This window comes from Bos javanicus, chromosome 4, assembly GCF_032452875.1.
Source record: "Bos javanicus breed banteng chromosome 4, ARS-OSU_banteng_1.0, whole genome shotgun sequence".
NCBI lineage: Eukaryota > Metazoa > Chordata > Mammalia > Artiodactyla > Bovidae > Bos > Bos javanicus.
In genome coordinates, this window is record NC_083871.1 from 93,219,911 (window position 1) to 93,336,103 (window position 116,193).

The window sequence follows — 116,193 nt, forward strand, 5'->3', positions numbered from 1 at the left end:
AAGCCTGGCATGCTGCAGTCCATGGGGTCGCAAAGAGTTGGACATGATTTAGTTACTGAACAAAAACAATAACAGAAGCTAATTAGATTAATAAATACCATACATTTTGCCCTAATCTATACCAAGTACTTTACACCCATTATTTAATCTTCATAATAATCTCAGTAGGTACAAACTATTATTATTTCCATTTTACAAATGAAGAGACTGAAGCAAGCAAAGCCCAAGGACAATAGCTAGCAAATCGCAGCGCAGTATTCAAATTCAAGTTGGACTGATTTCTAACCACAACCTTACCCAGGCCGTGGGTTGCTACTTATCTTAAATCTTATTTACCCAACCAGGTGACAAGTTTATTTTAGGACAAGAACTTGCCTTTCTCGTTTTAATAAAAATAGCTAAGATTTATAGGTTAGAGCCTCTGCCTGCAATGCGGGAGATCTGGGTTCGATCCCTGGGTTGGGAAGATCCCCTGGAGAAGGAAATGGCAACCCACTCCAGTATTCTTGCCTGGAGAATCCCATGGACAGAGGAGCTTGGTGGGCTACAGTCCACGGGTTTGCAAAGAGTCGGACATGACTGAGCACTTCACTTTCACATGACACATACTTTACATGTATTAGTTCAAATCCTCATAACTCTTTCATATATTATTTCCCTCATGTTACAGATTAGGAGATTAGGGCTCAAAAGGATTAACCAACTTGGCCTGCAGATACAACAGACAAGAATCTTGATATAGGTAGGCCCAGTACCTACCCAGAAATGAGGAGATGATGTAGAAGAATATTTGTAATTGATAAATGGGAAATCACAGGACTATATTCACCCAAACTCTGGTATTCTGCATCTAGCGTGATGTTTGCACAGTGGCAGTAAATAGGGGAGAGGGAATTGTCAGAGAGCTGCCTATCTCTTCCTTCAAGCTCTATGAGAATAAACTTTTAGACTTGACAGTAAGCAGAGCCCAACGGGTTATTGTGGAATTCCTATGTTGCCTCACTGAACATAGGCAACTGTGACCAAAGTCTCTCACTGGGAGTTTTGTGGTAGAGAATACAGATAATTTTAACACTTACAGCACGTTTTCCATGTACCAGGCAGCATTCTCGGTACTTCATGTGGTTTAACTCATTTAATTTCCAGGTAAGGACTGTTAACCTCCCATATCACAGCTGAGAAATTGAAGTGCCTAAAGGTTAAAGAATTTGCCCGAGGCCTCTAACTAGCAAGGGCGGGGGACACTCCTTAGCGTGGTTTCAGAGCTGGCAGGAGAGAAAGAGAAGTCACTCAATCGTGTTCGACTCTTTGCAACCCGATGGACTGCAGCCTATCAGGCTCCTCTGTCCATGGGATTTTCCTTGCAAGAATACTGGAGTGGGCTGCCATTTCCTTCTCCAGGGGATCTTCCCGACCTAGGGAGCAAACCGGAGTCTCCGCACTGCAGGCAGACGCTTTGCCATCTGAGCTACCAAGGAACTCAATTGGTAAAGAATCCGCCTGCAATGCAGAAGACTTGGGTTCGATTCCTGGGTCAGAAAGATCTGCTGGAAAAGGGATAGGCTACCCACTCCAGTATCATGATGGTGTGATCACTGACCTAGAGCCAGACATCCTGGAATGGGAAGTCCAGTGGGCCTTAGAAAGCATCACTATGAACAAAGCTAGTGGAGGTGATGGAATTCCAGTTGAGCTATATCAAATCCTGAAAGATGATGCTGTGAAAGTGCTGCACTCAATATGCCAGCAAATTTGGAAAACTCAGCAGTGGCCACAGGACTGGAAAAGGTCAGTTTTCATTCCAGTCCCAAAGAATGGCAATGCGAAAGAATGCTCAAACTACCGCACAATTGCATTCATCTCACATGCTAGTAAAGGAATGCTCAAAATTCTCCAGCAATACCTGAACCGTGAACTTCCTGATGTTCAAGCTGGTTTTAGAAAAGGCAGAGGAACCAGAGATCAAATTGCGAACATCGGCTAGATCATGGAAAAAGCAAGAGAGTTCCAGAAAAACATCTATTTCTGCTTTATTGACTATGCCAAAGCCTTTGACTGTGTGGATCACAATAAACTGTGGAAAATTCTGAAAGACATGGGACTACCAGACCACCTGACCTGCCTCTTGAGAATTTTGTATGCAGGTCAGGAAGCAACAGCTAGAACTGGACATGGAACAACAGACTGGTTCAAAATAGGAAAAGGAGTATGTCAAGGCTGTATATTATCACCCTGCTTATTTAACTTATATGCAGAGTACATCATGAGAAACGCTGGGCTGGAAGAAGCACAAGCTGGAATCAAGATTGCCGGGAGAAATATCAATAATCTCAGATATGCAGATGACACCACCCTTATGGCAGAAAGTGAAGAGGAACTCAAAAGCCTCTTGATGAAAGTGAAAAAGTTGGCTTAAAGCTCAACATTCAGAAAACGAAGATCATGGCATCTGGTCCCATCACTTCATGGGAAATGGATGGGGAAACAGTGTCAGACTTTATTTTTTGGGGCTCCAAAGTCACTGCAGATGGTGACTGTAGCCATGAAATTAAAAGACGCTTACTCCTTGGAAGAAAAGTTATGACCAACCTAGATAGCGTATTCAAAAGCAGAGACATAACTTTGCGAACAAAGGTTCGTCTAGTCAAGGCTATGGTTTTTCCAGTGGTCATGTATGGATGTGAGAGTTGGACTGTGAAGAAAGCTGAGTGCCGAAGAATTGATGCTTTTGAACTGTGGTGTTGGAGAAGACTCTAGAGAATCCCTTGGACTGCAAGGAGGTCCAACCAGTCCATTCTGAAGATCAGCCCTGGGATTTCTTTGGAAGGAATGATACTAAAGCTGAAACTCCAATACTTTGGCCACCTCATGTGAAGAGTTGACTCATTGGAAAAGACTCTGATGCTGGGAGGGATTGGGGGCAGGAGGAGAAGGGGACGACGGAGGATGAGATGGCTGGATGGCATCACCGACTCGATGGACGTGAGTGAGTGAACCCCAGGAGTTGGTGATGGACGGGGAGGCCTGGCGTGCTTCGATTCGTGGGGTCGCAAAGAGTCGGACCTGACTGAGCGACTGAACTGAACTGAACTGAACCCACTCCAGTATTCTTGGGTTTCCCTTGTGGCTCAGCTGGTAAAGAATCTGCCCGCAAAGCGGGAGACCGGGGTTCGATTCCTGGGTTGGGAAGATCCCCTGGAAAAGAAAAAGGCTACCTACTCCAGTATTCTGGCCTGGAGAATTCCATGGACTGTATAGTTAATGGGGTCGCAAAAGAGTTGGACATAACCAGAAAAGGTATATATACTAAAACATTTGAGGGCTTCCCTCATAGCTTAGAGCTGGAGCCCCTCCTGAATAACAGTGCAAGAGAAGAGTTACTTGAGTCCAGCGAAAATAGAGACGAAACTGTAGTTTAATGAAGAACCAAAAATTCCTGCAAGCTGAGTAGAAAAGTTAATTTCTCTGTGCCTGCCTGCCTGCCAGCACGTCTCCCATCTGCAACTTTCCTCCTTCTCAGCGGCCTTTCCCGCCCCTCCTCCTCTGACAGTAGACGGAGCCGGGATAGTAGGTGAAAGGTCGCAGCGGGGTTTGGCAACTCCCGGTTGGTCCCGCCTCTTTTCCACTGAGCCGGCGGAGCCGAGGGAGCGCCTGGGTTGTCGCTCGTCCAGTCCAGGCAAGCGGAGCCGACAGTCCTAAAGCTCCGGGGACCTGCTAGAGTCACCAATTTGGAGCTTTGCCCCCTCACCTCCCCACGAGGAAGGCAGCAAAACCACCCACGGCCTTCCTTCCACGGCGTGGACATTCCCTCCCCAGGGGCCTCCCCATTCCCAGCGTGTCCCCAGCAATTTATTTCCCGAGATCAGCCATTGGGTGCCCTCACGACACCCAGTGACTTGTGTGTGTGTGTGGGGGGGGGCAGGGATGAGGTTTGGGAGCACCCTGGGAGCGTGGTGCTTAATGAGGCTTCCTCAGCCCCCAGTCTGGGAGCTAGCCTCTAGGAGTTTCCTCGTAGCTCAGTCGGTAAAGAATCTGCCTGCAATGCATAAGATCCAGGTTCCATCTCTGGGTCGGGAAGCTCCCCTGGAGAAGGAAATGGCAACCCGCTCCAATGTTTTTGCCTGGTGAATTCCATAGATAGAGGAGCCTGGCTGGCTACAGTCCACGGGGTCGCAAGAGTCGGACACGGCTTAGGGACTAAACCACCACCTAGACTGTGACCTCCTAGGACTTTCGTTCATCCTCAGACTTCGTTCCGTGGCCACATTGTACACGAGAAAACTGACATCCAGTGCCTGCCAAGGAACTCGGTCACATGCTCAGACACCAGGGCCAGGTGTGTATTCCACATTTTGGTACTGTGACAAACTCTCATGAAAAGCAGGGTTTATAATGTAAAAAGACGCCATTCCAGAGATACAATGGCAAAGAAAACTCGGAATAGGGACTGGGGGGCGGGGGGGGCGGGGTGGCGTTTGGAATCCTGTTACCTCTAGGAAGTGAAACAATGTCAACTTTTCAGTTCCTGAATGAAGGAAACGGGCAGTATGGTGGGGGGTGGGTGGAGCGAGGGCCTGAGGCCCTCTGACAGTCTGTGCTTTGCTGAAATCTGCGGCGAAGAATGCATCCCCAGCCGCCCGCCGGACCTCATGCCACGCAGTCTGAGAGCCCTTGGATTGCATCAATTTAGGTGTGTTTTCCATCTACTTGGTATGCGTGAATAATGACTTTCTAATTACCTCAAACGTTTCCTGCAGCTAGAAAAGGCAGTTGAAGTTAACATACATGCCTTGTGCCATGTCCACCTCAGTGATTCAGTCGCACAGCGTTTATTTCCGGAAACAGCCCTGACTGAAGCTGCTGAGAGCTGCCTGGGACCCCAGACCGCCCTCGCCTAGGGGCGGGGCCGCGAGTTTGCGTCAGGGCTCCAGTGCGCGCGCGCGCGCGGGCTCCTGGCCGCACCGCGGGTATAAATCGGCCGGGTGGCCCCAGCTCAGAGTTTCGCTGCAAGCTGCGCTTTTAGCTGCAGTGGGGCGTCTGGGTTGACATCTCGTGGGTCGACTTTCTTTCCGACTCCGCGCGACCCGTTATTACAGCAAGCGGGCCGCTCCTGGCCCTTCCTCCTGGAGGTGAGCGGCTTTGTAGGCTTCCCGGCTCCCCGCCCCCATCCCCAGGGCTGCGTGCCCCGCGGGTCTCCTGGCGTTCCCCGGCCTGGGACTGCGCTGTGGAGAGCGTCCCTTCTCGTCCCCACCTGGGGCCCCACTCAGCCACCCCGCCCAGCTTTCTCCAGGGGTGGCCTAACTAGGATCCGTGTGCCCACCCCATGCTGTGCCCATCCAGAGCACACCGAGCATCTCCTTCCTGTTGCTTGTAGGAACTGCCCGTTTTCTTGCCTGTCCCCCCTAGACTGGAAGGCGCATGAGGGCCGAGTTCGTGTCTGCAGGGCCTCGAGTGGCCCTAGTGCCATCCGGGGTGCCAAACAAGTTGTGGGTGTTCAGGGCGTACTTGTTAAATAAGTGAACTTGATATATTTTACTCCGTTAGGATTATTTAGACTTTTTAAAAGTTTATGATTAATTTACACCTGACTGAGATGTGATGGAGATTTCCAGGCAGGTTGCTTTTGCTTTCTCAAGGACATGTTCTTATATTCCTGCAATCGACCCCCCTACCCCCTGCACCCTTCCCCCCCAAAAAAGAACTGGGTTTTTACATCAGGAATGTTTGTGGTCCCTGGACTGTGGAACAGGGATTCTCTATACCTGAAAGCAGAAGTAAAAGTTTTAAGGAATGCTCTTGAATTAGTCCAAAAAGCTGAGTCGCTCCACAGCTGGTGGGAGCCATGGCATTTACAGTGTAAATTTACTTGGAGATTCTGCCCTGGCCCCTGCCTCCCTGACTGGCTGGCCACCTGCTTAGCTCTAGGGTCAAGGTCAGAGGCAGGCATATCCGGGAAGGCTGGAGATTAACCTCGGCTCTCTCTTCTCAGGATCCAGAGGCCTTTCAGAAGCAGAAGTCAGCTGTGTTGTTCTACAAAGGAGTGGAATTCTTGAAGCCATGAAGCATATGTTGAACCTCTATCTCTTAGGTGGGGTGATGACCTTGCTCTCCATCTTCATTGGACTGATGGAGTCCCTGGAGGCCTGCTGGAGAGCCTGTCTCCTGGGAGCTCCTGGGCCACCAGAGGTCAGCTTGCCAACACAGAGCCCCCAAGGGCCTTCCAGACCATCCATCCAGAGGGGTGTGATAAGACCTCCTTCCACTGGTTATAACCTTGGAACAGTGTCCAAAATACCGCCAGCTCTACCAGTTCCTGGGCAGGCAAGCTGCACATCAGTGTTATCAGAGAACTAACTGTTACTAGGCCCTCGAAGAACCTCATCTGGATACTCCTTGTTCTGGAAAAAGCCTGTTTAATCACAGATCTTGGTGGGTGGCCTGTGGCTGTGGAATGGAGTGATCTCACTCTCCTCCCCAGTCTGCCCTATGCTTGGCTGTCATGGGCAGCCTGGCTTTGTCTTCTTTTAGTTGAGGACTTGTGCTGGAACTTCAGCTGTTGGGAGATGGTCTTAGTTTCAATCCTACTTTCTAAGCATCCGCCAAGAATTCTTTTGGACTTGGGTGTCTTATAGTCAGTTTACTTGGTATTCAGCTTTTTTCCCATGAGAGCTCTTCTGTGTGCAGATAACAGTTAAGAGTTGTGTGGGTTGGCTGTAGGAAGGGGGAAGGTGGAGTCTTCTGTGTCCCATTCTCATTTTTACATTTTTTAAAGTTCTTCCTCCAACTTAGCGAGTATGTGTGTGTATGTATTGGTCTGAAGTGGACAGAGGAATGATAGCACCTGCTTGGGACAAGGGCATTTTGGCCACCTTGTGGCTTAAATAAGTTTTTCTAATGAAATAAGGTTGAATGTATATATCCACTCCGTGTCTTGTTGACTCCTGCCCTTGAAATTGGTGATAGGGAAGGGTTTTAATGTGCACATCTGAGGTTTCACATCTTAAAGCATAGGAGCAGAAAAGTATGTAAAACACTTTGTTTAAAACATAAGGTAAATAAACCTTTGAACGTGGAGGCAGGTGCACTTGGGGCTGCCCTGTATCAACCAGTTGTCCCAGCCTGCTGCTAAGTCGCTTCAGTCGTGTCCGACTCTGTGCAACCCCATAGACGGCAGCCCACCAGGCTCCCCCGTCCCTGGGATTCTCCAGGCAAGAACACTGGAGTGGGTTGCCATTTCCTTCTCCAGTGCATGAAAGTGAAAAGTGAAAGGGAAGTCGCTCAGTTGTGTCCGACTCTTCGCGACCCCATGGACCGCAACCCACCAGGCTCCTCCATCCATGGGATTTTCCAAGCAAGAGTACTGGAGTGGGGTGCCATCGCCTTCTCCGTGTCCCAGCCTAGGCCAAGGCTATTAGAGTTTTCTCTTGACTCTATCCATCTCTAAAGAAAAAGAAAAATGGTCCTTTCTGACAATCTTTCAGCTTCAGTCCCTGGAGAAGACTTGAGTCCAGTAGGCGTTTTTTCTCTGCGTTCTTATCTACTCAATTCTGATTGTTCTCCAGGTCGGCTGGTGAAATGTCTGTGCTTCACTGATGATTGTTTCTGCTCTCTCAGACCTAACAGCTTGGACTTTCCAGAAAAATGGAGATTTTTTTTTCCTTGAATTCCCTCCTTCATCCCCACTCCATATTGAAGCATATTCATTCCTCTGCGTATGGTAATTAACACACTCATCTTGGTACACATGCCCTTTTGTATATGGTGAGTCTGATTTACTTTTGCTAAAGGGTAAGAATGGTGCATGGTGTCCTCTGCTAAACCGGTTTTATTTTCTGAGTGTTCTTTGTTTTTGGCTGTGCTGGGTCTTGGCAGCTGTGCGGGCTCCTTGACGAGAGTGGGGGCTGCTCTCTAGTTGCAGTGCTTGGACTTCTCATACTGCAGTGGCTTCTCTTTTTGGGGAGCACAGGTTTTAGGGCACGTGGGCTTCAGTAGTTGCGGCTCCCAGGCTCTAGATCACATGCTCAAATAGTTCTGTGGGCTTAGTTCCCCCTCAGCATGTGGGGTCTTCCTGGATCAGATATCAAACCCATGTCTCCAGCATTGGTAGGCCGGCGGATTCTTTACCACTGAGCCACCAGGGAAGCCCTCTTCCTGAGTGTTGTTAAACTCAAGTGCTACTACCCCAGACTTCCCTGGTGGCTCAGATGGTAAAGAATCTTGAGTTCAATCCCTGGGTTAGGATGATCCCCTAGAGAAGAGAATGGCAACCCACTCCAGTATTCTTGCCTAGAGAATAACATGGACAGAGGAGCCTGGCAACAGTCCATGGGGTCACAAAGAATTGAACACAACTGACTGACTAACACATAGCCCAGAAACCAGTGGTTTGGGCATCACTTTTATTTATTGTGCTGTGGTAATTCTTAGTGCTGTTGGCAAGTATTTCCAGCTTCCCACCTGGGCACATGATAAAAGATTGCACTCTGGTCTTTCGTGATTGGCTGGGCTTATGTGACGTGTCTTGGTAGCAGAGTACTCTTAGAAATATAGTTGGCTTTTTATCTCTGATTTCAGGCAGTTTCATGCCATAGCTGCCCTTTTCTAGACATTTTTCTTAGATTTGGTGTCTTTTTTCATTCTTATGCCTTTTCAACTACTTTGGGGCATTTTCATCTTTTGGTTGGAGACCTGCACCTGAAGTCTCTTTCCCAAGCAGTTTAGCTTAATGGAAATGGTTACTGAGTGCCACAAATTAAATAAGGTCTTGGCTCTAAAACAATTTAAACTACTCAGGTTTCAACAGAGATGTGATGAGTAGGGTAAAAAACTGTCCCTGTGCCTGGCAGAGGGGTTTCCTTGGTTACTGGATTTTTAGTGTTAAGAACTGGAATGGTTCTGATCAAACCAGGACTGTTACCATAACAACAAAGCTGAGTTTGAATTTTCTTTTGAGTGATTTTTGTCACTCCAAGCATCTCCATTTTATCTCTTGCCATTTAGGGATGCCCTGGAGGAGGAAATGGCAACTCACAATACCCAAGGTATTGGGATTGCCTGGGAAATCCCATGGACAGGAGCCTGGTAGGGCTGCAGTCCATAGTGTCGCAGTCAGACACGACTGAGCATGCATTTAAGGATGAGAAGCAGTTGCTTCTGTGAACCCCTGTGACATCCATAGTCTCTCTTGATCCCTTTACCTTCTTGCAAGCTGGCCAATTCTCTTCTGAACTCATCCTGGGGTGCTTTGTCAGTGACGGCCAACTGTATCCAATTTCTGCTGCTAAAATTCTATTCTCTTGACTCTCCTAGCTTATTAGGTAGATTATTAAAGTATAACATCTAAGTTACTGCAGGCCACAATTTTACCAAATGTTTTGCTACTGTATAACATGGATTGCTGACCTTCTAGCCTCCAGTAAGATTTCTTTGCTGCCTTCCACATTAGTTATTCATACATATTAAGTGTTGTTTTTTAAATAATATGTAACACCCGCCTCTAGATTCTGATTTCTTTATCAGTCAGGACAAATTAGGTTATACTGCAGCAACCACCCTGAAAACTTTGCAGCTTAAAACAGAGAACAATGGCCTAAGGATGTCTTCCCAAGAAGCAGAATTGAGAGCTAATCAAGAACTATTCCCTTTGCTCCAGGTAAGGGGCTGTCATCACATCTACGCAGTGGAACATCACAGTCACTAGGCTATTGTGTTTTCCATTTGTCCCCACTCCCGTGACTTCATTTATCCTTTCCCTGTTCCACCAGAGTACATTAGATGTGTGGCTGCTACTGCTAAGTCACTTTAGTCGTGTCCGACTCTGTGTGACCCCATAGACAGCAGCCCACCAGGCTCCGCTTTCCCTGGGATTCTCCAGGCAAGAACACTGGATTGGGTTGCCATTTCCTTCTCCAATGCATGAAAGTGAAAAGGAAGTCACTCAGTCGTGTCCGACTCTTCACGACCCCATGGATTGCAGTCTACCAGGCTCCTCCGTCCATGGGATTTTCCAGGCAAGAGTACTGGAGTGGGGTGCCATCGCCTTCTCCGAGATGTGTGGCACATGGCTTGTTTTAGTTTATCGTTGTCTAGCTCAAGCCACATCTGAAACTGTCAATAGCAACTATTGTGCATCATGCAGATTCTTGAATTTGAACTTGACGTGACTGAAGGGAATTCTTGGGTTGTTTCCTTTGTGGGGGAACATATAGTAAATGTGTTCTACTTGCAGGAGAAATAGTGAGCTGAAAGGTTGTTGACTAGAAGGGTTATTAGTAGTCATTTGTTCAGTCACTAAGTCATGTACAATTCTTTGTGACCCCATGGACTGCAGCACACAAGCCTTCCCTGTCCTTCACTATCTCCTGGAGTTTGCTCAGACTCATTTCCGTTGAGTTGATAATGCCATCCAACCATCTCATCCTCTGTTGCCCCCTTCTCCTCCTAGCCTCCGTCTTTCACAGCATCAGAGTCTTTTCCAATGAATTGGCTCTTCAAATCAGGTGGCCAAAGTATTGGAGCTTCAGCTTCAGCATCAGTCCTTCCAATGTATATTCAAGGTTGATTTCCTTTAGGATTGACTGGTTTGATGTCCTTGCTGTCCCAGGGACTCTCAAGAGTCTTTTCCAGCACCGCAGTTTGAAAGCATCAATTTTGGGGCGCTCAGCCTTCTTTATAGTCCAACTCACACATACGTACATGACTACTGGAAAGGTCATCATTAACATTCCTCAAATATTTCTGCCCTTGCCTTCTAAGCACATGACAGAATCGCACTTTCTGACATCCTTGCGTTGAATGGAGCCATATAATTAGTTCTGGCCAGAAACTTGCGAGTAGAAATGATTTGTGTCGATTCTAGGTTGGTGCATTTAAGCACAGGTTCAGAAACCTCCAAAGCCCTGTTTGCTTCTATCACAGTCACCAGCAGGGCTCTAGATGAATTTGTTCCATTAACGTAGTCCTGGAGTACGGGTCATGAAGCAGAGCCTTCAGCTGATCCCTGATGAACATGTAACGTACACAGAAAAAAACTTTGTCCTTTTTTTTAAATACATTGTACTTTACTTATTTATTTGGCTGTGCCAGGTCTTAGCTGTGGTATGTAGGATCTTCAGTTGTAGCATGTGAACTCTTAGTTGCTGCATGTCGGATCTAGTTACCCCACTAGGGATTGGTCCGAGAGCGCAGAGTCCAAACCACTGGACCACCAGGGAAGTGCCCCTCTGTTGTCTTACGCTACTGCCATGTGGACTTTTTGCTAACTTGGCCTATCCTGGTAACATTGCTTATAGTACCTACTGCGTGCCAGATGCCAGGCATCAACTAAAATCTCATCACTACCTATCTCAGATAACATGCAAGATGGAAGGAGGGATGCATGTAAACAATATTTCATGGCTTACTATAGAATGATATGGCTACATACATAATATGGACAGTGGCTACATAAAGTTATTTATGGACAGGAGACAGATGTTAAGGATCTGAGTTTTATTTTTAATTTCTTTATATTGGTTGTGCCACGTGGCTTGTGGGATCTTAGTTTCCCAACCAGAGATTGAATCCAGGCCCTTGGCAGGGAAAGCTCAGAATCCTAACCACTGGACCACAGGGATGTCCCAGAGGATCTGAATTTTTTAAAAATGAATAGGCTATCTAGTTAGGAAAGAGTTTCCCAGTAGAGCAAATAGTGTGAGTAAGGGCATGGAGCTGAAACTAAGCACATGTTTAGAGAACTGCAACTATTTTAAAATATAGTTGTTAGCTTGAAGCTGTAACTCTAGTGCCATCTACTGGAATGGAATGAAGAGAATGAACTGCTTTAAATTGCTTTCTGGATTTGAAGCACTGCACTCCTAAAGCTTAGGAGAAGTATCAATATTAAGGACTAGAAGATACGATCTAGTTTAGCACTGTCCAATAAAGGTATAATGCAAGCTGTATATATGATTTAAAATTGTCTAGTAGTCACATGAAAAAGAAAAAAGAAACAGGAAAAGGTATTTTAAATTTTAGCTAACCTAATACATTAAGAATATTTCAATATGTAATCAACATGAAAAGTTATTAATGAGATGTTTTACATTTTTATTTTTGTTCTAAGTGTGTATTTGTATTGGTGAGTATTTTACACTTACAACACACCTGCATTTGGATTAGCCACATTTCAAGCGCTTAGTAATCACGTGTGGCTGGTGGCTAGTGTATTGGGTGATGTCTTATCATTTTACCACAGAGGAAACAGAAGGAAACTAAGTAACTTAGATAATGTCATTGAATTAATTGGTCTCTTCCAGTATGCAGCTCTTTTGTCTACATCATGGGTTTGTTTGTTTGTTTTTTTTTTTTTTTCAAGGACTCTTCAAAGTGCAGTAAAGAAAAATAAGTCAATAATGAGTTTTATCACCCTTGAGGTAATTCTTATGTGGGCACACGTGCCAGGAGCCGGAGAGACATTCCACTTGTGACGAAGGTCATGAGGAAGGAGGCTCGGCATACGCAAAGGCTGGATCGAGCCTCAGGAGTCCCCCTGGATATTCTCGAGCATCTACCCCCAAAAAACCAGAGTCTGCCTACTTTATTGCTTTGTGCTCTCAAGCTCTCACCTCTGTCTTTACTGGGGGCTGTCCCCTACCACCATCTTGCTCTCTCTGACAAAGAGTTAACTTACAGCTCCAATTAATAAAAGTTCCTGGGCAATTAGCAGTGTTTAAATCCAAACCCCTCAGATGGCTCTCTAACTCGCCTGACAAATTTACCCGGACTCCTACAGCTATGCATACGATTGTTTACAGTCTCCCAGCCTCAAGAGGCACGGGAAGCTTAAGATATTCAAATAGCTTAGAGCCTCTCAGAGAGTTAGAAACTGTCAGAATAAAACTAGTAAAAGATTTCATTGATGCACCAATGCTTGCTGCCAAGTTTTCACATCCCCTGTATTGTATCCTTGAATGTGTATTAATTAATATAGTTGGTATGTAGAAAAAATAAGTAGTGGCCTTGGTGTTAGTAACTTTAGACCCTTAAGGTAATAAATTCTTTCCTTTGTTGTAAACCCATTACACATCCGCCCTATAGGAATGCAATTTTATCTTCGGAAGATGGTGCCAAACCTTAAAATAATTACTCTTAGTCTTTGTTGATAAGTCTTTGTCAAGAGTCATAAAATGTTAATAGGCCTTCTGGCCATAAGATGATGTAAATCACCTAAACCATTTGTATACGATAAATTTGCAGGAAAGAAACCCTGGTTTTTGATAAGGATCAAATACTGCTGACTTTGCATCCCCTATTATCCTCTATGTGTAACTTAGGGTATAAAAGCCCCTGTTGAAAATAAAGCTACGGGCCTTGCTCACCAACGCTTGGTCTCCCCATGTCATTCTTCCCCTCAACTTCCAGCTGAGTCTCCATCTGGAGCACGGATATCCTCTGCGACCATTTATTTGCCTGGGCTTCTAAGACCCACTCAAGAAGGTGTCTAAGGTGGGGCACCTTCCGCTATTCGAGAGGGCGCCTGCGGCCTCCGTGGTCAGAGCTAACCTGGTGTCATGGGTTATATTGATTTTCTGCGTAAACCAAGCTACTCAGCTTCTTTTCTCCACTGAATTTTCCTACTGAGCTATCCTCATTCTATTACTGTTTATATCTTTGACAAATAAATAAATAGGTCACCGAAGCCGTCTCTCCTTCGAATACCCTGGATCAGCTGGGGCTGGACCCCGGCACACATGTGAGATTTTTTTTCCTAAGCAAACTTAATTGTAACAAAATTTAAAATTATAAAATGGCTATAACTTACAATGCTTGTTTTATGTCCTGCTTTGCACACAAGAGTATTAATAATGCCAACAAACTTGATTTGCTTTATATGGCAAGCCTATACCGACTTGATGACTCAGCATTCATCACTTGAGGGACTTCCCTGGTGGTCCAGTGTTTAAGAATCTGCCTTCCACGGCAGGGGACCTGGGTTCAATCCCTGGTCAGAGAATGGAGGTCCCAAATGCCACAGGGCAACCAAGCCCGTGTGGCACAACTATGGATCCTGTGCTCTTGAGCCTATGTTCTGCAATAAGAGAAAACCACATGCCCCAACAAAGAGCCCACATGTGGCAATGAAGACCCAGTGCAGCCAGAATAAAAAATAATAAAATATATATTAAAATAGTTTTAAAAAATAAATCACCACTGAGCATTAACTGTCTTTATTACTGTTTTCTTTCTTCTTTTGGATTAACTGAAAATTCTTCAGTGTTGTATTTTACCTCCACTATTGATTTATTAGCTATACCTCTTTTCGTTATTTTTTTAATGGTTTCTCTCTTCTAGGGTTTACAATAGACATCTTCAACTTACTACAGTCTACCTTCAAATGATATTATACCACTCATGTATAATGTCAGAGCCATGCAACAGTACATTTTTATCTCCACACTCTTATTCAATGTGCCATTCTTGTCATATATTTTACTTCTGCATGTGTTCTAAATTTGATGTTACATACTGTTGTAATTTTTTAAACAACTTATTTAAAGAACTCTTAAAATTATATACAATATATATTTTAATATGTATATTTAAAAATTTGCTTCAGTTCAGTTGTCGCTCAGTCATGTCCCACTTTTTGCGACCCCATGAATCACAGCACGCCAGGCCTCCCTGTCCATCACAAACTCCCGGAGTTCACTCAGACTCACGTCCATCGAGTCGGTGATGCCATCCAGCTATCTCATCCTCTGTCATCCCCTTCTCCTCTTGCCCCCAATCCCTCCCAGCATCAGAGTCTTTACCAATGAGTCAGCTCTTCTCATGAGGTGGCCAAAGTATTGGAGTTTCAGCTTCAGCATCATTCCCTCCAAAGAAATCCCAGGGCTGATCTCCTTCAGAATGGACTGGTTGGATCTCCTTGCAGTCCAAGGGACTTTCAAGAGTCTTCTCCAACACCACAGTTCAAAAGCATCAATTCTTCGGTGCTCAACTTTCTTCACAGTCCAACTCTCACATCCATACACGACCACTGGAAAAACCATAGCCTTGACTAGACGAACCTTTGTTCGCAAAGTTATGTCTCTGCTTTTGAATATGCTATCTAGGTTGGTCATAACTTTCCTTCCAAGGAGTAAGCGTCTTTTAATTTCATGGCTGCAGTCACCATCTGCAGTGATTTTGGAGCCCCAAAAATAAAGTCGGACACTGTTTCCACTGTTTCCCCATCTATTTCCCATGAAGTGATGGGACCAGATGCCATGATCTTCGTTTTCTGAATGTTGAGCTTTAAGCCAACTTTTTCCCTCTCCTCTTTCACTTTCATCAAGAGGCTCTTTAGTTCCTCTTCACTTCCTGCCATAAGGGTGGTGTCATCTGCATATCTGAGGTTATTGATATTTCTCCCAGCAATCTTGATTCCAGCTTGTGCTTCTTCCAGTCCAGCGTTTCTCATGATGTAGTCTGCATAGAAGTTAAATAAGCAGGGTGACAGTATACAGCCTTGACGTACTCCTTTTCCTATTTGGAACCAATCTGTTGTTCCATGTCCAGTTCTAACTGTTGCTTCCTGACCTGCATCTAGATTTCTCAAGAGGCAGGTCAGGTGGTCTGGTATTCCCATCTCTTTCAGAATTTTCCACAGTTTATTGTGATCCACACAGTCAAAGGCTTTGGCATAGTCAATAAAGCAGAAATAGATGTTTTTCTGGAACTCTCTTGCTTTGTCGATGATCCAGCGGATGTTGGCAATTTGATCTCTGGTTCCTCTGCCTTTTCTAAAACCAGCTTGAACATCTGGAAGTTCACGGTTCATGTATTGCTGAAGCCTGGCTTGGAGAATTTTGAGCATTCCTTTACTAGCATGTGAGATGAGTGCAATTGTGTGGTAGTTTGAGCATTCTTTGGCATTGCCTTTCTTTGGGATTGGAATGAAAACTGACCTTTTCCAGTCCTGTGGCCACTGCTGAGTTTTCCAAATTTCCTGGCATATTGAGGGCTTACATATTTACAATTTCTAGGCTTCTCTGTCCATGCTGAAGTGGATAGCCATTTCCTTTTCCAGGGGATCTTCCTAACCCAGGGATTAAACCCAGGTCTCTTGAGTTGCAGGTAGATTCTGCAATGTCTGAGCCACCAGGGAAGCCCTATAATATATATTTTAATATGTATATTTTTAAAGTTTAGTTACATACTTACAGTTTGTACTGTTCTTATTCTTTGTATAGATGTAGGTTTACAGTTTCTATTACATTTGGAAAGTTTCCCACCCATATTTCTTCACATATGTTTTTGTTTTTGTTTTAACCTCAACAAGTAAAGAGTTATGTCTAAGACAGCCCTGACCACGTCCACAACCCTGATCAGACTACTTTTAGAGCTAGTAATGGTTCTTCCAACATGTGGCATACCTTGGCAAACATAGTTGCTTCTCAGCAAATATTTGTAGGGCCATATGTAGGATAATTCTTTAACTTTTTATTTTAAAAGGAAATACATGCTCAAGATAAATAATTTAAGCATATATATATATACACATACTGTATATATATAGTATATACTGTATGTAGTATATATACTATATATGTATATATATTGTGTATATATGTATGTGTATATAAATGTATGTGTATACTGTATATATGTGTATATATACACTGTATATTCTATATATACTATATATTATATATATTATGAATATATATAATATATTCATACTATATATGTACATATTATATATGTATCGGTCAGTTCAGTTCAGTTCATTCACTCAGTCGTGTCTGACTCTTTGCGACCCCATGAATCGCAGCACGCCAGGCCTCCCTGTCCATCACCAACTCCCAGAGTTTACTCAGACTCACGTCCATCGAGTCAGTGATGCCATCCAGCCATCTCATCCTCTGTCGTCCCCTTCTCCTCCTGCCCCCAATCCCTCCCAGCATCAGAGTCTTTTCCAATGAGTCAACTCTTCCAATGAGGTGGCCAAAGTACTGGAGTTTCAGCTTTAGCATCATTCCCTCCAAAGAAATCCCAGGGATCGTTATATATAATATATATTATTATATATATTATATATATACACATGATATATATATAATATATGATATACTATATATATAGTATATATATATATATATATATATATATAGTATACTATATATACTATATATATTCAAGCGTATATATGTATACTGTGGAAAGTAAGTCCTTTCTTTTCACCACAGTTGCCATTGCCCTACCCCTCCTAACACAACCACATTTTTATCCTCCCAGAAGTTTCTGGGTATGTTCTAACATGTTCATATGGGTATATATTCTTTTAAATTCCTTTTACCCAAGTGGTGGCATATTATATATACTGCTCTGCATCTTGTTTTACCTTAATGTCTTGGTAATCATTCCTTATCAGTATATACAAAGCTACCTATTCTTTCATGGGCTGCAAACCATCACCTCATTATAGATTATGGTTAGGGTTAAGGTTAGGTTCGTATCGTAACGTAACTGCTGCCCTGTTGATGGACATTTAAGTTGTCTCCAGTCTTTGTCACTGCAAACAGTGTTTCAGGGAACATTCTTCCACTTATTTAACACTAGAACTTACTATACAAGTAAGTGAGGTACTCTAGCATAAGTGGTCACGCTGATGTTCTTTATGTCGTTTAAATTTTTGGTCTATGCTGCAAACATTGTAAGAGAAGTTTCCTGTTTGTTTTTTGTTTTTTCCTTTTACAAGGAAAGGAGAAACAATGTTACAGAGTGCACTGAGATAAGAAAAAGAAAGTAATAGTCTTGAAGTGTTTGAAGTTTAAATCCCTGGTCTTATAGACTTTGCATCCATAAAAGAGAAGAATTTTCTCTTCTAATGAGTGAGTCTTAAGAAGAAATAAGCTAATCCTGCTTCTGATGTCACAGCTTTGGGAAAACAGTGAGAAGCGGGTTTCCCTCCTAATAGGAGAGGCAGCAGAAGATTCAAGCGCAGTCATGGGTGGACTGCAGCAGTGTGTGTCTTGAGAGTTTAAAAGATAAGAGAACTCACCCGTTGGCCTGTTGAAGCACCAAGTGAGAGCCTGTAGCTGTACAGCCAGCGTCTGAGAGAGGTAACTAATGGCTCATCCCTCCTCAACTTCATGCAACCTGAAGATGCCTTTAAGTGAAAGTTTCATGTCCTGGAACCAGGCAAAGATTGCAGTGGGAGAGGAGTAGTTGGTACCACCACAGTGGGGTGCTGTTAAATGTCTAACCACCAGCTTTCCAAGGGGGCAGTGGAAAGGGGAAATACATATAAGTATACATTTTTTTTCTTTAAAAAAATCTTACTGTATAACGTTTTACTTAATAAAAATTTACTTTAAAGCACACAATTTACAACAATAGACTATACACTATTCTACTGTAACTTTCAGATGCCAGATGATTCTCATAGAAAGCTTTCATGGACTTTTGTTGGATTTTTGTGTTCCTAGCCAACCTGTGTAACTGACAAGTCAGTGTAGTTCTGACATGAATGCTGGCTGATTTTTCCACTTACATTCATGAATAAGGGGAATGTGAAATAACAAAGTTGCCTTTTGGAACTCTATTAAGGATAATGACCAGCACCTTCTTTGCTAATTTAGATAATACCTTTCAAATACTGGAAGATCATTTCCTCAGATTTTTCTTTGTGTCCACAATGTAACAGCTATAGACACTCTTTTAATTGGCATCACTGACATTTTCTTTATCCCTTTAGACAATCACAATGGCAATAAATTAAGGCCAGATTTTAGCACTGGCTGATTTCCATCATGTAAACACCTCCCAGCATGGCTGGTTTCAAGAGAGCAACCACTGTGAACTTTCTGTACACCCTGAGAAGAGAGAAGCAATGGTAGAACGTTATATACCATTTCTACCAGTAGAAACCAATAACCCCAAGGGAATAAAGAGACATAAAATAGAGTTAAATGATTAAGAAGTGATGAGTTTGGGCATCTATTACCTTGCTTTTTATATAACTTATTTAATATTATCAGTTTATATTATTAAATTTTAAATAATGGCTGTGTTTAACTGGCTCGTTCAAATTCCTAAAAAGATAACAATTGATTTTCTTGATCTTTTCTCTGATGCTCCAGCATACACTGTATCATACTTCCTCGTTCACTCACAGCTTCCAAATAAATAAACCTCTTTGCTTTGTCAATAACCTCATGTTAAAAAAAACATTTTTTTTTTCATCTCATGAGATGGGGAGGAAAGATTGGGTTGAATTGTGGCCCCCATCCTGACCTCCCCTGGCCTGGTGAAGGCCTGGCATTTGGGTGAACAGGTCATGCATAGAGAGAAAGTTTTTGTGAGAAGCTTCAGAGAGACTCCCTTGCTACTCTGGCAGCTCACAATCAGGCCACAGCCTTGGGAGACTCATTTTCCTTGTGTGTGTGTGAGGAGACTGAGTGAAGAATGGAGGAGGCTGCGTTACTGCTGGTCTGTAGTGAGTAGGAAAGGGGAGAGACACGCCCTGCTCACTGCCAATCCTTCCTCGCCTCTTGTCTGCCATCCTTTCCTGTTGTTACCCATCACATTCCTTGATGTCATTCCTGCCATTGTGAGCCTGCAGCGTCCCCCACCCCCCAGCCTGGGGGACAGCCCTACATCAGGAGGGGTGGCACTGTGGAGGTGGGGGGAGCAGAGGTCACAACATCACCTTGGAGTTGGGCTGGGTCTGCGTGGAGCCCCAGAGATGTTCCCCAGCCCATTCTTCCCAAGAACCAATGAGTAAAATTCGGGGCCTCCCACCTGAGGTCAGGGAACCAGGCCCTGGAGTGGAACTTGGGGTGGAAGATGGCCTCCTTTGTCAACTGATTCATTCTCCAGAATTCAACTTGTTCTCTGACTCAGTGGTGTTTGAAAGCATCTTTATCCAGGTACCCTTGTGCACTCAGGGCCCCTTTCCTAACCTCTCCCCCCAACCCCGACCCCTGTACCCCAAAGCCTATTCCCAGGGTTTGGCCCCCAAATGCCACAGCCTTTGAAAGCTGTGGGGAGGAGGAAGAAGCAGGGAAGCAGGTAGAGCCAGAGAAAACAGGAGTGTCTAGATCCCAAGTTCACCTCGGTTTGTGCCTACAGATCACAGGCCTCCCTGCAGGTCAGATGCTTTTGGGAAATAGAGTTATACCTGCAGAAGGAGATAGCAGGACCCGTTTTCCAGGGGTGAGGTGGAGGTCCACAGGCACCTTCTGGGGCCGCCAGTGTATACCGACTGGTTAAAGAGGGTGAAGGCGGCTGTCAGAATCTCTGCTCTGAAACCCAAATTCCTTCTTTCTAGGATGTCTTAAAAACACCCTTGTGTGAGAGCAAGGTCCTGGATAAATTAGCTTTCCCAGATTCTACTGATCCCCAGAAGAGTAGTAATATGACCCACTCAAGCGAGTGAGTGTGGCCTGAGAAGCATAGAGCCACCAAGAGCACGGGATGGTCATTTCAATCCGTGCTCCCCCACTTTCCTCCAGTGGTCTGGCTGGTGACCCCGCTGTGCTCCGTGGCAGGTATAGCATCACCAGTTTGTCAACAAGCTGTGTGAGGGGCAGGAGATGCAAAGAGAGATGAGATAATGCCCCTGGCCAAGAAGCTTGTGACTTTGGAGGTTCAATGGACATAATGTGAAATGGTAGTTGTTAAGAAAACTCTATGTCAGAGGATTTGGACCCGCTGAGCCCTATAGCATGAGCAGAGCAAACGCTCGACATGGGCGGTTGTGGAAGCTTTCCCCGTATTCTGGGAAAGCACATCTTTGAGGTGTTCCTAAGACTTTGGTAAGTGGAAGAGTTGGCAGAGAAAACCTTTCAGGAAGAGGGAAAGGTTTTCAAGCTCTTGGGTGAAACCAGGAGGCTGGAATGCACAGGGAGGGTCTGCAGTCAGGAATCTATTTGGTGGAGTTGAAAAGTGATGAGGAACCCTGGGAGAGAGGGTGGAAATAATCGGAGGTGGGTGTTGAACTTAATTTGGAGACCGTTTCACAGAGTAGGGAGCCTCTCTCTGATGAGATCCCCCAGGTCTCAGAGAGCTGGTTCATAGCTCGGGGTCTTCCCCATCCCTGAGCTGCCCAGGAGACTCAGACTGTGCCAGGGAGGGGAAAAGCCTGCCTGCTTAAGCTAGCTCTTCAGAGCTAAAAGCTGCCTTGAAATGATCCAGCCCAGAGTTATGCTGCTCCCTCCTTCCCCTCTCCTCAGCATCACCAGTACTACCGTCACTTGCCAAGAAACATCCCCCGCAAACATTAATGTATCACTCTGTGTGTGGGGCCCTCTGTTTTGTAGAACATATGAATTTCATTCCACAACATGGACTTCAAGAAATGTTCCTCTTATTTCTTCTCAAAATCAAAATTCACTTTTCTCAGAGTACCATCTACTAGGCTTGTGGAAACCTACAATTCAGGCATTGCTGGGGCTCTCCCCTGTTGCCCAGATCCTTCACAGGCTGTGAATGGCCTAGATGGTCTTACAGAGTCTGGGACGTTGGGATAAGGCCCTCTGGTCTTGGGAACATAGGGGTCATCCCCTTAGATCCTGATCCCCATGGTTCCTTGGACGCTACAGTAATGGTGCTTATCTGCCTGTTCTGGACAGTGAGGTATGGGGGTGTCTCAGCTGAGGCTGCACCCAAGTGCCAGGCTGCCATCTTTCTGTCCTTCCACAGCCCTGAGTGCTGCAAGAGAACAGGTCCTTATTCCTCTCAGGACCCAGCAGCAAGCCAGACTGACCATCATCTTGAGGGAAGCTCCCCAAACCTCTCTCAAGTTGGGCTGCCTGGATCTTCCCCATTCAACAGCTTTTTCCTCATTCCCCTCCCCTTCTGGAACTTTCTTTGCATAATCCCCCTTCCAGATCATTAGAAACCTGTGTGCCTTCTTCTGCCCAAGGATGGAGAAATGAAATGGTGATCAGCTTTGTCTTACCAGCACATCCTTTTAAAGTTAGTCATGCAAAGGACACGAAGGAGGGTGACCGATTTCCTGTTGTCAATGACCTAAAGTCTCTTTGGGGAGAGCCCACGGGAAGGACGGATGGCAGGTCATGACCCAGCCCAGTGTGCGAGAACACAGGTGCTCCAAGCCTGTTGCCAAGTTGAAGTGCCATTTTAGCACCTGCAATCTTCCACCCCTGTCTTCTGTTTCTCTCTGACTCCATGTGCCTGGGTCTAACTTCCAGGTCACTAAGCCCGGGAACTGGATGGATGACTGTGAAGGGCCAACCACTGTGATCCTTGGGGTGACCTCGTCCGTACCCTCCTTGCCACTCCCCAACATCCTCCTGATGGCCAACGTCACCTGGCCCCAGGGTCAGTTTTCCACCTGGAGCACACCTGGGAGTGCCCCAGTCATCACCCTCAGCAGGTAAAGGAAGATTTGAGGGAGGTGCTGGAAGGGACTGGGTGAACAACTGAATTGTTTTGCCACTGGTCTCTAGACAAGAAGAAAGGACAGTGTTCTTTAGCTTATAAACTGCGTAGACTTCCTTCGTTCATTTAACAAATATTTATTTAGTGTCTGTATGTACCAAGTGCTGTACTTGGTGCTGGGGTAGAGCACCACTCCCTGTTCTCTTCCTAGTTTTTGAGAATCTTGGCTTCCTTTTGCTTATTTTTTGTTTTGTCAATATAGACTTGGAGATTTTCAAAAGAAAGGTGAGCGATATGAAAGTCAAATAGGATTATGAGATATTGAAATTGAAAAAAAATACTGGATGTAAAATACCAGACCTCCATCCTTCTCCTTATCCTTTCAGCACAGTTACTCAGGATCTAGGGAGAAGGAGACCTGGAGATGGAGTCAGAAAACCTTAGTTCCCGTTCCTACTTAAGAAGATCTAAGCTTGGGCAAATCACTTAGCTTCTCTGAGCCACAGTTTCAAATTCTGTAACAGGGAATTAATACTACTTATCGTTCCTTCATCAAGGGGTTGTTGTGAGGGTTAAATGAGATTGTATACATCAGCCATCAGCCATTGTTATTGGTTTGAGCAGATTCTTTAATAACCAAGGCTCTAGAAATCAGAGAATAGGTTTTAGTGATCATTTCCACCCTCAGACCACAAGCTTTCGCTCTCTGGCATCCCCCAAACAGAGGCAGGAGTCTAATGGGGTTAGCCCAGCAAGGTTCATTAAAACCACTGGGGCCTCTGTCATGGGAATTTCCTGATTGTGCCCAGGATTCTGCCCCTGAAGTACGTGGAACTGCGAATCTATGACCGGCTCCAACGCATCCTAAGGGTTAGGACAGTGACTGAAAAGATCTACTACCTGAGGCTCCACGAAAAATACCCAGAGACCGTGTTTCAGTTCTGGACCCGTTTGGTGAACATTCTGCAGAGAGGTCTGTCCATCACCACCAAAGATCCAAGAATCCGAATCTCTCACTGCCTAGTGCCCAAGTTGCCCTGCCGCTCAGCAGAAACAGTAAGTTTCACCAAGATCCTGCCAAGATCCATAGGGTCAGCTGGGAATTGGAGATATACCGTCTCTGGAGAATGGATGGATGTTAGAGTCTAGCACTGTGTGGGGGTCAGCAGCCTTCTTTTTCAAGTCAGTGATATGCGCACACCACACTGAGGTCTACAGACATTAAAAAGTAATTTTGTTTTCCTAAAAAGCGATAAAGTACTGAACTCACTTAAAAATTGTTTTCTGGGGTTTTTTTTGTTTTTTTCTCTGTTATAAAGGAATAATGTTCACTGAAGAAAAATCAGAAAATTACAGAAAAATCACCCCCACTCCTCTCTAGCCCTAAGCAATCATTTGGAACATTTTGGCATATATTCTTCTAGTCTTTCATCTTAATTTTTAATTTATATCCTTGAGGACATTACATATATAAATATATTTCTCAATTTTGCTTTTTTTTCCAGTTTAGATTATATCATATATCATAAGCATTTCCCATTTCTTTCAAAAGCCCTTTGTACACATCATTTTGATAATTTCATGCTTATTCAGTTGTATGAATGAGTTAAAATTTACTTCACCATTCCTCTAATATATCAGACATTCAGAGTAATTCCTAACTTTTCATTATTGTAACTGATGCTAAAACAAGCATATATGTATTGTCCACATTTCTGATGGCTTTCCCAGAATAGATTTAGAAGCAGAATTCAAAGGGTATGAATGTTTTTAAGGCTCTCAATACATATTGTCAGAGAATTTCCAGGAAATTCATACCAAATTATACTCTCTCTAATAATATGAGTGACTGTGTCACTGTATCCTTATTACAATTGAGAAGTGTAAATTTTCCTTGTCTAATATGACAGGTTAAAAAAAAAGTGGCAGCTCTTTGATTGTCAATGAATTTGAACGCCGACTTTTTTTTTTTTTTTGCACTATCTTTTGCGTTCTTTAGCCATTTTTCTGTTGGCAACTTTGCATTTTTCTAAGTTGATTTATAAAACAGAGCTTTTTATATGTCAGGAACTTTAAGCCTTTAATCATGGGTTTTTGCAAATATTTGTTCTAAGGATTTGGTTTTCCCTTTTAGTTTATTTAAGGGTTTTTTTTCCCCCTTTTTCTTTTGACATACAGAAGGCTTTCCCAGTACCCGCTTAGGGTAGAAGCATAAGAAGGAAAAGCATGATAGATTAGATAGCCTTAAAACTCCAGATTTCAAGATCTAAACACTTGCTTCATCGCATTTAAGTGATATGCTTCAGGTACTTGGTCACTGACTTCGAAGTCAGCCCTTATAGCTCTGCTGCTCCCGTTCATAAGGATCAGACCTTGGCTCTAGGCAGAGTAGCCAAAGCAGTCCATTAGGGAGAGGAGGAGATCCTGCTAGGGGCCCTGCTTTTGGTCTGATGATTCCAGGGCTTAACATTTAAGGAACAGTTCCTGGGACTAGGCTGGAAGACACAAGTGAATTTCTTCAAGGTCCTGGCCTGAGGAGGCCAAGAGCAATTGGAGATCAGACCCTGTCATCTGACTGTCAATTTCTCCATCCAGTCTGAAAGCAGCCTGCCGTCATCCTCCCGGCCCAGTGAGAGCTCCATGCTGTTGGCCGCCGAGCAGAACAGTGACCGTTTCTTGAACCTCTCAGGAACTTCCCAGCTCACAGTGCACAGGTGGGTCCTCCATGAAGGCTGCCCTGGCTTCCCTTTCCCACAGCCTAGAGTCATGGTGGGGTGGAGGGTCAGTGACACCCTCTGCCTACCCATCTCAGTTCCTTCTCTTCACTTTAGACTTCTACATGTAATGTTTCCGCTTCATTTTATTACAGGCCTGTTCTTGGAAACAGGCTCTGTGGCTGCTTGATCTAAATATTCCCTAGGCAAACCCCAGTGTTTTCACATGGAAGATGTTCATATGAACATCCTATGAACATATGTTCACTCCTAAAAGGAGTGAGGATGAATAGGTTAATTCAAAGAAGGGTGATAATTGCAGACTCATGGAGTTAGATGTTGACAGTCCCAGCTCGCAAGGGTCCCTTGGGTAAGACAATCCTGAGGCCTCTTTGCCTCACTTATCTATTCTGTAAAATGGGCAGAATAGACATTAACCCATAGAGGAGACTACTGCTGGCTCCAAAGCTTTACTATCTACTAAGTCACTGTGTTAGATTCTTTCTGTAACAAGTGATAGAAAAACCAACACAAGATCATGCAGTCAATACATTGAACAAGTACAACTTGGAGGGCATCATCAAAATGCAAAAATTTGTTCTTCCTTTTATAATTTTTTTTCAATGGGAGAAGTCTTCCTCTTGCTCCTGAGTAAAAGCTGGTCTCTGGGCAGGCCCCCTAAGCATATATGGGCTCCTTCTTAGAATATAAAAAGGCCCTTTGGTCCCTTTAAACTGCAAAAGCAGCCTCAATTCTGGAATTAAAACATCCAGTGCCTGAAAATTATCAAAATTCTGAAGTGGCCACATCACCCCCCTGCAGTCAGCATGGCCTTATATTAGGATGGCCCTTCTTTGTGGGGACTGGGTTGTCACTCCTTTCCTTCAGGTCTCTGATTTGATTTTATTTTTGAAGATTTTTCTAAAATGTAATTTTTATTTATTTACTTTTGTTTGTGCTGAGTCTTTGTTGTTGCACAGTGGCTTTCTCTAGTTGTCGTGCTCAGGCTTCTCATTGTGGTGGCTTCTTGTTGTGAAGCATGGCCTCTAGGTGCATGGGCTCCAGTAGTTGCGGTTCATGGGCTTAGTTGCTCCATGCCATGTGGAATCTTCCCGGACCAGGAATTTTATCCACTGTACCACCAGGGAAGTCAGTCCCTACGTTTTTTTTTTTTTTTTGATGTAGACTATTTTTAAGGTCTTTATTGAATTTGTTACAATATTGCATCTGTTGTTTATGCTCTGGCTTTTTGGCCTTGAGGCATCTTAGTTCCCTGACCAGGGATCAAAACTGCATCCCCTACATTAGAAGGTGGAGTCTTAATCACTGGACCACAGGGGAAGCCCCTTGTTTCTTGATTCTGAAACTGACTTTTTCTCTTAGGAGCTTCCTTGGGTTATTTGAAATCCCCTACTTATCACCCCTCAGGCTTCCCCAGTGGCTCAGAGGTAAAGAATCCACCTGTGATGCAGGAGACACAGGTTCCATCCCTGGGTTGGGAAGATCCCCTGGAGGAGGGCATGGCAACCCACTCCAGTATTCTTGCCTGGAGAATCCCCATAGACAGAGAAGCCTGGCAGTCTACAGTCCATAGGATCGCAAAGAGTCAGACAGATTGAAGCAACTTAACATGCACCATACACTTAACACCCCTCACCCCAAGGCAAGCCCCCCTCCTCCCTCTCCAGGCCCTGGATCTGCAGGCATCCGTGCCCTCCAGGCACTAGCTGTCAGTGTCCCCTCCCCTTTAAGGGAGTCAGGCAGGGTTCACAGTGGCTCTAGGCTGGCTCTCTCCCTGGTACAGTTCACATCTGATCCTCAGGAAAATGACTGGCTACTGGACGGAGGACTGTGCCTCCTGGACACAGATGCACACAGATCCTCATCACTCCATCATCAAAGAAACCCACTCTCCCATTTCTCCCACCCTCGGTGCTCCCTGGGCAGGAGTTGTGCCCCCAACTACTGAATTTCCCAGACCCTGGGGACCACGGCTCAAGGGCTCTGGGTGGTTGCAGGAAGCCTCTCTCCTTCAGCTGGGGTGGGACGAGGCAGCAGCTCTGTACAAAGGACTTGCCACACATCCTCTGTCTCAGTGCTCCCACAGCCTCGCTCTGGGGTCCCAGTGCTGGTCACACCAGGCCAGTTCTCCCAGGCCATTTGTTGTTGTTCAGCTGCTCAGTTGTGTCCCACTCTCCGCGCCCCCACCATGGACTGCAGCACACCACACCTCTCTGTCCTTCACCAGCTCCCAGGTAATGATTCACCTTTATATGTACTCAGCAGTCTTTTTTTTTTTTTTCTGACTTCAAGATTGTTTTCTTGAATTATAATATTAAAATTTCCTCTTAAGGTGTGCTCACTATATGTGGGTTGGATCATCTTTGCTATCTAATTGCCTGCCACTTTCTTATTTCTGAAACTCAAGGAGAGGACTTTTGCTCTCCTCTTTCTCTTAAGGCATTAGCTGCTTTGTTCATTTTCGTGTTCCTTCATTTTGGAAGTAATTTTTGTTTCTTTAGAAATGTCTAATCCTTTTCTCAATTTTGCCACCGCATTTATAAATCTTTAACTTCTGGCTGACTTGGCTCTTTCATATATGCTCTGTCATTGTCTTCATTGTGAGCTCATTTTGAAATGCTGGGTTGCAGTTTTCATTTGTTTAGCAGGCACATCTTTTTAGCGTGCATTCGTTGTCTGTAAGGAGTTAAGATGCTTCATAGCCTCTTTCTTCCTGAGATAATTTTGTATAATCTTGGATTATGATCCATTTCTGATGCTTGTTTTTATGCAAAACGGTTTTCCTAAACCTTTTGGAGTGAGGGGTTGGTCGAGATAGCTGTCTGGTTTGGGCTCAGAGCGCCCTCTTGTATTGCTTTTGTGAAGTGTTTATGGACTTAAGCTTTTTAGGATTCCCATGCTGTGTTCCTATTTTTAGCTGATTTTTATCTTTCCTTTCCTTCTATTGTTCCTGTCCTACTCAATTTGGACTCCATTTCTGGAGTCCATGTCCTGCAAGGGAGAGCGTTCTGGTGGTTTTGAGAGTTCTTAAGGCACGTACTTCAACAGCCTCTTCAGACTGTGCCACAGACTCCTTGCACTTACTTCCCCAGTTTCCTTCTTTCCAAATTGGCTGGTTGCACTTTCTCCTGAGAAGCTGCAGGCAATGTAGAAGCCCTCCTGTTTACAGGCACGTCAGATGCCCTGTTGCTTCTCTCTGCTGTCTCTCACATAGATACTGACCCTCTGGGCCTTGGGGCTACCTGTAGCTGTAATATTTTGTCTGAGCTTTTCTCAAACAGGCCTATATCTGTGGGATTCATGTTGGCCTAAATTGGAGGGGCAGGGTTTGACCCCATAGAACCATTGTAAGTTTGCTTCTGTTAGATGCCTCAGAGAGATTAATGGCTCAGGAGAAATTTTTTATATTAGTTTATCAGCTTGGAAGTTATTGGACCCTGTATCATTTCAGAGCTCAAACCAGTATTGGGACAGTCCCTAGGATAAGGATTTTCAACAGAGACTTTTGTTTTGATCCAAGTTGGTATAGTTGACCCAGAATCCCTGTTGGCTTTGACACTGGATGGATTTCTTTCTGGTATTCCCCTGCCCCTTTAAATTAATTAATTAATTTTTGACTGTACAGGGTCTTCACTGCTACACACCCGAGCTTTCTGTAGTTGCAGAGAGTAGGGCCTACTCTCTAACTATAGTGCAGGGGCTTTTCATTGTGGTGGCTTATTTTGCCATGGAGCACAGGCTTAGTAGCATGTGGAATCTTCCCAGACCAGGGATTGAACCTGTGTCCCCTGCATCAGCAGGTGTATTCTTAACCACTGGATCACCAGGGAAGTCCTTGGTATCCCCTTTTGTCAAGAAGGTGGCTTTGAAAGTCCTGGACTTATGCAAATATCTTGACTGGTATTGTATTCGTGACCTCCAAAGAAGAGAATTTAGCTTAAGAACCAGGGCCAAGGCTTCAGGCACTCAGAGCTTCATGTGGCAGAAGTTTTATTACAGTGGAAAAGGGACAGAGAAAGCTTCTGATATAGACATCAGAAGGGGGATGGAGAGTGCCCCACTCAGTAGTCTTATCAAGGCTTTATATACTTTTTCAGTTGGTTAGTAACCAACAGGGAAGAGCCCCTGGAGAAGGGCATGGCAACCCACTCCAGTTTTCTTTCCTGGAGAAACCCCAAGGACAGAGGAACCTGGGGGGCTAAAGTCCATGGGGTCACAAACAGTCAGACATGAATGAGTGACTAACAATTTCACTTTTCCCTTTGGGCTTCCCTGGTGGCTCAGATAGTAAAGTGTCTGCCTGCAATGCGGGAGACCCTGGTTCGATCCCTGGGTCAGGAAGATCCCCTGGGGAAGGAAATGGCAACCCACTCCAGTACTCTTGTCTGGAAAATTCCATGGATGGAGGAGCCTGGTGGGCTACAATCTCTGGGGTCCCAAAGAGTCTGACTGAGCAACTTCACTTTCTTTCACTAAGAGTAGGTCTTACCACAACATACATTTTAAAACAACAGGGTTAGAACTAACAATAGGAAAGTTTTACCAGACCTACTCTCACAACATAAGATAACAAGATTAGACAGAAGGTTCCTGTTAAGAAAGAGAAACATGTCCTCAAGCAAGATACATTGTTGTTACATAATCATTAGTACAGAGCTTAAGGAAAAACATACCCTTCAGAAAGATGTGTTGTTTTGTGTAATCATTAGCTCTGGGTTTAAAGAAAGTTAGTCTTTCAAGAAATAGATTGTTTCCATTAGAACTCACAGTTTAAAAAAAATGTCTCATGTGACTAAGATAAAGCAATATAGAAAAAAAAGTTTGTTCCCTTCTCCTCCTTGAGGGCTTCAGACTTCTTATCAACCTATCTAAGAATTAACTCTCTCAAGTTAATGTCCCAGGAGCTGGGTCCTAATACTTAACCTCCTGGGCCACATGGCCATAAATACCCAAGGCCTGGACTTCCCTTGATCCACTGGTTAAGAATCCACCTCCAATGCAGGGGACCTGAGTTCAATCCCTGGTCCAGGAGGATTCCACATGCCACAGAGCAACCAAATCCATGCACACTAGAGCCTGTGCTCTGCAACGAGAGGAGCCACTACAATGAGAAAGCCAGGCATGCTCAGCTAGAGAGTAGCCCCACTCCCCACAACTAGAGAAGCCTGCTCAGCAACAAAGACTCAGAAGAGCCAAAACAAATGCATAATAAACCCAGGGCCTGGGTCACCAAGACTGGCCGGTCCCTCAGGCAGCCCAGCTTTAACTCATATCTCACTGATCTTTAATTTTTGGTCCCAGGGATTTTTACTTTAGTTTTCATAAATGTAATGATACATTTAAAATTATGTTGATTATATTTTATCTAGCAGTTCTAGGTGTTTCGTGGCAAAGACATTTTTAGATTATTAGTCCATATTACCTGTCTGTGGCTAAATAACCCTAAAATTATTTTCATTGGAAAAAAAATTCATCATGCTTCTCTCTGAATTCTGTTTGTTATTTTTAACTTTCTTTTTGGTGTCTTTTCACTTCAACCCAGATCTGGGTTGAAGGTATCTGTGCTGGAAAAAACATAATTAACAGTTTTAAAATTCGATTTTTACCAATGCTTTCTTTTTCTTCTGTTGCTTTCAATATTCCTGGGCTACTCCAGAAACACCAACAGTGCCACTGAAATAGAGAATTTCAACTGCAAGGACAACACATCCTCGCCAGCGTCATCCCCCGTCATTTCGAATATACCCATGAGAGCCGCCTTGAGCCACAGTCTCTGGGAACAAGAGAATGCCGATGAGTACCACATACAGGCTCCTGTAGCCAGTTCCTTAGGAGAGAACTTTTGGGGACCCTAACACCTAGCCCAAACAGGGTGGTCTTCAGTGCACTTGTTACAAACTTCTATAGGGCAGTTTTCCTATTGTGGCCCAAATGACCCTGGGAGAGGTAAGATGGTGTTTATAACAAGATGTTTCTGCACGTCCATCAATAAACCTCCAGATGAGTCCCTAATTGTAGATTGTGCTATGGAAGGGAGGGCGGGGCCCTAGGCTGGAGAAGGACTAATTAGGAGCAATGGCTCACTCCTGGGGAAACAAGTGGGAAAAATGTGTTTTGTTTGCTCAATTGAAACCGCAAAGCAGCCAAGCAAAGCCCAAAAAGCCAGTCTCAAGGAAAGGGCCTGGGGATAAATCCAATTCCCTCCTATAAGGAAGAGGTCGGAGGAACAGAGACAGGGCTGCTACAAGCCCAAAATGAAAGAAATCCTGAGACTGATGGCGACTGACTGGGAGATATTTTTGTGTTGCCCCACTTACCCCAAGCAAGAATGTGTGTCTTCCTGCCCCCATACCGTATGTTAAGTGTAAAGCTATGAATGTTACCAAAAGGTATGCGTGGGGGGTCTGGCTCCTTGCTGCTCAAAAGCCAATGAGCAGGCCAGGTTGGTGGAAAGGAAAGTTTGCTTCATTTTAGAGGCCTGCCACTTGGCGGGGAGAGTGGTGGACATCTGTCCAAAGGCAGACTCCCCGCCCCTGATAAGCAGGGGTAAGAGCATTTATAGACAGTCTGGGGCAGGGGGCCTACATGCAGAAATAGCATAGTCATTTCTAACAGTCATCTTCAAATTGGTCATCGGTGGTCTGAACAGCATCATCTTGGTTGTTTTAGGTACAGTTAATCTTCATTTCCAGGGTGCACTTGTTCCCAATTCTTTGTGGTCAGTTCTCAGAATTGTGGCAGCTCATGTCCTGGGTACAGTCTGGTCATCATGTGGTTAACTTTTCCACCCGGGATTTTAGTCTCTATAAGAGAGCTCACAGGATATGCCTCAGAATATTATCTATAGCCCTTGAGAAAGAACTAAAGGTCCTTGACCATGCTTAATGACTATAGTATTATTGTTTAGTCTCCTTAGACTGTTTTCCTTTGTTTCAGCATTTCTCACTTCTCTGATTAAACTTATTCTTTGACTACAGTTTTCCACAGGCAAAAGGCAGGCAGAGGACATGATGGGGGTTGGGGGCGGCAGCAAGGACCATATGGTTCTGTTCCATTTCATGAAGGCTCATCTTAGCCATGCAGACTTTGGTTGCTAATGAAGACTGGGCTTCTGGTAAGGAAGCTGGTGATCACTCATCACTGGAAGTCCTAATCGATTTGACTCTTCCAACCCAGCACCTAATGAAAGTCACCTGGAAGACACACTGTAGATCAGGGATGGGGCAGGAGCCTTGGCCAACATCTGGGCAAATGGGGAATATTGACTTGGGAAATACCACATCAACATTCAGTAAGCATCTATCAAGCTCCTGCTAGGTGCCAGACGCTGCACTCAGCGCTGGGTATATTACTGAGAACAAGACAGAAGGACATGATACTCAACTTAGGGAGCAAATGGGAGAGCCACTGAGCCCTGTTTTGGAGACACAAGAACACCATTCAGGTGGACATGATGTTTGAGTCACCCGGTTTGCAAGTCAAAGCTTGGAAGACCTGCTTCCATGTAGTTCACATTGTACGTAATAGAGTGCTGCTGCTGCTGCTAAGTCACTTCAGTCGTGTCCGACCCTGTGCGACCCCATAGACAGCAGCCCATCAGGCTCCGCCGTCCCTGGGATTCTCCAGGCAAGAACATTGGAGTGGGTTGCCATTTCCTTCTCCAATGCATGAAAGTGAAAAGTGAAAGTGAAGTCCCTCAGTTATGTCCGACTCTTAGGGACCCCAGGGACTGCAGCCCACCAGGCTCCTCCGCCCATGGGATTTCCCAGGCAAGAGGACTGGAGAGGGGTGCCATCGCCTTCTCCGCGTAATAGAGTGAGAGAGGCAGAAAGAGCATGAGTGCCCTCCCCTTCCCCCTACCTCCGTGCATGCTCAGTTATGCTGAGTGGTAAATTCCGGCTAGAGGGACTTCCTAGGTAGCACTAGTGGCAAAGAACCTGCTTGCCAATGCAGGAGACCTGAGACGTGGGTTCCATCCCTGGGAGGGGCAGATCCTCTGGAGGAGGGCATGGCAACTCACCCCAGTATTCTTGCCTGGAGAATCCCCAAAGACAGGGGAGCCTGGAGGGCTACAGTCCATAGGGTCGCAAAGAGTCCGCATGACTGAAGTGACTTAGCATGGCACGGGACAAATCCAGGCTAGACTGGATCAGAAAAGACATCTGAGCCAAGAGGTTGCCCAGTGTTTGTTGGTTTCTCTCTGTGTCCAATAAAACAACAAATTTTCCTTTCACGTGTTAACAATCAAATCAGCTGAGCATTGTTGGTGCTGATGAGGGACATCTGGAAGCAGAACTTAGAAGAGACTCATGTGAAGGGTGACCACACTTCCCAATTTATGCCTGTTGTTCTAGTATCATTGTTAACATGAACCCATTCCACTCTCAAAAGCATCCCTATAGGAATCACTCTACTAATGTATCTTCACAAATGTTTAGGAGATCTCCATCCTCACTTCTATTGCCTTGGTTTAAGCCTCCATCAACTCTCACCTAGATTACTGTGATAACTCCAACTGGGCTCCCAGATTCTGTCATCACTGTAGCATTAACAGCTAATTTCATTAGAAACTTACTATAGGCCAAACACTATGCTAAGACTTTACAAAGATCACTTAAACCACCCAACTCATTGGAATAGAGATATTCTAAGGGTCACATTTTGATAGATGATGAACCCAAGTGACAGAGGGGCTCAAGAACTTGTTCAAGGCCATAGAGGGACTGATAGAGCCAAGACCATACTCTTGATGACTCTGATTTCTTCCCAATCCATTTCCCTTTCACATGTCTAAAGAGCTGTCTTTCTGAATCACAGATCTGACTATAACCTCACCTTGATAAAACCAAACTCTTTGATATGAAATGACCAGGCCTATCTCTCCAGCCTCCCCACTGAGCACTGCTCCCCATGAGTCAGCTGCTTCCACCATGCCGAATTTCTTGTGGTTTCCATAAGGCACCACGTGTTTAGATGCTGCAAGGATGTTGCACATCCTTCACTCGATTCAAATATCTTTTCTTGTGTTTTCTACCTGTTGTTCTCACATTGCTCTCAAGATACTTGTCCTTATTGATGGAGCTCTTCCAGGCTACCAGTGTGCCCTGTGTGTGCATGTATTATAGCATTTCTCACACTACTGTAGTTGCTTGCATATCTGTTTCCTTGGGGGGACTGCTGCTGCTGCTGCTGCTGCTAAGTCGCTTCAGTCGTGTCCGACTCTGTGCAACCCCATAGATGGCAGCCCACCAGGCCCTGCTGTCCCTGGGATTCTCCAGGCAAGAACACTGGAGTGGGTTACCATTTCCTCCTCCAATGCATGAAACTGAAAAGTGAAAGTGAAGTCGCTCAGTCGTGTCCGACTCTTAGCGACCCCATGGACTGCAGCCTACCAGGCTCCTCCATCCATGGGATTTTCCAGGCAAGAGTACTGGAGTGGGTTGCCATTGCCTTCTTCGTTGGAGGGACTAGGACCCCTTTAAGAAGAGGATCCATTTTATATTAAACTCTTTTGATTCCAATAAGAGAAGCTGACTCTAAACCTAAAGGAACTTATTGGGAGAATATGAGTTGGCTCGTGGGATTGAAGAGCCAGCTGAAGAGCCAATCTTGGGAGCCAGTCTTGGAATGCGCTGACACCAGTAGAGCTCTGGGGTTTCGGGTAAGGATATCCAGTTGAACATCTCATCAAATGCTGCAGCAGGCTGCGTGGTTTCCCCAAAGGCAATTGAGGGCTCTTATGAAAGAACAATTAGGGGAATGGATGTCTACTGGGGGATGATAACAAATGCCCACCACAGTCTGACTCTTTGCTCTGAATTTGGACAGGAGCTCTGCCATCAGCCTCAAGCAAGTCTGTATATCCTTACTGAGGAAGCCCAAATTTCGAGGCCTAACTGTCCTATGACCTTGAGCCATTTCTGTAGCTAGCCACATAGGCAATTAAATAGGTGAAGTGACCAATGCATGACTACAATGACTTGCTCTCGGAGTGGGCACTGGTTTGGTTACAGTTGCTGTTTGCTGAGCTCTCAGCCCTGGGTTCCTCAGCTGCAGTGCAGTTCACTGTGGGCATGGGGCTCACCGGGCCCATCCTGTTCTCCTGTGGGCACTGGGGGCTGGGCAGCTTGTATTATCATGCTGAGGCTCCTCTGTTTGCTGGGCTATTGGTAACAAACTGTCTTGCTTTCATCCATTCACTCTGCATGTCTACTTTGGGTGCCTTTGGGATTGTCGTAAATCAATCTGCTTTCTTCCTTGGTCATTTTCTTTGGAGTCATTGCTCTGCTTCTCTCTGCTATTCTCTGTGAGACCTGGGTTCATCTCCAACACTGTCCAAACCCCCACATTCACTCTGATTTTTTTCACTATTGGCCAATCCAATATCATTTTTTCGCTATTAAGAATAATCTTCAGCTAACATAATGCCTGTGTTTGGGGATGGGGAGGATCTTTCTTTTTAGAGAAAACACAAAACTTCCTCAATTATTGTGTCCATTTCCAGATCTGGGTTCACGAGGCAAGGTCCAATCTTCCCCTGGCTTGTTGCTATCTTGCCTTTATATTCCAAAACTTCTATCAGTTCAGTTCAGTCGCTCGGTCGTGTCCGACTCTTTGCAACCCCATGAATCACAGCACGCCAGGCCTCCCCGTCCATCACCAACTCCCGGAGTTCACTCAGACTCACATCCATCGAGTCAGTGATGCCATCCAGCCATCTCATCCTCCGTCGTCCCCTTCTCCTCCTGCCCCCAATCCCTCCCAGCATCAGAGTCTTTTCCAATGAGTCAACTCTTCCAATGAGGTGGCCAAAGTACTGGAGTATCAGCTTTAGCATCATTCCTTCCAAAGAAATCCCAGGGCTGATCTCCTTCAGAATGGACTGGTTGGATCTCCTTGCAGTCCAAGGGACTCTCAAGAGTCTTCTCCAACACCACAGTTCAAAAGCATCAATTCTTCGGCGCTCAGCTTTCTTCACAGTCCAACTCTCACATCCATACATGACCACTGGAAAAACCATAGCCTTGACTAGATGGACCTTTGTTGGCAAAGTAATGTCTCTGCTTTTCAATATGCTATCTAGGTTGGTCATAACTTTCCTTCCAAGGAGTAAGCGTCTTTTAATTTCATGGCTGCAGTCACAATCTTCTATACCAAGTGGTAAATTGAAATGCCACAGATACATCCTATGTATGGTAATGTGAGAAGGAATAACTTAAATAATATACTTCATTACAAAGAAAGAAATGTAGGTTGAAATTCTTGTTTCTGCATCTTGATGACCAGGCAGTAGCTGCTGCTGCTGCTGCTGCTGCTGCTAAGTCACTTCAGTCATGTCCGACTCTGTGCGACCCCATAGACGGCAGCCCACCAGGCTCCACCGTCCCTGGGATTCTCCAGGCAAGAACACTGGAGTGGGTTGTCATTTCCTTCTCCAATGCATGAAAGTGAAAAGTGAAAGTGAAGTCGCTCAGTCGTGTCTGACTCTTAGCGACCCCATGGACTGCAGCCTACCAGGCTCCTCCGTCCATGGGATTTTCATACAGTGGAAGTGGGAGGATTAGATCTGATAGACAGAGTGCCTGAAGATCTATGGACAGGGGTTCGTAACATTGAACAGAGGTGGTGACCAAAACCATCCCGAAGAAAAAGAAATGCAAGAAGACAAAATGATTGTCTGAGGTGGCCTTACAAATAGCTGAGAAAAGAAGAGAAATGAAAGGCAAAGGAGAAAGGGAAAGGTTTACCCGACTAAATGCAGAGTTCCAAAGAATATCAAGGACAGATAAGAAAGCCTTCTTAAGTGAACAATGCAAAGAAATAGAGGAAAACAGTGGGAGGGGAAAGACTAGAGATCTCTTCAAGAAAATTAGAGATACCAAGAGAACATTGCACGCAAGGATGGGTACAATAAAGGACAGAAATGGCAAGGACCTAACAGAAGCAGAATAGATTAGAAAGGGGTGGCAAGAATACCCAGAAGGACTGTACAAAAAAGGTCTTGATGACCATAATGGTGTGATCACTCACCTAGAGTCAGACATCCTAGAGTGCAAAGTCAAGTGGGCCTGAGGAAGCATCACTACAAACAAAGCTAGTGGAGGTGATGGGATTCCAGCTGAGCTATTTTGCATCCTAAAAGATGATGCTCTTAAAGTGCTGCATTCATATGCCAGCAAATTTGGAAAACTCAACAGTGGCCACAGGACTGGAAAAGGTCAGTTTTCGTTCTAATCCCGAAGAAAAGTAATGCCAAAGAATGTTCAAACTATCGCACAATTGTGCTCATTTCACACATGAGCACATTTTTTGAGTAAGGTAATGCTCAAAATCCTTCAAGCTAGGCTTCAACAGTATGTGAACCAAGAACTTCCAGATGTACAAGCTGGGTTTAAAAAAGGCAGGGGAACCAGAGATCAAATTGCCAATATCCATTTGATCATAGAGAAAGCAAGAGGATTCCAGAAAAACATCTATTTTGGCTTCATTGACTACATTAAAGCCTTTGATTGTGTGGATCACAACAAATTGTGGAAAACTTTTAGAGATGAGAATATCAGACCACTTTACCTTCCTCCTCAGAAACCTGTATGCTGGTTAAGAAGCAACAGTTAGAATCAGATATGTAACTATGGATTGGTTCCAAATTGGGAAAGGAGTTCATCAAGGCTGTATATTGTCACCCTGTTTATTTAACTTATATGCAGAGTACATCATGAGAAATGCTGGGCTGGATGAAGCACAATCTGGAATCAAGATTGCTGGGAGAAATATCATTAACCTCAGATAGGCAGGTGACACCACACTTATGGCAGAAAGCAAAGAAGAACTAAAGAGCCTCTTGATGAAAGTGAAAGAGGAGAGTGAAAAAGCTGCCTTAAAACTCAACATCCCAAAAACTAAGATCATGGCATCTGGTCCTATCAGTTTATGGCAAATAGATGGGGAAAAAATGGAAACGGTGGCAGAATTTATTTTCTTGGGCTCCAAAGTCACTGCGGATGATGACTGCAGCCATGAAATTAAAAGACACTTGTTCCTTGGGAGAAAAGCTATGACAAACCTAGACAGTGTTTTTAAAAGCAGAGACATCTCTTTGCCGACAAAGGTCTGTCTAGTCAAAGCTATGGTTTTTCCAGTAGTCATGTACAGATGTGAGAGTTGGATCATAAATAAGACTGAGTGCTGAAGAACTGATGCTTTCGAACTGTGGTACAGGAGGACTCTTGAGAGTCCCTCGGACAGCAAGGAGATCAAACCAGTCAATCTTAAAGGAAATGAATCCTTAATATTCACTGGGAGGACTGTTGCTGAAGCTGAAGCTCCAATACTTTGGCCAAGAGGTGCAAATAGCTGACTCATTGGAAAAGACCCTGATGCTGAGAAGTATTGAGGGCAGGAGGAGAAGGGGGTGACAGAGGATGAGATGGTTGGATGGCATTACCGACTCAATGGACATGAGTTTGAGCAAACTCCGGGAGATAGTGAAGGACAGGGAAGCCTGGTGTGCTACAGCCCATGGGGTTGCAAAGAGTTGAACACGACTAAGCGACTGGACAACAAGGTAGCATTTATTTCTTCATTATGCATTCCATGTACCTTTTGCTTTGACAAGCACCTCAGCTAGATGGGGTTCTTCTCTTGGTAGGAAGACCATAAAACTTAATTCTTGAAAAACCTTAAAAGTTAATTCTTTAGGTTTAGATTTCCCCGGTGGCCCAGTGGTTAAGACTCTACGTTTCCACTGCAGGGGGTATGGATTTGGTCTTTGGTCAGGGAACTAAGATCCTGCATGCCCCACAGTGCAGCCAAAACAACAACAATAAAAAAACCAAACCCTAAGCCCTCACTGGTCTGGCTGTGTAGGCTTGTGCTCTTCTGTAACTGAGCAGGTGCTGTAAAGAAGCATCTCAGGGATCTTTTGGGTTCCATGCCAATTCGCCCCTGCCCCCATGTTGTTTTTACAACACTTTTGCCTTTGATAATGAGTCAGTGCTTCTCAAATGCCTCCAGAACCCCCTTTTATACATAATCACATGCTCTGCTAATGGCAAGTGGAGCCCAAAATAGCAGCATCAGTCCCAATCAGTAGAATGATTTTTGTGCCTCTGGTGGAATCATTTCCATCCTTAAGTGTTAAAAGCTCCAAACTTTGGAGATGTAACTTATGAAAGTTTTTCATACAACCCTTCCTTCGAAGACTTCTGGAGGATGCACTGCATTAAAATTCCTCAGAAGGAGGAAAACATGGATCCAGGAAAAGGATGGATTCAATGTAGCATAGAAATAAAGGAAATCCAGGATATTGATGGAGGGAGATGCCAGAATGACAGCAGAGCAGTCAGTTCTTATTGGAGCAAGAAAGGACTCTGCTAAATATGTCTCTGTCCTCTGTCCATGGGATTCTCCAGGCAAGAATACTGGAGTAGGGTGCCATTTCCTCCTCCAGGGGATCTTCCCAACCCAGGGATCAAACCTGGGTCTCTTGTGTCTCTTGCATTTGGAAGCATATTCTTTACCACTAGCACCACCTGGGAAGGGGTACATTAGGAATAGTATATAAAACCAAGTAGGGATGTTCCTGGTGGTCCAGTTTGTAAGACTCTGAGCTATCGACGCAGGGGGCCTGGGGTTCAATCCCTGGTCAGAGAATTAGATCTCACATGCCACAGCTGAAAGTTTGAATGTGGCAACAAAGATCCCATGAGCCAAATAAAGTCCCAATGCGGCCAAATAAATAATTAGTTTTTTAAACCAAGCAAACAAGACAATGCTACAATTATTAACTTGAAGAGGAAAAAGTTGTACTAAAAAGAAGTACAATTTAGGTATATGCTTTGTCTGTGATTACTCATAATACTATGACAGAAGATGAGATGGTTGGATGGCATTACTGACTCAATGAACATGAGTTCAAGCAAACTCCAGGAGATAGTGAAGGACAGGGAAGCCTGGCGTGCTGCAGTCCATGGGGTCACAGAGTTGGACACAACTTAGTGACTGAACAACTGAACAGCATGCCATGTAGGATCTTAATTCCCTGACCAGGGATCAAGCCCACACCCCCTGCATTGGAAGCCCAGAGTCAACCACTGAACCACCAGGGAAGGCCTCAGTTTTTATTTTTTAGATGTCCACAACCAACTCTCTGAAGTTCAGGCATAAAATGAACATTTGACGGGATATCCAGTAGCTGACACACTCTCACGAAAGACAAGAGAGAAATGGCTTGAAGGCTTATCCAGCCAGAACAAGGAATGATGGCCCACCCATGGCAGGACTGCCCCAACAAAGACCCCATGCCCTGCTACAACACAAACACTACAGCTGCCCGCAGTGATGCTGGGCCGAGAGTCTGCCATCACTGTCTTTTAGTATCAGACACTTCTGCAGCCACCTGGTCCGGAAAACAAGACTGTGCGGTGCTGGCTTCCTTATGTTCTCACTCCCAAATAAGTGAGTCTGCTTGGCAGAACCCAGGTGACAGGATGTACCTGAGCTGAAACAGAGGCTAGGGAAGTAAGGTCTGGCTTCCTCCCCAGGAAAGTGAAACTCATGATGTGCAAGTCCCCAAATAGAAGTACACCAGCCAGAAGTCTTGAAAAATGTCCCCAAAGCACCCTTAATTAAGTAAGTACAGTCCCAGATCTCAAAAGGTCAAACCATTCTCAGCTCTCTGATTACCAAACCTGACTATGCTTCTGGTCCTCGAGTGCTTCCCAGAGTCCTCTTTTCTCCAGTAAAGTCTCCACTGGAGCCCATTTACAGGCTTACAACTAGACTATTAAACATTCTAATGCTTTCTTAAAACCCTGGAGATAGGGACTTCACTGGTGGTCCAGTGGTTAAAAATCTGCCTTGCAATGCAGGGGACATGGGCTCGATCCCTGATCGAGGAACTAAGATCCCACATGCTGCAGAGCAACTAAGCCCAGGCACCACAACTAGAAAGTCTGTGCCTTCCAGTTCGAAAGATACCACATGATGCAACCAAGACCTGAGGCAGCCAGATAAATAAATAACTTTTGCAAAAACCTTGGAGATGTATAAGTATTGAGGGTCTTCTCAAAGGACAGAGTTAGGCCAGGACAGAGGAGGTACACAATAGATGAGTCAGCATTCTTGTCTCCCAAAGCCTTGAATTCCTTTTTGTACATCCTATCAAGGAATTTCTGGCCTCTCGTTGTTCTTTAATGTAAACCAGGTTGAATCCAAGCTCATTTAAGCCAACACAGCAAACTATTAGAAACACACAGAGCTGGGAGAAATAGCAATCATTACATAATCCGTGGTAAGAGGACCCTTATCAATAAACCAGCCCTATCTAAAATTATGCTGTCCCTTGTTGATGGAGTGCCTTAAATTTATTATAATAGATAACTTCCAGACTTTGCACATACAAATCATCAAATTCCTACCATATGTTTTCATGGGTAAATACTTTCTCTTCCCTACATTGATTCCTACACTTACCTACCCACACCCACTGGACATTGTGGAACTGAATTCTGCTTACCAGTCTCCTAACTCTGAGGGGAAATTTTAGCATCCTCCTGCAAGAAAGGAAAGCCTTCTTCTCATAAGGGATTAGGCAGTGGGAAATTTCCAGAAGGATTTGAGGGTTTGAATCTTCTAAGTCTCTAGAATTAATCCCTAATTTTCACTCTGTTTCATCATGCCTTTCTTTTACATTAAAGACTGGATTGAAGCTATGACTTTGGTAGTCTTCAAAATTCAACAACCGAAGGAACCTGGATTCTGAGTTCTTTTTCTTTGAACTTTTGGTCTCTTTCTTTGAGTTATTCCGTGTCATCAGAAGCGCCCGTTGTACCCCAGTGTCCAGGAGTTCTTCATACCCTTTATGTTGTCTGAAGGCAGCAGCCACCTCGTTCCCTGGATACCCTCAGCCAACAAATGGTCCTGGTTATCAACAACTTATAATTAGCTGCAGGCCATTGACAGTTAAGTTCCCAGCCCAGAATATTGCTAGAATCTTGCTGAATTCTATTCTGTCTTGTTAGGATAAAATTAACTCCCTAGGGATCTATAACCTGCAATCCACTCTCTAGTACCAATTTCTGTCTCAGAGTTCTTCAGCTGCAAGCAATAGGAATTTAGAAGGAGCTTGAGTTTTGTGTCCCTCGCTTCTTTGGTAGCTCAGCTGGTAAAGAATTCGCCTGCAATGCAGGAGACCCCCGGTTCGATTCCTGGGTGGGAAGATCCCCTAGAGAAGGGATAGGCTACCCACTCCAGTATTCTTGGGCTTCCCTGGACGATAAAGAATCTGTCTGCAATGTGGGCAGACCTGGGCTTGATCCCTGGGGTTGGGAAGATCCCCTGGAGGAGGGCATGGCAACTCACTCCAGTATTCTTACCTGGAGAATTCCATGAACAGAGGTTCCTGGTGGGCTACAGTCCATGGGGTCGCAAAGAGTCAGACACCACTGAACAACTAAGCATAGCATAGCACAGAATCAGAGACAATTAGAGAAACAGGCTTAGAAAATGCAGACCCCCCCACCCCCTCCCGAAAAGAAGAAAGAAAATGCAGGCTCAGAGCAGCATCAAGGATGCAGGACGTGGATTTAATCCACACTTTGTTTGGGACACTGTTACCAGCTTGAACAAGGCTCCACCAGATTCTCTGTCCTTATGGTTTTCCATTTAACATTCAAAGTCCCAGGAACCTCTCTTGGGCCTTGTTGCCTGCCTGTGCCAGTTATCTTCCCTTTTCCATCCAAACCCACTCTCTCCCTTCTTCACCCTCTCTGTGGCCAGAACCATATGGTTTCTGCCTGTTCTACAAGACCATAGACTACATCAAGGGTCTCATTGCCTCTGGTCTCCAGATGGGTTTGGCCAGTAGGAAGTCCAGGTAGGAGGTCAGAGGGTGAGGGGAGAATGGAATCAAGACAATTATTCCCTCTCTTGCAGTAACATGAGGCTGGCTGTGTGTCCCTCAGGAGAAGGAAATTGTTCTTCTTGTGGCAGCCTCTTCCACTCAATTCTCTCTTTCCTAGTTCCAGTACCCGCCCTCCCCTCACCTCTAGGGCCATTATGAACTTTAGCCAACTGGATGCTCCCTCCTGACTTTTATATCTTGATCAGGGATGTCCCTCATCCCCACTAAATGAAGGTATGGTAGTGGGGTCAGCATCCTGACCAGGCAGTGCTGGTTGTGTGACAGGGCTGGGCATCCATCCAGCTTCTTGTCCTCTTTTGATTTCTGCCAAGAATCCCAAATCCCTTGTCTGGTTCCCATAACTTTCAGCTGTTGTCAAGACCTTCCAAAAGTCTTCCAATGAACTCTGTTCGGCTTAGGTGAGCCTGTCGCTTCCTGGGCCTACAACCATGAAGTCTAATTGACGTGCTGCTATCCCCAGAAAAGTGGATGCTGTGTCAACATGGCAAACACAGGTGTCTTATTCACCTGTTTCCTCCAGCGCCTGGTTCCTACTAGATACCCAGTTAAAAGCTGTTAAGTGAATCCATTTCTGCCATGGCCAGCCCTGGCTGCCCCATAGTGTTCCTCCCCATATTCCCCATATTGAAATGAGGGAAGAAACTATAGTCTTTGCTGAATGAGCTTAGTGAAACTGACTTCCTGGAGACTATTGCTTAGATGAAAATAACACAACATAAAGGATTAGTAAAGCTTTCAAGGGCCGATAAGCACATCATTTAAAAGGGAAAAGGAATAAAACATTGTCATCCAGAGTCATATAGAGCCCACCAGGACATGACATTTGCAAAAGCCATCCCCCAAACAATGTAAGAATGCCTGTTAAAGTTTCTGAAATGGAATTCAGAGACAAGAGAAAATGTCCTCAAGGAATAATACCAAGAGGGACCTACTTAAAATGTGTGATGGAAATGAGATGAAAGCTTCACAAATGCCCTGTAAATCTCAAGAAAAATAATCAACAGCAGGTCCATTAAGACTCTAGTAGTGATGAGATACTAGAGTATCTTATCACTTTATCACTTACCTTCACTTATCACTTTCATGCATTGGAGAAGGAAATGGCAATCCACTCCAGTGTTCTTGCCTGGAGAATCCCAGGGACGGGGAGCCTGGTGGGCTGCCGTCTATGGCGTCGCACAGAGTTGGACACGACTGAAGTGCCGCAGCAGCAGCAGCAGTGATGAGACAGCAGGTGGGAGAAGCAGAGAACCTGGGGACAGAGAACATGTCAAAATGAGCCATTCTGACCTGCATCCTGGGGCCACCAAGGCATCCACTAATGAACTCCCAGAACCACAGAGCATTGATTTAGAAAAACAAAACAATACATGCCTCATCTTCAGCAAGAATCCTGTCACTTCAGTTTAGCCAGAATCCTCCTTCAGTTCAGTTCAGTTCAGGTGCTCAGTCATGTCCGACTCTCTGTGACCCCATGGACCGCAGCACACCAGGCCTCCCTGTCCATCACCAACTCCCGGAGTTTACCCAGACTCATGTCCATTGAGTCAGTGATGCCATCCAGCCATCTCATCCTCTGTCGTCCCCTTCTGCTCCTGCCTTCAATCTTTCCCAGTATCAGGGTCTTTTCAAATGAGGCAGTTCTTCACATCAGGTGGCCAAAAGATTGGAGTTTCAGCTTCAACATCAGTCCTTCCAATGAACACTCAGGACTGATCGCCTTTAGGATGGACTGGTTGGATCTCCTTGTAGTCCAAGGGACTTGCAAGAGTCTTCTCCAACACCACAGTTCAAAAGCATCAATTCTTCGGCACTCAGCTTTGTTTATAGTCTGACTCTCACATCCATACTTGACTACTGAAAAAAACATAACCTTGACTAGATAGACCTTTGTTGGCAAAGTAACGTCTCTGCTTTTTAATATGCTGACTAGGTTGGTCATAACTTTCCTTCCAAAGAGTAAGCGTCTTTTAATTTCATGGCTGCAGTTACCATCTGCAGTGATTTTGGAGCCCCCAAAAATAAAGTCTGACGCTGTTTCCACTGTTTCCCCATCTATTTCCCATGAAGTGATGGGACCAGATGTCATGATCTTAGTTTTCTGAATGTTGAACTTTAAGCCAACTTTTTCATTCTCCTCTTTCACTTTCATCAAGAGGCTCTTTAGTTCTTCTTCACTTTCCTCCTTATCCCTGATGTTTCCTCTTAGTAAATTTCCATCCACTGCTCCCCACCCTGTTCCTTGGCTATAAAGTGCCACCAATAAGGCTTCTCAGGTGGCTCAGTGGTAAAGAATCTGCCTGCAAATGCAGGAGACACAGGTTCAATCCCTGGGTTGGGAAGATCTCCTGAAGGAGGAAGTGGCAACCCACTCCAGTATTCTTGCCTGGAGAATCCCATGGACAGAGGAGCCTAGCAGGCTACAAACAATGGGGTCACAAAGAGTTGGACACAACTGAGCACATACATCCATGCTGTAGTCAGAGTTGATGCAATTTCTCTCCTCAGTTGCAAAATTCCATTGTGGTGGTCCTTATACCTGTTGTGTTAACACCTGTTGTGTTAACCCTCACCCCTCCTGCCCCAAATAAAGTCTTCCTTTCTTACTTTAAAAAAAAAAAAAAAAAAGCCCACAAGGGGTCAATCTTGAGAAATCCAAGACTACGGTTAAGAGAAAAACAACTACTGAGAATGGTGAAGCTTCCTAAAGTGAACATTTTAAATGAAAATTTAGAATTATTAAGTCTAAGGGCACTTATTGGAGCTATATCTTGAATGGAAACAACCAGAAATGCAACAATCTAGAAATATACCAAGAGGTTTCAGTTCAGGTTTTCGAATCTGTTTCTGATTCCTGGTTGACTTAGAATAAATCAATTAATTTCCCCATTGGAGAGATACATTTTTCCACGATGCTCCCAAACAAAACACTGTTTTTGAAAGTTAATAGTTGCAACAGTAACTGGAAACACACCAAGTGTTCTTGGCAAACAAGTAGTCATAGTTTAGTCCAAGTTGGTCTTGCTGTGGTTGTTTAGTCGTGTCCAACTCATTCGCAGCTACATAGACTGTAGCCTACCAGGCTCCTCTGTCCACAGGATTTCCCAGGGAAGAATACTGGAGTGGGTTGCCATTTCCTTTTCCAGGGGATCTTCCTGACCTAGGGATCGAACCCATGTCTTCTGCAATGGCAGGTGGATTCTTTACCATTGAGCTATCAGGGAAGCCCTCTTATAGCCCCCTAAAGTCTCCAGTCAAGCATGCTGCCTTGCATAACAAAGGAAAGGAATTTCTGTCACATTCCTGTCAAGGGCCACATCTGGATGCAAGAAGAACGTGGCTCCTAGTGGTATAAGATCTTCACACACCCATCCTCAGGATGTTCCGTTTGTAAATGCTTTGGATTTTTCAAAAAGTGTCTCCACTTCTATAGTCTAAGGTAATTTTCCCAGTTGTGTGAGATGATAGCTGTTATTTTGAATTATGCCTTACAGATGAGAAAAGTACAGAACAGCTTGGCATGAGCTTTGGGCAGCTCATGAGTCTCAAAGTCCAGAGGGCGTGGGGTCAATGGCCTCTGGGCCTCTTTTCGTGCGTGTCAGTCCCTGTTGTGCCCATTTCTGTTAGTCATCATCACCGAGACCTTTGGTTGCAGGCTTAGCCCAGCCTAGTTGCTAAACCAGGGGCCCAACCCAAGCCCAAGCTCTGGATTCTGGCCTAGGTAAGCAGGCTGTCACCAGGTGCCACCACACCACAGCGGGGACCCCAGTGGTTCAGATCTGCATCTCCCAGCCCCTTGGCTGAGTAGCCCAGCCCCAGGCATTTTATTAACTTCAGAATAATGCCCCACCAACCAATTGATTATTTGGGACCTCACTTGTCTGTCTATAGTGGAGTTCTACTGCTTTTCAGTACCTAGTTCAATACACCTTCAAGGGTATTTTTTTGTTGTTACAGCTGCATTCTAAGTCTCTGATTAGATTTCATTATTTTCTGAGTAAAAGTTTCTGATTAGATTTCGCTGTGACTTTCGCAAGTTGTATGCAAGAATTTACATATTGGAATATATATTTTTATTATACTTTTTTCCTTTTACATGACAGGCTAACACATTGATCTTTTTCTTTTTCTCTTTCTTTTTTTTTTTTAAGTTTTTATTTTGAGTTGGAATATAGCCAATTAACAATGTTGTGATAGTTTCAGGTGAAAAGCAAATATATATATACACACATATATATATATATGACTCAGCCATATATATATATGTATATCCATTCTCCCCCAAACTCTGCTCCCTTCAGGCTGCCACATAAGATTGAAGCACATCGATTTCTTAAAACTACATATGTATATATTTCTATAAGGATATAATCACTGAATTTTATTTCAGAACAGCAAAAGAGGGATTATAAAAAATATTTACCATAAAAAGGGAACTTGAGTCTGACAAGGTTGAGGCCATCATATTGGAATATTGACCTTCCAGATATTTTCTGGTTGACTTGATGATACTTGAACAGATAACAACTTTTAGCTTACTTTGCTATGTCCACTTTCTCCTGCTCTCTCCTCACCCTGGGGCTGCTCCCAGAGGCTCCTTTGCTCTGCTGATCCCACACCTTCTCTTTACCTATCAGAGAAAAAAGCTCCTGACAGCATCAGTTGCTCCCTGGTACCATCCCAGGAGGCCCACTTCTCCCTCCTAGGCTCCCTCCCACCCCTTCCCAGTCCCCCAGCTCCATCTTGCTTGTTCTACCCTCACTTCAACACACTTAACATATCCAATCTCTTCTGGACTGTCTGTCCAGGTGAGATCCTGGGCTGTGCTCTGTCTCCTGATGGCCTTTTAAATGTTCTTTTCTCTAGCTGGAGATGCATCCTGTTCTCATGGAATAATCTTTGTCAGTTCAGCTGGAGATCTGAAAAATGGTGAGCCTAGCTGAGCATTTCTGCCTCTGCAGAGACAGTGTTGTGATCAATAAGGGCTTCTACTCTTGAAGATTTTCCTTATTGCTGTATCCCCAAAGCTTATTACTCATCTCTCTGGTTGTCTCTCTCCTGTTGGGGGTGGCAGGTAATCTGTGAGAACACACACAATTATATTCACTTGCTTTCTTTATTATCAGGCCATACCCAGATTTTATGTTTTCCCTATCCTTTGACCACCATTTAACCTCTTTCCTGGTTAGACTGTCAATAGTTAAAATTTTGCTATTAAAAAATATTATGTATTTACTGTGGGTGTCAGAGGGAGTAATTCTGTGACATGGCTTCTTTGCAGAGGTTGCTGATAATCCATCAATATCCTTCATCTTTAAATAATAAGTAATAGAACTTTCCAGTTCTACATGGACTCACGTTCACTCAGCTAAAAAATCTACATTTCCCAGCTTCCCTTGTAGCTGGGTGTGGTCATGTGACTGAATTCCAACCAATGGGATGTGAGCAAAAGTGATTATGTCATTTCCAGGTCTTGCCCTTAAAAGGAATGAGTGTACACTCCCTTTCTCCCTCTTCTCAATGGCCAGGATGCAAACATTGATGGCAGGAACTGAAGCAGTCACCTTGGAACTCAGAGATGGAAGTCACGTGTTGAGAATGGCAGAGATACTCTACCAGCTGTAGACTACATTCCTTTGGACTACTATGTAAGAGAGAATAAAAATTCTGCTTAGTTTAAGTCACTGTATTTTGGGGTCTTCTGACTACCTATTTTATGCTCTAAGCTTCATGTTACTACCATTACCCAGGAAACTGTCCTTCTTACTTGTACTTATTTGTGTTTTCTTAGTTCAAGTTTTATGATTTCTGTCTTCCTTTTAAAAACTTTTAAACTGTTAGATAGTGGGTCATCTAATTTTTTTTTTCAAAGAATCAGCTTATGGTTTTCCTTATTCTAGAGTGCTTAGAGTTTGAAGATTATTTTTGCTACCTTTACACTTGAATTAATTTCTAGCCACTTATGGAATTGTTGAGTCACATCCTTTCCTCCTCAACATTCTTTCTACATTGTTCCATTGTCCTATGCCATCTAAAACTGCTGAAAAGAAGTCCAAGGTCAGTCTCATTTTCTTCTTGGTAGATGGTCTGCTGCTTCTTCTGGGATGTTTATAGTAGGAAGCTTTTGTTATCCCTAAGATTTAGGAACTTCACAAGAGCTATTCTGATTTCAATAGTCTCTTTACTCAATTTACCTGGAATATAGGAAATTCTGTTCACTTGCCAAGCTGAGTCTTTTTGTTTCAGAAATGGCTTTTCTTTTATGCTTGTGACTACTTTTTCAATTTCGTTTGTTCCCTCTTCACCAGGACTCTAGCTGTATGTTGGATCAATATAAACATCTCACATAGCTACCATTTTCTTTCTAATCATTTCATCTGTTTGTACTTCTCTTTTATGTCTGTGTGATATTCTCACATCTGTTATCCATGGCACTGACTCACTTTTCTGTTATAGCAACTCTACTTCGTGTGGTTTCTAATGTGACTTTCAGATAGTGTATTTTTCTTCTATTTCTTTCCTTACCTTTCCAAGTCTCCTTTTCATATAATTTTGGTATCTCTGAATTTTTGTTTCATAGGGTCTCATATTGTATTCAGTTAGAGTGATACTTTTCAAAGAACTTATTCTATTTTCTGAAATCATTTTTCTTCTGATGTGTATTCTTTATATGTATTTTTCTACTGACATTCTTTGGGAGAGGAGAATAGTATCTCACGTAGATCCCATGGTAGCTCTTTACTAAGAAATAGTGACTAGTACTTGAATCCATTTGCCCTTGAGATATAACTTCTATTTCATAGGAAATGTAGTAGCTAGAGAAGAAAGCTAACACAAGGGAAAACCAGAGAAATACAGAAGGACATTCTGTAGGACAACTGACTCAATTGTTTCCACTGGTAAGTGTTCTAAAAAAGGGACTGGACGAGATTAAGCTTAACAGGTATTAGGGTCCTTGATTGGATACTGATATGGATAAACCAGCTAAGAATAATTGGAAAAATTTTAATATGGCCTGGAAACTAAATGAGATGAGATAAAATAACTAAAACACAAAGGTAGAAAGTGTTGCCTAAACAAAACAGGGATAAAAATGTTATAAAACCATTTTTACAGTATGATCTCATTTTAGTACACACACAGGTAACTGTTACAGTGAGTGATATTCTCTGGGTGGTAGGAATATGCTATTTGTTTTTAAGCTTGTCTGTATTTTCTAATACTCTACAAGTACATATACCTTTTATGTAATATTTTTTTTTTAATAGTGACACATTTAAAATTGGAGAAGGGAATGGCTACTCACTCCAGTATTCTTACCTGGAGAATTCCATGGATAGAGGAGCCTGGTGGGCTATAGTCCATGAGGTCACAAAGAGTCAAACATGACTGAACAACTAACACTTTACTTTTATATTTAAAATATTTACCATGGAGATAATAAAGCTTAAGTTTCAAGGTCCCTTCTCATGTGCCCTTCCAAGGTCTAGGAGGACATCCCTCCAACAATTTTGTACCATACACTTTTGTAGGATTTTTAAATCTCATTTTTCATTTCTCTAGCATTTTTAAATTGTGGTAAAGACACATAATGAAAAGTTCACTCTTTTAACCATTTAGGTTTACAGTTCAGCGGTAGTGCATACCTTCACATTGTTGTGCAAATATCATCACCACTCATCTCCAAGGCTTGGTCATCTTTCCAAACTCAAACTCTGTACCTGTTAAACAATAACTCTTGACAAACCCCTCTCTCCAGTCTTTTTATTTTTAAGAATCTCCAAAACTGTATAAGCTTTAAACTCCACAAAACCTGGGCCTAGCCTCAACTGACAACCAGATATCCTAGTCATTCTTGAGAAAGCTTTTGAAATGATACCTAACCCTGACAAGGTGACTTTAACCTCAAACCAAAGGACAATCAACATATGCAAGGAGACTCTCACCAAAGTGCTCATCAGTAAATGTGCAAAACTCAATAATTGTGACAACATCAACAGTGTATACACATAAAAACAAAACCAGTGAATGTTACTAGAATATACATTAAACAACTTTTTCCAAAAGTTACTTGTTTGTCATTCTTAAGGTCCAATTTTATTGTAAAGTTAAGCCTATTTTCTTCATTACTTAGAATTATTGGTAAATAGTTCCATAACTTCCTGTAAAATTAGTCCAGAGGAGTATATAGACATTTTATATAGTTCTATCAGCTATTTTTTAAGCCTGATTCAAAATCAAAGAAACCTTTATTTCTTTCATACTTAGAAGAAGTTCAAAGTAAGAGTCCAGGACTAGTATAATTTTATGATCCTCAAGGAACTGAAGCCCTTTTATCTTGCTATGCTACCATCCTTAGCATGCCAATTCATGGCCCAGTAGGGTTGCTCAAGCTCCAGCCATCAAGTCTATATTCCAGTCTGAAGGGAAAAGTGAGTGAAAAAGAGCATACCCCCTTCCCATGATGATTCCTTACAGAAATTTCATCCAACTCCTGATCTTGCATCATTTTTGCCCTATAGCCTTAGCTAGCCAAGACAGAGGCCAGGAAACACAATCTTCATTCCACAAACTCATGCCAACTAAAAACCAGACGCTCAATTACTAGAGACCCAATGGTCAAATATATCCAAACCGTACATCTAAGCTTTACTGCAGCATGTAAGCTTTAGCTGTGAAAAGCATCGTATCAGTGTACTAATTATCATCACTTTTTACTGCGTGTTGTTTTCAGGGAAATGTAAACCACAGGATGTGGTCTCTGACCCCATCCCTAGAGAATGTTACCATAGAAGACATTTCCCCACACGGTAAACAAAGGAAAACAAGGAACGTGAGGGTAGAAGTTGTTGTACCCATGAGAGAGCCTATAGAGCTGGAGCATAATAGAAACAACCAGAGGGGGGTGATGGAATCAGCAAAGGAAAGCCTCGTGACCTTTCAGCCTTCTCCCTGGCTTGATAATGAAATACAGAAATAAACCTCCCCGCTTGTACTTTGCATATTTTGGTTGTCATATTGCTTTTCTAAATTGATTGCATTTGACCTTGATGAGGGAATTTACCTTGGTGGTTAATAGAGTCTGGAATTTTGTTCAAACTAGGATTTCTCCCTGAAATAGTGGTAGTGGTCAGTAGGAGTGGTGGTCAGTCTGCTGGGTTCTTTGCCTCTTATCTAACTGCCCCAAGATCTGGGCTCTTTTTTCCTCTCTCTGGCTCAGCGATGAGGCAGGCTCCCTCTCTGAGAAAAAGCAGGGCGTGTTGATCTAGCAGAGCGGCTCATTGGGATTCTGTTCCTCTCAGCTGGCACCCCCACCCAGCCAGCCTCTGGGTAAGAAACCACTTATTCCTACTGTTCTTCAGTTTGACTTCCTTAGGGAAATTAGCCCCGCAGAAGTAGCCAGACAGTGGTAGCAAAGTATAGAGCAGGCACCTACAGTCCTGCAGCTTCTCCCAGAACCAGCAGAGGCTACTGCAGATAGACCAGGGCACATGGGGCCCACATGGTACAGAACTCAGGAAAACTGTTTTAATCAACCACCGCCCTTAAAACTCTTTGGGGGTAGGTCACATTTGGAGTAAGGGAGGCTTGAAAGGCAGGGAGGGGACTTTCCTCTTAACAGTGGAAGGAGCTTCTTAACAGTGGAAGGAGCTTCCTAACAGCCTTCCTTTTCTGCTTTGTGCCTGGGTCAGCAAGTTCTAGGGGAGCTGTGTCCTCAGGTCCCAAGGGGGCTGGGGCCTGTCGGGGCACGCAGCAAGCTGTGAAAGCACTCTGGAGGAAAAGGGAGGCTCCTCTTCATTTCCCTTTCCCGCAGGCCTGCCCTGGTTTTTCATGATGTCATCCATTCATCATTGTGAGCTGATTGGTGGCCCCAGGCCTTGGCTGGCTGCCCAAGGCCAGGAGGGAAGAAAGAGGACCCAGGACAAATGCGCAGCAGGCCCCTGACTATGTGCGGAAATGTTGTCATCAGTTCCACATAGAAAGACTTGGAACAAATCGAAGAAGACAGTAAAAGTCACAAGATCCTATCCAACCTTCCCTTCCCTGAATGCCTGGGAAGAATTCAGGGGCCTCTTTCCTGTGGATGGGGAACCAAATCCTGGAGTGGGCCTGGGTGTGGAGGAGGGACTGCTCGGCCAGATGGTTCATTCTCCAGAATTCAACCTGTTTCCTGAATCAGTGGTGTTTGAAAGCAACTTTGTCCAGGTACTCTTGGGCCGCTCCGAATGGCACTCCTTGATTCCTCTAAATCTCTTCCCACAATGTGACGGAGAGTCTGTCCCCGGAACTGGAGTGGAGTGACAACTGAGGCAAAGAGAGGAACCAAAGGCAAGGCTACCCACACCTGACCCTGACATTGCAGAGCCCCAGATAGGCTTTCTCCTGCAGTCACTCTGGAGAGAGAGGTCAAGGGTTCTCTGCTCTGAGGGGAGGGTTTGATCTCTGAATCCCTTAGTTTACTTCATCCTCCAGGCTGTCAGTTCAAAGTAGATGAACAAAAAGGCAGTAAAATGAGATGCTATTTACGGCTTTAGAGCAGAAATGCTGATGGATGAAAGAATAGAAGTGGGGCACCCAGAGAGATCTAGGCTCGGAGTCTGGTCCATTTTTTTCTCGTCAGGGGATGTCATGGTGCAGGTGACCTGCGCACCAGTTTTTTCTGTTGTAAAAGAGGTGGGACTGACCTGGCTGGGAAACATGGGAAGAAAGGCCTCAGTACAGGAGCACTCAGTGCATTTTGTTTCCTTGCCTGGGCTCTCCTTAGGCCAGATGGGACCCAGAATAAGCAGCACTTGGGGGTTACAGGGGCCTGACAGTGAAAAAAAGATGCAGGAGATAATAGGGCTCCCAAGAAAGTGCCAAAGGACAGGTTTTTTAATTAAAAGCCAGGAAATGGTCTGGGGAGGATTCATGGGAAGTGTGACACATGTTCAGGGAACTCTTGTGGGCAATTGCTAATATTGGGTTAGTCAAAAAGTTCATCTGATTTTTCCACATCAGCTTAAAAAACCCAAATGAACTTTTTGGTCAACCCACAATAGGCAAAGTAAATACTGTTACAGTTGTTTAACCAATATAGGTTTAACTGTGGTTCCAAACAAGTGATGACTTTGCCCCCACCAGTAGTGGAGCCATGTCTGAAGCCACTGGCCATGTCTGAATGAAGCATTTTGGATTGTCACAGTTTGGGGGTGGGGTTGGGGTGGTCACTGCTATCTGCAACTATTGGGCAAAGGCCATGGATGCTGTTAAACACCTTACAACACACAGGAGAGCCCACTCCCCCCAAACAAAGAATTATCCAGCCCCAAATGTGAACAGTGCCGAGTTTGAGAAGCTCTCTCGTGAAACATGCTGCTGCTCCTGCCAAACGCTCAGACTGTGCTGGGGGACTGCTTTGCAGGTCAGAAAGGGCAGGGACTGGATAGACATCTACAAAACCTACAACACCATGGCCCTGGGGGTGACCTCCTCCGTGCCCTGCCTGCCTCTTCCCAACATCCTCCTCATGGCTAGTGTCAAATGGCACCACGGGCAGAACCAGACATGGAACAAACCATCCACAGCCCCCAAGATCATCCTGAAGAGGTGAGCATCCTGAAGTGGGGCAAAGGGGGAGGCATGTAACATGGACAGGAAGGAGGGCCAGTCTACATCCCCACTTTCCTTCTTGTTGCACTCACTGCACTGAATTCTTAGGAAGTCTCTCTACTTTGGGGCAAGGGACAAGGAAGCCAAGGGGTCTAGGAGATGAAGCATTGGTTGGGAGATGCAGGTTCTAAACCTTATGCAACTGACTAGACTCAAAACCAGAAAAGGCAATGGCAACCCACTCCAGTACTCTTGCCTGGAGAATCCCATGGACAGAGGAGCCTGGTAGGCTGCAGTCCATGGAGTTGCGAAGAGTCGGACACGACTGAAGCGACTTAGCAGCAGCAGCAGCAGACTCAAAACAATTTTTGAGTTCCAAGTTACTTGATGCATTTCAGTTTTCCTACTGGTAAAGTGAATTGAATGAAGTCTTACTTGGAACTGTAATATTATGTTTGTCCGGGATGCAATGGCCCTTTATTTTTTCAGATTTCCAACTTTTTATTTTGTATTGGGTATAGCCAATTAACAATGTTGTGGTAGTTTCAGGTGAACAGCAAACTGACTCAGCCATACATATACTTGTATCCATTCTCCCCCCATATCCTCCTCCCATCCAGGCTGGCACATAACACTGAGTATAGTTCCATGTGCTATACCCTTGCTGGTTATTCATTTTGAATACAGCAGTGTGCAGTGGCCCCTTTAGATGCTTGAGCCTCTTCAAGTAATTTGCAGGATATCTCAAGAATCTCTAGATATTCCCAGAGGCCCAAGTTAACCTTTCATTGCTCCATGGTGCTTCAATAATAAACCTCTCCGTTATGTTCTAAGCACCCCCTACAGCAAGTGCATCCCAGTTCAGCTGACTAATCCCAGATCCAAAGCCAGCTCCCTGAACTTTAGCTCCTTTGGGAAGAGTAATTGGGGCCTTAAGGTCAATGAATGGACAAGCTGGACAGTGAGACCCAGCTCCTATTTTTCTATCAAGAAGAAAATTAAAAATCCCTATGATCTCAGCTATCTTACTCCCAGGCTGCCCTTCTCAAGCAGGATTCAGGGAACACCAGCATGAGAATCGTGGCAGGAAAGGTGGAGGTTAAAATGCAGATTCCAGGGCCCTACCCCAGACCTACTGAATCTGAATCTTTGGGGGTATCTTCAGGTGTCTGCATTTTAACCAAGCTCCCCAGGTGAATCTGATCTCCCTGAAGTTTGAGAACCACTGTGCTAACCATTCACTCCTACCCACCCCCAAAGCCTTGGTCCTAAAGGAGACACTCTTCATTTTAGTGAAGACAGCGTTGGACCATGTGTGTTATCAATGTATGTCTTCCCTTGCGTCTTCAGGATTCTCCCATTGAAGTTTGTGGAGCTCCAGGTCTCTGACCACCTTCAACGTGTCCTGCGTTTGAGGACAGTCACAGAGAAGATATACTATCTAAAACTCCACCCTGACCATCCTAAGACTGTCTTCCACTTCTGGATCCGGCTCATTCAAATTCTGCAGAAGGGCCTGTCCATCACCACCAAAGACCCCAGGATTCTTGTCACTCACTGCCTGGTACCCAAGAATAGCTGCAGTCCCTCAGGAGACTCACAGGTAAGTGGACACTATGGCCTCCTCCAGCCAAGGCCAGAGCTGAGCTGTAGAGCTTTGGTAAGCTGATATGGGAGCACCCTGGGAAGGAGATCCCTGCCTTAGGCCTTTTCTAATCACTTTATTGATTAAAATTCACTCAAGTGTACAGTTCAGCATTTTCAGTAGTTTCAGTTCTGCAACCATCACCACCATATCTATCACCCTAAAAAATTCCCTCATGCCCATTTGCAGTCATTTTGTTCCTACTTTCTACCCTAGGCAACCACTGATCTGTCTTCAAACTCCACTCATATTTCTGAAACATTTCATATACATGGAATCCTATAATATATAGTGTTTTGTGTCTGGCTTCTTTCATTTAGCATAAGGTTTTTCAAGTTCATTCATATCATAGCATGAGGCCAACTCTATGTTAGAGTCACATATTATCAATAATTTCTTCCTTTTTATTGTGGAATAGTATTCCACTGCATGGATATACCACATTTTGTTTGTCTAATCACCAGTTGATGGACATTTGGATCATTTTCATGCATGCGTGCTCAGTCCTGTCCAACTCTTTGAGACCCCATGGCCTGCATCCCACCAGGCTCCTCTGTCCATGAAATTTTCCAGGCAAGAATACTGGAGTGGGTTGCTCTTTCCTCCTCCAGGAGATCTTCCTGGCCCAGGTATCGAATCTGCATCTCCAGTATCAGCAGGCAGATTCTTTACTGCTGGGCCACCTGGGAGACCTTTGGATTATTTCGTTTGGGCCTATTATGAATAATGCTGCTGTGAACATTTGTGTACAAGTTTTTGTATAGATGTATGTTAGGGTATGTTTTCATTTGTTGTGGGTAGATTCCAAGAATTTGGAATTGCTGAGTTATATGATAAGTTTGTGTTTAAACAGGCAAACCTTTTTCCAAAGTGACTATACCATTTACATTCCCACCAGGAATGTGAGAGGGTTTTGCTTTCTCCACATCTTCACCAACAATGATATTATCTTCTTAATTAAAGCTATTCTAGGGGATATGTTGTGTTTTTAATTAGGATTTCCTGTCAAGAAACTTTTCATAGACTTGTTAACCATTTATATATATTCTTGGTGAAATTTCTAATCAAATCTTTTCTTATTAAAAACATTTTTTTATTGAGTTGTAAGAGCTCTTTGCATATTATGGATATAAGTCCTTTATCAGATATATGACTTGTAAATGTTTTTTCCCAGTCTGTGAGTTGTCTTTTCATTTTCTTAATGATGTTTTCTAAGGAGCAAAACTTTTAAATTTTGATGAAGTGCAGTTTATCAATTTTTTCTTTAATAGATCTTTTATCTAAAAACTCTTTGTTCAACCCAAAGTCACAAAAAATATATGTTATCCTATATTTTCTTCAAGAAGTTGTATAGACTTCTTTTAAAAAAAAAAATTTTTTTTTTTGGCCACATCATGTGGCATGTGGGATCTTAGTTCCCCAGCCAAGAATTGAATATGAGCCCCTGCCATTTGAAACATGGAGTCTTAACCACTGGACCACCAGGGAAGTCACTAGACTTAGCTCTTACATGTAGGTCTTTGATCCCTTTTGAGTTAATATTTTTGTATGATGTGAGGTAAGGGTACATTTTTAAGTAATTTTTTTTTTTTTTTTTGGCATGTGGATGTTATAACAATTCTAGTACCATTTGTTAAAAGACTATCCTTCCCATGTTGAATTGTCTTGGCATTGGACCATAAACGTAAGGATTTATTTCTGGCTTCTCAGTTCTGTTCCATTGATCTGTTTGCTATTCTTGTGCCAATACCACAATGTCTTGATAAATGAAGCTTTATGGTAAGTTTCTTGAAACCTCTGAATTTTAATTTTTGAAATTGGGTGTTGTAAATCTTTCAATTTTGCTCTTTTTCAAATTGTTTTGGAATAGCCAAATCCAGATCCTTTGCATTTCCATGTAAAGTTTAGGATCAACTTGCCAATTTCTGCAAAAAAAAAAACAAACAAAACTGCTGGAATTTGGTAAGAACATGTTGAATTTATACAACAATTTGGGGAAAATTGCCATCTTGACAATATTGAGTCTTTCAGTACATATGTATACAAAGTCTTTCCATTTATATCAATCTAATTTCCCTTAGCAATGTTTGCAGCTTTCAGTTTATAAGTTCTACACTACTTTTGTTCAATATATTGCTAAGTATTTGATTGTTGTTGATATTATTGTAAATGGAATTGTGTTGTCTTAACTTTGTATCACTTATTGAAAGTATATAGAAATACAATAGATTTTTGTGTATTGTTGTTTATTAGCTGTATTAGTTTTCATGGATTCCTTAGGATTTTCTACATATATGCATATTCCTGTTATCTGCAAATAAATACAGCTTAATTTCATTTCTCATTTGGATCCATTTGTTTGTTGCTTATTGCATTAGTTAGAACCTTCAGTACAATGTTTAATAAAAGTAATAAAAGCAGACATCCTTGCCTCATTCCAGGTATTACGGGGAAAATATCCAGTCTTTCACTAAGTATGATATTAACTATGGGATTTTTGTAAATGCCCTTTATAAGACAGAGGAAATTCCTTTCTATTCCTTGTTTATTAAGAGTTTTTTTTATCATGAATGGGTATTATATTTTGCCAAATGCTTTTTCTCTGTCTACTAAGATGATCCTATTGTTTGTTCTTTATTCTATTAATATAGTATATTGTTGTTGTTTAGTTGCTAAGTTGTGTCCAACTCTTTGCAACCCCATGGACTGTAGCCTGCCAGACTCCTTTGTCCAGGTCCATAGGATTTCCCAGGCAAGAATACTGGAGTGGATTGCCATTTTCTTTTCCAGGGGATCTTCCCAACCTAGGGATAGAACCCAGGTCTCCTGCACTGGCAGGTGGATTCTTTACCACTGAGCCAACAGGGAAGCCCATATATTATATTACTTTAATTCTTAGATGTTAAACCAGCCTTGTATTCCTGCAATAAATTCTGTTACATTACGATGTGTATGATCCTTTCTATATAGTTTGATTTGGTTTGCTAGCATTTTGTTAAAAGAGTTTTGCACCTACGTTCGTTAGAGATATTGGTCTGTAGTGTTCTTGTGATAGCCTGGCTTTGGTATCAGAATAATACTTGCCTTATTGAGTAATTTAAAAAGTGTTCCTTCCTCCTCTGTTTCTGAGTTTTTGAAGAATTGATGTTACTACTTCTTTAAATATTTGATAGAAATCAGGGAAGCCACCTGGGCCTTTTTGCCTCAGGCCTTGGAGTCTAATGAACTGAAGCCTGAAGTGAGCTACAACATAAGCTCCACAATGGCTGAGATTTTTATCTGTTTTTTTCACTGAGATTCCCCAGTGCCTGGCAAATAGTTGATGTTCAGAAAATATTAATATTAAATGAACGTGAGCAGGTGGTGCAGTGGTAAAGAATCTGCCTGCCAACCTGGGAGATGCAAGAGATACGGGTTTGATCCCTGGGTCAGGAAGATCCCCTGGAGGAGGAAATGGCAACTCGTTCCAGAATTCTTGCCCGGAAAATTCTATGGACGGAGGACCCTGGTGGGCTACAGTCCATGGGGCCTCAGAGTCTGACGTGACTGAGCATGTGCGCACACACACCCCCCCACACAACCAGAACATCCAAGGGGCATCACAGGCAACAAGAAAAGAGGCAATTTTACTTTGGCATAAAAAGCACCTCAACACAGGATATTTCTTAGATAAATGAATTTGAAAAACATTAAATTTCTACAATAAACATTTAACCCCCTCTATTTAAATATAAAACCAAGTATGGTAAGTTTTATTAAAGTTTATATTAATAGACTGTTCAATAACATAGTAAGGTATGTTAAGAATAGCTTACCTACACTAAATTATGTTTAAAGTTTTTAATAACAATATCATTCTTAGGACATCAAAGGAAATTTATAACAATAGAGATCAAAACAAACAGATATAGCCTCAGAATTGCCTCTCTGAGCTGCTGGCATGGCTTTGTCTGATGGAACACTTTAGGTTCTAACACTTTCGGTTCTAGACCATGATATTAGGAAAATGCAGAGATGCTAAAACCTTAACAACCTGGCTTTGTTTTTCTTTCCTCCATCTAGTTAGTACAGAAGAAACCCCAACCTTCCCAGCCCAGCGAGAGCCTCATGCAGCTGATGGCCAAAGGGGAGAGCGAGGCCCTCTGTCAGATCTTTGTGGACTTGCATCAGCACAACCTGTTCAGGTACATGACTCAAATCCAGCCAGCCTGATGTCCCCAGGTGGTCTGCCCCAGAGACTCAGAAACCAAGTAATCTGGTTAAGGGGCACAAGGAAGTACATGAAATTCTGCCCTTCCACATGCAATCCAGTCTGTATTCTTGACTCAGGGAAACCTTTTCCTGGTCTCTTTGCCTGATTGTCCTCCACAAGCACTGTGGGCTTGACTTCAGAGGAGGATATTCATAAAAAATGAAGAGTAACCTCTTCAATATTAAGAATAAATTAGTGACACAGTGGAAAAGTAAAACCTAATTTCTAATCTAGTTCCTAGATTTCCTACTGAGAAATAATCAAAACATTGTTGAAAACATCCTCTATCACTGAGTTCCTTTACCTACATACTTGGCCTCTGCTTGGACTTTATGGAGCTTCTGTGGTCAATTTTTTTTAAGTGTTTTCTGGAAAGCTCCCTCATGTAGGCCTGTCTTCTCCATGTCTGAGGAAATGTCATTGTAGGTACAGATGACTTAGGGTTGACTCTTAGGACTGGTTGGTATGAGAGAGACAAAAGCAGAGCACACTTAGACCTCAGGGTACCACAGCCAGAGAGCAAAGTTCAAGTGGGAACCGGAGTTCCAGTGAACTTGACATGTGGTGTCAAAGAAAAGGGAGAACAGAAATGAATTAGTAAATGTCACCAGAAGAGAAAAACACCAGAGAAGGAGATTTTGTCATAACAGGGACCAGCAATTCAGAGACAGAATTAAAAAAAGAAAGTTTTTTTGTATGTATGAGTGCCAATAATAAACTGAAAATCAGGAGAGCTCAGAGGAGGCGAAGTCTCATAGTGGGTAAGTGCTCACATAGGTTTGGACCCAAGTCACTGCTCTGACTATGAGCCCTCGGGCACATTGCTTAACTCTGCTGGGCCTCAGTTTTCAGATCTGTAGAGTGGAAATTATGATAATGCCAACCTCATCCAGATAGTGTCAGTATAAAATGAACCCATATGCATCAAGTGCTTGGCTGGTCCTCAGCAAATCTAGAGGCAGTTATAAGTTAACTCTCAATAAATATTAACTTGTATTCTAACTTGGGCTGAAAGTAGAAAAGTGATAACACAGGAAAAAGACTTATTAGTTGCCTGCTGTTGAAGAATTTTTTATACTGGGGTTGTCATTGGTATATCACACAGAGATCTGTAATGAAGAAGTTCCAGGGTAAGATATCACAATCTGAACAGGAGAGCTCTGGACTTAATACAGATTTTTTTTTTTTTTTGACCACACCATTCAGCTTGCAAGCTCTTAGCTCACTGACCAAGGGTGAAACTCCTGACCCCAGGCAGTGGAAGTGCAGAGTTCTAACCATTGGACCATCAGGGAATTCCCAGAACAAAATATTCTGAAGCAACTTTTTGATTGTCTCAAAATGTTAACTCACAGATTTTCTTTATTACTCTTAGGACAGCCTCTGTTTATACCTCATTAGCCACACCTATATCTAGTCAAAGCTATGGTTTTTCCAGTAGTCATGTATGGATGTGAGAGTTGGACCATAAAGAAAGCTAAGCACCAAAGAATTGATGCTTTCAAATTGTGGTGCTGGAGAAGACTCTTGAGAGTCCTTTGGACTGCAAGAAGATCAAACCAGTCAATTCTAAAGGATATCAACCCTCAATATTCACTGGAAGGACTGTTGCTGAAGCTGAAGCTCTAATACTTTGGTCACCTGATGCAATGAGTCGACTCATTGGAAAAGACCCTAATGCTGGGAAAGATTGAAGGCAAAAGGAGAAGGGGTGGCAGAGGATGAGATGGTTAGATAGCATCACTGACTCAGTGAACATGAATTTGAACAAACTCCAGGAGATAGTGGAAGGCAGAGGAGCCTTGTGTGCTGCAGTCTATGGAGTTGCAAAGAGTGGGGCATGACTTAGAGACTGAATAATGATAGTCACACCCAGTTGCAAAGGAGGCTGGGAAATGAAGCCTCTACTCCACATAGCCATGGGCCCAGCACAAAATTAGATGCTCTGCCTCAGCAGGAGAAGGGAAGAAGGGATGCTGGGGGCCTACTGGCAATCTCTGGCACAGAGAGATTTTAATATCTCTGAAAGGTCAGAGAAGTTGAAGACCTAAAGGAAAAACTCACAGAAGTCAGATAAAGGATGGGGAAAGCTGTGCAGACTAAGGGAACAAATGGGTGTAAGACTGAGGCTATGCCCTGAGTAAGAAGCTTAATGAGTCAGTGTAGAGAAAGGGAAGGAAGATCAAGGGGAAGTGGGGATGTTGGTAGGAGGACATATGTAGAAGTGGGCAGGGCCCAAACCAGGCAGGGCCTGGGAAGCCATGCCAATGGATTTAAGCTTTAAGTGTAATGGGAACCTTAGCATTTTCAATAGGGAAGTGCTGTGATCCCATTTACATTTTTAAAAGGTCAAGCTGGCTGCTGCTGTGACAGCGATTTGAAGAGAGGCAGGCTAGGTGTGATGGGACCAGCCAGGGAGCCATGGCAACCGAGTGCAGGCTGTCATGTCCAAGACGGATCAGAGGGATGTGAGAAACAGGGAACATTTAATTTTTGCTTCCCCATCTCAAACAATTACTTTGTACAGATGTTTAGTTTCTTCTCTTTCATTTCCCAGCATGAAGCCCTGGAGTGATGATTTTTCTCCTCATTTAGGCAGGTTCTGGTCTGGTTGCAGTTTTAGCAGTTTTTGCACATCAACAGTAATATGCAACTTACAGCAAATAAAATAAATGGCTGAGATGCCAAACAGATGGAGTCACGCCCACTCCACCTCAGCAAAATCAGCATCAAGGGTTCTGCTCCCCAAACCCCTACCCCATTCTACCTCCCCCTTCTCTAGTTTTCCTTCTGGTGCTTTAATATGGGTCACATCCACCCAATATAGCCACAGCTGTCCTTTTTCATATTTATATCTGCCTCTAAAGCTTTTGTTGCATCAGGAAAAATATAATGAAAAACAAGCTTTAAAACAAGAGTCTCATGCTCTATTCTTTTCCTTCTGACCTTCATTTCCTCGATCCTGAAATGACTGGAGTTCCAGGAGCAGCAAAAAGACAGAGAACAAAAAGGACAGCTCAGGTAAGGGAGGGTACAGAGCACCCACATCTTGGAGAATCTTTCTGCTCTGCAGACATAGGAATAAAATTCCCTCCAGCCCCCTAGACCAACTTTCCTTTGCTGTCAGGATCACCATTATCCTCCTGTACCTTGGTTCTAGTTCTTCTGGGATCTGCAGTCACCATAGTCTATTTGGCACCACATCACCCCAGTTTCTTTCTTTGAAATATTCTTTACATTCTTGAGTTCATTTCCAAGCCCACAGATCCTACCCTAGTCTACTTTATTATCTCTTGCCTGGGCCACTGCAGCAATCTCCTGCTAGTTCATTCATTCATTCAAAAACACATATTGGGCACTTGGTAAGTGCCAAACACTGTTGAAGGCTTTGGAGTCACAGTGAAGAAAAACACAGCACCCCATTCAGGGGTTTATAGTTTTTGGAGTCGGATGGGTAAATTCCCAAATCACATAACCTCTCCTTCCAGGCAACATTCAAAGCTCAAGACTGGGGTGCTCCTGTCTTGAGGGCACAAAGGCAGAACTCCCTCACTCCTCCTGGGAAGCTGTCCCAGAAGACCTGGGGTCTGTGCTGAGTCACAGAGGATGAGTACAAGTGGGCTGGCCGAGGCGGATGAGGCAGGGATCCTAGAAAGAGACACAGAGTCTGTGTAAGACAGTATGACATGTTCTGGAAACAGCAGCCAGTTCCCGATGTATTCTCAGGTTCTAGTTTACCCCAAATCCACTCATTTTGGCATGGCTGATCCTGCATGAGCCTTCCATCTCTTACCCATCTCACCTGATTACTCTCTCCTTCTTCATCAGGAGCTCTCTGCCTTCTTTTCTCCAGCTTAAATCTTCTGCTGTGGTCAAACCTCAGTTATCCTTTCCCATGACTTATTCATCCTCCTCTGCTCCCTTCTTTCTGACGCCACTCTAAATCCTGCCTAATCGTCCAGATACACTCACAACTGGGGCTTCCCCGGTGACTCAGCATTAAGAATCTGTCTGCAATGCAGGAGACACGGGTTCAATCCCTGGGTCAGGAAGGTCTCCTAGAGAAGGAAATGGCAACCCACTCCAGTATTCTTGCCTGGAGAATTCCATAGACAGAAGAGCCTGGAGGGCTACAGTCCATGGGGTCGCAAAGAGTCAGACACAACTTAGAGACTAAACAATCACAACACCTTCCTGTCCAGGCACATCTCGCCTTGCTCATAACCTCTCTTTCATAACATAAGTTCCCTAATTGTTTCATAGGTTTAAGTCTTATTTCTTCAAACAATGCTAAACTTTTTTGTATGCCTCTGAATTCCTACAGTGGGAAGCACAGGTCTGAGAACGCAATAGGAGCTCAATAAATATTCATGCACCACATCCCTAAGAAATTTTTCCTCCAAATTGGCTCATAAGGCAGCCAGAATATCATGTTATATTTGGAGGAGTGCGTAGGTCCCAGAGGAGCTGTGCCAACTTTTATCCAAACCAGGGATTCAAACTCAAACATCTGCAGGTGTTATAAAGGAGTAAAGAGTCTACGTGTCATAGATAGAAGAAACGGCTAATTTTTCCCTCATCCCTATTATTCATAAAACAACAGCTGGGCTGACACGGTTCAGCACTGAAGAGACAGTAGGGGGTGATGGGGACTGTGGCAATGAAAAAGTGAATGTTTCAATTCAAGTTTCATTAATGGTTGCCATGCTGCAACACAGGCCTGGCATTGCCAGATAATCTGATTTTTCAAGAAAAAACAAAAATCTGAATTTTTATATCACATACACCCCCACCCCCCACTTCATAAAAATCTATAGTGTGAAAGTGATAGTTGTTCAGTCATGTCTGATTCTTTGTGAACCCATGGACTGTAGCCTTTCAGGCTCCTTGGTTCTTAGAATTCTCCAGGCAAGACTACTGCAGTGGGTTACCATTCCCTTTTCCAGGGGATCTTCCCAACCCAGAGACTGAACCCGAGTCTCCCGCATCACAGGACAATCCTTTACCATCGGAGCCACCAGGGAAGCCTAACAAAGTACAGTATAGGCCAGACTTAGTGGGGAAACAAAAGGTACCTGCAGACCAAAGTGAGCCTAGAGGCTGCCAGTTTTCAGCCTCTGTTCTCTATGGTAAGCGGAGCTGGCTGCTGGCCCACATTTTCTGCAAGTCTAGAATTGCTTTTTAATATTATGTGATTGTTAATACAATGGTGAGTCATTAATGTTTTTACACATACATTCAAACACACACACACGTACATACACACACACTCAAAACATATCTCATGAGATTAGTGTCGAAGAAGATAAAGCTAGAGAATATTTCAAACATTTCTAGGACTTGAGAGAACAGCTAGAATTTCAGAGTCACAGGACATCTCTGACATCGGAACTGTTGCTCCCAAGATGTCCCTAGGCTGATTGCAATGAATGATCCTGGGATGTCCTTAGGACCCTGTTCTTTCCTTGGAGCTGAAGGAACCCCTCTTTTATCTTTGGGCCAAGTAGCGTACACTTTCAGTTTGGAAGGACACTTACACCCCAGCCTCTTAAGACTTTTGGATGATGAGAGGGAGAGACAGAGGGAGCTACATTTGGAAAAGCCAGCATCCCCAAGTGTACCTGTGTAGTTGAACATGTCACTTCCCCATTTGTGGGTGATGTGATCTATATTGCTGTTGCTATGTTGCTAAGTCGCTTCAGTCGTGTCCAACTCTGTGCGACCCCACAGACAGCAGCCCATCAGGCTCTGCCTGGTCCTTCCTAAAACTTTAATGTGCAAATGCCCCCCTAGGGATCTTGTTAACATGTAGATTCTGATTCAGAGCATCTGGGCAGACCTGAGACTATATTTCTCACATGCTCTGGGTGATGCCAAAGCTGCTGGGCTGTGAGCCACCCTTAAGTAGCTCAAGCCAAGTGGACCAAGAACAGGCTCTGGCTTCAGGCCATCTGGGTTCAAGGGCATTGCCTGTTCAGCTAGCTGAATCTCCTGGGGAAATTCACTTGGTTTACCTCTCCAAGCCATGTTGGTTGCCTTGTTTTATGGGTACTGCCTGTTGACATGGTATAGTGGTAAAAACACGGGCTCTGTTGCCTGGCTATCTGGCTTGGGATTCTGGCCTTGCCTCCTCACGATGTGACCACGAGTAAGTGACTTCACCTTGCGGGGCCTAAAAATCCTCACGCATCAGATGGGGACTATGGCAGCACTGACCTCTCAGAGGTTGTTGTGAGGGTTAAAAGAGCATTAATGCGTGTAATTGTTTGGAACAGTGCCCAGCCCATAATAAGCACCTCACACATGTTGGCTGGAACCTGTGAGTGTGCTCTGTGAATTAAAGTACAAACAATTGCATTCCTTTTTGACCTAGGAAAAAAAACCTCTCCGAGTGAAGACTCCATCCCTTGCACCCGTGACCTCAGTTGGAGGGATTCGTTCACCTATGGAGAGTGGGAAAGAGAGAACCCCTCTGGGCCACAATCCCTCTCGCTCCTCAGCACTCTGGCAGCCTCCACTGGGCCTCAGCTGGCCCCACTCATAGGTACGGTGACGGCCTCATCCACTGCCTTCCTGGGACCAGCCTGGGTTCAGGTTCTAGGGTCTTGGGATGATTCCAGGAGGCTGTGGGTTGGGAGTGGGGGACCAGCCATAGCTGCCTCAACACTCTTTCTTCTTGCCCTGTTCTTCTCTACCTCCAACTGGGCTGAGTGAAACCCTAAGTGTGGCACCTCCAGAGCTACCAGAGGCCCCTGGGCTTCCTGCAAGTGGCTCAAAAGAGACAGAGACTAGCAGGACACAGCTGTCATTAGAGCTGCCTTCTCTGTGCTGTGCGGAAGGCATGAGGGGCTGCCTCTGCAGAGGGAGGAGCTCCTTCTCCTTCTCTGGCCTCCATGGGAATCCCAACCTTCTGCTGTGTAGAGTGGGAAGGAGGAAGTCTGTGAGGAACAAAAGTGAAAGTCGCCTCTGACTCTTTATGACGCCATGGACTGCAGCCCACCGGGCTCCTCTGTTCATGGGATTCTCCAGGCAAGAATATGGGAGTGGGTAGCTGATCCCTTCTCCAGGGGATCTTCTTGAACCTGGGATAAAACCCGAGTCTCCTGCAAGGCAGGCAGATTCTTTACCATCTGAGGCACCAGGGAAGCCCAGGAGGGATGAGGTGTAGGGATCAAATATCTCTGAGGCCCAGCCCTTATCTTTCCACGCACCAAGGCTCATCCATCCATCCACGTATTCATTTAACATTCATTAAGTATTTCCTATGTGCCTCTGTCTGACCAGAGATCCTTAAAGAAGGTACAGTGGTTTATGTTTTCTAGAGTAAAGTATTATCAATAAGCCACTAACTCTTACAAGTTACCTATTATCAACAGTTGACGATTTAAAAAACTAACAGAAAAAAAAAAAAAAAACTAACAGAATATCTAGGTGCCTATAGAAGAGCTCATAAGGCAAGCTACATCTTATTGAAAGTTTTTCTCTCCTATACTCACAGGAAGTTCTATTTGAGCCACCCTTTCACAGTAGAGAGAATCATACGACCCTTGCCAACACCACTCTGCAGCATTCAGCTTTCTGTGGGATACTGTCTTTATGGAGGGGAGGAGAAAAGCTGCACCTAAGGAAAAACTAGAATCATCTCACGCTGACAGCACAGCCTTTCCCTGGAGAATCGCTTGGGAGCATGGCTCCCAGATGAGAAGCGTTATTACAGCATTATTCTGGTCCGTAACTTTGCATCCTCACCACCACACATCACTGCACCTCACCTCCCTTCCAGCACAAGAACATACGCTCTCAGAAGGACCAGGATCAAGAGAGAGAAGGAAGGAAAGAGAACCAGAACCAGAAAAGAGGTGGAAGAGAACAAAACGGGGCTGAAGAGGAAGGTGGAGGGCGGAAATCAGAGAAGAGGGGAGATGCAGAAAAGTGGTAACAGAAGGAAATGAAGCACACTGAGAGATGCCTCGCCGCCACACTTCTATTTATCTAATTTAAAACTTTAAAGTAAGGCCATATACCAAAGGAGACATGTGTTTTCTTCTCTGCTCAGACTCCTCTGGACAAGGATAAGGGGACAGAAATGAATTCCAGCCAAAGGCCTCTCCTTAAATGTTCCTTTTTGCCAATTTTTCTCCTTAGTCCCTCTGTTTTGATTCAAGCCTTAGACCTTCCTCCTTAGTGCATTTCCTGACTTGGACCTGCTAGCCTGGCCCTGCTGTTCCAAATGGTGGTTTGGGTCTGAGGCTACACAAGTTTCCTGCGGGAGGTGGTAAGACAGGGTGCATGTGGTAGGGGGAGTTTCTCTTGCTGAGTTTCAGAAATAAGGCATTCTATTGTCTCAGCCCTACAAACACTGGCTCAATTTCTTTTGCATATCATACTCCCTTGAAATAGAGTATCTTGTTAGTACTTATATATGCCAAAGAGAGGAGACACAGGCTCAAGCTACAGGTAAATCAGAGGTTCCAGGCTCAAAGCATAGGTAAAATCAAGGGTTCACAAATTATAGATGAAGAGAGTCACTAAGGAGGGTCTGCTAGAGAGACCATGGACTGGTCTCTATTTAAAATGCATGATATTGCATATTCAATAAAAGCCAGACTATACATATTTCAGAAAAGGTACCCAACCTTCCAATTGGAAAGCTTTTTTGGACATCTTGCTTTGATTTAGGCTGTCCTAGGGGAGGGTATTTTTCTTCAATGAAGCAGTTTTCAGACTGAAATGGTTGGAGGCCTAAAAAGTAAGTTCCTCGATCATCATTGGTCTTACCAAGGATGAGTTATGTCCTAATTCTTGATGATTTCAGTATCCACATAGATGATCCTTCCCATACCCTAGTCACTGTCCTTGTCCTTCACCCTCCTCAGCCACTGACCCTCCCTCCACGATTTACCCTAGAGTTTGCCATTAATAACTGCACCCACCCCATCATTTCTACTCTCCTACTATATACTATCTCCTATCTTTCCCTGAGTCCGATACTCCTCCGACCCCACCAATCCTGCAATTTCTTGCTCCTTCTGGGTTTTCATCATCCCTTCCTGTCCTCACATCCTCATTCCCTTCTCCTCCAGCCTAGATTCCACGATCCATCCTGAATGCCATCACTCTCTTGCAAGTACCCTCAGCGCCTTTGCACCTCTTCCGCTTTATTAACTGACCGGGTCGAACTCCCCACCATGACGCTAAACTATTTTTTGGCTGCGCTAGGTCTTAGTTGCAGGACCTGGGATCTTCGATATTAGTTGAGGCATGCAGGATCTTTATTTTTCTTCGTTCAGACTCTTAGTTGCAGGATCTAGTTCCCTAACAAGGGGTTGAACCCAGGGCCCCTGCATTAGGATCACGCAGTCTTAGCCATTGGACCACTAGGGAGTTCCCCACGCCACTAAACTTGCCTAGAGAAAAAATCACATGCCATACTACCCAGTTTCACCTCAACATTATCTCAGTTCTCAAGAGGGTCCTTAATATTGCCTGGAGCTCATACTATGTTTCCCTCATCGGCTCTTTCTGCTGAATGGCTATTTCACATCTTCTCCTTTGGGTGGGAGGCTTCCCCCAGTGCCTCCTGATGACCCAGCTTCCTATTTCACTGGGAACATAGTAGCAATTGAAAGAAAACTCCAAGTTCTCACTGACCACCCCTACCACTCACCTAGAACCAGACCAGTAGATCTAGATTCTCTCCTTGTTAATCTAAAAGAACTGCCTAGCTCTAAGCAAAGTCCAACTCTTCCCCTTTTGTACTGGGTCCCCTCCCACCTCACCTACTCAAGGACATTGCTCCAGCAACTCTCCCTTCTCCCTTCATCATCAATTTGATTCTCTCTCTTAGAGGCTTCCCATCAGTAACAAACATGCTGGTATTTTTCCTTAATATAACTGCTATTTCTTCCATTTAAAAACATGAAAAAAATAAAACAAAACCTCTCTTGGGCTCTCTGCCCACTCTGTTCCCCTTTAGTAAACTCCCTAAAAGGGTTTCCAATGTTTTGCTTCCCATTTTCTCTTGAACCCTTCCACTACAACACCAAACCTGATCTTCACATTGCTAAAGCCAATGGTCAATGAGTCCTCACCCCTCTGTTCAGTTCAGTTCAGTTCAGTCGCTCAGTCGTGTCCGACTCTTTGCGACCCCATGAATCGCAGCATGCCAGGCCTCCCTGTCCATCACCAACTCCCAGAGTTCACTCAGACTCACGTCCATCGAGTCAATGATGTCATCCTGCCATCTCATCCTCTGTCATCCCCTTCTCCTCCTGTCCCCAATCCCTCCCAGCATCAGAGTCTTTTCCAACGAGTCAACTCTTCACATGAGGTGGCCAAAGTACTGGAGTATCAGCTTTAGCATCATTCCTTCCAAAGAAATCCCAGGGCTCATCTCCTTCAGAATGGACTGGTTGGATCTCCTTGCAGTCCAAGGGACTCTCAAGAGTCTTCTCCAACACCACAGTTCAAAAGCATCAATTCTTTGGCGCTCAGCTTTCTTCACAGTCCAACTCTCACATCTATACATGACCACTGGAAAAACCTAGCCTTGACTAGACGGACCTTTGTTGGCAAAGTAATGTCTCTGCTTTTCAATATGCTATCTAGGTTGGTCATAACTTTGTTAGCACGTAACATACTTGATTTCTCCTGGAAACACTTCCTTCACTTGGCTTCTAGAACACTATGCTCTCCTCTTTCACTGGCTTTTCTTCTCAGTTTCCTTTGCTAATTCATTCTTATCAACACCCCTCCACCACCACCATCACCACCATCTCCAAACACTAGAAATTTGCAGGACTTAGTCTTGGGTCTCTTCTAATCAAACCTCATGGTTCATACCACACATAAACCAGTTACTCCCAAATGTATCTCTCTAGTTCAGAACACTGTGATCGCCAACTGCCTACTTGACAACTCTATTTGAATTTCTAATAGGCATCTCAACATGTCCAAAAAAAAAAAAAAACCTCTCAATACTGACTTGCTCCCCACAAGGTCTTTTCTATCCTTGTAAATGGCAGCTCCATATTTCTGCTTACTCAAACCTGGAGTCATCCTTGACTCCTCTTTCTCTCCATCTCATTTCCAAACCATCAGGAAACACCTTTAAAGTGCTTTCAAAATATACACACAATCTGACACTTCTCAGAATTTCTACTGTTATCACCCTGGACCAAGCCATCATCATCTGTATTGTTGTAAAAGTCACCTAAATGAGTGGCTTGTTTCTAATATTACCCTCTTCAATTTCATGTGACCCCCTTTTTTTAAAGGTTGGCTTGATTTTTTTTTCTATTGATGGTAACATACTTTTCCATGACTCAGATGGTAAAGAATCCTCCTGAAATGCAAGAGACCCTGGTTCGATCCCTGGATCAGGGCAATCCCCTGGAGAAGGGAATGGCTAACCATTCCACTATTCTTGCCTGGAGAACCTCATGGACAGAGAAGCCTGGCAGGCTACAGTCCATGGGAATCACAAAGATTTGAACACGACTGAATGACTACTACTACTTTTTCTACAGAACATTATTTTATTTTTTAAAAACATATTTATTTGGCTGAACCAGGTCTTTGTTGCAGCACACAGGATCTTTAATCTTCAGTTGCAACATGTGGGATCTAGTTCCCTGATCAGGGATGGAACCTGGGCCCCCTGCATTGGGAACATGGAGTCTGAGCCACTGGGCCACCACCGAAGTCCCTAATGTGACCCTTTTAAGATCTTAGGCATGTCACTTTTCTGCTTAAAACCTTCAAATGGCTTCCCATCTGTATTAAGGTAATGCTACTTCTGTAAGGAATAAGCCCCAATATATCAATGGCATAAAATAATCAACAGAACTTCATTTCTCAAACACAGAAAAAGTTCAAGAAGGGTGTCCTGTTCAGGGAGTAGCTCTTTAATGGGACCCTGGGCTCCTTCCATCTTGTGACTTGCCATCTGTGCTACATAGCTCCCAGGGTTGCCATAGAAAGAGCAAGAGCTTGGAGAATGGCCCATGGCAGGTTTGCATGGCCAGTACTGGAAGGAGTGGACATCATTTGGCCCAAGCTCTGTCCCATTGCCATATCCCGAGAAGGGGGATAATGGGAAATGTAGTCGAGCTGTGTCACAGGATAAGAGGAAACAGTTTGGTAAACAGCCAGTCTCTTCCACATTACTTCAATCATAGTAGCAGCTAAAGACTTTAGAATGGCCTAAAGCCCTCCATGGTGTCCCTCTCATCTTCACCCCCATCCCTGCTCTGACCTCATATCCTCTACTCTCCTCAATTACTTTACCCAGACACACTGACTTCCTGATGCTGCTCAAACACTCCAAGCAGGCTCCAGAAGCTCAGGACCTTTGCTCTCACTGTTGCCTTTTCCTTCACCAAACTCAGATGTTCACTCACACTCATGTGTCATTCTCTTCATAAGCCTTCTCTGGCTACCCTCTTGAAGACTGTAAACCACTCCTGATGGTCCGAATGTTTCCTTTTTCCTTTCCTGCCTTATTTTTTGAAAAATAATTTATTTGGCTGCATTGGGTCTTAGTTGCGCCATGAGGGATCTTCCGTTGTGGCCCACAGACTCTCTAGTTGTGGTGTGCAGGCTCTGGAGCAACTGAGGTTCAGTAGTTGCAGTGCCGGGCTTTAGTTGCTCCTCAGCATGTAGGATCTTAGCTCTGTGACCAGGGATCAAACCCGCATCCCCTGTACTGCAAGATGGATTCTTAACCACTGAGCCACTAGGGAAGTCTCCTTTCCTGTCTTATTTTATTCTGAGGCATCTATCACCACCTCTCATTCTATATATTTTGCTTTTGTATACTGTTTATAGGCCACATTCCAGAATATAGGCACCATGAGAGAGTTTGGGGCTCCCCTGGTGACTTAGATGGTAAAGAATCTTCCTGCAATGCAGGAGACCTGGGTTTGATCCCTGGGTCAGGGAAGATCCCCCGGAGAAGGGAATGGCTACCCATTCCAGTATTCTTGCCTGGAGAATTCCATGGCGAGAGTTTTGTCCATTTTGTTCACTGCTGTACCTCCAGTGCCTAGAACAGTGTCTTGCACACAGGAAACAATACATTTGCGGAGTGAATGTTCAGTAGCGCCATATGAGAGCAGTTAGGATGTCTGAAGAATATTATCAGCCCTTTGAGGTTGACATTATTCTATCTGCCATGAACAGTCTTTTGGTGCTTCCCTTACAGTTTGATAGGCCTTGGGTACAGCTATGGTGATATTTCTTGACGTGTGTCAGCCCTCATGTCCTTTTCCTCCTCTACTGATTTTCTAACTCTAGGGCTCCCAAGAGGCCTAATCTGCTTTTCTCTCCTCAGAAACCTCATGTGTTCTCATGGCTCCACCAGCCGCTGCCTGGACAATGACCCTAAGTATCTCCTCCAGCCTACTGGTTCATTCTTTTTAGATGTTCTCCTATTACCTTAGACTCATCATGTCTTTAATTCAACTCCATTCCCCTATCTTGCATTCACCTAGCTCATTCTCCCAGTTTCCTACAATTAAAACTTTAAATTTTTGAGTGCTCCTTTTTCACTTCTTTCTTCCAAGCAGTCACTAAGTCCAGGAAATGCTTATTCCCACTTTTTAAAATTCTTTTATATACAAGTGTTCATTTGCATTTCTCTTGCTTGCCTAGGCCAAACCCTCATTCATAGGGGACCTCAGGGTTAAAGGGTGCCCCATCTCTGGCAGAGTCCCACTATCTTATCCAGCCTCTTCTAGAACACTTCCAAGATGATGGCATTTCCACTAGGCAGCTGTTCCTTGAGGGCAGAGGCCATGTCCTATTCTTTGTGGGTTTACCAGCACCTAGTACAGTGCCTGGGAGAAGGCAATGGCACCCCACTCCAGTACTCTTGCCTGGAAAATCCCATGGACGGAGGAGCCTGGTAGGCTGCAGTCCATGACGTCGCTAAGAGTCGGACATGACTGAGTGACTTCACTTTCACTTTTCACTTTAACACATTGGAGAAGGAAATGGCAACCCACTCCAGTGTTCTTGCCTGGAGAATCCCAGGGACGGGGGAGCCTGGTGGGCTGCCATCTATGGGGTCACACAGAGTTGGACACGACTGAAGCGACTTAGCAGCAGCAGTACAGTGCCTGACTTCAAGGAGGCATTTTCAAAATAATTTTTAAAGTGGCTCCTGATGCAGCTTATTCTATAGTTAACCTGTATGGAGATGCATCTCCCTGACAGAACACTTTCAACCTCATTCCACCTGCCACAAAGGCACAAGCTTAGAAACCTTCAGAAGAAGACCCACAATTCCCAGTGCCTTCAGCTCAGGCTCCTCAGAGCTCAGGCCCTCCCCTCCCTATCCCCCCTTTTAATCTCCCTCATCCCCTACCTGACCTAAGAATTTAACTCCTACTCTGTCCCCCACATGCCCTTTTCCAGTTATTCCTTTTGCTAAATAGTGCTCAGGGATTTTTTAGTCCAGCCTGAGTCACACCTTCTTCGGAAGCCCTCTCTGACTGTTACCAAGGGTTACGGCCACACCTTTGAATTCCCAAAGCATTGGTCAACCTCTCACCTTGATGTTTAAAGTAAACTAAGTTGCTTTGTATTTAACTTTCTCATGAGAACACTACTTGTCTCAACTGGATTTTAAACTATACAGGCTTTATGTGCTAAGAACACAGTAGGTTTATATTCCATTGACATTGCAAAGGTAGTAGCCCCTAGTGAAGCAAGTGAAAGTCACTTAGTCGTGTCTGACTCTTTGAGACCCCATGGACTGTATAGTCCATGGAATTCTCTAGGCCAGAATACTGGAGTGTGTAGCCTATCACTTCTCCAGGGGAACTTCCCAACCCAGGGATCGAACCCAGGTCTCCTGCATTGCAGGCAGATTCTTTACCAGCTGAACCACAAGGGAAGCCCAATAATACTGGAGTGCATAGCCTATCACTTCTCCAGGGGATCTTCCCAACCCAGAAATCAAACCGGGTCTCCTGCATTGCAGGAGGATTTTTTACCAACTGAGCTATCCTTATTTAATTCTAACTTCATGACTTGAAAATGAATAAGTTCATGATTTCCTGTGTTCCTCTTCAATTGGGACATCATATAGGTTCCACCCATTCAGTTCACTTAACATTATTAAGCATTTACTTTGAACTGGGCAGTAAGCTGAAAGCTTCAGGTACAAAGATGAATAAAGGCAGATCTCTCTCCTGGAGCTTAGTCTGGAGGACAAATGGATAAAAAGCGTTTTATAGCAAAATTTGTTCTTCCCAAGTGGCTCTAGTGGTAAAGGACCCACCTGCCAATGCAAGAGTCGAAAAAGAGGAGGGTCCATCCCTGGGTCAGGAAGATACCCTGGAGGAGCAAATGGCAGCCCACTCTAGTATTCTTGTCTGGGAAATCCCATGGATAGAGGAGCTTGGGAGGCTATAGTCCATGGGGTTGCAAAGAGTCCAACATGACTGAGCATGCGTGAACATACATACCAAAGATACAAAGTGTATTAAGGTAAATAAGGGAGGAACTGCTATGCCTAGCAAGGTCAGGAAAGGCTTTTACAGCTAACATCAAACTGGGATTTCTGTGAACTGGGACTTGTATTGTCATTCACAAGGCAGAGCTCACTGTCAGTTGATAATGAAAGACTATAGAGATGTGAATGAAGGGCTTCCCTGGTGGTTCAGACAGTTAAAGAATCTGCCTACAATGCGGGAGACCTGGGTTCGATCCCAGGGTTGGGAAGATTCCCTGGAGGAAGGCATAGCAATCCACTCCAGTATCTTTCTTGGAGAATCCCCATGGACACAGGAGCCTGACAGGCTACAGTCCATGGGGTCACAAATAGTCGGATAGGACTGAGCGACTAAGCACAGCACAGATATGAAAGGGCGGGCAGTTGGAAACATCTAGACGATGACACTCACAGCACAGGGTACGTACCCATCTAGGCGGCAGAGCTGAAGGGAAAGAAGTGGGTAGGGCTGTTCAACATACTTGGCGAATGATTCAATTAATTTGGCCCTGGTTTCTTGTGGGCATGAAGATAACTAGGATAATTTAAGAAGCCCTGCAGAGGCCGAGTCACGCTCTGCGAACCGGTACGTAGCGACCAGACAGCCGCGCCCACACGGCAACCAGAGTACGGGGTTGCTGCTGCTGCTAAGTCGCTTCAGTCGTGTCCGACTCTGTGCGACCCCATAGACGGCAGCCCACCAGGCTCCCCCGTCCCTGGGATTCTCCAGGCAAGAACACTGGAGTGGGTTGCCATTTCCTTCTCCAATGCGTTAAAGTGAAAAGTGAAAGTGAAGTCGCTCAGTCGTGTCCGACTCTTAGCGACGTCATGGACTGCAGCCTACCAGGCTCCTCCGTCCATGGGATTTTCCAGGCAAGAGTACTGGAGTGGGTTGCCATTGCCTTCTTACAACCCGCCAACTCCACAGGGCCCAGGACAGGAGTTGGGCGGGAATCCTGTCCACGCAACCCGGCGCGCTCGCGGGGACGTGGCGCTTTCCAGCCAATCCCTACTACGCAACTGTGGGGCCAATGGCTGCCCGGGGAAGCTGCGCGTAGGCGGCGGGCTGGCTGATGATTGGTCTGGAGGCTGCCGTCGTGGAGGACAGCGGCGGGGAGCGGAGCCGCTTCCGGCTGGGCGGGGCTTGCGCGCCAGAGCTAAGCCGGTGGGAGAGCGGCGGCAGCGGCATCCTGGGCTGTGGGTGCGACGGAGAGAGGTAGGTACCACGGTACACAGTTCCTCTGCCGCCGCCGTCTCCTTTTTCACTTTCTTTCTGTCTTCTGGGCCTCGCTCCCGGTGCGGCAGGGCTTCTTTGGCTCAGGGTCCCCGTTTCTGCCCTCTTGTGGTTCTGGGGCCTGATACTGCTCATGACTGCCCGGCCCTCGGCGTGCAGCCTGGATTAGAGGCCGCCGCTCGCCTTCCCGCGCGCTCTGGGAAGGGGCCTGGGGCCCTGAGAGCTCCTACTCCCCGCTCTGCGTCCTGTGGGGGTACTGTTTTGTTCTTGGCTTGCCACGTCCTCTGGCCGTGGGCCCCGCCAGTCACCAGCTCCCTCATCCTAAAGGGTCACGCTTGTTTGTCTCCTGAAGGTCGGAGGGCAGTCAGATAGCGTTATTGTTACAGCTCCCTGCCACTTCCCACGCTTGGGCCTGCTTGTGTCTGCCAGCTCCGCCCCAAAGCCACATCCCGAGAGGACATCTGCATCTGCCAAGAAAGTCGTGTTCGCTGACTTGGAGGGTGTAGAAACGAGGGGGGAAGAAAGCATACAGACCCTATGTGATTTTTTTAAAAAGTTGTCTATAATTTTAAAGAAAAGACGAATATCTCTAGCATGTTTGGCTGCATGCCTCGGTCAGCGACGGAAAATAGTTTTTAAAAACTCCAATAAAGAACTGTATTATTACATGGTTTCGTTGCTTTTAGCCCCAGATCCTAGTTCTGATTTTTAGCATGCTGAGTTCATAGGTAAACTTAATTCCCTACAGCTGCCCTGATCGAGTTGAGTGATTTTCAGTTCTGAAAGCTGCTTTTGCTTCAAGGCAAAAAGCTCCCTGGATCCCCTGCTAAAACTTTAGTAGGAGTTTTGATCTGAAGTCCTAAGTGTATAAAGTCCCAGGATAATGTCCTTGAGAATTGAATTGCAGTCACTTCCTGGCATGAACCATAAAATAAGCATGAGTTGGAAATAAGGTTTCTTATGATTTGTTTTTGTAGCTTAGAGGTAGAGAACCATAGGATTTCTGATAACTTATATTTTTGCTATAGAATGGAACTTGACACAAGGCACATGCACGTTTGACCTCATTCGGTAGATTTAGTTAACCAAGGACCAAACGATGGTCATCGTTGAAGAATTCATGTATATCTAGTACTATTGCGGCTCCACAGATAACCTGTAAATTGTATTTGTGTGGAGAGAAGATGAGTTTGTTTATCTTGGCCTAAATCTGAGATTTACAGGGATTCAGGGGTATCCAACAGGACTGTTTCGAGAATCACTAGGAGAAACACGAGCTAACAAAGATGCATTGAGTATGCCTGAATGGCTAGTAAACTTATAATCATCACTGTTAATGTAATCACTTGCCTGCATTTATCCAGTGATGTGTCAAAAGATACTCAGGGCATTTTCTGTACAGTGCATCAGTACAAGAGATCCGTTCATTGATTTTAACACACGTTTTCCTCTGTGTGTGGCACATGCATGGTTGTGCCAGGGGTGTTGGAAGCACAGAGGTGTAGTCAGGAATAGCCATTGGAGATGCTTACTAGGCCATAAGGTCCTAGTTCCAGTCTTTCTTTGAACTCTTAAATATGGCTGTTGTTGATGTTGTAATTTATGTATTAGAGTTAAGACAGCTGAAATAGCACTTTTTTTGTTGCTGGCTGATGACCAGATCCAGTAAGGGGAATTGGGGGATGGGGAGCACTGGTGGCAGGCAGGAGCTGTATTGCTGCCAAGTACAGTCCAACTAATGCAGTAAAATGTGTTAGTATACAAAAAGCACAAGACACAGTGTTAGAGATTACGATGATGGATGCTCAGTCAGTCATGTCTGACTCTTTTCAACTCTATGGGCTGTATCCCACCAGGCTCCTCTGTCCTTGGAATTTTCCACTCAAGAATTCTAGAGTGGGTTGCCCTTTGCTTCTGCAAGGGATCTTCCCGACCCAGGGATCAAACCAGCAACTCTTGCATCGGCAGGCAGATTCTTCACTACTGAGCCACAGGGAAGTCCATTAAGGATTACAGATGAGTATTAATTTATATTTAGCTGAGATCCCTGCCTTCCTAAAGTACATCTATAGAGGAGCTAAGGAGACAACTTAAGATAACCTATGATCATTATTGTGGAGTGGTACAAACAAGTTCTATAAAGTTCTTTAGAGGAATATATACAGACCACATGGAGAAGGCAATGGCACCCCACTCCAGTACTCTTGCCCAGTACTCTTGGACGGAGGAGCCTGGTGGGCTGTAGTCCATGGGGTCTCGAAGAGTCAGACATGACTGAGCGACTTCACTTTCACTTTCCACTTTCATGCATTGGAGAAGGAAATGGCAACCCGCTCCAGTGTTCTTGCCTGGAGAATCCCAGGGACGGGAGAGCCTGGTGGGCTGCCGTCTATGGGGTCTCACAGAGTCGGACACAACTGAAGTGACTTAGCATACAGACCACTTGCAGCTGGAGTGATCATAGTAGATAGGTCTTTTCATCTAGGATTTTAAATTGTTGATTTACATTTGGCACTAAAGGAAGGTTGAGCTAAAATAACTACCAAATTCCCAAGAATTTTGTGCATGTTACATATGCACAGCAAAATTGCAACTAGAAACCAAAACTCTTGCCCCTACATTTTACATAGCTTTCCTTTGGCAGTTAATAATTTATTGAAGTTTCATCAGCCAAAAGGAAACCTTCATTCTCCCAGGGTTTCTCGAATTTATTTCTTAAGGAAATTTTTTTACTCTTTAGCAAGAAAAATTTTAAGTTTGCACTGGGTTGCTTTGGTTATAGAATTAATGAAACCTAAGTAGTAGCCATTTCAAAGCTTTTCTCCTACAGCCAAATTTTGCACTTTTATATACTTGGCTAGCTTATAAAGGTATACCCTCAGTCACACAAATGATTTAATTAGAATGTATTAATGAACAGATCCAGATCCATTGATTGCTGGAGAAACGCTGAATAAATGGTTTGTCATTATTACAATTCTCATCAAATCATGAAGGGTGATGTTATTACCTTAGTATGATCCATTGGTGGTACTAAAGTCTGGAAGTGAAGAATGTCAGGTAGATCCCCAGGTGGCTTTAATTCCTAGACCTTATAACAAGAACTTTAGTATTGTTAAATTGCTATCAGACTCTTGCCCTCAATTCCCAATTGAGGTAGATGCTTAAGCATTGAGATTCCGCTTTTGCTGCAGTATAGGAGAAGGAAATGGCAACCCACTCCAGTGTTCTTGCCTGGAGAATCCCAGGGATGGGGGAGCCTGGTGGGCCGCCATCTCTGGGGTCGCACAGAGTCGGACACGACTGAAGCGACTTAGCAGCAGCAGAGGAATGCCTCCCCGCCTCCCGCCCCCGAATATCCAACTCACAGAACTGGCATTTTAACCACCACGCCCATTTCTCCCACTGTTAACACTGAGCAATGGGTCTTTGGTCAACTAGAATAACTGTGGGGTCACTCATTGTTAATGTTCTTGAGAAGCTGAATTTAATCCAGACCTCTAAATTTCCCTGAATCAACTTACTTTTAACTGTTCTGTGACCAGTGCATTTTTATTAAAAATGATTGGGAAGGAAAGGAGAAATGGCAAGAATTTAAAGCTTTCAAGAAAATTTTTGAATGGGTAAAACTGATTCTTAAGGCTATCATTGTTACTAAGAGAAATTCAAGTTTATGCTATTACCTCTCTCTCCTTATAAATTTACTGGAACAATTCATGAAAATAACTTTGTAGGAAACCATTATGGCTGACATAGTGCGAAAGTATGGTAGTAACTTGATACATTTTCTGTTCTAGCCCTTTATTTATGTCTGTAACATGGCACAGTGAAATAGAAATTAATATAAGCCACATATGTAATCTTAAACTTACAGGTGAGGGACTTCCCTGGGGGTCCAGTGATTAAGATTCTGCACTTCCACTGCCAGGGGGCATGAGTTCAGTCCCCAGTCAGATTCCTGCTGGTCGGGGCTGGGGTGAGGGGGATTTTTTTTTTTTTACAAGTGAATATTTAAAACAAGGGGCTTCCGAGGTGGCACAGCGTAAAGAATCTGCCTGCCAGTGCAAGAGATGTGGGTTCCATCCCTGGGTTGGAAAGATTCCACTGGAGGAGGAAATGGTAACTCACTCCAGTGTTGCTGCCTGGAAAATCCCTTGGACAGAGGAGCCTGGTGGGCTACAGTTCACAGGGTCACAAAGAGTCAGACATGACTCAGCGACTGAACAACATTTATTAATAAAGCATGTGAAGTTAATTTTAATAATGTATTTAATTCAGTACATACAAAAGTACCATTCTTTTATCATCAAGTGTAACATACCACATCCTTAATTCACACTAGCCATGTTTCAGGTGTTTGGTAGCCACATGCAGCTCTCATCCTGGACAGTGCAGGTCTAGTTTTCTGATTTTGTTTTTCTTTTAAGAAAAAATATTAAATGTAGTCAGACATGACTTAGCAACTGAACAGTATCAACAATTAAATGTTACCCTTGGTGAGGGAGGGGCAGAATTTGAATGAGAGAAACTTATAAGTCACTTGAAAAATGGAAGTGGGAAGATGTATTTTTCACAACCATTGATTTACCTTTAAGATCATGTGCTACAAGTCCTTTCTCAAAAAAGAAAAACGAAAGTCTCAAACAACCTAACCTACCACCTAAGATAAATTAGAAGAAAAAAACAAAAGCTAAAGTCAGCAAAGAAAGAGTTAGTGACTCTGTCGTGTCTGACTCTCTGCAACCGTGTAGTCTGTCCTTGGGATTCTCCAGGCAAGTATACTGAAGTGGATTGCCATTCTCTTCTCCAGGGGATCTTCCCTGACCCAGGGATCGAACCTGTGTCTCCCACATTGCAAGCAGATGCTTCTTTACCATCTGAGCTACCAGGGAGGATGGGTAAAGTCAGCAAAAGGAAGGATATAATAAAGATCAGAGGCAATAGAGATTTAAAAATAGAAAAAACCAAAAGCCTTTTTTTCCCCTATTGTTTGAAAGGGTAGACAAAATTGATAAACCTCTGGTCAGGCCCCATCTAGATCATGCGGTAAAAAGCCATACAAGCAAGCTATCGTGATGGAGAAAGAAAAGGGTCTGTTAGCTTTCTATTACTTGGTTTCAGTTTGGTTGAAAAGAGAAAGATGCTTCAGAAATAACTGCTGATGTAGTTCTTCAGGAGGCTTGTATAAGTTGTTCTATACTTTTCTCACATCTTTCCACGTTATATGTCCTTTGTCTTGGGAGATACCCTTTGTTTCTAATGGACATTTTTATATGTATGGATTTAAATAAATTTGGTAGTCTTTTTTAGGGTCTGTATTCATAAAACAAGAGCCCTTTTGTTAAAGTTTCTAACAGCCAAGGGGGCTTCCCAGGTGGCACTAGTAGTAACGAACCCACCTGCCGATGCAGGAGACGGAAGAGACACAGGTTCAATCCCTGATTTGGGAAGATCCCCTGGAGGAGGAAATGGCAACCCATTCCATTATTCTTGCCTGGAAAATTCCATGGACAGAGGAGCCTGGTGGGCTATAGTCCATGAGAGTCAAACACTACTGGCAGAGTCAAACTCTACTAAGCACAAGCACAAACAGCCAGGAGTTGATATACGTGGGCACAAAAAGTATATTTTTAAATATCTGCTAAAGTACAGATTTTTCATTGCCCACTGCAGAGAGATGAAGGTGAAACCATTGCTTTGTCTGGTAGGTAGTCCTTGGTGATGTTTTTAGGCACTTTCATCAGTAGTCAGTAGAAACCTAGATTGCAGGGAGACAGTAGGTGGTGTGGAAACAGAGACAAGAGTTCCTGGACACTATGTGGGTGAAGGAACAGGGAAGAGCACGCTTGAAGTAATAGTGCGGTCTGAGAAAGACTGATTTTGGATTATGAAGACCTGAGAAGTATTGATTGACAGAATGAAGGAACCTGTAGAGGGGCAGGATTGAGTTTAATTGTGAAGGGAAAGGATAGAGAGATGGATAAATGATAAAGCTGAATCACTTGGCTTTTACGCTGACCTTCTTCTTTTATCACTGGATCAAGATGTTAAGTCTCAATCTTAAATGTAGTTTTCCCTGTAAATCACAATGAGTCAATCTGTTACATTTCTGTATGTTACACAGTATCAAAACTTGACACAGTATCCCTCCCAGGCCCTGATAGTGTTCCCAGGTTTAAGCATTAATTTATATTATAACAATGGCAGTTTGCAAAAGCTGTCAGGGTATTATGCAAGAGTTGGTAGGCTATTATTCTGGGGATGTAATTAGTCATTTATAAAATTTTCCTAAATGTGAGGTCACCTTGTTAATAGGCATAAGGAAGATACTGTTGCTGTGACTCTTGATTTTTACTTGATTCTGTAAGCCTTTAACATCATAGATATCATTTGAATATGTCACAGAATAACAGCATAAAACTCATTCCTTATCTCTAAAGAATTTTATTTAAAGAATTATTTGTAGTTTGCAGTGAAAGTTTCATTTTGTCCTAAAATAAAGAGATACTCACTGTGACATTTGAGAGAGCCACTAAATCTAATTTTCTCTCTACTCTTCCACTGATCTGATTGATTAGTTCAATTATTGAAGTAGCCTGGAGTGTTTTTCTCCTTGGGCAGTGTTATTTTACTTGAAAAATAGCGTTTGTATCTTAAGAATAAATATATGTTTTTTTCCTTAAGAATAAATATGTCTCCTTTTCCAGTCAGGAGAAGTGGCTTGAAAATGTATGCTACCTAACAATGAAATTAATGTTTATCATATTGTTTAAAAAGTACACACAAAAAGGTAATGTACTCATTTAGAAAAAGGAAGATAGCACAACAGAGTACAGCATTAAAGTTCTCTCCATCCCAGCCTCACCACCCCACCCCCATCTCTTCTTCAGCCTAGGGCGTTGTTGCTATTTATAGATAAATGCTTATCCTTCCACACCATTTTCATGCATATATGTTATATTTTATGCAAACATAAGCAACCTGGAGAGGTTAGTTGATTTTTGCTTTTTATATGAATGAGATCTTGACATTGTTTTGCAACATGCTTTTGTTGTTTTCATAGACTTTTCTGGAATGTAACAGTCACTATATCTACTTTGTGGTGGTAGTGGTGGTTTAATACATATTTACTAATTCTTTGATTTAGTTCATTTTTCATTTTTTAATCATAAAATATCATCATTGATTAAAGCATCTTTGTATGTGATTTGGGTGTTTTGATGGAATAGCATGAAAAAGAACATTGATAAGCTTTCAGAAGCATGTGCATGCATGCACGCTCAGTCACGTCCCCTCTATGTCCACAGGTTCGTTTTCTGTGTCTGCATAAAGGGAGACTGCTTATAAGATGGATGTTCCTTGTAATTCCTTGTTCCTGTAATTCCTTGTCAGCCTACAATCAGACGAAGGAGAGTGGTGAAAATTTCTCGGAGTAAAACTAGAAAGTCTCATATTCTAGCATACTTTTTTATGGGTTAAATAATTGTATTTAGGATGATGTCATTAATAATTTTACTGGGTCTGAGCTTTTAATTTCCTGTTGAATTATTAAGCATACTGACTGAACTGCCTTTCTTTTTTCTTTAAGATCTGGTTATCATGGACCTGCGACAGTTTCTTATGTGCCTGTCCCTGTGCACGGCCTTTGCCTTGAGCAAGCCCACAGAAAAGAAGGACCGCGTACATCATGAGCCTCAGCTCAGTGACAAGGTTCACAATGATGCTCAGAGTTTCGATTATGACCACGACGCCTTCTTGGGTGCCGAAGAAGCAAAAACCTTTGATCAGCTGACACCAGAAGAGAGCAAGGAAAGACTTGGGTAAGTGCCAGCTCGCAGGGGGCTAGTTAGAGTAATGACCTTTCTTTATAAACCAACTCATTCTTTTTTTCCTCTTCTATCTCAGTCACCCAGTAAAGCTGTACTGAACTACATCTGCTGAAAGCTAACCATAGAATTGCTACCGCTAAAATTTAATCTCTTTCCTCATTTCTCCATTGAATAACAGTTTTTACCTCATTCTACAAAACAAAGTCATTTCTGCATTAAAGTGCCAGATACTGTAGGACTCGGCTTAAACCGCATCATCTTGATCCCAAAGGAACGTTACATGGGGATTTTCTCAACACTGTTGCTTTTAATTTTTAAAAGCAGTCTGTGACCTTTGTTGTTGACCATGCCAAGTCTTTGAGTGGATAATAAACTGCAAATTAGACCCCTGGACTGACTAATTTCTGTAGTTTATGATTTCCAAGGATGTCCTTCACCCTCTTTGGTTCATTCTCGGGTATTTGCTTAATTAAAAGCAAAACCAAATCAACCTTGGCTTTCAGAAGGTTGTATTAAGCTGTGATCTTATTGTCAGAGTATGTGTTGCTCTTGCAGTAAACAGCTGGGCCATAGTCAGGTTCTGTGGCTCTCTCCGAAGGCATCTTTTTACCTAAATAGTTGATTTGGTAGAATTCCAGCTGATTATTTCTAACTGAGAGTCTGAGAATGTCTTTTTTAGTTCTTTCAAAGGCTTGCTTTTTAAGGAAATGCAGGTTAATTGGTGAACATTTTCTCTTCAATGAATAGTGACCATCTGTGTAGCTTTCTGAACTAAATTTAACAGAGTTGTCTGAAAAGTTATATCACATAGGAATTTCCAGAAATATTTTTCCCATGGATAGTGCTGTGATTAGAAGACATTATAGGGTTTGCTTTGAGTGGTACTTAAAAATAAATTTATTCTTTCAGTGAGTTATCTGCCAACTGAAGGATACAGTATTCTTAAACACTGACAGAAATAATCAAAGATTTTGCCATGTAGAATGAGAAACTTTCCCAAAACATTGAAAATAGAGAAAACAAGCGCATCAGAGTCAGTCTTCTGTTAGGTTGTTTTTTGACTTTGAAGGACTGTGCTCACTTTTAATCTCTTAACTGTGCTAACATTCCAAGCTGAAAATAGGCGTGCATGAGGGTGTTCTCAGTCGTCATGTCTTGCCTGTTAATAACATGCATGTCCAGCCTAGATTTTGGTCTGCACACGTCTCTGCAGAATTACTGTCAGATAACAAAGGGCCTCTAGGTTTGGTGGCAGTCGGTGTTCTGGCCCTGTGCAAGTATTGGGATTGCTCTGCTAACAGCCTTCAGTAGAGGAAAAAATGTTTCTTTTAGTCCTCAGTAAATATCAAAAGTTCAACACGTGATATTCTTATCATATTTGATAAGAATAAGATGGTTAAAATGATCTTTTTCATGGAATGTGTGAATGAACCAAGTCTGGTTTGCTTCTCCCACATGTGGAGATAATAACGAATAGCCCATTAATAAGGTGATATACTCTTGAAAGCAAGAATTCCAGGTGAACTTTTTTTTTCTTTTAAAGTAGCTTACTATGGCATTTTTGAACATTGTTTGGTATGTGACTGTACACCAGAGGTTAGGTACGACAGTTTCCCCTTTCCATCTATCTAGGAGGCCAGTGATTATTAGGAAATCAGAGCATTGTTTATACCTCTAGTTGCAAAAATTCACTACTATTTTTAAATCTTTAGTAATAATATCTAAAAAGCTACAGGAAGCACTTAAAAACAATTTTAACATCCAGGTTTTAGTTTCTTTTTCTTATGAATAATCAAATAGAACATTTTTTTCTTCTGTGTGTATTCTCAACCTTACCCCACCCCAAGCAGTCTGAATATACTTAATTTTCATTTATGTGTCCTTCACATGATGATTTATCCAATTTGAGGTGGTGGTCCTTAGTAAAGTTTTCACTTATTTTGATATAGAAATGAAGTAGAGCTGTTCATCGTCCTTTTTTGGGGTCACAGGCCCAATCCCTTTGGCAGTCTGATGAAAACTAAAGTAAAGTGCAAGTATATGAATATATGTAAAATTTTGCATCCTTAAAATTTCTGGAATATTTTGAACCCTCCTGGAATCCTTTTATTGACCCAGGTTCTTAAAAAGCCAAAGGATTTGGCTTTACGCCTTTTGAAATGTAGAGGCATATGTCACCTCTTAGAAATGACATAATATCCACTTAAGTGCATTGTGTCTGTCCTAGAGTAAATACTTATTTAGTGGCATCATGCATTTGTAGGGTTCTCCAGTGTCATAGAAATACAATACCATTAGCTTTATAAATTAACATGGGCTTTTAAAGATCAGAGTTTAGAGCTTCATGCCAAAAATAGGCTGTGCCCACTTCCAGTGTACTTTGACAACTGCCTGCAGGCTGGATAACTAGAAAGATAAGGATAGCTTTTTTATTTTTAAATAGTTGCGTGGTTATTTTTACTATTGTTTTTAAGATATGTGACAGATGATATGTGGCCCACAAAGTGAAAAATATTTGACTTTTTCAGAAAAAGTTTGCTAACGTCTGAATTGAACCATTTGGGATATTTCTGTTGGGATGAATAGAATAGCATTCAGCCAACTTCATTAGGAAAAGCCCATCTTAAAGAGTCATGCCTTTTTTATCTTAGTGATGCTTCTCTTTAGGCTATTAATAATAGTTTAAAATTTTCTTTCGGGAATAAGTACCTTGCCTTTTTTGTCTTAATAGTACAGTGGAACTCTTGGTAGCCAATGCCTTTCAGACACAAACTGGATTCCATTATAGATAATGTAGAGGTTTTTGAACAGGTAAAACTTAATCTGTTGGGGCTTCCCTGGCGGTCCAGTGGTTAAGATGCTGCACTCCAGTGCAGGGGGCATAGGTTCTATTCCTGGTCAGGGAACTCAGACCTCTCGTACTGCACAGCACAGCCCCCCAAAGAGTAAGAAAAGCTAATTTATTAATATTGTTAAGATTCTACAGATTCAAGTTGCAAAAAAATTTTTGTCCCATGTCCATGTAGATGCAGAAGGGTATTTGAGGTGACTTCTTAGTATTTTAGGGGACTTCCCTGGTAGCTCAAACCATAGTCTGCCTGCAATGCAGGAGACCCAGGTTCGCTCCCTGGGTAGGGAAGATCCCCTGGAGAAGGGAATGCCAATCCACTCCAGTATTCTTGCCTGGAGAATCCCATGGACGGAGGAGACTGGCAAGCTACAGTCCATGGGGTTGCAATGAGTCAGACACAACTCAGCGACTAACACTTACTGTTTTACCTTTTTAAAAAAATATTTTAGAGTAAAAACTATAAGATTCTTTGAAGGAAAATGCTTGTTAATTACAGGATTTAAGTAATAGACAATCGTGGCTAACAGCATATCAATCAATATCGAGGTGAATTTGTGTCACTTATATTCTCTGATTCTAATCACTTTCCAATGTTGTATTCATAAGAATACAGACTGGGAAATGACAGTCTTTTTCAATCCTACAAACAATAGAGCATAGGGGTATGCCAAGATTTCAGTTCCAATAGAAGTTTTTTTTTTAACAGTAGAAAAATTATTTATTCTTGACCCTTGAATTCTTTCTAAAATATTCCATGTGATGAAATAAGTGTGCATAATGGACTTCTACTGTGTCAATTCCATTAGAAGTTTTGATTTAAAGTTCTTTTGACTTGAGCCTCCCTACAAAGGGCCAAGGGGTGTTTACGTGATCTTTTCCTGGCTCTCTTAAAGAATGTAGTCAGTGAATATTACTGCTCTTAGGCCATTAAATAATTGGTGTGTAAAATTGTAAAAAAAAAAAAAAAAGTTCTTGTGACTTTACATAGGCAGTTTTAGCTTATATAAGTAAGCAATTGCATCTTTTAACAGAAGTTTTCATATCATGCACATATTTTGAAATCCTTAAAAAAGTCTTTTTAAAATGTCTGTTATTAATATGACAGTGCTGAAAGAAAGAAGCTTATGAAGAGCAAAGTATATTCATTCTTTAGCCTTGTAGTTTAGTTTATCATCTGCACCCTAACCCTCTCAGCTTATTAACATTCTCATAATCAAGGATGTATGTTCTTACCACATTACTTCTTCAGAGCTCTCTGTTTTTGTGGTTATATGTAAAAATCCAATTCAATATAGTGTATAATAACTGCTGGCCCCCTTTTTTTTTTATGTATAAGCATGCCTATGTCTCTGTACTTATTTTGGGGTTTAAAAGAAAAATCTTGACTTTAGGTATAACTGATCCTGGAACTTTTTTGATATCTTTATATTTTTAGCAAAAGTGTTTTGGTTTAAAAAAAAGACTTAATTTTTTAAAAAATCTGGTTACAATTTTTGAATTTTTAGAAAACCAAGTCAGTGGTTGTGATTATTTACCCAGAAATAGAGATTCTCCTAAGAGCAATAAAGAAAAAATATAAAAATTTGCATGTTGTTTGATACTAAGAGTGAAGAACCCAGATAGGAAAGGATATTCACTCCAAAGTTCTGACCACTGGCTGAAACCTACCTCTAAAGGGATAGTCCATAGTTTGCTTTTGGTTCCAAGTACACCAGCCATGGACTGTGCTTGTCTTATCTGGATGACTCATTTCAGAGCAGCAACAGGCACTCAAGAGAAAAATTTTCAGTTGCCCATCTGGCAGTTTTGTTTTGGAGACAATTTTTATTTCCATCCTTTAGCCCTGGGCAACACCCGTGGCCACAGCACACATCTGGCTAAGTCCAGAGCCTTGTGTCCTTTTAACCTCTTGCTGGATTTCTCTGCATTTTCTACAGAAAGATTGTAAGTAAAATAGATGGCGACAAGGACGGGTTTGTCACTGTGGATGAGCTCAAAGACTGGATTAAATTTGCACAAAAGCGCTGGATTTACGAGGACGTAGAGCGGCAGTGGAAGGGGCATGACCTCAATGAGGACGGCCTCGTTTCCTGGGAGGAGTATAAAAATGCCACCTACGGCTACGTTTTAGGTAGGTCCCTACTCTCTGGGGGAAAAAGCCTTGTGGAGCCGGCACCTTGAAACGTAACTGTTTTGTCTTGTAGAATGATTGTAGATAAAATAGACGCGGATAAAGATGGGTTTGTGACGGAGGGGGAGCTGAAATCCTGGATTAAGCACGCCCAGAAGAAATACATATATGACAATGTTGAAAACCAATGGCAGGAGTTTGATTTGAATCAAGACGGCTTAATCTCCTGGGATGAGTACAGAAACGTGACTTATGGCACTTACCTGGGTAAGGGGCAAGGTGTCAGCCTGGTGGAGACCATGGTCTTGAGTCAAAGAAACAAATGGGTCAAGCAGTGAAGGAAAGGAAGGAATTACACTTATCTTAGACAGTTTGATGCTGTGCTGATTCTCCTTCACTTTATTAATTTTGAATTTGTATATTATTTATTTTTTAAAATTTGTTTTATTTTGGTTTTCTAAGGTCTGACATCTTTTACGTCTTTTAGCATTTCAGATATATTTTCCCATTTTTTTCTTGCTGACATCCCTCAAAGAGACCATTTTTGGAGTAAATTCTCGTTCAAAAGGCTGCATTGTACCAACAATGCAAAGCAGGAGGCTTTGAGATGTCTCTTGACATGGTCACATTAAAGCGTTGGACCTGAAATTTAAACCAAATTAGATTTCTTTGTAACTGGTGACTATAGGAGGAAAATTACTCTCTTCCCTTGCTAAAATAAAAATCAAGTCTAATGGCATTCCTTGATGAAATTTAACTATTTCAATATGTCTGCTTACTGAAGTTTAGAAATGAGTATTTCCCATTTGTTTTCTCTGACACATGAGTTTATTAGCCTGCTTTGCAAATGCTTCGAGGCAAATCAATGTGACTTTGATTGCTTTTTGTTGTTTTGGTAGCTTGTATGCTTGGGCCACCTGTTAGTAATTTTCTTTTACTTATTCCACTTGCCTGCTATTAAATGCTAGGTGGCGATCTTACCAAGTTGATGACTTAGGGTGTTTTTGTTAGTGATATTCCTCTTTTGTACGTGGTCACAGTTTGAGATGAAACAAGAATGTATAAATGTTACTTCTTGCATTTTTATTCTGGAAATGAAATAAATTTCTGGGTGAAAGCAGGCGTTCTCCATCACTAACAGGCAATGACTGTATGATGGTCTGTTTCCCCCATTGGATAACCAGCTGTCCGTGTTAATTACAGGACTGCATGCATTTCTGGTGAACAGATTTTTATTTCTGTGTGGGGCTTGTTCTCATTCCTGAGACAAGAGTGGCCACCTCTCTCATGCTTGACACTTAGCCAAGAACCAAACATATCCTCCTCCCAATTAAGAACACATGTATTAAAAAGTCAGTGCAGATAGAGAGACAACCATGCTTCTTGCTCTCTGTCTGAGACCCAGAGCTTCATGATGTGTTTGGGATTAATTATAAATACAAAGTACTGGGTAGGCAATTGGTGATCTCAACAGAATGATGTGTTACTAAATCTCAGCTCAGACCTAGGCACTCACTGTCCAGAAGGAGTTTTAAACTCTTTTTATGATTATGTGCATACAAATCTGTTGAGAGCTTTGTTACCTCACAGGGCCAATGATTCAATGTAATGAGTATTTCTACTGACTTGAGACTCTGCATGAGCTGAAGCACTGGCTGGAGAAACAATGTCTTTATAAGGCATCTTCCCCTGGCGGCCTGGGGGTGGACAGTGCTGGGGTAAGGAGGCGCCTTCCAAAAGTGCTGAGGAGTTTTTTGTGAAAATGTGTTCTTGACTCAGTTGAGTTAAGGTAGAAATCATCTTAGCTTCTAATTAGGGTCTGTCTTAATACCTACTTTCCACAAAAGGAACATTAACCCCATCTCTGCCACAAGTAAAATATGAGATGCTAAGATCTGCCCTGTCTATACCAAAACCAAAACTAGATCACGAGCCTACCCTTCACTGTGTGCAAGCCAGCTGGCCCAGTAAACTGGTGCTTAGGACAGATAGGGCACTCTGAGCAGTGATGATAGACATGCGAGTTTAGTCATTAAATATAGTTCTGTAGCTTTCTTCTTCATCCTCATATATGTGTGTGTGATCCTAGTCACCAAGTTTTACTTAAGGAAAGAGGGCTCTCAGCTAAGAATCTACTCTTAACATGTAAGTTCTGTTATCTTATTTATGTTACATAGTTTGTACTGATGATTTGTTTAGAAGAAATGACTTAGTATCTGAGTGAAGTAGTATTTTCCTTAAATTCTCAGTCTCTAATCTATTATGGCTTTGAGTATACACATAGGGTCCCCAAAGCCCCAGTTTAATCAGTAAACTGTCTTACTGAATTTTGACCTCATCAAAGAATGAAGCTTCAAGTTGCTTAACTCAAAATAGAGCAATAGTTTATTGTTGTTGTTTTTGACTGTACTTAAAAGTATGGAAAGACTGAATTACAATATCAAAAGTCAATAGTGTAGTGTTAGTAAGGGGCCCTGTGGGTTTGTTTGTTTGTTAATAAAAACTAGTGCTATATCTTTTTTTATTTGATCAATATGTTTTGGGAATAATCATTTCTTACCTTTAATGTGGTGTCTTTTACTTTTCAAAATATCTTCACGTGTTATCTTATTTTGGTCCATATAGCAACTCAGATTGAAAAGTTGTTTTGTTTTTCCCCCTTTTTTGCCATGAACTCCTTCACATTTTTTCAATTTGAAGTTCATTTTTCTAGATTCTTAGGAAATGAAGTGAAAGTCACTCCGTTGTGTCCGACTCTTTGCGACCCCAAGGACTACACAGTCCGTGGAATTCTCCAGGCCAGAATACTGGCATGGGTAGCCTTTACCTTCTCCAGGGCATCTTCCCAACCCAGGAATCGAACCCAGGTCTCTTGCATTGCAGGCAGATTCTTTACCAGCTGAGCCACAATAACTATTGCTTGTGCAGTTCAGCATCCTAACAGATAGGTCCAAATTCAATTTGGTTGTAATCTAATATTTATCTTCTGTAACAGATTTATTGAAGTATAACTGACATACAGTTTATTGCACTGCACATATTTAAAATGCACAACTGATGAGTTTTGCCATATTTGTATGCATCAGTGAGCCCCTCACTGTAATTAAATATTTCCATTACCCCCAAAAGCTTCCTTGTGTCCCTTTATAGTCCTCACCTTCCTTGTGCCCTGTCCATGGCATCCACTGATCTGTTTTCTGTAACTTGATTTGTTTGCATTTTCTAGGATTTTATAAAAATGGAGGAAGTGGGGGTAGTGAACTGAACTTGTATCTCATGGTATATTTCTGAATTGACCAAAGAAACTAAAATGTGACCTTTCAGAGTGGTGCTGTTCTGGTATTGAATCTAAATGGCCTGTAATGGGATAGAAGGCCTTTGATATCTGGCTTCTTAATGAGAGCCTAATGTTTAATAAATGTTTAAATAATGTTTCCTAAACATAGCAATAGTTAACATGTATTAAAAGCCAGGTCTGTGCCAAGCAGTGTTCGAGGCACTTAACTTCTATTTATTTGCTTATTTAACCTCGTAACAATCCTGTGAGGCCAACTCTGTTACTGTCTATATTCTACAGATGAGTAAATTGAAGCACAGTTAAGTTGCTTGTCCAAGGTCACATGGCTAAGAAGTAGTAGAGTTAGGATTCAAACCCAGACCATGTGACTTTAGAGCCACCACTGCCCCTTGGATATAACTAGAAAACTGAAGCCCTCTAGTAGCCTAGATAATTGATAACAATGAAGCATTTATGTAACGGATCACATAGGCCAAGAGCCAGGGTTCCATGTTGAATTTACATTCAACTCAGACCTGACTTTGTAGTCTTTGATCACCAAAACTGAATGCCTTTAGACTGCTGTAGTTTTCCCTGAGTAACCACGTTAATTCTTCCATGCTAGGTTTATTGTTCTTGGAAATTGATTTCCATACATTTTCATGTTTTCTGGAAGTCTTTTAAGATTTGACCTAAATTTTTGTTTCCTAGATGATCCAGACCCTGATGATGGATTTAACTATAAACAGATGATGGTTAGAGATGAGCGGAGGTTTAAAATGGCAGACAAGGATGGAGACCTGATTGCCACAAAGGAGGAATTCACAGCTTTTCTGCACCCTGAGGAGTATGACTACATGAAGGACATAGTAGTACAGGTGGGTGAGAGTGAGGATTCTCAATGGAAACTTCTCCTTTTGTTGCTTACACTCTTTCCTATGGTTTAACCATACTTGAATAGATATACATTAACACATATATACGTGTGTGTTTAATGAAGCACAGTTACTTGTCCTAAATAATTGCCTGAACTAATTCATCCAAATACTAGATCTAATTATTCTCTTCTGTCTAGGAAACAATGGAAGATATAGATAAGAATGCTGATGGTTTCATTGATCTGGAGGAGTATATTGGTAAGTCTGTTTCTAGTGTTTTTCTTAGAAGAACCTGGGAAACTTTGGAAGATATGTTCACCAATAAAAACAATCTACTCCATGGGTCAACTCTTAGCACATCATTAACTCAGACCAGCATGGGAAATAGTGGGTCATGATAAAGTGTTGAGTAGCACTGGCCAATCAAAATGTGAATGTGAGCCCCAAATGTAATTTTAACTTTTCTGTTAGCCACATCAAAAATAATGAAAAGAAACAGATGAAATTCACTTCAAAACTGTATTTTATTTAATCTAACTTTCCAAAATACTATAATTTCCACATTATCAAGGGTTATTTTTTTTTTTCTTTTTTCACACATGTCTTCAAAAGTTTTACACTGTAACACATCTCAGTTTGGACTAGCCACATTTTTTTTCCTCATAGCCTGTGGCTACACAGTATGGGACTAGCCACGTTTCCTTTCCTCAGCAGCCAGTGGCTGCTGTAGTGGACTGCACTAAAATAGCGCATCCCAGCTGCCCTGTGGAATTGGCACTGAGGAGTTGTAGGGGACCTAGGCTGGTATTAGGCAACTAGGGAACAGAACAAAAGAGACCCTTGGGTGAGTAAGCAACCAGGAGTTGATGATTCCTCTTCATCTTTCCTTTTCTCTGTATTCTATTCGTAGTTTCTGTAGAGGTTTTCTAATTTGTTTCCTTTTGTCCTTTTTTTTTTTTTTTGGCCATGCCATGCAGTTTGTGGGATCTTAGTTCCCCAACCAGGGATCAAACCCCACCCTTGGCAGTGAAAATGTGGAGTCCTAACCACTGGACTGCCAGGGAATTCCGAGTTGTTTACTTTAGATGCTGTACCTTCAAGGCAGTTTCTCTCAAGTACAGCTTTTTTCTTTTTTTTCTGCTATGCCGCTGCTGGCGTGTGGAATCTTAGTTCCCCAATCAGGGATTGAACCTGCATCCACAGTATGGAATCTGAACCACTGGACCACCAGGGAAGTCCCTAAACATTGCTTTAAAAAAAAGGAGCTGCCTCTTACCAAGTAGTTGACCAAATTGTTTCACAGTTCATGTGATAGAAAGTAGCATAAGACAATGCCCATCATTTTAAGAGATACATTGTAAAGTATATTTAGGCATTGACTGTAGACAGTTTGACTGTTTTACATTTACAGACACTTTTACATCTCAGATTTTCCTGAGGATTTACAACCACATCTTTCTAAAACTGGTGGTCAGGTTAATTAACTGCCTTGTAGTGAAATGGAACGCAGGGAACAGGTGTCTTACGAAAGTTGGTCTTTACCTTTCTTGACACTAGTCATCTCCCTTTGTTTCTGCATTTTAAAAAATACTTATGGCTGCGCTGAGTCCTCACTGCTGCACGCAGGCCCTCTCTAGTTGCAGTGCCTGGGCTTCTCACTGTGGTGACCTCTCCTCCCACTGCAGAGCGCGGGCTCTAGGCAAGTGGGCTGCAGCAGTTCGGCTCTCAGGCTTAGTTCCCCCGTAGTAGCACATGGGATCTTCCTGGACCAGGGGCCAAACCCGTGTCCCCTGCATTGGTAGATGGACTCCTAACCACTGGACCACCTGAAAATCCCAGTTTCTGCCTTTTTTTAAAACAGTTCTCTTTGCTCATATCATTCAAGACCAATAGCTTGAAATATTCTTTTTGCAAGATCATCAGGAAAATGCCTTACTTCATAATATCTCTCCAACCTAAAATACCCTTATAACTTCCTGTGAGATTCCAAACTAATGAGTGAGGAAGAAAGGTCAGATCAGATTTGCATGGGGCAGGCTTTGAGAGAAGACACACCCATCTTATGTATGGATGTCTGTTCATACAGGTGATATGTACAGCCATGACGGAAATGCTGATGAGCCAGAGTGGGTCAAGACGGAGAGAGAACAGTTTGTTGAGTTTCGAGATAAGAACCGTGATGGAAAGATGGATAAGGAAGAGACCAAAGACTGGATTCTCCCCTCAGATTATGACCATGCTGAGGCAGAAGCCAGGCACCTGGTCTATGAATCAGACCAAAACAAGGTAAGCCTGACTAGGCCCAAGCAATCTAGCAGTGGTCCAAGTCTGTCTCTAGGAGATTGCTTAAAAAATTCCTATTAATGTACATAGAGCATCTAAGGTTTTAATTAGTCCAAGTCTGCTGTGGAGCTAAAGTTGGCGACTGAAACTTACAGGGCAGCACTGGCTCTATGCTCTCTCGTTTTAGAAATCCCTTTGCCCAATGTTCTTAGCATTGGAGGAATTTAGGCCTCAGCAAGAGCCTCTGGGTATAGCCTGTGCCCAGCGTGCCTCATCCACTATCTTTGGAACCCCAAGAAATTTTCTTTGCCTTTTTGTTGTTATTTCCTTTGTTCTTTTACCTTTTACAGTCTCACTTTGCCTACTCAAAGCTGATTATTTCCTTCTTAAATCAAGTATGCTTGTTGTAGCTTATAAATCAGCTTTTCTCTATTATAATTCAGTTCAGTCGCTTAGTTGTGTCTGACTCTTTGCAACCCCATGGACTGCAGCACGCCAGGCTTCCCTGTCCATCATCAACTCCCAGAGCTTGCTCAAACTCATGTCCATTGAGTCAGTGATGCCATCCAACCATCTCATCCTCTGTCGTCTCCTTCTCCTCCTGCCTTCAGTCTTTCCCAACATCAGGGTCTTTTCCAATGAGTCAAATCTTCACATCAGGTGGTCAAAGTATTGGAGCTTCAGCATCAGTCCTTGACCAATTATCTCGGAAGGCATTTGGTTCATTGAAACAGTGGTGTTACTACTGAGCCCTGTCACCTTTTTCAGAGAACGTTGTCCTTAGAGCAGACTGAAAATCAGCCTAAGATGGGGGGTTTTAGAATTCTGAATGTTCTTTTATTTAGATTAATCTTTGGTTTTTATGTAGTTTCTTATCGATGAGCCTTTTTAAGGGTCAGTCTGTTTTGAGTTCTTGCTCAGTCTCTTCAGTAGCCAGGTGCTGAGACATGAGGAAAGGAAACTCATAGTCATCCCTTGGGAATCTGCCCTAGCTAATTCTTGAGATAAGATCTGGACCTCCATTAGGGGTTCTGTCTGGAATCTGATTGGTAGCTAGCGCATTTTGGTGGAGATGGCAGTGGCACCCCACTCCAGTACTCTTGCCTGGAAAATCCCATGGGCGAGGAGCCTGGTAGGCTGCCATCTATGGGGTCACACAGAGTCGGACACGACTGAAGTGACTTAGCAGCAGCAGCAGCAGGACATTTTGGAGTTGAAAACTATGCTTGATAGTAACAGATTTCATTGTCCCTATTAGACAGTGACTTGATTCACTTTGAAGTATTTTTCCTGGCTCTTGTTAAATATCTCTTACCCATATCTAGGAGGTGTCCCACATTTTGCTGAAAAGGGAGCATTTTCTCCCCAAGAAATAAACCCATACTGCTGGCATTGTCCTATTCAGCTGTATTATTTTCATCCTTTTAACCTTCTTGATAAGGAAATATATTAATTGCTCTTTTCTTCCGTGTGTGTGTGTGTTGGGGATGGGCCATGAGTACTGAGTTCACATTTAATTTAGTGGGAATTAGAATCTTAAATCTTGACAATTCTTAGATCCCCTATTATATGATAGCAGTGTTTCTAAATTTGAAATGGGAACTTACATTTCGCCTCAGTTCACTGTTCTTTCTGCTTTTAGGATGGCAAGCTTACCAAGGAGGAGATTGTTGACAAGTATGATTTATTTGTGGGCAGCCAGGCCACAGATTTTGGTGAGGCCTTAGTACGACATGATGAGTTCTGAGCTGCAGACAGAGGAACCCACATTTCTTCAAAATAATTTATTTTTACAGCTTCTGGTTTCACATGAAATTGCGCTACTGAGACTGTTATTACAAACTTTTTAAGACATGAAAAGTTATAACAGAAATGATCCCGTCCCCATTCCTCCTCCTCTCTGAGGGACAGGAGGGAAACCGTGCTTCTGAGGAACAACTCTAATTAGTACACTTGTGTTTGTAGATTTACACTTTGTATTATGTATAACATGTGTGTTTATTTTTGTATTTGTTCTCTGGTTGGGAGTATGATATGAAGGATCAACATCCTCAACTCACACTTGTAGGCAAACATTAGCCCTTCTCTCTTTCTCAACCCTTATCATGTAATTTTTTATAATTTTGACTTAAGTTTAAGCCTGAGATCAATAAGAAATGTTCAGGAGAGAGGAAAGGGAAGAAATATTCCCCACTATTTAGAAAGAGAACACTTAAACTTGCCTATTGATAAGTGTATTTCATAAGTAGTAGGGGCCGCATGTTCCATTCAGTTGCTTCATGTCCAGGTCCTAGCATTATCTGGGCAAGGACAGATCCCTGTGCTATAAAAAAGCTTGAATCGACTTTATTTCATTCATCCTTTTTTTCCCCCCCTTCCCTGTAAGACTAGCTGTTTGCTAATTTTGTCAAGCACAGCTGTGGTGGGAAAAGTTGGGGCCAGTGTCTTGAATATCAATCAAGTAGTGAGTGTGATCTCTTTACAGAGATATAAATAGAAGCAGCTGGAAAACTAAAGAAAAAATCCAAGTGTTCTTAGGGCACATGCTTTTTTCTGGGTGTGCGTCTATTGAAGTGCTCAAGCCTGTCTTTATTCAATCAGTCAGTGCCCCATTCAGCTTCTATTTCCCCAGGTGTTCCAAGGAACTAATTTTGATTTCATTGCAGTCAAAATGTGCTTTTCCAATTGTGTCATTGAAAGTGCCTTTAATGAGAGAAACGGTCACTGAATGAGGATTCTCTTAAGAAACCCTAAGATAAAAAGAAAGCAGACGAATTGGACCACCTTAAATGAAAGCTTAGAACCTCCTGTTGTGGTGGGGATTTTTTTCTTCCCTTTCTCTTTTGGACAGTGGTTCAATAGCAGTATTAGTTAGGGGCTTGGTTGCAGTGTTCTTACCTTGTGGGCTGATTGCTGAAAACCACATGCTGCTGAATTTACCAGGGATCCTCATACCTCAGAATGCTAACCACTTACTACCAGGCCTGTTTCTGTGTCAGCTGAAGAGGCTGAGCTAAGGCTCAGAGATGAGAGGACTCTTTGGTTTGAGGACCGTCGCTCACCCTTCCTGCCTTAGACCCATCCCTCCCTATGTCCCCATCTCCCCGCTGCCAAAAAATGTTTATCATGGATCAACATTGTCAGTCCTTATCAAAGAGAGGAACATTGTAGAAAGAGCTGAAGAAACCACCTCTGTTCCCAACTCACCTATATTTTACATAACAAGAAACTGCCTTTTTTTTTGGTCCCTTTCATACACATGGACCTCTTTTGAGAAGAATTATGTATTCCAAGTTTTTAGCCCTCAGGTTACTAAGACAAATATATATATATATAACCTTTATTATTTCATGTATCTTTCTGGATAATACATTCAGGTGGTGCTGGGTGATTATTATAATCTGAACCTAGGTGTATCCTTTGGTCTTCCACAATCATGTTCAGGTGGGCTCCTTGGCCTGGTAAAAGGCCAGATATCACGTAACTTCACCCTGGCCTTTGCATTGAGCTCTTGAGAGTGGATACATTCTTTGAACCCCCATATAAGGAAATGGAAATTCTCTGCCTTCCAGATTCCCCACTTGAATTGTTAAGAAGACTGGGGATAATTAATAATGCCACCAACCCTTGCTTGGAGAGGGCACAGTGCAAATTGTGTGGCAGGAGAGCCTCGCAGGTCACTAGGTACAGAGAACCCAGGCCTTATGTTAAAGTCATGCACTTAGAAAGCAAATCTCCATCTGCTAAGATAGCGACTTCTGGATGCTGGGTGCTCATCAGTAAGCATTTGTACTCTAATCTCTAATGACCCTCCTGGATTTTTTTTTTTGGTTTAAATCAAGCCTGAGGCTGGTGAACAGTAGCTACACACCCACATTGTGTGTTCTGTGAATGCTAGCTGTCTTGAATTTGGATACTGGTTATTATTTTTTATAGAGTGTAAACCAAGTTTTATATTCTATAATGCAAACAGGTACCTATCTGTTTCTAAATAAAACTGTTTACATTCACTGAAGGGTGTGTATGTCCTTTGTTTTCTTAAGAAATGGAACTCTTGCTTAGAATTATGGGGTTATAAAATGTCACAGAAAATGGACCTCTCCTAGAAGGTTTACCCCACCCCAACCCAGAGAAGTTGCTACCTTCTCCCAAATTGGTTACTGAAATCTTTAGCATCCTTATACAGCCATAACCCTTCTCTGCTTCTCTTAGGCCATGTAACTGGAGAGGAGCCCAGCTGCTCATTACATAATTGTCTGATACCAAACACAGCCATTTCTGAATGTACACACATTTATCTTGATTTTTATTTCAAAAAGGCCTACATGGAGTAGGGAGACAGAATATAAGGTAAAACAGTTTTTTGAACATTTTGTATAGTTTATAAACAGTATTGAGACGTGCCAATTCATTTTGAGAACATGAAGGGAGTTGAACTATTGGCTTTAGTAAATACACAGCTTAAGACAGATAAATCGGTTTAACCAAATAAGAGACGTCGGGGCGGGGGGGAGGAAGCACCTGGAATAATTCATGCTGGTGCAGGCATTTATGGGCTTGTCAAAGTGATAGCGATTACTGGCAGTGACAACATAAGAAAGTTCTTTCAAACTCATATTTAGAAGCTACTAAAGGGTTTTTTTTTTTTTAATGTCTCATTTCTAAGGTGTTTTCCTAAATTCGTTCTGATTCAAAATGTATCATCTTTGAATGGATCCCCAGGAGGGAAAAAAAATTTCTGAAAAGGAAAATAACTGTCTGTACACTGAAAAATCAGCCATACTCCTTTACAATTGCCTTGTACATAGAAATCCGTTTTCCAAACGCTGTAAATTGTGCCACTTAAGAGTAGAAGCTGATGACTGGCAGTGGCCCTTGAGGTGGTCTGAAGAAGACCCAGCTGGAGCAGTTACTTTGTAGGTAGGAAGGAAATAGTAGGAAAATGGAAAACCGACCCCTCAAGTTGCTATCACTCCCCTTCCCATTTTCTATGTTGATAGTGGTTTGGTTTTTGACAGAGAAAGTAGAAATGTCCTCAAATGTAAAGTCCTCACTGCACACAGGCCAGTATGGCTCCTTAGTTGGGGCCAACTTGGCTAGAAGAGACAGTAGACACTTCGGTTTTCTGGGAGCTAGACAGCTCAGACTCATCTGTCATGGGTTTTCCACACACCATCTCCATGATGCAAGCTCGGAACTAGAGGGAAAGAGCACAGATAGTCTCCTTGGCAGACCAGTACAGAGGAGGTAACATCAGGAAGCATGCGAGAAAAAAGATCTTTGTATCCCCATAGCCTTATACATGGGATCTCCTCGAGCAGTATTGATATGTCTTCTCAATCCTGAGAGCTGGCTAGTCCAGGCTAACTCTACTCACTCCTGGATCTACAATAATAATCTCTACACGTTCTGGCTAACCCTGAGGCCTCACTGTTGGGAAACCTCACAAAGCACCCCGTCCCAGGAAAGTGAAGTGAAAGTGAAAGTCGCTCAGTTGTGTCTGACCCTTTGCAACCCCATGGACTATACAGGCCATGAAATTCTCCAGGCCAGAATTACTGGAGTGGGTAGCCTTTCCCTTCTCCAGGGGATCTTCCCAACCCAGGGATTGAACCCAGGTCTCCCGCATTGCAGGCAGATTCTTTACCAGCTGAGCCACAAGAAGCCCAGGAATACTGGAGTGGGTAGCCAGGAGAGCACTGTCAAAAGTGACCCCACTGTACCCCCACCCACCCACCATTACTAGAAAGTGCTCCCAACTAGGAAAGGACTGCCAGTTCTGTTAATACTCAGGAGCTTCCTCATTAGTTTTTAATCCACTTCTGGAACTGAGGAAACAAAATCTCAAAGCAGAGTGTTTGGCTCTATAAGACAGGAACCCTCCTTGATTTGTCTGAGTTTGGGTTACTAGCTTCAATTCAGGATTTGGGGTAGGCAGAGCAACTAAACCCACGTGCCACAACCACTGAAGCCCGAGCCTAGAACCCGTGCTCCACAACAAGAGAAGTGACCGCAGTGAGAAGCCCCCTGCTCACCATGACTAGAGAAAGCCTGTGGGCAGCAACAAAGACCCAGCACAGCCCCAGATTTGTTTAAAAAGAGAACAACTTTACCTGCTTATTCATGAAGCAGTAGATGATGGGATTGTAGACACAAGCACTCTTGGAGAAGAAGGCAGGAATGGTGACAAGCCGTAAGTCCACCCCATGGTTACGGTTGTTGACTATATACATGGCCAGGGCAGCGTAGGGTGTGTAACAGAGACAAAAGGATCCCACCATGACCACCACCATGTGGCTCACCTCCCGCTCAGCCTTCTGGGTCGAAGCTGACTCCTGCTGTTGAGCCGCAACCTGGAAAGAGCGCAGAAAACATCACGCCTTCTGCTCCCTGGCCCTGAACCCCCAAGTCTCTGGACGTTTTTCAACAAGGGGGCCATCTGCTCTAATTGTGTCTCTGCCGTCCCACCTTCTGACCTAGTTCCTCTGTTCCCCTTTCATTGAGGAAGGCAAGATGGAGCCAGCTCTCTTTCCAGTCCGTGATACTGGATGGAATCACAGGCATCTCTCGATACATGAGCTGGGATGACTCCACCTCACTCTTCATCTCCTCATCTCCCTGTCCCTGCTTCCTGCACTGCTTTTTGATACCCCTCACCCTGGCTGTGGACATTTCTGGGTGTTTTGTGTTCTAGAGCACATACCCACTCTTCCCTCTCATCTAGAGCCCTGTGACCCCTCCTCCCTGACCCTCACAAAAGCCACTCACAGCTCTGAGGGCCCCCAGCAGCTGAGAGTAGGAGAAGCAGATGAGGGAGAGAGGCACAATGTAGCAGAAGATGAAGAGGAACCAGGTATAGTACTCGCTGTAATACTTGGTGCCCACGGTGTACCAGTCGGGACCACAGGAACACTGCAGGCCCTCAGGGACGAATCTGCAAGGGACCAAGCACTTGTTCACCGTGAGGCTCACAGCAAAATTGGTAGAGTGGGAGCTGAGGTTCCTGGGCTGTGTTCTCTGCTTAGAACCCAGAGTTATGTCAGGCAGAGGGTACTTTCTGTCCTCACTAGCCAACCTTTAGCAATTCCAACCACAGAGTAAACCTTAGCACTTGTCTCCCACAGCCCTTTCCCTTCTCTATTCCTCCAGCTCTTTAAAAAATGGTCAATGACCATACCCCACTCTTCCCACCCTGAGAACCTGAGCTTCTAGCTAAGTCAGCATAACTGCCCTGCACTCTCACCGGCTCCAGCCAAAGAAGGGTGGGATGGAGACACCAATACCGATGGTCCAGGTGGCCACGACCACCATCAGGGCATGCTTGGAGCTGAAGCGGAAGTTGCCGAAGGGTTTACAGATGATGATGTAGCGCTCAAAGGCCAAGAAGGCCAGTGACCAGCCTGTCACCAGACCTGTGATGAAATGGGCGGATAATGGGGTAAACAACTCCACTCATCCTGGCAGGCAGAGTGGAATACAGGTGGTGTGGAGAAAGCACAGAGAGGAAGGGTTGGACTGGAGAGTGAAATAGAGTTTGGGACTTGCTCAGACCTCTGGGTGGCTCTCTACCTCAGCATTCAAAAGAACACCAAACTTCTACCCCCCGGACTCCTCTTTAGGGGTCCACTCTAACCCAACAGACTGGCCCCTGGCTCCCATCCTGAAGCAGGATCCTTCCCATCTCTCCAGCTCCCTTCGCCTGCAGTACCTGCTGTACAGCCCAGGAAGGCCTCCAGGGCACAGACATGGCGGCCGAAGACAAAGTACCCATAACAACTGGTGATGAAGACGATGAAGACAGAGAAGATGCAGTAGATGAAGCCCCCCAGAGACACGTTGACCAGAATATAGTTGAGCGGCTGCCGCAGCTTTCTGTAGCGCAGTGTGGCCACCAGCACCGTGGCATTGAGTGGCGTCCCTACAAAGAAGACAAAACCCATGAAGACTGCCTGGAGGTGGAAGGCCCAGACAGGCGCGAGGTGGTACTGAGGTCCATCCCACGGCCCCACCAAGGAGATGTTCTTGAACAGAAGAAACTCCTCCTCCTCTGACATCTTGCTCATGGGATGTCCCCCACCCCCTCTGATTCCTCTTATAGATCATCCTCCCCCATCACTTCTCCCCCACCTGCCAAAGACCCTCTCCTCCAAAGCCACTTTGGGGCTCCCTGAAAGATCAGTACTGATCCTAAGCCTCCTAAGGACAAAGTTTGAGATTAGAGACCCCAAACCCCCACCTAAACCTTTTGTGGCCCCAAAGCCGATTGTGTGTTCTTCAGAGGATAAAAGATTGGGCTCACAGAATCCAGATATGCGATGCTGCGGGCTGGAATAAATAAGGGTGGACTCAGTAGGGAGATGCTGACCCATATTTAATGAAGACCCTTCCACCACTCTTTTTCCCTTTGAGTGGAACTGTTGAAGGCAAGCCTCTTCGTTTCGCTTCAGGCACCACTACATCCATGTAGGTGTTTACACACCATCTGCCCCATTGTGGTAGGTGCCCCCTAAGTCTCCCTTTCCAGGGGTCTTGGGCTCAGCCAGCCTCAGGCTGCAGGAAAGGGTAAGGGATAGAGAGAGTTCTTGAACAGCCTTCATGGAACAGTCCAGGGGCAACTCGACAATGCCTAGAGGTCTAAGGCATCCCAGGCTGCCAGTTTCTTCATGGCGAGTCTCCCCAGAGATGGAATCTTTCCTGCTCAGAACTCCCCCAGCCAGGTCCAGGTTGGTGTGCTGTGGTCCCTCTCACACCACGTTCACACCTGCCCCTGCCGTTAACTCAGCAGTGCCTCAGCGGCCAGACTTCCTCCTGTCTGCCCATCCCAGACCTGCCCAGCTCTTAGCCTGATTTTCTGAGAAGCCCACCCCAGTGACCCCAGCTCCACTCTAAACTCTGCGTGGGGACGTCCCTGGTGGTCCAGTGGTTGAGACTCCACACTTCCGCTGCAGGGGGCACCCACGGGTTTGATCCCTGGTTGGGAAACTAAGATCCTGCATGCCACATGGAGTGGCCAAAATAAATAAAATACTTAAAGCTCTGCTTGCACTTATACTCAACACTACACTTCAGCCTTTATGAGTGTATCTTCTTCCAAACCTCAGTAGACTATAGATATATAGATAAGTTAAAAGTGAAAGGATGGTCCGGTAATGGCGGTCATTTGGATCAGATGAATCCCATCAGAGATAAAAGTTATAAACTCTGGACAAAATATGAAAAAAAAAAACTATTTGAAAGCACTATAAAGTATCCTCAAAACAGGCAGAAAATAAAGGGGACTCAACCCTTGAATGAAAGGAACCACCTACCATCTACATGCAAATGGATTTTCCCTAAGGACAACCCCCATCTAAAGGGCAATGACCAGCTAGGACTCCTCAAGCAAAGTCCAGCCTTTATTGACTTGGAGAGTCACAAGACAGAGCCTGGGACTCCAGAGCAGCTGGAAATTGAAGGTGGGTTTCTGAGAATGAAGGAAGCCATGAAAGGAGAAGCCTTCAAATCTGCATATAAACTCCCCTCAGATCCTAAGACGACTGCTGAGCTATGCTGGAGGAATCTGAGGAGCCTAGCAAAAGGCAAGAGCTGGAGGTCTGAAAGCTCAGCAGAGATATGGGCTGCTACCTACTGTAGGAGACAAAGCGTTTATGTTTGATTCCTTCCAAGTTAGACAAGTTAAGCAAGGACTTCAGCTTCTCCAGTTGAAACTCCCAGAAAACCACACTTTAGGACAAAAATCTGTCCCTTGAATCCTGAACTAGAAATACTAGATGGAGACATGTCAGCCATTTCTGAAAGGCTGACATTTCCAGGCACACAGGGACACGTGTGCATGAGCACACACACACGCTGCACACAGACACTCACCCACAGGTAGGATTCCTCGCAGAGGTTCCTGGTGAAAGCCAGCTAACTGTCCAGGAATTGCAAGGCCAGTTGGTCCCCACTAGATTGCCTGAGTTGGCATATTCTGTGCCCTGGGCCCTTAAGACCAGGGCCAGAGGCCCCCCTGAAGGCAGTGTTCTAAGTGCCCATCCCTGGGCAGGGCACGCAGCGATGTGTCAGCCTGCGCTGAGTGGACTTAGTCCACCTCAGCTGTCAGCAGGGCTCTGCTGAGGTACCCACCTCTGCAATTGGTTCTGACAGGAGCCCGTGAGGGCAGCCCCTGGGCTTGGGCTGTCAGTCCAACCGTTATGGGTAAGAGAGGCCTCTTACTCCCACTCCTCAGGCCAAGTGGCTGCATCTTTAGCCTCTCCCTCTATTGTCCTGACAACTTCCCAGACAGTGTCTTCCTCTCTATTCCACCCCACATCAGAAGAAGGGGCAATGGGCCCCAGCTGAGGACAATGCAGCCACAGTTAAAAGGAGGCAGATGCCCCTGTGGGGCTCAGGCCAACCGAGCCTTGCTCAAGCATAGAGTCTCACTGGCAAGGGATAAAAAATTTCCAGTCATTGAAGCCATGGAGTAGGACGAGGGGAGATTTTAAGGAGAGGACAACTGGTAGAGGAGAAGGGTAATGATATAAAAACTGGAGACATTTTAGGTATGGCGGAGCCTCTGCTTCTGCAAGGGTCAACCAAAATATTTAAAAATTCCAGAAAATTCCAAATACCAAAACTTAAAATTGCCTTATGCAGGCAACTATTCACATAGCATTCACATTGTATTTATAACTATTTACAAGGTATTATAAGTATTAGGTATTGTCAGTAGTCTAGAGATAATTTCAAGTATCCAAGAGAATGTGTGAGATTATATGCAAGCACTAAGCTATTTTATATAAGGGACTTGAACATCAGAGGATTTGGGTGTCTGCAGGGGGTCCTTACCAATCCCCCTGTGTATTTAAAGGGCAACTGTATATTTAATATATAATACTGTGCCCTTTTCAGATTTAGAGTTATTAATTTAGGAACATGACAATACACTGAGGCTTTACAGAATATCGCATCAGGTGCATTTAGACCAGGGTTTTCTCAGCCTCAGCACTACCGCCGCACTGGATGATCTGGGGGGATCGGGATGGAGGGTGGTTGTCTTGGGCAATGGAAGATGTTTAACAGCATCCCTGGCCTCTGGATGATGAGAGCACCACTGTCACCCCCGTGATAATAACCAGTCATGTCTCCAGACACAAATGGCCCCCCGAGAGGCAAAATTGCCCCCTGCTCCTCTCCCCTCCAATTGAGAACCGGTGATTTCAAGTTGAACTTATAAATGCCCAGAATCAAATGGAAAAGAATTAAGAGAAGTTATGTTTTTCTAGGACTTCTAATTATCCAGAGAAAAAGAAAGAAAGAAAGCCCTAGTGAAAGAGGAGATTTTCTGATTTGTTTCAGGGTTTTTATCCCCCTATTGTCCTTAGTAGTGTATTCATATATACTCCCACCTTTTCCAGAGATAGTTTAAGGAAGGCTTACAGAACTATATAGGGTAAATGAGAAATTATTAATCAAATGTGAAAGCAAAAAAAAAAAAGAGAGAGAGAGAAACAACAGAAGCAAGTTCAGGGGCGAGAGTGAAATACAGCTACTCCGGGAGCTCGCTATTGATGGACCACATGTTCGTGCTTCCCCAGGGGCCCCATTTACAAAATTCAATGTCCAGAAAGCAAACACAAACTAACCATTCTTCGGATTATGAGAGGCAAAGAGGGGGGTTCACAGAGGAGACATCGGTGTGATATAATAAACAAGGTCCTTAACAACATTCCTGAGTAGCACAACCACCAGCTTCACTGGCCCGGGTCTGCTGCTAGCAGACTAGCACCTTCAGTATAGGCTCCACACAAGGCATGATTCAGAACAGGATATAAACCAGAACCATTCCCCAGGGGGCCAAATACCAGCTCTGCCAGGCTGCTCTGATCCACAAGACATTTCAACTCTCTGGAGGCTTGAATCATTGCTTCTCTCCACTTAGTGTTTTATCATTTAATTCCTGTTTCGAGTGGATTGTATATGCCCGGGGCTCAAAATTCAAAAAGTACAAAAGAATATACAGTGAACATACATTTCTTTCCCACGCAGGCTCCCAATTGCCCTCTCCAGAAGCAACCAGCGTTTGCTTTTTGCTGTGTTTTTCCTGCATAGGAGGTGACAACGAGCTTGAAATGATGTGTTGTGACAACGTTGTCTGTTAAATACTGACCGGTCACTCTCCAAAGAAGTGGTGAGATAAGGGAAAGGTTCACACATGCTCTTTTGAAAATGAGAAATCATCCAAGGTTTACTTGAACAAATGCCATCCTCATATCTGGGAGGAAAGGACAGAAACCACCCCCATCCCCTATCCCCACCCCGAGGCAGAGTCATGACTCTCCCTAGAGAATTTCATCTGCTGGCCTTGAAATGCAGAGACAAATGAGTCACCGAGGGCCTGAACTCCTACTGCTTAGAGCCAGGCCATAGTCACTTTGGAAATCAACGCACGGTAGATGCCAACGGATTGCCACCAGGAAAGCGATCCTCTCCCTGACCCCACCATCTTGGAGGCATTTGGAAGTGTGTGGGTGGGGAAAGGATGTCTTATGGCTCTTGGCAAAGAAGCTAAAACTGCTAAAACACATTTCATGCTCAGTCGTGTTTGACTCTGTGTGACACTATAGACTGTAGCCTGCCAGGCTCCTCTGTCCATGGGATTTCCCAGGCAAGAATTCTAGAGTGGGTTGCCATTCCCATTCTTCAGGGGATGAGAATACCTTCCTGATCCAGATATTGAACCCAGATCCCCCACATTGTGGGCAGATTCTATACCATCTGAGAGCCACCAGGGAAGCCTCAAGAATACTGGAGTGGATAGCTATTCAAGAATACTAGAGTGGGTAGCTGTTATTTCAAATCCTGAAAGATGATGCTGTGAAAGTGCTGCACTCAATATGCCAGCAAATTTGGAAAACTCAGCAGTGGCCGCAGGACTGGAAAAGGTCAGTTTTCATTCCAATGCCAAAGAAAGGCAATGCCAAAGAGTGCTCAAACTACCGCACAATTGCACTCATCTCACACGCTAGTAAAGTAATGCTCAAAATTCTCCACGCCAGCCTTCAGCAATATGTGAACCGTGAACTTCCTGATGTTCAAGCTGGTTTTAGAAAAGGCAGAGGAACCAGACATCAAATTGCCAACATCTGCTGGATCATGGAAAAAGCAAGAGAGTTCCAGAAAAGCATCTATTTCTGCTTTATTGAGTATGCCAAAGCCTTTGACTGTGTGGATCACAATAAACTGTGGAAAATTCTGAAAGAGATGGAAATACCAGACCACCTGATCTGCCTCTTGAGAAATCTGTGTGCAGGTCAGGAAGCAACAGTTAGAACTGGACATGGAACAACAGACTGGTTCCAAATAGGAAAAGGAGTTCGTCAAGGCTGTATATTGTCACCCTGTTTATTTAACTTATATGCAGAGTACATCATGAGAAACGCTGGACTGGAAGAGTGTCTTATGGCTCTGGGCAAAGAAGGGTTTACTGGTATTGACTAGGCAGGACACTGCTCAAGACCGCCCACACTGAGAAGGATCTGGCCTCAAACTCCATCACCTCCCCCAGAGAGAAGCCCGGGCTGGGACCCAACCCCAGTCTCAGCCCTGAAACATTCTCCACAAAGTCCCCCTGGAGCCCTTACTAGGAGCCACCTCACTCCCTGGCACACCCAGCGAGAGAAACAATTAGGGAATGCATACTGAGGTAATGGAATGACGCGTTGAGTGGCTTTTATTTATAAGCCAGTTTGAAGCTGGGGAACAATTACCCAAAAAAGTCCCTTTGGTTTGAGAATAGATGAGCTGTTGATTTTCTCTCTGGCCATGACTAGTTAGCTGAGTCAGTCATCTGGTCCAGACACTCCTGGATGGAGATAATAAAACTTGATCCCCTGAGTACAAAGGAATGTTGGCCAATCTGTTCTCTAAAGTGAGAACCATTCTTCCTCCTATCCAAGAGAAGAGGGTGGTTTATTAGGAAGCCTATTTTTACATGGACGGTGGAGAGGGTTTCTTCAGGCTTATGGTTTTTACCTCGATCCAAGTGAGTATCTGTTGCCCCTGGTGGGTTTTTTTGTGTACACCCCTGACTTTCTTTCTTCATTCTTGCACTCATTTATTCCACAGTCATTTGCTGAGAGATATCTGCAGCAGCAACTGTGCTGTGAGGGTGAGATGAGATTAATCTGATAGAGTGCTTACCAAAGGCCAGGCACACAGAAGTGCTTGGGAGTCGTTTGTTTTGTCAGCAGTATTGCCAAGTGCCAGATGCCAGCCTAGATCCAGAGATCAATAAGATAGATCTCTGTTCCCCCAGAAGCTCCCAGCCTCCTAGGGGGCAGCCCCACCCCTGGAAGCAAGCAAGCGTCCTGGGATGTGATGGGTGTGGTGCCGTGCCGGAGCCTCCTGGGTCTCCTACAAGGCCCCAGTTTCTAGAGGGGTGACCTCCTCCCTCTCTCTCATTTGGGGAACCCCATCTTGAAGAACCCCACCCTGGCCACCCTTAGCTGATTGGCCAGCTCGTCCCTGCAGCCTCCCTGGATGGGATGAACAGGGCAGGCCAGGGTGAGGGAGGAAATGTGTGTATTTACAGAATGTATTCCCATTTTTGGTTTTCTAGAAAGTCTGGGTAGCATGTGTACTGTGTTTAAAACAGGCTTTGGATTCAGATAAATGTGATCCTTGTAAGCTGAGTTTTGCCAAGTTTCATTTTCTTACAGTGGGGTGACAGCTATTTCACAAGGCTGCCATGAAGTTAAGAAAGAGCTGTAAAGCACAGATCACACCGCTCACCCTACCGTAAGCATTAAGTGGCAGCTCTCCTAGCGTGTATTTTTTTCCCTGCTCTCAGATTACATCATTATAACTCCTTTCCTTTTCCAGCACTTTACAGTTTGCAGCATACTTTCTTTCTTTTTTAAGTCTATTGAATTTGTTACAATTATTGTTTCTGTTTTATGTTTTGGCTTTTTGGCTACAAGACATGCAGGATCTTAGTTCCCTGACCAGGGATCAAACCCAACCCTCTGCACTGGAAGTGGGAGTCTTAACCCCTGGGCCACCAGGGAAGTCCCTGTAGAGTGCTTTCACTTATGTTTTCTCACCTGATCCTCAAATGACCCTGTGAGACAGGGCAAGTGTTCCTTCCCCAACTGACAGATGAAGAAACTGAGTCATTTAGCAACTATCACCTAATCAAGGGTGATCGAGGACAGGTTTCTCAGTCCCCATCTAGGAGACTGATGAGTTTGGAGGATTTTTTCTGGTGGTCTAATCATGAGATAAGAAAGAAGAATGGTTCATTCTGGGTGCGGGAGACATCAAACTGGCTCCCCTCAGCCCTGGGCTTCTCACAAGGGCAGCTGGGGGAGCCTGGCCCCTTCTCTGCCCTTCCCCAGCAGCACCACATGAACTCCACTTGGCAGCCTGGGGGAGAGCTGGATGGTCACAGGGAAGATGGAACAGTCCCTGCAGTGGGCTGGGGAAGAGCAGAGAGCGCTGAGAGGTGAGGCCTGCTGGAGTGGAGCCGGCCTGGGCTGGGAGCCAGCCTGGATGAAGAAACTCTTGCAGGAACCACAGACTGTGGCTGCTGCTGAGGTGGCAGAGAAGGCACATCTGGCAAGGGATAACCATCAGTGGCTCGTTGGTCTAGGGGTATGATTCTCGCTTAGGGTGCGAGAGGTCCCGGGTTCAAATCCCGGACGAGCCCTATTTTTCCTGGATTTTTCTTTTTTTCCATTCCCTTTTCTCCACCACACACACAAGTACACACTGCCTGCCTTTTCTAAAGTTAGAAGCAGAGATGATGCAGTGGTGAGTGAATAAAGGACTCAGGACAAGCTGCCAGTCAATTTCCCCACTAGCCATGTCCTGTAGATAGCCCATTATTCCCACTGAGGCTCCAGGTGGGAACCTGAGAAGATTATAGAGCCAAAATGTTGCCTTGTGTCAGGCAGAAAGCCTCTCAGCCTCAGAGAAAGAGCAGGGAGTCAGGACTGAGGAGTGGGTCTGAGTTGGAGGTCAAGAAAAGGCAAACCCACCATGCAAAATCCAAGCTATGAAATACACTGGCTTCAAAGTCCAAAAGCTAGGATCAAAGTTACAATTTGGAGTCTCAGCTTTCCTCTTGGTAAAATGGGAACAATAATATTCATTTCTCAAAGTTGGGAGGATTAAATCAGAAACTGTATGTGAAAGCCCTTTGCAAACTATAATGTACCTTACCGACAGGGATTATTAGGAATACTACTAAAGGTAAAGAGAATCTAGAAAGGAAATTCTGACAACATGACAGACTGAACTAACGTAGCTCTCCCTTCACCTAGTGTCCCTAAAACATACACAGAAATATTGCATAAAACAGAATTTAAAAACTAAAGTATGAACAATTGCAAAATTGACTTTGAAATTTCCAGATATCAGAATTTAATAAGGAATACAAGGGACTTCCCTGGCAATCCAGTGGTTAAGATTCTGCTTCTAATTCTGCTTCTAATCCCTGGTCAGAGAACTAAGATCCCATATACTTCACTGTGTGGCCAAAAAGTGAAAGAAAAGAAAAAAGGAATACAAAACAAAGAAGGGAGAGGGGAAGAAGGAAAAGAGCTATCACAGGAGCCCATGGTTTATTTCAGACACAGATAACAGATATATTGCTTTCAGTTCTAGGCTATGTCCCCTCAGCCCAGCAGACACAAAGGGCCGGGACTGAGCCTTCTACATTAAAGTTTAGAACATCGAAGATCTACCTTATCCATGGCAGGAAGACTAAAAATGGCACACTCTAGTTCAAGGAAGCAGAGGAAAAAGGGGGAGAAATGTAAGTCAGCTCTGAGAAACTGAAGTCCAAGCCTGAGAAGATGCTTGTGTTGCCTCTGGGTTTATCTGCATGATGTTGAATCCTCAAGCCAAGAAATTCAATATAAATTGGTTTAGGAAAATCCCTAGGAATACCACAGGACTCCCTGGGAATACCACAGGAATCCCTAGGAATACCACACAGCCACAGAAAGCAGGAAAGAGCTCTCCAAGCATGTTTCATAACCCAAGGTATATCTCACTAAATAAATGGAAATCTCACTAAAAAGTGACAAGTCAAAAACACCTACTGAAAAAGAATTCATAAGAAAATATTAAAAGCTAGACAAGAAAGCAATCCATCATAAGGAAGAATTGGCAGACACAGCAGACAGGACAATTAACACACTAAGAACGGTGCATAATAGAAAAATATGACAAGCAGTGTATAAGTTTTCTTAAAAGTGTTAAAGATGAAAGACAAGAAAATAAACAATAATGAAAATATTGCACTATGAAGAAAAGCAGCTCATTGAGGGAAAAAAACCAAAACTTTAGGAAATGAAAGATACACCACTAAAGACTCAATGCATTAAACAGTAGACTTGACCCAGCTGGAAAGAGAATTGATGAACTGGAAGATGAGGCTGACGAAAGTGTTCAAAATAAGGGGGGAAAGGGGAAAGTAATGAGATACAAGATATGAAAGAATAGTTAAAAGACATGAGGAAAAGAACACTATATATATATATGTGTGTGTGTGTATATATATATACACATATATATTATATACTCATAGACTTTTGGGCTTCTCTGATAGCTCAGTTAGTAAAGAATCTGCCTGCAATGCAGGAGACCCCAGTTTGATTCTTGGGTCAGGAAGATGCGCTGAAGAAAGGATAGGCTATCCACTCCAGTATTTCTGGACTTCCTTGGTGGCTCAACTGGTAAAGAATCTGCCTACAATGTGGGAGACCTGGGTTTGATCCCTTAGTTGGGGAGATCCTCTGGAGAAGGGAAAGGCTACCCACTCCAGTATTCTGGCCTGGAGAATTCCATGGACTATACAGTTCATGGGGTCACAAAGAGTAGGATATGACTGAGCAACTTTCACTTTCACTTTCAAAGACTTGCACTGAAATGCCACCGAAGGATATTTGTGTTTTGAAATAAAAGATCTTTTAACACAAAGACTGAGAATGTTTGCCACTCAGAGACTTCTGAAATGCCACCAAAGGATATACTTCATAAGAAGGAAACTGAAATAAAAAGAAAGGCATGAAATTCAAGAAGGAATGATGAGCAAAGAGATCTATAAATATGTTCGTTAATCTAAACAAGCACTGAAAGCCACTGCTGGTAGAATGTAAATTGGTCCTGCTGCTTCATAGAACAATTTGGCAATACTTTGTAAAGTTTAAGGTGCATGTATCCTATGATCCACAAATTCTACTTCTAGGTATCTACCTTAGAGAAGTGCTTACATATATGCCAAAGAGGCACACACAGCACTATTGATCACAGCATTGCTTATGATCTGGAATACTGAAAATGTCTTAAATGCCCACTAGCAGAGGAATGGATAAATAAATTGTGGTATATTCAAACCATGAAACAGTATTCAGCAGTTAAAATTTATGAAGTGGCACTATATGAAACAGCATGAATGTTTGCATTTAAAAAAGAATATATTTGAATCAGTTCTAATGAGGTGGATGAAACTAGAGCCTATTATACAGAGTGAAGTAAGCCAGAAAGAAAAACACCAATACAGTATACTAACACATTATGTGGAATTTAGAAAGAAGGTAACGATAACTCTGAATGCGAGACAGCAAAAGAGACACAGATGTAGTGAACAGTCTTTTGGACTCTGTGGGAGAGGATGAGGGTGGGATGATTTGGGAGAATGGCATTGAAACATGTATAATATCATATATGAAACGAATCGCCAGTCCAGGTTCGATGCATGATACAGGGTGCTCAGGTCTGGTGCACTGGGATGACCCAGAGGAATGGGATGGGGAGGGAGGATGGAGGGGGGTTCAGGATGGGGAACACATGTACACTCATGGCGGATTCAAGTCAATGTATGGCAAAACTAATACAATATTGTAAAGTAAAATAAATAAATTAATTAAATTAAAAAAATAAATATATTTTTAAAACACGCAAACCAGTATTGTCTATTGTTTGTTGTTGTTCAGTCATTAAGTCATGTCTGACTCTTTGTGACCCCCATAAACTACAGCATGCCAGGCTTTCCTGTTCTTCACTATCTCCTGGAGTTTGCTCAAACTCATTTCCATTGAGTTAGTGATGCCATCCAACCATCTCATCCTCTGTTGCCCCCTTCTCCTCTTGCTCTCAATCTTTCCCAGCATCAGGGTCTTTTCAAATGAGTCAGTTCTTCGCTCAAGTCCCGAAGTATTGAAGCTTCACCATGAGTCCTTTCAATGAACACCCAGGACTGATCTCCTTTAGGATTGACTGGTTGGATCTCCTTGTTGTCCAAGGGACTCTCAAGAGTCTTCTCAAACACCACAGTTCAAAAGCAACAATTCTTCAGCGCTCAGCTTTCTTTATAGTCCAACTCTCACACCCATACATGACTACTGGAAAATTCATAGCTTTGATTAGATGGACCTTTGTCGGCAAAGTGATATCTCTACTTTTTAATATACTGTCTAGATTTGTCATTGGAGAAGGCAATGGCGACCCACTCCAGTACTCTTGCCTGGAAAATCCCATGGTCGGAGGAGCCTTGTAGGCTGCCGTCTATGGGGTTGCACAGAGTCGGATACGACTGCAGCAGCAGCAGATTTGTCATAGATATTCTTCCAAGGAGCAAGTGTCTTTTAATTTTGTGGCTGCAATCACCATCTGCAGTGATTTTGGAGACCAAGAAAATGAA

The 116,193-nt window shown here is 43.6% G+C and overlaps 4 protein-coding genes and 1 non-coding gene across 8 annotated transcripts; 4 read left to right on the top strand and 1 right to left on the bottom strand.

Moving 5' to 3' along the window:
* The first annotated feature begins 4,911 nt into the window (after nt 1-4,911).
* GARIN1A (golgi associated RAB2 interactor 1A) lies at nt 4,912-31,114 on the top strand. 2 transcript variants are annotated; one of them, XM_061414631.1, is made up of 6 exons: nt 4,912-5,129; nt 5,990-6,186; nt 22,182-22,366; nt 23,181-23,427; nt 24,967-25,085; nt 30,763-31,114. In XM_061414631.1, exons 2-6 carry the CDS (start codon nt 6,058-6,060, stop codon nt 30,959-30,961), a joined length of 879 nt encoding a protein of 292 aa, XP_061270615.1. In that variant the 5' UTR covers nt 4,912-5,129; nt 5,990-6,057; the 3' UTR covers nt 30,962-31,114. The 2 variants fall into 2 exon arrangements, with proteins under 2 accessions (XP_061270615.1, XP_061270614.1); XM_061414630.1 differs by lacking the exons at nt 4,912-5,129; nt 5,990-6,186 and adding an exon at nt 19,598-19,895.
* Nucleotides 31,115-48,506: 17,392 nt separating this feature from the next.
* Nucleotides 48,507-68,655, top strand: GARIN1B (golgi associated RAB2 interactor 1B). Of its 2 annotated transcripts, none has more exons than XM_061414632.1 (8): nt 48,507-48,677; nt 52,844-53,235; nt 54,434-54,618; nt 55,972-56,224; nt 60,329-60,450; nt 63,496-63,539; nt 66,892-67,062; nt 68,017-68,655. In XM_061414632.1, exons 2-8 carry the CDS (start codon nt 52,987-52,989, stop codon nt 68,028-68,030), a joined length of 1,038 nt encoding a protein of 345 aa, XP_061270616.1. In that variant the 5' UTR covers nt 48,507-48,677; nt 52,844-52,986; the 3' UTR covers nt 68,031-68,655. The 2 variants fall into 2 exon arrangements, with proteins under 2 accessions (XP_061270616.1, XP_061270617.1); XM_061414633.1 differs by having other exon boundaries at nt 48,510-48,677; nt 63,502-63,539.
* An 8,447-nt stretch (nt 68,656-77,102) lies between these two features.
* Nucleotides 77,103-100,515, top strand: CALU (calumenin). 2 transcript variants are annotated; one of them, XM_061414635.1, is made up of 7 exons: nt 77,103-77,233; nt 84,840-85,071; nt 89,869-90,062; nt 94,051-94,217; nt 94,415-94,475; nt 96,304-96,503; nt 98,143-100,515. In XM_061414635.1, exons 2-7 carry the CDS (start codon nt 84,851-84,853, stop codon nt 98,245-98,247), a joined length of 948 nt encoding a protein of 315 aa, XP_061270619.1. In that variant the 5' UTR covers nt 77,103-77,233; nt 84,840-84,850; the 3' UTR covers nt 98,248-100,515. The 2 variants fall into 2 exon arrangements, with proteins under 2 accessions (XP_061270619.1, XP_061270620.1); XM_061414636.1 differs by lacking the exon at nt 89,869-90,062 and adding an exon at nt 90,136-90,329 and having other exon boundaries at nt 77,136-77,233.
* Nucleotides 100,516-100,880: 365 nt separating this feature from the next.
* OPN1SW (opsin 1, short wave sensitive) lies at nt 100,881-104,632 on the bottom strand. The gene is made up of 5 exons (XM_061414637.1): nt 104,209-104,632; nt 103,744-103,912; nt 103,269-103,434; nt 102,614-102,853; nt 100,881-101,697 (listed from the first exon to the last, which is right to left on the bottom strand). Exons 1-5 carry the CDS (start codon nt 104,561-104,563, stop codon nt 101,578-101,580), a joined length of 1,050 nt encoding a protein of 349 aa, XP_061270621.1. The 5' UTR covers nt 104,564-104,632; the 3' UTR covers nt 100,881-101,577.
* Nucleotides 104,633-112,119: 7,487 nt separating this feature from the next.
* Nucleotides 112,120-112,191, top strand: TRNAP-AGG (transfer RNA proline (anticodon AGG)). Its single transcript has one exon. It is a non-coding gene; the product is annotated as a tRNA-Pro (tRNA).
* Nucleotides 112,192-116,193: the final 4,002 nt, after the last annotated feature.

What these genes read in the sequence shown, in the direction of transcription:
- OPN1SW (XM_061414637.1), bottom strand. Translation starts at nt 104,563, where the DNA reads ATGAGCAAGATGTCAGAGGAGGAGGAGTTTCTTCTGTTCAAGAACATC. An exon ending in CCCTTCTTTGGCTGGAGCCG is followed by an intron (nt 103,435 to 103,743) that starts GTGAGAGTGCAG and finishes GGTCCCTTGCAG; the next exon opens with ATTCGTCCCTGAGGGCCTGC. An exon ending in ACTGCTTCATGAATAAGCAG is followed by an intron (nt 101,698 to 102,613) that starts GTAAAGTTGTTC and finishes CTTTCCCTCTAG; the next exon opens with TTCCGAGCTTGCATCATGGA.
- CALU (XM_061414635.1), top strand. Translation starts at nt 84,851, where the DNA reads ATGGACCTGCGACAGTTTCTTATGTGCCTGTCCCTGTGCACGGCCTTT. An exon ending in TGAAGGACATAGTAGTACAG is followed by an intron (nt 94,218 to 94,414) that starts GTGGGTGAGAGT and finishes TCTTCTGTCTAG; the next exon opens with GAAACAATGGAAGATATAGA. An exon ending in ATGAATCAGACCAAAACAAG is followed by an intron (nt 96,504 to 98,142) that starts GTAAGCCTGACT and finishes TTCTGCTTTTAG; the next exon opens with GATGGCAAGCTTACCAAGGA.
- GARIN1A (XM_061414630.1), top strand. Translation starts at nt 19,743, where the DNA reads ATGAGTAAAATTCGGGGCCTCCCACCTGAGGTCAGGGAACCAGGCCCT. An exon ending in CCAGTCATCACCCTCAGCAG is followed by an intron (nt 22,367 to 23,180) that starts GTAAAGGAAGAT and finishes GATTGTGCCCAG; the next exon opens with GATTCTGCCCCTGAAGTACG. An exon ending in TCCCAGCTCACAGTGCACAG is followed by an intron (nt 25,086 to 30,762) that starts GTGGGTCCTCCA and finishes GGGCTACTCCAG; the next exon opens with AAACACCAACAGTGCCACTG.
- GARIN1B (XM_061414632.1), top strand. Translation starts at nt 52,987, where the DNA reads ATGTTGTCATCAGTTCCACATAGAAAGACTTGGAACAAATCGAAGAAG. An exon ending in TTGAAAGCAACTTTGTCCAG is followed by an intron (nt 53,236 to 54,433) that starts GTACTCTTGGGC and finishes ACTGCTTTGCAG; the next exon opens with GTCAGAAAGGGCAGGGACTG. An exon ending in CATCAGCACAACCTGTTCAG is followed by an intron (nt 60,451 to 63,495) that starts GTACATGACTCA and finishes AAATGACTGGAG; the next exon opens with TTCCAGGAGCAGCAAAAAGA.